Below are 144,179 nucleotides of genomic sequence, written 5' to 3' on the forward strand. Positions count from 1 at the left end.
CCATATCTCGGTCCGCCCCAAAGACGACCTGTACAAAGTTTCATTGGTCTATAGTAAACAAGCTTTTTACGGGTTTTGAGCTTGAGGATGACCTTGACACATGACATGACATATCAATAAATGTGTCACAAAACAACTTTTTATTTGGTTCAAAGTATTTCATTCCTGCAATATGCAACGCCGTAAAGAGTTTGGGGCATTGTAAGATCCCCATGGAAGGAGGGGACAGAAAGGATATATATATATATATACTCTTCAAAAAAAGAAACTTGACACTGACTTTCAAATTATATAATGCGATTGTTTCAAAATGGGACACAGAAACCATAACTGAAACACTGTTTGAGAAACAATGTACACAATGTTCAAAACATTAATCGTGTCACCTAGACAGACACGTACACGATAGAGCTAATGTCACAGGGGTACAGAAAATGTCTGTATCGGTTGTGCCCACCACGTGCATCAATCACCGTTTGACACCGAGGACCCATAGATGCAATCAAGTTGTCAATAACACGCTGTTGGATATGCTGCCATTCATGCTGAAGTGCATCAAGAAGCGCCGGAAGTGTTTTGGGCGTTGGATTCCTTCTGCGAACGCGTCGATCCAACTCGTCCCACAGATGCTCAATCGGGGACAAATCTGGTGTCCGGGCTGGCAAAGGTAATGTCTGGATGTTGTTGTGCTGTAAGAAGTCCTGACAAACACGTGCAATATGCCGTCGAGCGTTGTCCTGCTGGAACTGTCCTCCATGAACGTTGACGTGAGGAAGAACGTAAGGCTCTAGGATCAAGTCTCTGTAACGCACACCTGTCAATGTACCTGCCACATGCACGAGAGGCGTCCTACCACCGTGATGAATTCCGGCCAATACCATGACACTCCTGCCGCCAAATGGGACAACCTGCTGCACACAGTTGGGGGCGTAACGTTCACCCCGACGTCTGTAGACACGTGCGCGCCCATCAGCACGTGTGAGTAGGAAACGGGACTCGTCAGTAAACAGTACATTTCTCCACCTTGCACGTGCCCATCTAACCCTCTGTTGGCACCAGAGCAGACGGTCCGCCAGATGACGTGGGGTCAATACATGACGTCGAACAGGTCTTCGTGCAAAAAGTCCAGCCTCCCTCAGTCTGTTGCGTACCGTTTGATCTGATATTCTGCGTACCCCAGGGATCTGTGTGGTTGTAGACGTGGCTGTGGTAGTGCGGTCTCGGAGGTGTCGCAGCCGGATGTATCGATCATGTGCTTGGGTTGTCACCCTTGGTCTTCCTGACCTTGGTCCGTCGTCAACTCTGTTGTTGTTGTTGTATAGGGTCCACAGTGCGGAGATTGTCTGTCTGGATACGCCAAAGAGTCGGGCCACTTCTTGCTGAGCTGCTCCAGCTTGTAATCTCCCAATGGCGTTGTTCGTTGAGCTGCATTCAGTCTTGGCATTCTGTCACCGCCTCTACTGCCGTTATAAGGACTGTATGAACAGCCATTGATGTGGATATTTTTATACCCATTCAGCTGGGGGGCTGTGCTGCACGTTTTTACAGGCGGTTGCGTTTGGATGAAGCTGTAAAATTGATCCCCAAACGCTACGTTTATGTGTTTTGCATGTGTTTTCGCGAATTTTAGACACACCATCTTTCTGTTTGACTTATTTGGTTCTCATTTTAGATATTTGGCAAAAATTGGTTTTACATCTATGTCAAGTTTCTTTTTTTGAAGAGTATATTTACACACATACACATATTAATTTTATACATCAAAGTCTTCACGATATGGCTGAAATATGTGAGGTTAAATTTTAACTCACTCACTTATACATCGAAGTGATCATATCGCCAGTATTCGAAGTGTTCGTGTAATAAGTTACTATTCGAGTAATTGTCATACTCTACTCCTGCTCGAGAACCCGGTCAGGCGTATGGCGTTCTCGGCGAATATAGCGCATATCACTTGATACTTTTTCCCTCACAATTTACCGAAACGTGTATCTGTGATTCTTGAAAAACTGACGGCAGCATATTTGAATAAAGAAAACGGTCTCCGTTTGTCAGGGAAATATGTCCATGCTTAAATGAAACAAGCTTACTGGAGGAGTTTTCTCTTTCCGTTAGATCATTGCCTGTCCCGGGTTCAGTTTCCGACATGGGTACAATGTGTGAAGCCCATTTCTGGTGTCCCCGCCGTGATATTGCTGGAATATTGCTACAGCCTACCAGCGACGAAAAACCAAACTCACTCACTCACTAACTTTAATGGAAGATAGCTGCGTTCAAAAACAAATCGCTGAGACAGCGGTCAATATCTGACAAAGAATTAAAACATGACCAATAACATGGGGCAGCTTGATTACTTCCGGTTACACTTAGTTCATGATCTATTATTCATTCCGACAACGACATGACCTGCGCTGTGATGGGTCGGTTATGGCAAAGTATACACGTGCATGGGCGGCTGCACCACCAACACAGATGCTAAGAAACATAGCAAAGCTACAGGTCTGTTTATCGAGGCTCCATTTATAGATACAGACAAGGTAAAGGGAAAACAAAGTCACTATCCACCCAATCGAACACAAATAGCTGCAACGACCATGTTTCATTGCACACATGGAATAGAAAACAGCATTGAGCACTATCAGGAAAAGATCAATAACCACCAGACCAATAGTAAAATAGATGGTGAACTCAGGTCTGAAAAACAGAATTGATAAATTAACTATGCTGTAAATACATATTATAAAGTACATGGACAGGATAACCTTTTTGAGGATAGGCAATGTCGTCCCAGCCGCCAGGGTAGGTTCAGAGTCAGACACGTTTGGAGAAACAAATTCTTGATTCTGGTGGGATTCTGGTGAATACATGTCACTGTTAACATTGTCAGTGGTACTGGGGCATTCATAAAGTAAATCCACATATGTCTTCTCCCACCAATGTACCAAGTTGATACGACGCCTCCTGTCCGGTGGATTGTGTATTCGTGCAGGACAAGACAGTTTATTTCCTCCTGTGTCAACGAATTTCTGAAAAACCCATGCAGCCACCCCCACTTCATTGAACATTTCGCCACTTAGCTCTTCTGGGGCCTCAGAAACATATTTTCTCACGGAATTTGTCCATCCGGGTCTCATAGGTACATTTGGAAAACATACCGGTAAACGCTTTGTAGAATTCACGGGTAATACATATAGAATATTTGCCTTTTTTGTTTCAGTAGCAAAATATAAGGCATTGAACAGTTCATAAGTGTAGGGACCACTCTTTGTCCAGTCATCCCACAGAACAACGATCCACTTTGCAGTAGAAATTAACCGGGCCCTTTCCTGTGTTTCTAGACTCCCGTCGCGGCCATCTTTGCTGAAGGATTCACAGTGGAGATTTGACTTGGACAGCTCCGTGGTGATGCGGTCTGCATTTTCTGATGCAGTATCGTTCTCCTCGTTGAAAATAATGTACACACTCTCTCGGGCATCATTGCTCTGGATGCCACCTTCAGCCATTGAACACAGTATTTAGTAGGGACTCACAAAACACAAATCTTCCTTCAACATTGCTGCCCAGGCTTGTTGCGTAATAAGACATCGTAATGTCATTGACGACACTCGTAGCAACGGAACAATAGTCAATTTCACATGCATGAATGCAGTATTGATCTTCGGCTATCACAGGACCAAAAGCCCGATTTTACACCTTTGAAACGAACGCAAGTGAAGTAGAAAATGCAACAAGAAAATACATTGACCGGATTTGCGTATGATTCTCGATATAAACTTACGTTTATTTCATTTGAAGCTACACCTCTGAAACACAAGACCATCGTTTATTGTCGTATGCACAAGTATCATTGTCACGAATGCTAGAACCGGATTTTCAAACATTTGCAAGAATGCACCCCCAAGTTGATACCCCAGGCAATAAACTATACATCAGCGGGATCCATGAAGGCATACAACAAGGAGGTAACATTGCTATTATTCCCTAGGTGTCACACGACACAATAATGTATTCCCTAGTTGTCACACAGTACAATCACTTATTCAATAGGTGTCACACGGTACAATCATTTATTCAATAGGTGTCACGCGGTACAATAATTTATTCCCCAGGTGTCACACGGTACAATCATTTATTCCATAGGTGTCACACGGTACAATAAATTATTCAATAGGTGTCACACGGTATAATCATTTATTCCATAGGTGTCACACGTTCCAATCATTTGTTCCATAGGTGTCACACGGTACAATCATTTGTTCCATAGGTGTCACACGGTACAATAAATTATTCCATAGGTGTCACACGTTCAAATTATTTATTCCAAAGGTGTCACACGGTACAATCATTTATTCCTTAGGTGTCACATGGTACAATAATTTATTCCCTAGGTGTCACACGGTACAATAATTGATTCCATAGGTGTCACACGGTATAATCATTTATTCCATAGGTGTCACACGTTCCAATCATTTGTTCCATAGGTGTCACACGGTACAATAAATTATTCCATAGGTGTCACACGTTCAAATTATTTATTCAATAGGTGTCACACGGTACAATCATTTATTCCATAGGTGTCACACGGTACGATAATTTATTCAATAGGTGTCACACGGTACAATAATTTATTCCATAGGTGTCACACGGAAAAAACATTTATTCCCTAGGTGAGAATTAACCATCGGCAATCTGGATAAACTACAGAGATAATTGTCAAAAGAACAGTCTAATATACTTATAATCAGTGTCTTGTGACGTAACTAAGGCATTTTAAAAGTTTGGGCAACTTTGGAAATATATATTTCCAAACAATTATGCGAGGGCACTAGGCCTAGCCAAGCGGGATCAGTAGCCATATCTGTGCTTGTAGATCCCTGCGGCTTGAAACCTTTTCCACAAATTAAAATAGTTGGATTTGGCCAAAATATGTTTAAAGTGTTACCTTGTTTCGTTTTGTCGCTGTGTGTACATCTGATTGCACTTTTTAACGGTATGACAGGACAGGCCGACTGTCAACAGCGTCTGAACGTGGCCATGACGTCTCATAGACTAGGGTTAGAGTAGCTTCCCCTTGACAAAGGGCAGTTACTCTAGCGGACAGACCGATGGATTGCCGCGAAATGCAAGTAAAAACAATTGTTGTTTTGCGTATATGTTGCTTCGCGACTGTATAAGAAACAGATTTCAGTTGGAACTATATTGGCTACTGTCACAGTCCGACTGACACATCACTTATACCCTGTGACGTAATATATATAAATCTCGCAATGTTTAGGTAATGTTTGTGAGAGGCAAAGCGACTTTCAAGCACAGAATTAAAGAATTACATCATATGATAAAGAGGTTATCACGCTTGTGTGTTTCGGGATGGTAAACATCCTGTATTAGGAATAGACACTATGTATTTAGCTCGCCAAGGCTCGCTAAATACGTTTATTCCTAATTCGGGATATTAACCATCCCCAAACACACTCGCGTGAAATCCTCCCCTCTCTATTTCTCTCTCTATATATAGATATATCTATATCTATCTATATCTATATCTATCTATATATATATATAGAGAGAGAGAGAGAGAGACATACATCAATTCTATACATCAAAGTCGTCACGATATGGCTGAAATATGTGACGTTAGATTTTAACTCACTCACTCACTCACTTATACATCAAAGTCATCATATCGCCAGTATTCGAAGTAATCGTGTAATAAGTTACTATTCGAGTAGTTGTCATACTCATATGTCTTGATGTTTTTTCCGTCAAAATTTACCGAAACGTGTATCTATGATTCTTGAAAAACTGACAGCAGCATATTTGAATAAAGAGAACGGTCTCCGTTTGTCAAGGAAATATGTCCATGCTTAAATGAAACAAGCTTACTGGAGGAGTTTTCTCTTTCCGTTAGATCATTGCCTGTCAGAAATACTGTTGCCCCTGTCAGCGGTGTTAACTTTGTTCACCTCAGTCAGTTTAGACACTAGCGAGTGTCGTTGAACTGGATCAATATAACCCCGTGAAAAAGTACTACAGTCAGCCGACCAGGTTTGTTTGATTAACCTGATGCAAATACATGTCTACCGCGCAGTGTGTGAACAAAGGGGGACAACTAATTTCATAATGTCATAAACACGCATTGAGGGAAGCATTCTTAAAATATACACCACAGCCTGAATCTGGTCAGTGAAACCTCGGGCTGTCCTGTTTTTTTGTGTGTTTAACGCCACACTCGGATCTATTCCAGCTATATGGCGGCGGTCTGTAATTAATCGAGTCTTGACCAGACAATCCAGTGATTGATAACATGAGCATCAATCCACGCAATTGGGATACGATGACATGTATCATTCAACCAAGTCAGCCTGACCAACCGATCCCTAGTCGCATCTAATAAGCATAGTCGCCTTTTACGGCAAGCAAGGGTTGGTGAAAACCTATTCTATGCCGGATATTCGCATCGACTGTCCTGTGAACCAACATTTGCTCAAGGGCGGATCCAGCATTTTTAAAAGGGAGGGCGCCAAAATATCAAAATCCTCTCAGTCAATTTTACAGCATACAACCTACTACACTAGGTTTTCAAAAGGGGGGCGTGGTCGGACCTCCTGTGTTGCTAACTGTGAAGAAGAAAAGTTGAGCGAATTTTAGGTAAGTAATTATAAAGACAAAAACAATTGTTGTAAAAGTCATTTTTATTATGTTCTTTATTGGTTTTCTTACAAAAACTTTGTTTTAAACAGTTTACACTTTGAGTATGTGTAAATCTTTCTCAACCAGTTGACTTTGGCACATTAATGATCCTCTGTCCTCACTGAGAAATATCTTAACACCTGGTGTTGGGGAACTGCCCGACCACACGACTTCTTACCATGGGAGCATGGGTGACCCTGATGTCTGAGACTGCGCAGTTCGCTCTGTAGAGTTGCATCCCTTGGACATGCAAGGAACATAAGATTGTGTGTTCGAATACTTGTTGGGCCCAATTATGTTTCTAATCTTGTCAGCATCATACCCATGCTTCTTTGTTTCACCAAAGTGGTGTACGTCTAAGACCTGCTTTCCTACCACATTAAGGAACATGATATGACATAACTGGAACACTGTTCAACGCGGTGTTAATCTCAACTCACTCACTCACTCACTCAAGTATTGGGTGAAAGTGTTTTCAACAGTTTTTCAGGTATATCACAGAATATGTGCTTAACATGTGAGGGAAGCTTGAACTTGAAGAGAGGATTTCTGTACATAGTCACACCTTGATCCTGGTGAAACTAAGGAATGTAACTCTTGTAGTATCTCAGCTCTTCCTAATGAACAGAAACATGTCTTGAATAAACATATTGTTTATTCCTCAACAGTTCTCATATTTAACAGTCGATTCAGTGTTCTCATACTGACTGCTGATTGACGCGCCCCACATATAGTAGAGCGAACTATTCTCTCAAACCCCTCCACCAGATAGTCTTGAACCAATAGCTCTCACGCGATACATTATGACTCACAATGACACAATGTTGTCAAAATGTACAGAGAACAAAATATGCTAAGCATTTATCTTTTGTGAAGAGTGAGCACAGAATTTAATAAAAACAATAGCCTCAGAGACCAAGCAGCTTTCATGCCCCAAGTTTTCCAATGTTTCGGACCCCCTCCGTGGTCTAGTGATAGAGCGTCCGCCCAGAGACCGCCTCCGTGGTCTAGTTGTAGAGGGTCCGCCCGGAGACTGGAAGGTCAAAGGTTCGATGACCTGCTGCATCATACCAAAAGTATAAGGGGCTAAAACAAGAACTGGTCGGCCCGGAGTCAGTATACTCTGTCTGAGAGGGGTATCCATGTTAAACAATGGCATGGTATCTCAGTGGACTAGCACAATAAATTGGTACTAGCAGCCACCCACCCACACACACACATGACTATATAAGTGCAATAATCTTGGACACGACGTTAAACCCCATTTCGCCTCACCTCACCCAAAAATATTCATGATCCCTAACTATTTTGGTTCAGTATATAAGAACACATAGGATGCAATAGCATTGCGATAAAATAAGTATTTCCAAAACTACCCTCACAGACCAAGTATCTCTGAGGGCCCAAGAGTTCCAATGTTTGGTGTGTACAAGACAGTTGGCATCAGGGGGAATGGTATGCTTCAGCCAATTTGGTTCACATACATATATACTTCTCAAAAGAAGTAAAAGAACATGCTTTCATATAACTTACTGTTGTTGATCTGCCAAGCTACTGTGAGGATTAGGAAAGTGAGTGAGTGAGTCGGGTTTAACACCGCTTTTAACAGTATTCTAGTTATATCACTGTGTGTCAGCTAATTCTGGAGGAAAGCCTGAAGTGATGCAGGTCTCAGACATTTACCACTCAGGTGAAACCCATGAGCACGGGTGTGGCGCTGACACACCTAGAAACATAATCAGGGCGGTATCAGGAGAGAATCAGGTGTACTCTAACTTCTTTAGAGCAGTATCAGAGCTCCAGATAACTTTTTGAGCAATTGAGTTTTTACTTAAAGGTTTCTATTATAATTGGGTTATTACATTTTTCATTGGGTAACCAATATTTTTTCACTCATCTATTCATCACTCTATTGGGTTTTTCCCCAAATTTGTGAATATTTTAAGATTACAAAAAAATGAAAATAACGTTTTAGATGTATATAATGGTTCTAAATATTGGCTTGACTCAGAAAGTAAATTAGCTCATATTTGTGTTTCAGAAATTAGCCCTGTTGTGCACATGCTGAAAAAGCTAATTGAAAGTACCGTAATTGTGTTTTGAATAGTTTTGGGGGATATTTTACGCAAATACGCAGCTTATCTGTAGCTCTGAGTATATAGGTAATGCTTTTTAAACATTGACTATGACAGTCCAAGTTGACAGATCTTTACTTCACTGTGATACTCAGTATTCACAGAGTCTTCTGGGCCTTGTTGTTTCTGAGATGAATATCTTAACAATCAATTTCCAAAAATTGATTCTTTGAACAAACTTGAGCCATCATTAAAATCAGGAACTTTAACGATCTCATTTTAAACAAATCCATGCATATTTCCTCAAGAGGCATCACGTGAGAGACATACCTCTATCACAATGCCGGGCAGTATCAATGTGACCACGACGATGACCCTAACAGTAAATAAATAGTTTCATTAATTTCTTCAGAACTATATCACCTTCATAAATGGCTACATAATCTGTGACCAGCTCCAAAATAATATCATATGAACGAGCTCAAATATATATGTATCTATACCAAAATAAAAAAAATTCTATTAATTTTTAGTACAGGACATATATTGTCATCAGTACTGTTGAACACATTGAGTGGTTGGGCGACAAGCTGACAAAGAGAGTGACTATTGTATTATCAGTGATTTAGATTTGTTTTTTGTTTAATGCCACTCTCATCAATATTTGCCTCTTACGGCAAGCATGGGTTGCTGAAGACCTATTCTACCCCCGGAGATTAAAAAAAGGACTTGGTGAGGTGCCCCATCAGTCGGGACGGAGTGAGTGAGTGAGTGAGTTGGGTTTGATTCTGCTCGGAACATATTGTGAGTCACAACACAGCAGATCATGAGAGTCAAACAGGGTTTCAGTCAACCATCCATGGCTCCTCCCGTGAGGATTGTTGCTTGTGTTATTAGTATAATTACATGCTGTTTGGGTAACACAACTTGTGTCGTATTTTGTTGGAAAAACCAACTGAGAAAAAGTTAGACCTGAGTGAATTACTGGCTCAGAAAACTGGTAACACAGTCTGTAGTCAGACAATGACAGCACACACACTGCTGGAGCTACTGGGGACCATCACACTATTATAATGCATTATTCATGTTAAATGGCCACATTTTTTTATTTCTTGGTTTACAGATTTCACTGTAAAAAAGTAAAAATATAATTAAAAAATAAATAAAAATGAAATAAAATACACAAAAAAATGCCTAATATAAATATAAAAAAAAAACCACACAACTTAACTAGATGAAAAAAGAAAAGAAACGAAAAAGTCATATCAGATTATATACTCACCAACAAAAGAAACTAATACCTTACGGGTTGGTTATTATATGAAGACTTACGCATATTCAAGAGATATTAGATTGGTTCGTTGCACAAGTGAACATACTGGTATGTTGTGTGACTTGACCGATGCTCATGTACACATCACATGTGACTTAGATCCATGACTCGAGATGCACCATTTGTCTGGTGCAGGATTAGTGTGTAAAGTTTGGAAATCATGTGCAGCATATTGGGATAAGAATAAAGACACTCTGTGGTAACACTTGACTGATTGTTAGTTTTGTCAGTAAGTGCTACACACTAGAAACATCTCTTCTTAACGTACATACTTCTCTATATGTTTCAATGGTCCGCGTTTCTTTTGGCGGTGAGTATAGTATGTGTGACGAACACTGAAGTTAGCATCAAGTGGAACATTTTTTAGATGTTATTTTCAGATATAATATAAGAGTCAGTGTATCCATAAACCAAGAGAAAAAAGTATGGCCATATATTTGTAAGGTGAAGGAGTGACCTTCATAATTTATCATCCCATACTGGCTCCCACAGGAGATACCGCTTTCTTTTGTTACGTATTTCAATTTAAGAATGAGATTGGATGATAAATAAAATCTCATCCTTGTGTCATTTGATAGCCTCAGAGTTTTTCCACTATTATCAACTTGTGTTGATATATTTGATATCAAAAGACACGAGGGTGAAATTCTCTATGTAGCAATTTCAACTTTAAATCCAGAAAAATATTTTTTTTAACCTCAAATTTATCATGATGCAAGCATGATCTAACACACACTTCAAGCATGCAAGATTGCATAGTAAATCCGTTCAATTACAAATCGTACAACAGTTGAATAGTCCTTGTTACGGAATGTTCGTATGGTGTCCTGAACACTGATGGACCATCTGCCGTCCGTCCATGTCGCCCTGAGTGTCACACGATCGATATTCAAGATGCAGCTTGATCGTGGTGGGACTCAACTTGCCGTCTACCTGAAGCGGACTGTGAATATTGTCAGCTTTGATCCGGGCCATTTCCACATCATCTGTCACAAACGAAACTTTAAATCGCGGGACTTTGGACGACTTGGGGCTGATTCTGCCACCATCATGTCTCACGGGACTGTTGTCAAGGTGACGAACAGGACTGTTGTCAAGGCGACGAACAGGACTGTTGTCAAGGCGACGAACAGGATTCCTCTCAATTTGTTGCACAGTTGGACTCCTGTTTGTAGTGTGTCTATTGGGGCTCTTGTCATAGTGACGCTTTATTCCATTCGCTGTGGCAACTTTAGAAACAGTAAACACATCACCATTTTCATTGCGACCAGGTTTCTGAACACAATCGGTGCTTTCTACCACATCCTCTAATCCACTTTCCCCATGGCCGTATTTACGTTTGAGCTTCGGGCTCGTGCTCTTGGAACGGTGGCTTGATCGCAAGCTGCGTACGCCACTCCTGTGATCGGTGTCTTTAGGTTTTTCGTCCAGGAATTCCACTTGTACCTCCACATCTTTCATCTGTGACATCCGCTGCATTAAGGCGCGGTACGAGTTGACGCTGTCATTGTTGTGGCTGTTTAGATGTTGCAGCATTAGAGACCTGTACGAGGTCACCGTGTCATACGGCTGGTTCTGGAGTGATCGAAATGAGGTCACAGTGTCGTTGTTATTTCTTTTCAAGAAAGACATATATGAGCTATAGGTGTCGTAGGGTGTCGATAGGGTGGAACGGAAGTCCACGTCATGGTACTCCTCATCGCCTTCTTGTAATATGATAAAACTTCGGTCATCCTCCATAGAATCTCGGTCACTCTCCTTCAAGCTTTCCCGGAACCATGTACATCCCTTGAGACAGAGACCGATAAGGAAAGCAAACATGGCCAGTATTGGAAGGATGGTCAGATTAACCATGGACTTCTTGTCCACAGGTTTCGGAAGCCAGGATATTATATTGTATGTCTTTGATGCGGAGACATCGCCTAGAGATACTGTGCTGCTCTCCTCTTGCCTCCTGTCTTGTTTTTGAATAATCATATCTCTATGATGGTTCTTATTACTTGTTTCCATGGTGACAGGAAAAAACATATTATCAGGTTCACTGATATTCATAGTTATATTTGTATCGCCAGTTCCGTGAGAACTAGTTTTGTCCCCATAATTAGGGTGCTCCTGTAGGATTCCAAGAGTTGAATCATTCCCAGGAATTCTTGGAGTCACAGAGTCTACTGCACTGGCGCCATGAATGGTAACGGCACACAGCAACAACAACCACTGCATGTGTTTCAACAACGCCTGGCTCGGCATCTTCATCCAAATCACTCAGTTATTCTTTTCCAAGATTCACACCGGTATGCACAACTGAGAGATGTAGAGTTGAGGAAAATGTTCCTTCACAAAAAACATTGTCGTTATTTCTGTTATTCGAAGGGCTCATCCGGCAGGAGCTTGTTAGTGTGGGAGACATCTGTGTCAGTCTGTTTGCGAGATGGATCTGTAAAAATAGGATATCGTTAATTACAGACATTGGACAAGGTATGGCAGTGTTTATAAAATACTTAACACTTGTACTTTGCCACTTACTGATCTGAAGAAATCTTGTTTGTTCGTGACATTGGTCCGTTTGAAGATTATCTAGAGTGCCACAGGTACAGAAGCTCGTCTGTATTAGATGACATAAATCTGACAAAATGTGGGCTGATCTCGGTATATTATCTTACATACTTCCGACTCATATAATAACAAACCTTTCCAGGTCTCTGATTTGTTTGTTGTTTACGCTGCACTCAGCAATATGATGGTGGTCTGTAAATGATTAAGTTTGGGCCAGAAAATCCCGAGGTTAACATCAAGCGAATCATTCCATGCATTTGGGATATGATGACATGCATCAACTGAGTCAGCGAGCCTGTCCACCTGATCCTGTTAGTCGCCTTTTACAGGAAGAATGGGTTGCTGATGACCTATTCTACCCTGGATCTTCACGGGTCTCTGAACTTCTTAATTATAAGGAAGGGTGAAATGTGGTATTAATGTTTTGTTAAAGGTTATTGCACATATATTGTGACGTATGTACGTGTGTGTGTGCGTGCGTGCGTCTGTTTCTCGTTAACACTATGCTCAGCATAATGATGGCAGCCTGTGAATAATTGAGTCTGGACCAGACAATCCAGTGATCAATATAGCAGGCAATGATCCACACCAAGAGTGTACAAAAACACTCAATCAACAGAGTCACTGAGCCGTACCACCCGATCCATTAGGTCGCCTCTTCCGACCAGCATAGGTTACTGGGGGCCTGCTCTTACCCTGACTCCCCACAGATGAATTCCTATGTAGCTATGACACAGATGTGACAGCACTACAAGATGCTCACGCAGTTAAACAGAGAGGAATAGGAATCTGACTGTGAAAAGAACACTAAATAAGTAGGGTTCAGAAGTGATTCTATCTTTTTTACTCATGTTTTCTTTTGTTTAATATACTAAAACACTTTGAAAACCCATATTCATTCTTTTAGTAATCTTTATCAAAAAGGTAACAAAAATCAAATTAAATTGTTCTGTGTCTTGAGGCAAGGGATAATCAAACACAACAAAGTTGTCGTACAAGTTTGAATTTTGTTTGATTTTATTAGAGTTGGACTTGAGCAGAAAAACACATCTTTTCTTATACTGAGATAAAGTTGAGTATGTGTTTTCAAAGTGTTTCAGTACACACAATTTTATAGTTAAATAATATGCAATTATCCCACGGTTGGATGGTGTGGCGCAGATACCATAGCACGTATCAGACTACAACTGTGAAACATACACAAGAAAGTTGGAACAATGACATAAATAAATATTTCAGACACTGCCTAGTGTTGTACATGTTGTAAATGACAACTCGTGAGCGGGAACACACACCAAACTGGTGATATATGATCCTGATCATTCGTCATCACTCGCCTCTTCCCGTAACCTGAAAGAAGACTTGTCCCTTTATCGATGAATGTTATGTGCGAAAATACGACAAACTAATCAGAATGTGCGTATGATTTCAAGTTCTTCGTCAAAGAATCCCTCAGAAATAACTTTTGATTTTACATATGTCTTGCATCTAAAAATACACCCAAGATACAGTTAAATGTGTTCAATCATACAGTATAATTCCGCACGTCCCGTTGTGCTTTAAATTGCATCTGAAATATATGTAATATATGGGGAAATATATGTGAACTATTTCGCAACGAATTGAATTGTTTTAGGTATGCCTGTTTGCGCTAAGACGGAACCCGGTTGCAAAAATGGCCATGAGAGGGGCATGAGTCGCTATTCGGCTTGTCCATGAATATCACGAGTTGGTCACGAATGGATCCCGATAAACTAGTAAGATACAACAGCATGAGATCAGGTATAACACATGGACTGTTTTTTCATGTATGACATCGCTACATTTACGACTTTATGGAATGAGCGATACAGCGTACGACTTGTAATCAATCTGGAACGAGACAGGACCAAACACTATATCCCTTGGACAATGGAGTGTGACTGCTTGGCACCCCTTGGTCAAAGCTATCAATCACGCCTGAGGGATTGAAGCATGCCAAGACGAGAAGAGGAACGATCGACAATATCCACAACAGGATCTTCTATCCAGTACCCGACAATAAAATTACACAAGGCAGAGGTGAGCTGGATAAAAGGTTGGGACACCGTCAAAACAGCTGCGTCCTGTGCCGACTTTGATTGTTGAAGACCCAAAGCTCTAGAGACAAGCTAACCCACCCTCTAATTGGGTACTCGGTCTGGGAACCGAACAATCAAAGAACATTAAACACAGGGGCTGAAGTTCGAGGATTTATTCAGGGTATGCACGAGCATAGTACGAGAGAGCAGGAACAGGTACATGCATCAGTTATTTGGGCTGGTGTGCAGTCGACAACTGCTGTGGAAGGACCAAGGGACCAAATTGATGAAAGCCTTGGACGTCAGTGACAGAGCATCTTCCCGAGGCAAGTGAGTTAACTGACTATAAAAGTCCAGTTTCCACCCTTGCCGAACTAGGCTGGTATTATGGAGTTACATTTTGGCTGGACTAACGAGTCTATGCATAGTCCAATCAAAATCACGCACCGAAATCGAAATCTGGTCTTTACTGGGCGCACCGTTTTGTTTGAAGCAAATGCAAGTGATACGAGAGGTTGAATCTGATTGGTCAGTAGGAGAGGCATAGAAAGGTCATTACTCGTAATAGCCACTGGTGGCGCTACGATCGAGCCCAGGAATTCCAGCCTAGTTCGGCAAGGGTGGAAACTGGACTTTTAAAGTCAGTTAAATCTCTTGCCTTGGGAAGATGGTGACAGAGATGTCATGGAGATGTTGGGAAGCGAAGGCTGTGTCTGACTTCCAAACCACCCTTCCATAACGGCGGCGAGAGAGCAGTTGCTATGCAGGGCCATGGTTGAAGCGACTGCTGGGGTCTCATGAGGATTGGAAACTTGAAAGATGTATGTAAAATAGAAATAGATATTGCAATGAAAAATATAAGTATTAATAAATTTGAAAAATGGAAGGAATTATCAGCCTACTTGATATAATTTATCAATCAATCCAAATATGTACATACCCATATCTGATCATGTTTTAAGATTCTATGAATTGCTACACTTATATACCTCATGTACCAATGTTACATTTATGTCTACTGAATTGAAATAAAAATATTTTAAAAAATTAACATGAGTTAAAAAAAAAGGATTGGAAGCAACAGGTCCTGGACCCACTTGCACAAAGCGATCTTAGCGCTAAGATGATCGTAACTCCCATACTTTAACATAGGCTTACGATAGTCTTAGCGCTAAGATCGCTTTGTGCAAGTGGGCCCTGATTAGGAGGCAAACCAGTAAAGGTGGAAGCCTGTAGGATCATCGAGCGGAGCCAGAAGGAGACTGTGGTACGGGAAACTTCGGTTGAAGTAGCTGTTGATAGAGGAATGAAGAGTCTCTTCTGGGAGCGCCAAAGTGGTCTTGCAGCCACCCAGTAGATTCATAGCACTCGTGTAGCGGCCATAACATTTCCGAGGTCGCATGATGAATCTGATCGTTTGAATGTCTAGCACAATGTAAGCTGTCTTTAGAGGGACGATCAGATGATCGATCATCCTTGGAGCATCTAGGTGAGGAGCGGAACCTTAGGATTCCGTAGACGCAACAAGTGTACTGGGGGAGGGTAAAGTTGGTTTGCTGGACTTCTTCGACTTGGGTTCAGACGTGTCCATTGATTTCTTTTCCGAAATCCCAGGATTTAGACTTCTCTGTGATGGCACTTGGGTGTATAAAAATTAACGGATTCCTCAGTAAGATGTTGGCATTCGGATCACCACTTGTCCGCGCTGCACCTGCCCTGACAATTGCAACAGAACTCGTGCGGGTCCAACTCAGAAAATCTAAGGCTGATCCTTCTTATTGATTTTCCTGATGTATATTGTTACTTCTACGCGATGTAGGTAGGGAAATCTGTGAAAAATGTATTCTCTAACACTGATATGTCGAAGAGAGAGAAGATGTGGCAAGCGGTAGCAGGTGATCAGATCATGTGGGTCGTTATACACAGGATTACAGTGAGTGACCCTTTGTTTGGGTGGGTGTGACCTTTTGTTTGGGTGGGTGGGACCCTTAGTTTGGATGGGCGTGACCCTTTGTTTGGGTGGGCGTGACCCTTTGTTTGGGTGGGTGTGACCCTTTGTTTGTATGAGCGTGACCCTTTGTTTGGGTGGGCGTGACCCTTTGTTTGGGTGGGTGTGACCCTTTGTTTGGGTTGGTGTGACCCTTTGTTTGGGTGGGTGTGATTCTTTGTTTGGGTGTGCGTGACCCTTTGTTTGGGTGGGTGTGACCCTTTGTTTGGGTGGGCGTGACCCTCTGTTTGGGTGGGTGGGACCCTTTGTTTGGGTGGGTGTGACCCTTTGTTTGGGTGGGCGTGACCCTTTGTTTGGGTGGGTGTGACCCTTTGTTTGTATGAGCGTGACCCTTTGTTTGGGTGTGCGTGACCCTTTGTTTGGGTGGGTGTGACCCTTTGTTTGGGTGGGCGTGACCCTCTGTTTGGGTGGGTGGGACCCTTTGTTTGGGTGGGTGGGACCCTTTGACCATGGTAATACTCGGAGATTTTTGGGTGATTTTTGTTTTTTAAAGCTTGAAACATAGTTTCCACATTGGATTGAGGAAGATAGAAGAGAAGCATTGTGTGACATAGGATAAGTAAAAAAATTGATATGTTCAGCAGTGTTGAGGAACAGGATTTTTTAAGTCCCATGGTAAATGGATAAGTCCGGACTAATGCCAGCTTGATAGAGCCTGCACACTGAGATACCAGGCCACACTCAGACAAAGTTCTTTCCGCACAAATCAATTCCTATCCATGCAGAAATACCCAATTCATTTTTGGTATTAATTTTGCATGTAGGCAACACTCTGTTAGATATTTACGATTTTACTTCTTTTGTGTTTTATTTTTGGCAGAGTATAGTTGAGTTTGGACCAGGCAAACCAGTGACTGAAATTGTGGGCAATGATTCACGCCCCTAGAATATGAAGACTACACAATGAACCAAGTTTCCCCACATAGAGATCCAATCAATTAAGGCACCGGCTACCGACTCATTCCAGTTAACATCCAACGAGTAATGAAAGATAGTTACAGACCACAGACCTACATGTGTGCAAGTAAGACTGGCTTAACCTTGCTTTAAACAGTATTTACATTATATAGCTTGATATGGGAAGATAGCCCAAAGTGATGCCTTGTTTGTTATCAGCAATATTCCAGCTGTATGATGGCGGTCTGTAAATAATCAAATCAGAACCGGACAATCCAGTGATTGATATCATGAGTATCAATCCATGTAATTGGGATATGATGACATGCATCAACCAAGTCAGCAAGCCTGACCACCCGATCCCGTTAGTCACCTATTACGACAAGCATTGCTACCTTTTACAGCAAGAATGGGTTGCTGAAAACCCATTCTACCCCGGACCTTCACGGGTCCCAAAGTGATACAGGTCAGGATAGGCCAACACCATTTAGGTGAAACTCTCAAGCACCTGTATGGTGTTGAAAAACACTGAATTATAACCTGGGACACATACGACTGACATTTAGTACCAGAAATAAACTTATTTACAATCCTGAGGAGTAAGTGAGTAAGTTTGTATGTTTTTACCATACTTTTAGCAATATTCCAGCAATATTACATCTTCCCGAGGCAAGAGTGTTAACTGACTTCACAAGTCCAGTTTCCACGCTTGCCGAACTAGGCTGGAATTCCTGGGCTTGATTGTAGCGCCACCAGTGGCTATTACGAGTTATGTCCATTCTATGCCTCTCCCATATGGACCAATCAGATTCGCCCTCTCGTATCACATGCATTTGCTTCAAACAAAATGGTGGCGCCCAGTCAAGACGATCGACCATCAAGATTTATTTTGTGTTAAAACGGTTCTTACTTCGCGAAGTACATCAAATCACATGAGCACCTTGATCAAAAACATGAAAAGATTTGGAAAATATCTGTTGACAACGAGTTGGCTATGCACATGCTTTGCAAATCCTGCAATTGACAGAACTCTGCATGACAGTTTACGAACCGGATTTCGATTTCGGTGCGCGATTTTGATTGGACTATGCATAGACTCATTAGTCCAGCAAAATTGTAACTCCATAATCCCAGCCTAGTTCGGCAAGGGTGGAAACTGGACTTTTATAGTCAGTTAACTCTCTTGCCTCGGTAATATGGCAATATCACGGCAGGGGACACCAGAAACAGGCTTCACATATTGTACCCATGTGGAGAATTGAACCCTGTCTTGACTTGAGTTTGACTCTTTTTCATTCAATCTCTAGGGTCTGGGAGACCACAGGACCATGGGACTAATATTATTATTACCCACGTGGTGAAGATACAGGTGGTACGATACTAAATCCGTATGTCACACGTGTGTCGTACAAGGTTGACCTTGTTTACTGGTACTTCGATTTGATTGGATAACCGTGACCTCTGACACAACAGGACTACTTTTTTCATTCATAAAAAAATCACGAGACGTCATTCATTTTGCCACTACAAGGCAGAACAGAAGCAATCTAGTGAGAGCGAGAGATATTTACAAACACTTTATTAAACCAAATAAGATAGTCACACTAATGAAATTCGGTTTGCATTCTATATAAGTTATACATAGAACTTCTACAGACATTATACAATCGACTACCGATCAATAGATCTGACTTCTGATTATGAGGCCCAAAATATCCCAAACGTGAACAATAACATTCCCTATCTCTAGCGTACAACGCTTTGAGTAGATCACGGTTGACTTTTCTTATTCCGGTGGTGACCTTGCCCTTCGATCGTTCGAAGCTGTCAATGACATGCAAGCAGACTTGAGTTTGTTGATTTTCACGTCTTCAGTATAGGGTGGTACAGTTAACATGAAATTTCTTTGGCGAACACACTGATTTCCCTGATCAAAAATGGTACGAACATGATATAAATTCAGCTGATAGATCAAGGATACCGAACCATTTTGATTGCACAGACGGGACCCCGGCAGTGTGAGTGACCGACTGTTGGTCCCATATTCAAAGCGCAGCGCTAATGTTACTTTTCAAATTTTCTTATAGCTGTCCAGTGTACTAACAACACGGCGCTTGAATTACCATTAGTTGAAGAAATTCTTCTGAAAGAATCTTGAGCGTCGGTGCTGTTTTGTTCGCAAACAAAACTGCAGGTGCATGTTGTTAATGTGTATACATAGAAATGTCAACAATGCCCATATTTGGGCATATATTAATATTCATGCACAACCAGATATTGCGACCGGTTTCAGTTTGGTATGTCAATAAGCGAAAGATGTTATGCATTTACACTTAAATATGTATTTAATGTGGGTAATCAATAAAATTAAATACCACACTCATCTGATACCATAGGAAGTCCACTCGTTCCGGAAAAATGGTATCTAATGAGAATGAGTGCAGTATTCCATATATAACAATAAAAAAAACTCAGTCGAGTTTTTTTGTTACTATTATTAGTTACATGGTCCTGTGGGTAGTAAGACTAGGATTACATTTTAGAAGGTTTGATCTATTTATAAACATCAAATTAATTTTGTGTCTAAGTAAACATGACTGGATCTACTTCAAACTTGCCGTAAAAGGCGACTATGCTTGTCGTAAAAGGCGACTAACGGAATCGGGTGGTCAGGCTCGCTGACTTGGTTGATGCATGTCATCCATCCCAATTGCGTGGATCGATGCTCATGACGTAAATCACTGGATTGTCTGGTCCAGACTCAATTATTTTACAGACCGCCGTCATATAGCTGGAATACTGCTGAGTGCGGCGTTAAACAACAAACCAACCAACTTCATACAATAATCACTTCTGTTGTCCAATCATCTTAAGAAATGGAGACAAATTTGTCATTTGTCTTAACAGAAGCATATTAAAGTCATCTATCCTGGGGATATGCCCCCTACCCCTCTCTTTCCGTCTGTAACTTTCCTCTTGTGGATGTGTGGGAGGGGGAAATACACTGTACTCGAGGGGACATGACAATGGCAGTCATCACTCCCGGGTCATCGTCGTGGGTCACAGCGACACTGTTGACTGCGTGTAATGCACACCAACGATTAAGATCACAACACGACTCTGTGCAGCGCGATACAGGGAAAGTTCATAAATATCTGTCATGTCAATGCCTGCCTTTGTTTACATGAACTCAACATACCCGAGGTAAAATACACCCGTTTAAACCCCAACACCACGCCTCAGGGGCGACTCACAAGCAGAGAACACGCGCAATGTTAGTCTAAAAATAGCCGTTGTTCAACAGTTACTGGACCCACACCAAGTCGTGTGAGAAGAAAGATTGCTGCAGCGACAAGTCGGTCAGAGACACTGCACTGCCACTCCATGACACTGCCTCTCTCTTGATACTAACAAGTCGTCTACTTACATAGGTTCAACCACGTGGCGCGTCGAGTTCTTTGTTTTGAGTCGTCACAGCGATCAGCACGACAGCTCCCGACAGCTCATGTGCGTGTCACGCTCCAACTCCCGCGACTTTGTCACCAGTTTCCGGGGTGCTTTGATGCCGTCAACGTGCGGGCTCTGTAGCAGTGTACGTAGTGCTGTTTGTGATGTCAAACCCCAAGCAGAACCGACCCGCAATAGATGCCATTGATGGATAGTATACTATTTTTTATGATATGTTGGGTACGGTTGAAATGCTATACTGAGAAAACATTTTTTAGTCAAAGACTCAGCAAGTTTCTCTGTAAGTCTCCACTTTTACAAGTTTTGAGTAAATGATATTTTAAAATTTGAAGTGCTATATAATATTAACTAAAAAAACAATATGCATTTATTTCATATGAAACAGACAAATGCAAATTAGTTGATAGTGTTTTTAAAGCAAAAATAATTATCCATCTTTGCATATACAGATAAATGTTATTTTTATGGCTGAAATAATGCCGATGCGACGTTGAATTTTAACTCACTCATTCACTTTATATAACCTAGAGTACCAAAGAATTTAGGACATATGTTTTCAGATCCATACTGTTCTATCACCATTAGTAAATTCAACTGGCGTATTCTGATTATTCTTTATCAAAGTGTTCATCGAAAGGAGAGATGACATAGTGGAGACAGTTTTTTGAAATGAAGTCATCACCTTTTAGTCAGTATTTCAGCAAACAGATCACAAAATTCACATTCTACAGTTGATGAATGATGATCAAATGGTTCTATCTCCAAATGATTTGGAGCTCTGCGGTCCCCTCTCTTTGTTACATGATCTGAGTCAAGAATGTGACCGAACTCTGACATGGCCTCTGACACTCTATATAGCGACGTGCATGCATGCGAGCGTGCGTGTGTGTGTGTGTGCTTGTACTAGACCGGACGAATACCGATTTTATAGTCCTTGTCCACTGATATACCACGCCACAGTTTATCACGAATACCCCACCCAGACACAGTATACTGACCCCGATCCGACCCTCCTTGTTTTAGCCCCCAATGTAGAGCGCCAGGAACATCAAATACCATCTTTTAACGTCTTTTGGTATGACGCGGTCGGGGATCGAACCCCGGACCTTCCTCTCCCCGGGTGTACGCTCTACCACTAGACCACGGAGGCGGTTACCAACATTTCAAATCATGGGGAGGACTTTAAGAGACAATGAAAATGGACAAAACATGCATATTGTATTATTTTCATGCAGGTCTTTTTCTTAAATTGCGACGGAAGGCAGACCAAAATCGCAACAATTAAAACTTAGGAAGGAGAGGGATGTCTTTCCACGCCATATACAAATGAATTATTTATGTATTGGAATCTATGAAAATGTGATTCTTGACCAAATATTTTCAGTATGTTTGTCTGTTAAGCCCATTTCTGGTGTTCCCGGCCGTGACAATGCTGTAATATTGCTAAAGACGGCGTTAAAGCCTGAAGCATATCTGGTATAGGTATTCCAAAATGCAAAAACTTTGTAAGGTTTAAACTAGAGCAAAGACGTTTTTTTCCTTTCCTCAAGTCCCATGTCACATGAAAGAAAAATCTGCAAATTAAAAACACATACTGTGTAAGCCCATATGGCACATCCAAAAATGAGAAAACGTCTTTCAGAAATAATCTGGATTGACGTTTCCCATACTCAGAGCTAGAGTAGTCCCGAATATAGATACATCACCGCAATTCAATACAAGAATCTATTTTCAAGGACAGGCCGGAAACAGAGCGTGTCTATTCCCACCCCAATTATTCGCCTTCTTCACAAATATACCGAAGAGCAGTATATTGAATACGGGTAAGCTAGGTCTGCCTTTTGTTTGGGGGCGGTGCGGTGACATGTTTATGATGAACACGGCTTTGTGAAGGGAGTTGGATTCTGCCCCTCATCTGGGTTTGTAACAAACGAGTTAATGATAAAAGGGAGGAATTCTTTACATTTTAGAGTGTCACAACACACAGAAATATATACTCACCGCCAAAAGAAACGCGAACCATAAACATCTAGAGAAGTATGTATACGTATGTTAAGAAGAGATGTTTCCAATGTGTACCAATTAATGACAAAACTAACAATCAGTCAAGTTTTACCACAGTGTCTTTATTCTTATCACGATATGCTGCACGTGATTTCCAAACTTACACATTTAATCGTGCACGAGACAAATGGTGCATCTCGAGTCATAGATCTATGACGTCACATTTCAACGTCGGTTCATACAACATACAGGTATGTTCTTTTGGGCATCGAACCAATCTAATATCTCTTGAATATGAGTATGTCTTTATATATTTACCAGCAAAACTTTATATCCGACTCGGTTATTCCCGGAAAGAAAGAGTGAGTGAGTGGGTGGGTGGGTGTTTGAGTGAGTGAGTTGGTGAGATTGATGTATCGCTGCGTATGCAGATCTGGCTTACATTGTGACGATACGACCAGTGGCACTATCAAATATGGGCACTTAAAGAGCGAAGTCGATGATCGGGGAATCAAATAGTGAGTGAGTGAGTGAGTATGGTTTTACACCGACTTTAGCAATATTCCAGCAATTTCACGGCGGGGGGACACCAGAAATGGGCTCCATACATTGTACCCATGTCGGAAATCGAACCTGGGATTTAGGCGTGACGAGCTAACGCTATAACCAATAGCTACTCAATCGCCCCTGGGAATGGAATAACAGATTGGCCGTGACGATGCTTCTTGGATTGTCGGCAACATATCCGTGATATAACTGAAATATTCTTCAAAGCGGCGTTAAACCGAATTCACTCACTCACTCACACACTGTAACCGCCTGACCCCAGCCGGGGACCCTAGGGACGAGTCTGTCCCTCAGACCCTGGAGAATAAATAAAGAAACATACCCTCCTCAAGTTTTGAATGATTTGGCAAGTCTAGATTGCCTCCGTTTAAAATTAAAACAACAAAGCGTTGTTCAGGGCTCCATTTGGATTTGATTTTATGTTTATAACAGGTAACTGTATTTCTGGGATTAAATGTTAACCACTCTGGGACCTATGCAGTTGGTTCCGTTGCATCGTCGAAACTCTCTCCCAGTCTGCGTATTCGCTTATCGTTTGATAAGCGTCGTTTCTTTACTGTCAGTCTGTTCAAGCGATCACTACCGTTATAACCACAGATGCGAGATGATACAATATACCCACACTGTGACTTGGAAGCCCCACACGTTCTGACACAGGCGGTAATCAGTTTCTAGAGCGCAAAACAGAAACCTTCCAAACAACAGGCAGTTGGTGGTGAGGTCTTGTGTGTGAGACGTATAGGCGACTGGCATATCCCATGGTCGTCATAGTAACGGCGACATAACCAAGGTCTTCAGCAACCCATGCTTGCCGTAAGAGGCGACTATGCTTGTCGTAGGTGGCGACGAACGGGATGGGGTACTCAGACTCGCTGACTTGGTTGATGCATGTCTTCGTATCCCAATTGCGTGGATCGATGCTCGTGATGTCAATCACTGGATTGTCTGGTCCAGATTCGATAACTTACAGACCGCCGTCATCTAGCTTGAGCATTACCGAGTGCGGTGTTAAACAACAAAAAACAAACATCTAATGGAAAATTTGATTCGCATATCAGTTAATGGGAAAGGGGGTGCTGGTGTGTGTGTGTGTGTGTGTGTGTGTGTGTGTGTGTGAGAGAGAGAGGTGGGGTGGGGGTGGGAGTAGGGTGGGTGGGTGGGGGGTGCTGGAGTGTGTGGGTGGAGTGTAGTGTGTGTATAGTGTGGTACATAGTGATGGCACGGTTTAGGAAGTTTGACTTAAGTCCTGCGACCCCCTAGAAAACATGAACCTTCGTATTACACGGAACGTGTGTTGGTTGTTTCTGTTTGTTGTTAGTTGTGTTTGTGTTTGTTGAGCAGTCGTTCAGCTTCACCGAGTCTTGGCCCTACTAACCACCGTCGTGTACGATGGCACGCAATGTAACAATTCAACGAGTCCGACTACCAGGTTCAGTTTGGTCGCTTCTCACGACTAGCAGTACAGTGCTAGGGGCCTTTTCTAACCGAGTCAGTAGGTTTCATCCAAGGGCGGGCCAGCATTTTTAAAAGGGAGGGGTCCACAATATAAAACATCACTCCGATAATTTTACTGCCTACAACATACATTTGGTTTTCATAAGGGGAGGGGGATCCGGACTCGGGATCTCCCCCCATCCCCCTCTCTCTCTGAATCCACCTATTTCATCCACGTTTTTTAAACATTATTTTGTGTGCTATATCAAGTTGTATGGTGATATCAATCAGGTAACTCATGATAACGCCATGGTGTAAACAAAATACATGCGCGAAAGTTTCACACACGACAGCCGGTATAAGTCAAGCTAAAATAATACAATTCGTATCTCACTCTTTACCTATAGACGTTCGATAGTCCTGACGCATCGCTCCCCAGTGAAACACGGGAATAGAAAAAAGAAAGGCCTAGAGATGAGATTGTGTGACCTGCATGGCCTCTAACTACGCTGGTGTCAACGTTATATCAATCCAGGTAATAAAAAGGATCGTGGAGTGAATAATTATATTATCAATGTACACAGTTCAGATGGATCTTACCTGATGGCGACACCAGCCAGCGTCGGACGAGGAGGACAGTCAACGCGCACTTAACACTGGTAATGTCAATATCACATCGTACCTGCTCTGGACCGGCCTAACAGTCAGTGAACCTTAACGCTATCGTGTCACGCCTTAAAACTGGGACACCGTCTTTAATTCTAGCGTATGCGTCAACGTGATATTGTCTTGTTGTGATAACATTGGCAGCTCTTGGTTGGTTTGTTGTTTTACGCCACACTCAGCAATATACCAGCCAAATGACGGCGGTCTGTAAATAATCAAGTCTGGACCAGACAATCAAGTGATTGATATCATGAGGCAGCTCTTGGTGGTGCACTTACGCATATACATGGTGCGCGACATTGGACCGCTACTTCCGAGACGGATGCTCATCTAGGGTGAACGAAATAGTATTCTTAAAAGTCTGCATCTGCATTGTCATTGGAGCACGTGTGACCCAGTCGTTCAAGGCGTGGCAGTTCGCTGTGCAGAGTTGCGTGCCAGAACCGTATTGTCGTGTGTTCGAATCCCAGATTCGCCCTGATTATGTTTCTATGTTTGTCATCACCACATTAACCTTGTGGGTTTCACCATAGTGGTAAACGTCACTTTGATTCTCAGCCTGGGTACGATGTGTGAAGCCCATATCTGACGTCCCCCGCCGCGATAATGACGGACTATTGCTAAAAGTCGCGTAAAACCATACTCACGTATTCTCTTAATTATATTCGTATGGTATCAAAATCGTGCAGTGATCTTGTAGTCAAAGTTATTACAAGAGTGTGCGGGTGCGTGTGCATGTGCCTGTATGTGTGCGTGCGTGTATGTGTGCGTGTGCATGTCCGTGTGCGTGTGTGTGTGTGTGCATGTTCATGTGCATGTTTCTAGGTTGACAGCTCATACAATTTTATCCAGGCAGGTCCAGTGACGGGCTCAAATGATTTGAACACAGCCTAGCCCTTGCCAGCCATTTCTCGATGAGGAATAACAAAATTTGTTTGTTGTTTTACGCCACTTTTAGCAATATGCCAGGTCTGTAAATAATCGAGTCTGGACCAGACATCCTAGTTATTGACATCATCGTTCTACGCAACTGTGATACGATGACATGCATGAACCAAGTCAGCGAGCCTGACCACCCTATCTCCTAAGTCACCTCCTACAAGCATGGGTTGCTGAAGACCTATTCTACCCCGGACCTTCACGGGGGCTGCGTGAGGTCTCGATACGTTTCATTGCTGGCACAGCTCGGTGACACATGGGACATGCCATCGCAACTTATTGATGAGCTTGAATTGTTTACGTGTGTCATCTGTGGAAGACCAAGAGTTCGCAAAGATGACGATCTACGACTTCTAAGAATAAACGAGCTGTGCGCCCGCTATGATTAGTTGGTTTGTCTGTTGTTTAACGCTGTATTCCAGCTGTATGACGTCGGTCTGTAAATAATAGAGTCTGGACCAGACAATCCAGTGATTATTATCATGAAACACTTTGATTATTTGATGCTATGAACAATATTACACATTACTATCAGTGGTATCTGAAATTATTTGTAATAATACTAAATGCCACTTTGATTACATTTGGTGTTATACCTGCATGTGTGGTTGTGTACCCGGTGTGTACTATGTAGGGTGTGTGCTCCCTGATACTTAGCCCGCGGCCTACCTCACTATGGTAGTTCCAATCCCGTATGGAGGATCAACCAAACAAAGTACTAGAATCTGTACTTTACTAAGAAAGTGTTATCCCAAATATAGCATTTGTTACATCCTTGAAGCATCCAGGCTATCCATCAAATATGGTGTTCTTCAAGTGCTGTACGACAGAATCATTCTGATGAGCAAACATCAATTCTTGTTCCCTTTGAAGTAACTGGAAGTGCGTCATGATTCCAGCTTTCCCAGAGAGAAATCTGTTATACTTCTGTAGCTTAAAGACCATTTTCTGCAAGCTAATTGTGAAGATGTTTCTTCAGTATGGTAACCAAAGGTTGGTGGTCAGTTTCTACTGTGGCGTGCCGTCCATAGATGCAATCATTGAACTTATTGGCACCAATGACGTCTTAATGCAAGGGACATAAGCCACCGTGAGTTTGTTATGGAAATAGAAGACTAAGTAAATGTGAAAAAACATAAATCGTTTAAAAGCAAAACATATATCAGTTAATTGTGATATTTTAATTTTTTTTGCCTATGACACTACTAGATAAATACCTTTCAGGTTGAGTTAGTGAGTGAGTGAGTGAGTAAGTTGGGGTTAACGCTGCTTTTAACAGTATTCCAGTCATATCACAGCGTGGTTGTTTAATGTGGGAGGAAATCCCCAAGTGATGCAGGTTTAAGATGTTTACCACTTCGGTGAAACCCACGAGCATGGGTATGGTGTGCCCAAGGGACGCAACTCTGCACAGCGAATCGCAGCGCCTTAGACAACTGGGCCACCCATGCCCCCACCTTTCATGTTGAGAAAGTACAAGAAAAATGGACATATTTTCGCGTGACCTTGCCCTTAAACAAAGTGTAATCACACACTCGTGAGTGATTTGAACAAACTCTGCTGGGTGGCAGCACACTGAGTCAATGAAAACAATCTGCAAGTATTTATTTTATTGTTTTATTGCTTGTCACTTCAAATGACTCACACATTTGTACCAGAGTACATTATTATTCAATTAATGAACACAATAACATTTTACTTTATAATGTACAGAAGTCTTGCTTGTGTTTCTCTTGAATAATATCAACACCAGTTACTATATACAAACAGCCGACTGTGACAACTTACACAGCAAGGGTCTCCTTTGTGAAGGAAGGAATCCCACACCTGTCGGGAAATCTAAGGAGACCGACCATTTACTGTCCTGAGGGTGGGGTGGAGGTTCTGGGATATTTAGTTGGATATTTTGTCGGTGACTGTTTAAGTCAAAAAAAAAAAAAAATTCTCAGAAAAGAGGAGTTTATATTTTATTTTTAATTGAATATTCTTGAACAAATTATCTTTAAAAGCAACACCCAAACCCCCCTAGAAAACCATGGTTGGTCCTTAGTGTATACCACTCAACTCTAAACTGGGACGTTCCAATCATTCCCTCATCACCAAGGTATCCCTATTGACAGTTGAGTACTATAATGTTGGCAGAAGTCTATGCACCTTGAAGTAATGAAGTATACAATTAAAGAAGGATCTGGTTCTAACCCTGTTAGTTTCCTAGCAGCATAAACTAGACCAGGTTGCGTGAGTGAGTGAGTTGGGTTTTAATGCTGCTTTTAACATTATTCCAGTCATATCGCGGCGTGTCGGCTTAATGTGGGAGGACAGCCCGAAGTGATGCAGGTTCTTAGACATTTACCACTTCGGTGAAGCCACGAGCACGGGTATGGTGCTGACAAACCTAGAAACATAATCAGGGCGAACCGGGATTCAAACCCACAATCATAGGTTTCTGGCATGCCCAAGGGACGCAACTCTGCACAGCGAATCGCAGCGCCTTAGACGACTGGGCCACCCTTGCCCCCAGACCAGGTTGAAGCAACAGTGATGTCCAAGTGGATGTTGGTTGGTTGGTTTGTTGTTTAACGCCGCACTCAGCAATATTCCAGCTATCTGACTGACGTCGGTCTGTAAATATTTGAGTCTGCACCAGACAATCCGGTGATTAATATCATGAGCATTGATCCACGCAATTGGGAGCGATGACATGCATCAACCAAGTCAGCGAGCCTGACCACCCCATGAGGATGTACAGTACTCTTAACATGACACACTGTTCTATTATATTACCCACTGTTACTTTCTTATTGGTCAGTTGAAGCCACATCACTGCTACAGATATGGAACAAATATTTCAAGGCCTTTTCAAAACTGCCAACTGTCCTTTTCAAGTTTTTTTAGCTGGGTCATTAGCCTCATTCTGTCAATATTTTATTAGACCTTTAAAAAGACCAGTTAGAATTGCTCTTCAGCAACCTATTCTGTCGTAAGAGGCGATTAACGGGATTGGGTGCTCAGATTTGCTGACTTGGTTGATGCATGTCAAAAGTCTTTGGAAAATCTTACAACATCTTTGGTATATAGTTTTGTGTGCTTTACTACGTTGATTAACAAGTATATGTCATTTTGTACAAATTCAAGGCTTTTCAAGCTATTTTGGTGACTTTCATGATGGCTTTTCAAGAGGCCCTAAAATTCAAGGCTTTTCAAGAGAGACCCTGAACTTCCAAGCTTTTCAAGAGAGACCCTAAAATTGAAGGCTTTTCAACAGAGACCCTAAAATTGAAGGCTTTTCCAGAGAGACTCTAAAATTCAAGGCTTTTCAAGAGAGACTCTAAAATTCAAGGCTTTTCAAGAGAGACCTTAGGATTAAAGGCTTTTCAAGAGAGACTCTAAAATTCAAGGCTTTTTCAAGCTGTACAAACTCAGCTTTAACATGATACACACTATTTATATTACCAATTGTTACTATTTCATTGGCTACGGATGGGCTGCGATTGATTTGTTTATTCCGTTACTCCACACTAGCAGCAGCCAGTAAATAATCATTTAGGACCAGATCATCCTGTGATTGATATCGTGAGTAACAACCCACACCATCAAGAACGTTGATACGCTATCAACCAAGTCACCGAACATGACCACCCCATCCATTAAGTCGCCTCTTATGACCAGCATAGGTTGCCAGGGAACATTGATAATTTGGAATCCACACAGAGCTGGGCTGTGATTGGATCATCCGTACTATAGTCCAAAACACTGCCGCCTTCCAGAGTGTAAGAATTAGCCTCCGCATGCTGTTATTCCTAGTGGGATCCCCTGTCTAGGAAGGTAAACAAATGAACTAACCCAAGGTAAAAGTCCATTCTTAATTATACCAGCGTCTAAAATATTAAAAAACACAAACTAGTGTTGACATGATTGCATGTTTTTGATGGTGGAGGAATCAGGCACAACACAGCAACCTAACGACACACAAGATTAATGAAGACTATGACAACTGGCAGTGGAATCTCAGGGATCAAATTGTCTACACAAGTATTTGAATGCAAACATATTTTCTGGTTTGGTGCGGTGCGGTGCGGTGCGGCGCGGTGCGTTGTATGGTCTGGTTTGTGGTGTGGTGTGTGGCGTGTGGTGTGTGGTGTGTGGTGTGTGGTGTGTGTGGCTTGTGGTGTGGTGTGGTGTGGTGTGGTGTGGTGTGTGGTGTGGTGTGGTGAGGTGTGGTGTGGTGTGGTGTGTGGCGTGGCGTGGCGTGGCGTGGCGTGGTGTGTGGTGTGGTGTATGTGGTGTGTGGTGTGTGTGGCGGTGTGGTGTGGTGTGGTGTGGTGTGGTGTGGTGTGGTGTGGTGTGGTGTGTGGTGTGGTGTGTGGTGTGTGTGGCGTGTGGTGTGGTGTGGTGTGGTGTGGTGTGGTGTGGTGTAATGTAGTGTAGTTTCAAGTGGTTTAACATCCATCACTCCCCCACTGTTTGGAAGCTAAGGACAGTCATCTCTGAACATGTCTGTGGGGTTCCATTTGCAGACAAATCTACAAATTAATCCAAATTGAGCCCACAACTATTCTTCATTACTTGCAAAAAAACATTTTAGGCTTGAGAAGGATTCGTGGTTTAATATTCCAGGTTCTCTGAGACGGACTAAGCCATCGCTACTACATAAAGTACTGAGACAGATGGTGAATAGGAATCAAATCAATACGACACAGGTGTAACCGAAGACATGGTGACAGCTGTCACTCCAACAGTGAATGAGTCGGCATAACAGTCAATGAGTTCGGTTTAATGTCACTTTAAACAGTATTCCAGTTACACCACAGCATGTCTTCTTAATATAGGACGAAAACCCGAGTGACGCAAGTCTGACACATTTATCACTTTGACGAAAACCCATCTTCCCGAGGCAAGTGAGTTAACTGATGATAAAAGTTAGTTTCCACATGGAGGTCTGTACTGCAGATAAAGCCGGGCAGAAGGGCCCATAATTTCCTTGTAACTGTCATCAAAATTAGTTTCCTCGATGTCTGAACTCAGTTTATTCTCAACCGCTATACCTCTGACAACCCATTTGACTTGTGTATGGTTTTAACAAGCTACCCCCTTTATTATCTGAGTAGGCACCCAGGGTACATATTACAAGCATGTTCTCCTAATACAAATACTTCATTCTTTATACACTAATGGAAACAAGTAAAATAGTCTACCCAATGTTCCTGGTTACACAATAAACAAAACAATAATACATATCAAATCTGAACATCAAATCTACAAAACAAGATTTTGATTTCCAACTTGGAAACATTGGCATACACATAAGTCTTCAGCTGGGGGACACACGTGGGCTGGGGGTGGGGGGGAGGGGGGGGGGGGGGTAACTCCGGTACTCCGGTACTCGGGTTGGTCCTGAGTAGGACCCGGGAACCCACAGGACTTCCCGAGGCCGTGGTTAGTCATGTGATTTATTGTTTAATGACAATAACAATAAAACTCCATGGTTACACTACAAGTGGATAATGTTCGCATTTCTTTCTGACTAAGCACACATTCCTTCTGACTTATATATGTTTGAGTAAAGTTAAAGCTTCAGTCAACTTCAGTGTGTGCATGATCAGAACGTTTATCTTAATTCTTTTTGCCAGGGCTCCCATAAAACAATTTACAATCAGACATTTTGTACCCAACTCTTGAGACCTACAGCAGGTACCTAGGTAGGATTGGGTAATAGGGAGTCGAGTACTCGGGTAGTAAATTTTGGCTCGTCTCAGCTCTAGTAGACACCATGGAAAATACCCACTAAATACAATTCACATGGGACACCTGGCTGTGTGGAACATCGTCCCACAGTACAAGTCTCCAAGCTAGAAGAGCAGCCATGACTAACATCACTATATACAAACAGGCACTCATACAGAAATCTCGGGAGGAGCACAAGCAAAGGGAGACTACTCTGTTAAACCTCCAACATGTTTGACTTGTGTAAGTTTGCAAACCTGTCTTCATATGTCAGAGCTCTCTCCAGTGCTTGTGTCCTGGCGTTAACGTGGACTACGTACACAACACTGTCCCTGTCCCTTCTGGCCGCCGTGCAAAATAGAGGGGAGCTTAGTTTGTCTAGATAATTACTCCGATACTAACAAGAAAACGTGAACTCAGATGTATGTGACCAGCCATGAGGACCTTATGGGTGGAAAACACATTTTGACTTATCATATTTTAAAACTTATCATATATTAAAAGTCCATTTTTTACTAATATTTGTTTATGTCACAATTGCAGTTTTTAGACACAATGTGTGATTAATCGAAAATAGACGTATGCTGAAATGCTTTGACATAATGTTTATACAGAGAATCTTACCCGACTGTCTTTTGATATCAATTATATCAACGCGAGTTGATAAAAGTGGAAAAATTCCAAGGTTTGCCAAGGATTTTGGCCACTTTTATCAACAAGTGTGAGATTTTACTTATCATCCAACATCATTCTTCCAACTTTTTCAATTTGTAGACAGTAATTAGCAGTGTCTTCAGTGTAAAAAGTACTGCTAACAGCTTCAGTAGCAGAGCCATTAGTGATGTCATTTGATTGTGACATCATGGTAACCAGTCACAATGGTCTGCAAAGGATTGTGATGTAATTTCATTGCAGCGATATCTACAGTGTAGATATCGCTTGATCTCATCCAAGCGATAACTCCTGTGGGATCCAGTTTTGGATGATAAATTACATTACGAAGTAACGAGAGGAAAATATGATGTGTTTCTACAATTCGCCCACATGGCGAAGTAAGTAAGTTGACATCAAACATCTTTCTTTATGTACATGAGTACAATTGCATCCCAGCACCCATAAGGTCCCGTTCTCCTGGCGGGTCACAAAAGACAATTCACTCCTATTTTTCTGATATAACATCCCAATACACTAAGTATTGGTTAATGTCCTCCTCAAATCCATATCACCCAAAGAGGTGGGGGGAATGGGGGTGGCATGGGGGGGAGGGCACTAACTCACATACCATGAGGGCCATGAACTCAATGTACTTTACGCGATGAGGCAAACCATGAACAGTGGCTTGCCCCCCTCGTCAAATCGTCCAACCTCGGCATGGGGTCGTTATGAATAATAACAACCAGCCGAAAGAATGGACATCTCATGAAGCTACATATCTATTCTGCACAGACGCAAGGGAGACTGTCACCCCTGTTACAATGGACTCCTCCATGGAGAGTCTTCTCTCAGTAACAGGGGTTCCAGGTACAGGGACATTCTAACCTCAGCAGCCGGTGACTGTCGGGTCGAGACCGGACCGCTTTGTGATGTGGATCTTGACCAGCTCCTCTGCACATGTTGGGTGGATCCCGACTGTCCCAGCGATGGAGCTGTATGTGGCCCCGCATCTGAAACATGTGAGTGAGTGAGTGAGTGAGTGAGTGAGTGAGTGAGTGAGTGAATGTGTGGGCGGATGGGTGGGCGAGCGAGCGATTGGGTGGGTGGGTGAGTGAGTGAGTGAATGAATGAGTGAGTGAGTGAGTGAGTGAGTGAGTGGGTGGGTGAGTGGGTTGTTGGGTGGGTAAGTGGGTGAGTGGGTGAATGAGTTAGTGAGTGGGTGGGTGGGTGTATGGGTGGGTGAGTGAGTGAGTGAGTGAGTGAGTGGGTCAGAGGGTGGGTGAGTGAGTGTTTGAGTGAGTGGGTCAGTGAGTGAGTGAGTGAGTGAGTGAGAGAGTCAGAGGGTGGGTGGGTGGGTGAGTGAGTGGGTCAGAGGGTGGGTGAGTGAGTGAGTGGGTGAGTTAATGAGTGGGTGAGTGAGTGAGTGGGTGGATGGGTGGTGGGTGGGTGAGTGAGTGAGTGGGTCAGAGGGTGGGTGAGTGAGTGAGTGAGTCAGAGGGTGGGTGAGTGAGTGGGTCAGAGGGTGGGTGAATGAGTGAGTGAGTGGGTGAATTAATGAGTGGGTGGGTGAGTGAGTGAGTGGGTCAGAGGGTGGGTCAGTGATTGAGTGAGTGAGTGAGTTGGTGAGTGAGTGGGTCAGTGATTGAGTGAGTGAGTGAGTGAGTGAGTGAGTGGGTCAGAGGGTGGGTGAGTGAGTGAGTGAGTGGGTGAATTAATGAGTGGGTGGGTGAGTGAGCGAGTGGGTCAGAGGGTGGGTCAGTGATTGAGTGAGTGAGTGAGTGAGTTAGTGAGTGGGTCAGAGGGTGGTGAGTGAGTGAGTGAGTGAGTCAGAGGGTGGGTGAGTGAGTGAGTGAGTGAGTGAGTGGGTGAATCAATGAGTGGGTGGGTGAGTGAGTGGGTCAGAGGGTGGGTTAGTGATTGAGTGGGTGGGTGAGTGAGTGAGTGAGTCAGAGGATGGGTGAGTGAGTGAGTGAGTGAGTGAGTGGGTTGCTGGGTGGGTGAGTGAGTGAGTGAGTGGGTCAGAGGGTGGGTGGGTGAGTGAGTGGGTCAGTGAGTGAGTGAGTGAGTGAGTCAGAGGGTGGGTGGGTGGGTGAGTGAGTGGGTCAGAGGGTGGGTGAGTGAGTGAGTGAGTGGGTGAGTTAATGAGTGGGTGAGTGAGTGAGTGGGTGGATGGGTGGTGGGTGGGTGAGTGAGTGAGTGGGTCAGAGGGTGGGTGAGTGAGTGAGTGAGTCAGAGGGTGGGTGGGTGGGTGAGTGAGTGGGTCAGAGGGTGGGTGAGTGAGTGAGTGAGTGGGTGAATTAATGAGTGGGTGGGTGAGTGAGCGAGTGGGTCAGAGGGTGGGTCAGTGATTGAGTGATTGAGTGAGTGAGTGAGTCAGTGAGTGGGTCAGAGGGTGGTGAGTGAGTGAGTGAGTGAGTCAGAGGGTGGGTGAGTGAGTGAGTGAGTGAGTGAGTGGGTGAATTAATGAGTGGGTGGGTGAGTGAGTGGGTCAGAGGGTGGGTTAGTGATTGAGTGGGTGGGTGAGTGAGTGAGTGAGTCAGAGGATGGGTGAGTGAGTGAGTGAGTGAGTGAGTGGGTTGCTGGGTGGGTGAGTGAGTGAGTGAGTGGGTCAGAGGGTGGGTGGGTGAGTGAGTGGGTCGGTGAGTGAGTGAGTGAGTGAGTGAGTGGGTGGGTGGGTGGGTGGGTGAGTGAGTGAGTGAGTGTGTGGGTGGTCGGGTGAGCGGGTGGGTGGGTGGTCGGGTGAGTGAGTCAGTGGGTGGGTGGGTGGTTGAGTGAGTGAGTGAGTGAGTGAGTCAGAGGGTGGGTGGGTGGGTGAGTGAGTGAGTGAGAGTGAGTGAGAGTGGGTGAGTGAGTGAGTGAGTGAGTGAGTGAGTGAGTGAGTGAGTGAGTCTCCTGGTAAGACACCCATCACGTAATACTTCTCATGACGTCACAATTAGTAATGACATCACAGTTTAATTCAGTTACAGCAATAGTTGGAGGCCGATAGGTTGAGATTCATATGTTTATGTATTTATTTGTTAGGAATATATGGGAATAAACAGAAATATATGGGAATAAAAAATAAATAAATATTTGTTCTACTTTTTCAGTTTAAGTAAAATTAATGCAATCAGATTGAGCATGACGCAAGAGTTCAAATGCAGTTTCATCTGTCCTGGTTGTGTTCTTGTACAGTGACTGGTATGTATGTTAGTCTGAACAAGCACCTGTTGCTGGGTCACAACATGAAGCTGGTTGAAAAGACAAACAAAAGGCATTCAGCCTTATTAACCTGAGAGACCCATGAAGATCCGGGGTAGAATAGGTCTTCAGCAAACCATGCTTGCCTTAAAAGGCAAAAGTGCTTGTCGTAAGAGGCTACAAACGGGATCGGGTAGTCAGGCTTGCTGACTTGGTTGAGGCATCTCATCGTATCCCAATTGCATACATTGATGCTCATGATTGTAATCACTGGATTGTCTGGTCCAGACTTGATTATTTACAGACCACCATCATGAAGCTGGAATATTGCTGAGTGCTGTGTTAAACAACAAACAAACAAATATTAACCTGAGAGCAACAGCAAAGCCCTGGATTATCTCCCCTGCATTTGGTCCGACCAGATGAATGCCAAGCACTCGCCCTTGTCTCTGGCAGATCAGCTGCAATACACAGAAAAAAGTTTGGAAAACTGAATACAGCCAGAGTGTCATCAAAGTGTGACTGAATTAGGTCATATTTCATTTTCAAGCCATTTCATTTCAAGTGAGTGAGTTAGTGAGTACGGTTTTACGCTGCTTTTAGCAATATATTCCAGCAATGTCATGGCAGGGGACACCAGAAATGGGCTTCACACATTGTACCCATGTCGGGAATCGAACCCAGGTCTTCAGGGTGACAAGCAAACGCTTTGACCCGACCGCCCCAATTTCATTACAAGGACCAAAAGAATGGACTTAACATATTGTATCAATGTTAGGAATCAAACCAGGACCTTTGGCATGACTAGCTGATGCTTGAACTACTGGGCTACCACCACCCCCAGTTCCCCAATAAGGCAAAGTAAGGTGTAGGTCCTAGTTTCTCATTCCTTCCTTCCTTCCTTCCATCAGGGGGCGGTCGGGTAGCCTAGTGGTTAAAGCGTTAGCTCGTCACGCCAAAGACCTGGGTTTGATTCCCGACATGGGTACAATGTGTGAAGCCCATTTCTGGTGTCCCCTGCCATGATATTGCTGGAATATTGCTAAAGGCGGCGTAAAACCTCACTCACTCACTCACTCCTTCCATCAGTAAGTGAGTGAGTTTGAGTTTAACGCCGCTTTTAGCAGTATTTCAGTTATATTATGATGTTGCAAGGAGTGATGCAGGTCTTAGGCGCTTACCACTTCAGTGAAACCAATAACTGACAAACATGTTCTGACAAACCCAGAAACTGGGATTTGTATCCACAATCCAAGGTTTCTGGCACGCCCAAGGGATGCAACTGGGCACAGATAATTCCCTTGACAACACAGCCACACGTTTCCACGGTACTTTGCTTGAAAACAAACACAACAGTTTTTACCCACATATTATTTTCATCTGTCACATACCTTGATGTAACACTGTGATGCATCTCTGTCGGGAAGGGTGAACTCCAGAGGTTTGTAGAAGGCGTGATATATCTGCAACACATCACAACACAACAGGGAATATCAGGAAGTATACCACTACTTTGTGTGTTTGCTGTTTAACGCTGCACTCAGCTATATTCCAGCTACACAACAATCCAGGGATTCATGAGCACCTATCCCCGCAATTGGGATATGATGACATGCATCAACCCAGTCAGCGAGCCTGACCACCCGATCCTGTTAGTTGCTTCCTATGACAAGCGTAGCTGCCTTTCACAGCAAGAATGGGATGCTGAAGACCTATTCTACCCCGAATCTTCATGGGTCTTTATCAGTACTGAAGCTAAGCATGGACATAAAAGTAAACATAGGATAAATGTTGGAGGAAAGCCAAAGATATTTTTTACAGGGGATCTGCTGCTAAAACTCCATCTCAAAAGAACAGTTACCCCCCACTATTTTATCCTTGTCTTTGATTGGCATTTGGAAGTTGGTTGAGTGAGAAGGTTGGGTTTTACACTGCTTTTAGCAATATTTCAGCTATGTAACGGAAGGGACACCAGAAATCTATGGGAAGACTTCACATGATGCTACACCTGCTACCCTGCCAAGGTAAGGATGTCATCTATGGGAAGACTTCACACAATGCTACACCTGCTACCCTGCCAAGGTAAGGATGTCATCTATGGGAAGACTTCATACAATGCTACACTTGATACCCTGCCAAGGTAAGGATGTCATCTATGGGAAGACTTCACACAATGCTACACCTGCTACCTGCCAAGGTAAGGATGTCATCTATGGGAAGACTTCACATGATGCTACACCTGCTACCCTGCCAAGGTAAGGATGTCATCTATGGGAAGACTTCACACAATGCTACACCTGCTACCCAGCTAAGGTAAGGATGTCATCTATGGGAAGACTTCACACAATGCTACACCTGCTACCCTGCCAAGGTAAGGATGTCATTTATGGGAAGACTTCACACAATGCTACACCTGCTACCCTGCCAAGGTAAGGATGTCATCTATGGGAAGACTTCACACAATGCTACACCTGCTACCCTGCCAAGGTAAGGATGTCATCTATGGGAAGACTTCACACACACCTGCTATCCTGCCAAGGTAAGGATGTCATCTATGGGAAGACTTCACACACACCTGCTACCCTGCCAAGGTAAGGATGTCATCTATGGGAAGACTTCACATGATGCTACACCTGCTACCATGCCAAGGTAAGGATGTCATCTATGGGAAGACTTCACACAATTCTACACCTGCTACCTGCCGAGGTAAGGATGTCATCTATGGGAAGACTTCACACAATGCTACACCTGCTACCTGCCAAGGTAAGGATGTCATCTATGGGAAGACTTCACACAATGCTACACCTGCTACCCTGCCAAGGTAAGGATGTCATCTATGGGAAGACTTCACACAATGCTACACCTGCTACCCTGCCAAGGTAAGGATGTCATCTATGGGAAGACTTCACACAATGCTACACCTGCTACCCTGCCAAGGTAAGGATGTCATCTATGGGAAGACTTTACACAATGCTACACCTGATACCTGCCAAGGTAAGGATGTCATCTGTGGGAAGACTTCACACAATGCTACACCTGCTACCCTGCCAAGGTAAGAATATCCTGAAAACAAACCTCAATGTTGTCTTCCCCGTACTTCCTGATGGCCGTCTCCTCCGATATCCCCACCATGCCGTACTCTAGTGGCGTGAACACTGTCGTCGGTACCTGGCAATTACAACCGCACATTTACATGTCAATTTGTCAAAGCAATAATATCAAACGAAGTATGAAAGCATTTTACTTTTGATATTGTATATTGGTCCTGTTATTCAATGAAAGTCTCCACTGTAGAGATAAAACATTAGTGTCTTATTTCCTTTTTTTATGATTGAGTTGGGTTTAACGCCGCTTTTAACAGTATTTCAGTTATATCGTGGCGTGTCAGCTCAATGTGCCGAAGCCCGAAGTGATGCAGGTTTATGTTTACCACTTCGGTGAAACCCACGAGCACGGGTATGGCGCTGACAAACCTGTAAACATAATCAGGGCAAACCGGGATTCGAACACACAATCATAGGTTTCTGACACGCCAAAGGCACAGCCAATTGCATCACCTTTAGAGACCCCGCCCACCTGAGTGATTTAGTGAGTGAGTGAGTGGGTGGGTGGGTGGGTGAGTGAGTGAGTGAGTGAGTGAGTGAGTGAGTGAGTGAGTGAGTGAGTGAGTGAGTGAGTGAGTGAGTGAGTGAGTGAGTGAGTGAGTGAGTGAGTGAGTGTACAAGGAAGCACACAAGGGAGCGTGTTAGGGATGTGCATGTTAGGAGTGTATGAACAAGTGAGTTATTTTCTTATACCACATGTAAAAAATATTCCAGCAATTTTACAATTGGAGACACCAGAAATGGACACATTTTTCCAAGTTGGGGAATCAAACTCGGGCCTTTGGCATTAAGAACAAATGCTTGAACCAGTAAGCTACCCCACTGCCCAAGAACTGATTCTACCTTCTCATAGTCCATCTGTGTTGAGCTCCCAGCAAACAGCCGATGTGCCAACAGTTTCCCGGCCTTAACCGCCACTGGCGTTAGTTCGGGGCGTTCCTGCAACCACAGAATATTGGTCAAGTATGTTCCACCAAGAAAGAAAGGAATACCAGACACAATCAGAGTCCATGTCATGTGGAGACGGCCAACAGAAACTTACATGCAGAACATCCCCAATGCCATAGATGTTGTTGACCGACGTCCTCTCGTGGTCGCCGCCATGACCCCCGAGGATCTTGTTGGTGGTCTCATCCAGTGCCACGCCCACCTGTCTCAGCCCCAGGGAGTGCGTCTCTGGGCGCCTGCCTTAAAGCATAGTCTTTATTTGTCAGGTAGCAAATACAGAGAGCATTCAAGTAGGTCATCAGATCCAGTGGCTCTAAAATAAATGTTCTGGAGAATTTTTAGGCTTTCCTATTTTTTATTTCAAGGAGTGAGTGAGTGAGCAAGTGAGTATGGTTTTACGCCGCATTTAAAAATAGTCCAGCAATATCACGGTTGGGGACACCAGAAATGGGCTTCACATATTGTACCCATGTCGGGAATCGAACCCGGGTCTTAGGCGTGATGAGCGAATGCTTTCACCACTAGGCTACCCGACCGCCCCCTCAAGGAAGGTTTTCCAATGAATTTTCTCAGTTTACAGCTGCAGCAATATTCCAGCTATATCGTGGCTGCCTGTCTAAAGCTGAGTCTGGACCAGACATTCTGGTGATTGATATCATGAGCAATGATCAATGCAAGCTAACATGAAGACACCGAGCCAAACTCAATAGACTGCCGCTTTTGAAAAGCATAGGTTGCCATGGGATAACTCTAACCCAGAATTCACACTTCCAGGAGAGTTTACAATCCGATATATCCAGCTGTGCCAAGGTGGCCTACAACGAATCAAGCCAGACAAACCAGTGATTGAAATCATGACATCCCACACCATGAGGGTACCATGCCAGGTGAAAGAGAGAGGGCACCTGATCCTCATGTTAGTCTACACAACAGGGGTACAACACTCACCAACAGCCATGAGTATGGTGTCGAACACATCCTGGTGTGTGACACCCTTGCCATCAGTGTAGCACACCATGAGGCGGCCATCGTCTCTCTTCTGGATCTGCTCCGGGACGCACTGTCTCAGGAAGTTGGTGCCGCTGTTCTCCATGTAGTCTACTACCAGCTTGGAGAGTTGCTGCCAATCACAGAACACCATCCAGGTAACAATACCCCATGAACAGGTGGTCTAACCAGGAAACAGTCCCACCTGAATATCTGGTCTAACCAGGAAACAGTCCCACCTGAATATCTGGTCTAACCAGGAATCAGTCCCACATGAATATCTGGTCTTGCGTGGTAACATTATCCCATGAATATGAGGTCTAACCAAGAAACAGTTTCACTTGAATATGTTGGCTTACCAGGAAAGTCTCACCTGAATATGTGGGCTTACCAGGAAAGAGTTGCGTCTGAATATCTGGTCTAACCAGGAAACAGTCGCGTCTGATTATGTGGGCTTACCAGGAACAAAAAACAACAAAAACAACACACCAGGAAACAGTCTTACCTCAATACGTCACCTTACTAGGAAATTTTCATATCAATATCTAACCTAACCAAGAAACAGTCCCACCTGAATATTTGGCCTAACCAGGAAAGAGTCTCACCTGACTGTAGGCTTACCCAGTCTCACTTGAATATGTGGTCTAACCAGGAAACAATCTCCTCTATATATATATGTCGTCTCACAAGCAAACAGTCTCACCTGAATATGTTGTCTTACAAGGAAATAGTCTTGCCTGAATGTCGTCTTACCAGGAAACAGTCTCACCTGTCGTTTTACCAGGAAAGTCTCACCTGAATATGTGGTCTCACCAGCAAACAGACTCGCCTGAATATGTGGCCTTGCCAGGAAACAGTCTCACCTGAATATGTGGCCTTGCCAGGAAACAATCTCATCTGAATATGTGGTCTAACCAGGACACAGTCTAAATACTGCAGCATACTGCAGTCAACTCCGCTGTATCAACATCTACAAGTGTTACCAGCACTGTGCCCTCGGTGTTTCATGAACGGCTCACGGCTCCAGCGCATGGAGCACCAGCAGGGAGACTGACCTGGTCGAAGCCCCGCAGTGGAATGGACCTGATCATCACGGTGGTGTTGTAGCCCATCCCGGTGAGGAAGCCCCCACACTCCAGCCCGATGTCTGCACAGGAGTCAGGAAGATGTGTCAGACAGTCATGTACCATAGCCTATGTCAAACTCAGGCACACATCGCTGGGAGGAGCGCGCGTCAAGGTAAATGGAGAATCTCACTCGAGTGTCTTTTCATATCAAATATATCCACGAGTGTTGATGTATTTGATATCAAAAGACCTGAGGGTGAGATTTTATTTATCATCCAACATCATTCTTCCAACTTTTTGAATTTGTAGACAGTAATTAGCAGTGTCTTCAGTGTAAAAAGTACTGCAAACAGCTTCAGTAGCAGAGTCATTAGTGATGTCATTTGATTGCGACGTCATGGTAGCCAGTGATGTCACAATGGTCTGCAAAGGATTGTGATGTAATTTCATTGCAGCGATATCTACAGTGCAGATATCGCTTGATCTCACCCAAGCGATATCTCCTGTGGGAGCCAGTTTGGGATGATAATAAAAATACTGATGTTGATGATGATGATGATGATGATGATGATGATGATGATGACCACGGTTTGTAAATAATACACTCTGGACCAGACAATCCAGTGATTGACATCATGAGCAACAATCCATGCATTAGGAATATTATGACATGCATTAACCAAGTCAGTGAGCCTGACCACCCAATCCCGTTAGTTGCCTCTTACGACAAGCATAGTCACCTATTACGGCAAGCATGGGTTGCTGAAGACCTATTCTAATTGCAGCTTCACCGTGGGAGACAAGCACGGGTAGTTGAAGACCATTTCTGACTGCCTGTGCAACTGTCATCAGTGTCTGACAAAGGATACAGCTACCTCCAACAACTAACCTGAAATTAAACAGAAAATATAAAATAGCTCCATGATATTCGTAAGAACAATGAAGAACGAAGCATGTTATATTTCAGGATAAAACATTGTTCTATCAAGACTTCATGTTATGGAGATTCGAACAACTTGATGACATCGTAAATTGAACGTTCTTTTTTAGAGGGAAGTGTTTAGTGAGTAGTCCCCCATAGATGTAGCTGGGCAACACAGGTAAACGCAATGGCCGAATGTTCTCATCCCAAAGTGGGAGAGATATTAAATCAGTTATTAGAGAGTAAAAGTGCAGAAAATTGACGTGAAAATTGTGAGAAAATCCTGGAAATACCAAACCGAAACCCCTGTTGATAAAATGGACTTGTCCGACATTGCTGAGTTCGGTATATTCAGAGAGTCATCATTATCTAAATGTGGGTGAATATTTTTTAAGTTTTAAGCTTCAACATTTTACCAACACCCTTAAAGAGGCTGTACGTAATGTTGATATCTCATATGAGAAATAAACAAATCGTGGTCGTTGTATATCGAGAATAAACCGTGTGCCCTCATGGATAATACTCCCTGCAGTGTTTTATCGTACAATAAACAACGACCACGAGTCGTGTATTTCGTAAACATTGGCAAACATCATATCAACGAAACTACCAGTAAAATAAGTTAACCCTGGAAACAGTTGTCTCAAAGGGGGCATGTGCTGCACGATCTGGGTTCCCATTTTAGACTGGTCATCGACATTGCAATAAAACTGTGACAAACTGAGACATTGACATACTGAGACATAAGAGCGATCATTACCAACTAACAAACTGATACATAGTAATATGAAAGAATCAGTGTTCTTGAACTTCCTTTGAGTGGTATAATCACATATTCAAGGTGTTCAAGGAACTTGAATCTAATTGGCTGTCACGGCCAAATAGTTGAGATGAGTCTCCCTTTAACTTGTAAAAAGAAAATCGATTCCTTTTCCAAAAGATAAGATTGCCACAGCTAAAATAATTTTGTAAATATTTTTGTTTAATACTATATTTTCACAACACTTATAGAGGATAAGCCTGAAAGCAACCCTGACAATATCATGCCTCCTACATTGTATAAAATAGTCAAAGAAAATCAGTCAAGGTCAGCTTGCTGCAACCTACGTTTTCCCAGGCGGTTTCTTCATCCAGAAAATGTCATCACTCGATATGGTGTACTCCGCAGCTCCGGGAATCTGTGCACACAACATGACTTGTACTACATGGTTGGTTGGTTGGTTGGTTTGTTGTTTAACGCCGCACTCAGCAATATTCCAGCTATATGACGGTGGTCTGTAAATAATCGAGTCTGGACCAGACAATCCAATTTCATGGATGTCAACTTCTTTGTTATGGCATCTATACATTCTCTTCCTCATGTGTATCACTTCTTAATGACTTTCAAAGCACATGCATTCCCCAATTTCTTGGCAATTCTTGCCCTATAAAAATCCACCCAGATCAGATTACATTCATTCGTTATTGAATTGCTACCACATGCCAAGATTGACAAGAAATCAGTGACACCAAGCCTCATCCATTCCATGTATCGACATTGAACGACAGTCATCTATGCACATGGCGGACACACGAGACTTGTGATGCCATTTTCTCAGAGACTAGTGTTGTTTCACTTTAAGAACATTTGACACTTTAATTTCAACCTTGATCAGTTTTGCCAAGTTTCATCTTTTTAATATGTCTCAAAGTATGTTTACAGTGTTTGGACAAATAAGGTTTCACATATATCTATCCATGGTGACGTTACTTTTGCGGTTCAGTATAGAATAATGTGGCAGGTTATGTCAGGCAATCATGTTGCTTAGGGTCGGATCGCACAGCCTTGCAGTGGTGCATGACCCATTGTTTAGGTGATGACCATGGTGATGCTGGGATGTGATCGGGTGAAATGTTTTTTGAAGTTTGAAACTTTGTTTGAGCACATTTCCTCACCAGGATGAAAAGACAGGAAAGTTTAAAAATGATCTGTTTATGAACGGTGAAGTATGTGTTTATGTTATTCTCCAGACAGTACTTTATGGAAACATTACGGTATACTTGTCAAAACAAAGCAGGAAGTGACTGAATTGGTCTACCTCAACCGGTAGATATGGCCGACCTCCCACAGCTATCACAATCTGGTCTGCTTCCAGTACTTTCTGTGAATGAAAAAAACCACACTTCTCAAACTGCAGTGTATTCAAAATATATCCAGTGAAACTTGTTGACATTTAACAGTTAGGAGCTGCACCACATATTTATAACTGCCCCTGTTTTGAGTTTGGGAAATAGGGCTTTCTAAATAGAGCCATAAGATTCTGTCAGTCACCTTATTTATATATACTCACGGCCAAAAGAAATGTGAATAGAAGAATCTACATTCTGAAGAGATGTTTTCAATGTGTACCATTTAATAACAAAACTCACAATCAGTCAAGTGTTACCACAGATTGTCTTTATTCATATCACGAAATGCTGCACTTGATTTCCAAACTTTACAGCTAATCCTGCACGAGACAAATGATGCATCTCATCTCATGGATCTATGACGTCACATGTGATGCGTTTATGAGCATCAGTTCACATAACATACCAGTATGTTTGTTTGTGCATCGAACCAATCTAATATCTCTTGAATATGAGTAAATCTTCATATTTTAACCAACATGGTTTTCATGTTTCTTTTGGCGGTGAGTACAGAAATCATTATGATGCTTCAACCTTTTTTGGTAAAAACATCGCGAGTGTGTTGAAGGAATATTGCCAGTGCCAGTAGTGATGCTTTCAACAAAAATGGGCAACAACCCTTAAGCCCTGTGCACTGTGGTTTCTCAGGAATAAAGTTCTTAAACTTCTTATAAACTTTTCATGTTTCTATTATTTTTAACAAAGTATTACAATGATATGAACAGCCAAGCAGTATCACGGAAACAAACATGCAGAGACCCAATACTATTTACACATGAACTACTAATATGTGGATACGAAACTTCCCCTCAAATACGAAACTGCCCTCTATACTTTAAGAATGACTTTATGGCGGCCATCTTTGTTTGCTTTAGGCTGGCAGTTGAATGTCAACATGTGGTTGCAGGAGGTGTATTGTGTTGGCTGATGAATACGAGTGTATATGAAGAACCTGTATCTGTCTATTTTAACATGTACTACATTTCATTACATTTGGAACTGAAACGGCTGAGTAATGGCCATTAATAGCTTTTCCAATAAAGGTGTTGTGGCAGCCATATTGACAATCAGAGTCGAAAATTTTGAACAAATTGTGGTGTCATCATTGGTGGGAACAATGCATGTTAAGTTCAACCCTCATTGGTTAAGCAGTGTCTAAAGACAAGATGTGAATGATGCGTGGACAAACAGGCTTTTAATGGCACCCATGTCAAAAAATTAGAATAGAATTCTGTGATTGTTTGTTTGTTGTTTAACGTACGCTGCACTCAGCAATATTCCAGCTAAATGATAGCAGTCTGTACCCCGATAAATAATCGAGTCTGGATCAGGCAATCCGGTGCTTGACATCATGAGCATCGGTCCACGCAATTGGGATACAATGACATGCGAGTCAGACCACCCGATCCTGTTAGTCACCTCTTGCAACAAGCATAGTTGCCTATTAAGGCAAGACCTTGTCTACCCCAGATCTTCACTTGAATTCTGTGAGCAAATTTTAGAGTGAGTGAGTGAGTGAGTGAGTATGGTTTTACGCCGCTTTTAGCAATATTCCAGCAATATCACAGCGGGGGACACCAGAAATGGGCTTCACACATTGTACTCATGTGGGGAATCGAACGTGGGTCTTCAGCATGACAAGCAAACACATTTACCACAAGGCTACCCCAGTACGCTGCACATTTTAGAGATATTTCCATTATCTGGAAATCAACTAACCTCCTTCCCTTTGGCGTCCACTGCCTGGATGGTGTGCTTATCCAGTAAAGTTCCATATGCATTGATATAGGTTACATTCCTGTCATAAAACAAAGTTATCATTTCAAATGGCATGTCTTACTTTTGTTTTGAAGTTTTTTTCTGACTCTAAATGACACAAGTGAGTAAGGCCTAAACAATGATGTGGTTCTGATAACTCAACATGGAATTTTGTTTGAGTGTGTGTTGGTCGTTTAATGATGCCGTACTCCGCAAAATTCCAGCCATATGACACCAGTCTTTACATAATCAAACCTGGACCAGACAATCCAGTGATCAACATCATGAGCAATGATCCACCCTCTCGGGTATGTTGACATACCCAGGTCACTGACCCTGACCACCGATCCATTAAGTCGCCCCTGACGACCAGCACAGGTTGCTAGGGACCAATTCCTGCAATCTCCTCAGACATGAACATGACTGATTTTTTATTATGCGACAGATTATTTTGGTATGTGACAGATTCTTTTTGTATGAGAAAGATTAGTTTTTCATTCAGTGCTTCAAGACATTAAAAAATATTTCATTTTCTGATCCATGACACGATTTTTCAGAACAAATTTCTTAATTGATTTATTTGTTTGGCTCTATGGAGACAGTGTTGACCTAGGTAGGTGTACTGACTTGTCCTGAAGCTGCACCCGATGACCCCAGTTGAGAGACTTGACATATCCCTGCACCGCATCACACATGCCCTGCCTGCAGGTGAAGACACAGGCCAACATGTACCACAACAAGTTCACTTGATAACTAGGCAGAGTTGTGTCCCTTTGGCATGCCAGGAACTTGGCTTTGAATTCAGATTTGCCCTGATCATGTTTATAGAATTGTCAGCAGGATAATTGTGCTCGTGGGTAAAGTGGTAAACTTTTAAGACCTGCATTACTTCAAGTCGACAAGCTTTCCCCCCACATCAAGCTGACACGCTTTCCCCCCACATCAAGCTGACACGCTTCCCCACATCAAGTTGATAGCTTTCCTCCCACATCAAGCTGACACGCTTTCCCCCTACATCAAGCTGACACACTTTCCTCCCACATCAAACTGACACTCTTTACCCCCACATCAAGCTGACACTCTTTCCCCCCACATCAAACTGACAAGCTTTCCCCCCACATCAAACTGACACTCTTTCCCCCCACATCAAGTCGACAAGCTTTCCTCCCACATCAAGTCGACAAGCTTTCCTCCCACATCAGGTCGACAAGCTTTCCTCCCACATCAGGTCGACAAGCTTTCCCCCCACATCAAGTCGACAAGCTTTCCTCCCACATCAAGTCGATAAGCTTTCCTCCCACATCAGGTCGACAAGCTTTCCTCCCACATCAGGTCGACAAGCTTTCCCCCCACATCAGGTCGACAAGCTTTCCTCCCACATCAGGTCGACAAGCTTTCCTCCCACATCAGGTCGACAAGCTTTCCTCCCACATCAGGTCGATAAGCTTTCCTCCCACATCAGGTCGACAAGCTTTCCTCCCACATCAGGTCGACAAGCTTTCCTCCCACATCAGGTCGACAAGCTTTCCTCCCACATCAGGTCGACAAGCTTTCCCCCCACATCAGGTCGACAAGCTTTCCCCCTACATCAGGTCGACAAGCTTTCCTCCCACATCAGGTCGACAAGCTTTCCCCCCACATCAGGTCGACAAGCTTTCCCCCCACATCAAGTCGACAAGCTTTCCTCCCACATCAAGTCCATAAGCTTTCCTCCCACATCAGGTCGACAAGCTTTCCTCCCACATCAAACTGACACGCTTTCCTCCTACATCAAACTGACAAGCTTTCCTCCCACATCAAACTGACACGCTTTCCTCCTACATCAAGTTGACAAGCTTTCCCCCCACATCAAGCAGACAAGCTTTCCCCCCACATCAAACTTCCACCCTTGCCCAACTTCCACCCTTGCTGAACAAGGCTGCAATTAAGGAATCATATTTTGGCTGGACTAACGAGTATATGCATAGTCCAATCAAAATTGCGTAACGAAATTGGCATGATAAATACGGCCCCTGGTTCTTATTCTGCCTTGCATATTTTGATCGATTGCAGGATTTGAAAAGCATGTGTACTGTCAACATGCCGTCAATAGAAATTTTCAAAATCTTTTTATAATTTTATTCAAGCTGCTCACATGATTTGATGCACCTCGCAAAGTATGACCCGTATTATTACAATATAGATCTTGATTATCAATCAGATAGTCTTCACTTTGCACTGCCATTTTGTTTAAAGCAGGTGGAATCTGATTGGTCAATAGGAGGGACATAGAAGGGCCATAACTTGTAATAGCCACTGGTATTCTTACCATCAAGCCCAGTAATTCCAACCTAATTCGGCAAAGGTGGAAACTGGACCGTTACAGTCAGTAAACTCCTGTGCATCAAAATCAAGTGAAAACAAGATAACTGGTTACAACAAATATACTTAAAGATCTGCCGATAACAGTGCGAGACCCACCATGAGTGTTTGATGTCCGGAGGAACATCCCAGCCGTATGCCCGAGCGTCACTGATGGCGTGTCCCAGCAAGGCAGCCTGGTGCATCAGCTTCTTCGGAATACAGCCGACATTCACGCAGGTTCCTCCGAGACCCCACTTGGTGCCTGCAAATCACCAGCAATGCCGTGACGGATTAACTTTAGTAATAGGAAAGTATCAGGTGTTCTTTAACTTCTTTTATGTAGAATATTACTATCATTAAAAAAATTCATATTTAACTAATTTCCAATCTTAAAAAAATCAGAAAATTACTTTGATACTGGTCTAAATGCTTCACTTTCGTTTCTTTCCCCCTTTATATGGAAATTTCAAAATTAACAAATGAAAACATAAATATTCCTTTGATGGTACATCCTTAAAGGTGTAGATGGTATAGCATGGAGAAAGCACTGGGTGTATCAAATATCCACAAAACTTTAATGTTGCATCCTTTATTCTTGACATTTGGATCTAGCCTTTTAAGTTCATTTTTGAGACACAGAAATCAGATGTGCTGATTGCTCATTGGTACCGAGAATTTAGAAGCCTTGATGCTATTTGGTTAAGAAGTTAACCTGACATGACTTGGAGGGGTTGTCAGATCTTCAGTCAGAGAGGTATTGTATCAGAGAAAAAGATTTGATCTTAATGAGAATCACACATGCAGTTTCTAATAGCCACCATTTTGAATTATTCAACTGGGAACCGTCATTCATTGTTTAAAGGATCTTATGATCTGGAAACAAAACAATATGTCATGATGATTTTATTCGAGAAGTATCTTGCTTGAAGGCTGCTATTTTACTTTTATCTAGAATTGGCTATCATGGAAACCATTCCTCCTTTAACAATTTGACAATGAAACCATGGCAACAAAGTTATGTAGAACATTTATTGGGAATTTGATAGCTAGATTTGAAAGTAACAAAAATCTGCAAGACAGCGATAAGTCAAATTCAAGGTCAAGGTCAAATGGCATTTCTTGGGTGACAACTTTGACCATAAGAAGACAAGTGAAACCATTAACAGTTGTAACCCGGGATCTGACCATTTGTCCTTCAGTGCTAAAAGAAGGATAGTAGACAGATGTACCATGGATGGACAAAATGTTCCAGTGATGTCAGCTCGCATTCATGATGCTAAGATACGGACACAAGAATTCACCAGTAGCAACACCATAAAGTTTCAATTTCAAATTTCTCCTGAGACTTGAAAACATGTCAAATCAGTTTGGTTTGTTCTTTAACGCCGCACTCAGCAATATTCCAGCTATATTAAGGTGGTCTGTAAATAATAGAGTCTGGACCAGACAGTCCAGTGATTGACATCATGAGCATCGATCCACGCAGTTGAGATCGATGACATGCATCAACCAAGTCAGCGAGCCTGACCACCCGATCCTGTCAAATCAGTAGACAACTGATGGTAATACTATTTGTTGGCGTGATCAGGATTACAGTCAGAACAGTGTTGTACCTCTCGGAGATGGGCTGACGTAGTCGAGAACTGCAACTTTCTTCCCTAAACCAGCAGCTGAAAACAAATTAAACTTGTCACATTCATATCATCATTGTAACAGTCAGTGAGTGAGTGAGTGAGTGAGCAAGTGAGGAGTGAATGAACAAGAGACATGAGTGGGTAGAGAATGAGCGTGTGAGCGAGGGAGAAGTGAATGAGTGGGTAGCAAGTGAGTGAGTGAATGAGTGGGTAGCAAGTGAGTGAGTGAGTGAGTGAGTGGGTAGCAAGTGAGTGAGTGAGTGAGTGAATGAGTGGGTAGCAAGTGAGTGAGTGAGTGAGTGGGTAGCAAGTGAGTGAGTGAGTGAATGAGTGGGTAGCAAGTGAGTGAGTGAGTGAATGAGTGGGTAGCAAGTGAGTGAGTGAGTGAATGAGTGGGTAGCAAGTGAGTGAATGAGTGAGTGAGTGAGTGAGTGAGTGAGTGAGTATGGTTTTACGCCGCTTTTAGCAATATTCCAGCAATATCACGGCGGGGGACACCAGAAATGGGCTTCACACATTGTACCCATGTCGGGAATTGAACCTGGTTCTTCGGCGTGACGATCCAATGCTTTAACCACTAGGCTACCCGACCGCCCCAGTGAGTGAATGAGTGGGTAGCAAGTGAGTGAGTGAGTGAGTGAATGAGTGGGTAGCAAGTGAGTGAGTGAGTGAATGAGTGGGTAGTGAGTGAGTGAGTGAGTGAGTGAGTGAGTGAGTGAGTGAGTGAGTGAATGGACAGAAATATTCACACTACATCATGGAAACCATGAAACTAGTGGTTGATAGTCTGATCAGCAATTAACAATGTCATATCTCACTAGCAGCCAGATCCCACACTGTGGACATCAACTCTTGATTTTCTTCAAAACATTAAACATTATATTCATTTAAAACAACCATGATGTTTTGAAAAGCTCACCTTAAGTTAAACCTGATAAGTTTCTGAATATGAACTTAGATAAACTTGTAAAACAAAATACATCACATAACACAAATGAAAACAGATATATATTCTGAACTTCATACTAAAGGGGGCACTGGTGGCAGTGCCGTCTTAGGCGTCATGATTCGCTGTGCAGAGTTGCGTCCCTTGGGCACACCAGAAACCTATGACTGTGGGTTCGAATTTCCGGTTTGCCATGATTATGTTTCTAGGTTTGTCAGCACCATACCCGTGCTCATGGGTTTCATCCATGTGGTAAACGTCCAAGACCTGCATCAATTTGGGCTTTCCTCCCACATTATGCTGACTTCGCCGTGATATAACTGGAATAATGTTAAAAGCGGCATTAAACCCCACTCACTCTCACATACTAAAATGTACATTTCCAACATGGAAACTTAGCCTGCATGGAGTTCAAAGGTCATTGTCATAGAACTACCCCATAAATTATAAAGCACATCAACATTCTATAACGCATCAATGCATGAAGATTCAGCTGAGTAAATGGCAAAACTGACAAAAAATGGATCATCCATGCAAAGCATCACACACCTTTTGGTTTTACAGATGTGGTTTGAACATATTTAGTGGATTGTTTACCACGATGTCACCACAGGTGATAGTTGTTTCAGCTGAGCTAGAAAGATACACCAACTATTTGGAGGGGAATATTCAATGTAGAGTGAGTGAGTGAGTGAGTTGTGTTTAACGCCGCTTTTAACAGTATTCCAGTTATATCACAGCGTGTCAGCTTAATGTGGGAGGAAAGCCCGAAGTGATGCAGGTCTAAGACGTTTACCACTTCGGTGAAACCCACGAGCACGGGTATGGTGCTGACAAACCTAGAAACATAATTGGGGCGGACCGGGATTCGAACCCACAATCATAGGTTTCTGGCGTGCCCAAGGGACGCAACTCTGCACAGCGAATTGCGGTGCCTTAGACGACTGGGCCACCCGTGCCCCCTTCAATGTAGAGAGGCACAGGTAATTGTAATGGAGCATCCAGAGTACTGGAACAATTTCACCTTCTTTGGAACATGCCAACCCTCCACTGCCTCCTCCGATCACAACAAGGTCAAACTTCTCACTGGCTGCAGCTGAAAATTGAGAATTGATGCAAATGATAAGCACTGCACATTTGATGAGAATATAAGAAGGTTTGCCTTTTTATCACTGAATCAATTGAAACATGCATGTCAAATTTAACTGATATTTTTATTGATATCGGAAATACATTCAAACTTCTGACTGCCAATTTCTGATATCACTAATTTTCACTTAATACAGTGATTCACAAACAAATATATTCATAGTCACAAGCTATTGTTAAATATCCTACACAACAAACACTAATGGAAATACTTCCATGATTTGTTTTCAAATATTGAGAAAATGGTTCAGAATATCATAATCCAGTTAGCACCTACCTCTAACTGATAAATAAAATCCATTTGTGTTAAAGCCCATTTAACTTATACTCTATGTAATCATTATTCTAATAATGGATAAAGATAGTCTGTTTTTACTAATATCCATTAGAAGGGTCGTACATATTACCATCTGGGGTCATCCAGGTTTGAACTGACATTGCAGCTGTTTGGGATGAATGCCAGTGTATCACTGCACATAACTTCCCGACTCATGTTACATAATATAATGTGACACCAAAATAGTTTTGAACTGCTTATCGTTGTTTATTTGTTTTTTTACAGCTATGACTGCTTTCTGGTTTGTAACCAGCATCTCCATTCTAGAGCTATTTAAGAATTAGAATTTAACAGTCGCTTTTAAAGAAATAAATTCGAACAGTGCACTTATATTAACGAATTGCAGACTTTGATCCATAGTGTCACTTCTCCGGTGTAATAGAAAATTTACTGGTAAGTTAATTTCTGCTCACTTCAAATGATGTACAGCTGGAAATTATCTCACAATAAGTTTGTTGCTTTGAAGATCTAACTCGTGCCACCATCACAAATGTGGGAGAAGTTATTAGTGCCTATGTTATGTTATCATATCTGATGTATATTATATACACAGACAACTTAATGTGAGATTACCGTAATGCTTGTATTATATGTCTATTAAAACAATGTTTCTTTACTGATCATTGTCCTCACTTATTGAATTTGATGGTGAAGCTTCAATGCTATTGTTAATCTTTCCAGACAATACACTACATATTATATGGTATGTCAAGTACTGATTTGAAGATATCATTGTTTACTTACATCGAGTGGATGTGTGTGTGTTTGCTTATCATTGTAAGGATAAATTGGTTCATTTCTTTGCATACATTGTGGGGTCAGGTTTTTCTATGTCAATAGTAGCTCTGGAATTGTTTTAGGTCTTGCAATCTCATAGTATGAGCATGTTTTACACTCTTTTATTTTATCTTGAAAATATACAGTAATATTTGTCGGTCACTTTGTCAGACGAACATATGGTTAAACTCCAGTTGGGCAACATTCTATAGTCCCGGGCAGTAGATAATCCTAACAAGAATTTATTTTCAAAAGAAATGATTGGTGTATTTGGAGAAAAATGGTCTGTGAACTAACAGGTACACAAATGTTCTCTCGTGCACTCTGACGAAGCTTGTGTAAATTCAGCATCAGACAGAAAGAATGTAACTGTTGGAAGGATTCATAGCTATGGTTTTAATGACCAGCAGATGCCTGATACTACAATCCGATCAGTACACATACAGATTTGCTGCTGGCCTATTTTCAGCCAGACGGCAATGATCTATTCTGTGAATGATTCTATATCTAGTTGGCATGGCACATAATAAATTCAGGTTTTCTTCAAATGCCATGCTTTCATTCGACCGCTCGATGTCGGTTATATAATCAAGCTTTGTAGACACTAGCAGGAATGCCGGTGAGTCTTATCTACATCAGTCAGTAGTCCAGCGCACGCGAGTTTAGCTTCAACAAAAGTAGAGATTGTAGGCCAGGATAGTGTTGAACAACACGAAAACACAATGCCTATTTGTGACAGTTGCAGAAAATAAAGGCATTACGAGAGTGCTTTTTACAAATTGGAGTTACTACCAGAAAATAATCTATAGTGGCTCTTTAAACTCCGTTTTATTTTCTGTAAACATTCCGAATTTGCCCTTGCCCATACGGGGGCTGCCATTTTGAGACAGGGAGGCAAAATATTCATGAATGAGCAAATACGTAAGATCATAAATAATCCTGTTAAAGTTAGTTTCTATCAAAGTTTATATCATTTACATAATTATGAATGAGACTAAATTGAAAAAAAAAATGTTTGTAGAAAGGCTTCTATAAAATTTGTAACATGTATTTTCTGAACAATAATTTACCCCGAAAAGTCTGATGTAAATTGTGTCCTATTGATAAATACGAAATACAATTTAAAATGAAATTCATTTTACCTTCCTTGATAGTAAATTGGAGTGTTATGGAGTAAACGATTACGGGTTAAAACATCGCAAAATAATTATTTTGATAATTAGAATGATACATAATAAAAATATATCTAACTGATTTCGAATCCTCCAAATTTTACATTTTGACACAATCGATGTAAACTTCCGCTGCGGAATGTCAATAAAAATCAAACCGGCTATAGATTGACGGAGTTCGACAGCTGTTCACTATCCACGAAGTTGAAGTTGATGGTCGTGATCTGATGGGACTCGGCGTAAAGAACTCTTTATTTTCTGATATTTTGGGTTTGCAGTAGAATCGCTGTTATCCCGTAGGTCGCAAGCGTGTGCAAAACGCAGACGACGGAACATCTCTCTTTGAAATTGCTGTGGACTTTGTATCTGGAGATCACTCCAGTCCATGCAGATTTAGGTAGATTGAAACAATCTGCTACTTATCTAGCTCAAACAAATCCGGTGGATATGTATTTGTGGTCATGTTGTCATGTCACTGTTTGGCCACATTGCTTTGGTTCTGAAGGAAATGCTTACAACCGGTACATTATCCTTACGTAACATAGTTCCAGTAACACGTGACCTGTTGTGGCCGCACGTACTGTGTACAGACAAAAAAAAAAAGGTTCAGATTTCAGGATTTTAATTATTGTTTGCCTACATACTATCTTGTGTTCCTGGGGATATTTCTTTTAAAGTTTCGGTCGGTTTAGCAGGAATGACATATACTAGTCCCTAAGTATGTACCATGTCATAGCCCAAGGGTCCTCCCTCATGTATCCATGTCAATTTGACCTCTCATTTATAAGACAACGGCTGACAGTCGACTACCACTAAGTAACAAAGGCCCCAATACCACAACATCTAATTAACATTCAGGACCTTGTCTCTTGCTATCACAATGGCCATCTCAATATAATGCATTCTTAATTTCCCAAACAGGTGTAACTGGTGAGCAACCAAGATGTGTATCTTGTTCTTCCAACTGAATGACCGAGAGGAATGTGGCGCCTACCGCCTAGTTCTTGCCAACAACCGAGATGAGTTCTGGACTCGACCCACATCAACAGCAGCATACTGGGGGGAGAAGGACAACTGCCTCAGCAGTAAGACATGTTCAACATAACCACTGTGCCAATTAATATTGAATTTCACCTGGTTTCTTTTGTTACCACAATATAAACACTATTTCAAAAGACACATGGGTCAGATTCTGTTTATTATCATCCAAAATCATTCTTCCAATTTTTATGCCACTGAACTAAAAGGGAGGGTGTTTAGTTATACCAAGGAATTCTGTCAGTCCATCTGTCCTCCCGTCCGTCCTTCCGAGGTAATTTTTTGTAAGACCCATAACTTGAAAACTACTGCATAGATTCATTGAAACTTGGTGAACACTTTCTATGCCAAAAGATTCTTTACAAATTTAAGGAAACTTTCAATAGAAGAGGTGCAGTGCTACATTTTGATTTTGGTATGTGTATTTTCTGAACAAATATTATTTTCTTTCTTGTTTTTTGAACATAGAATTTGTTTTTCTTCAGCATTTGTGCAACCTATTACTTGATTCCGATACTTTGATTTTCTGAGAAAATTTTGCTCTTTTTCCCGTTTTGAACTTAGAAGTATGTAGGGAGTCAAAGTCGGGGGTATTCGTGAGCCCTGCTCACTCTTTGCCTTGTTTCAGGTTGTAAATGAATTTGTCAATGTTGGATTAAATTTCCAATGAAGGAAATGATTATGATATCTGTGATGAATTATTTATATAAGTTCACTTAAATTGTGATTTTTTTTATCAATGATGTATTTCTTAGTATTTTGAAAATTCTTTCAAGTTCAAATCTGATGCTTTTTTTAGCGTTTGAAGTAACATACCATTCCTGTTAGTTAAAATTGTGTTCTGTGAAAAGCTAAGTTGTCATTTACCATTAAGTTTACCATTAAGTTTACCATTGAGTTTACCATTGAGTTTACCATTGAGTTTACCATTGAGTTTACCATTGAGTTTACCATTGAGTTTACCATTGTTGTTTGTGTGTTGTTTCTGAGTAGGCTTGGACCAGAAGCCGGGGAGAGAGGGTGGGATTTGGCTGGGGATCAACAAACAGGGCAAGATTGGAGTTCTTCTGAACATACTCGGAGAAAACCTCCCAAACAGGAAAGGAAGAGGTAACACTTGTCAAAGTTCCTGTACTTATATAACACTGAGTCTTCACACAACTGATTGATTACTTGTATCATATGATGTAGTGATATAATGGCACAATCCCAAATCATATTTTTCTTGACAGGTACGTGTGTCAAGATTAGTTACGAAGGATTTCTTATGAGGACATTTTAAATATTGTGATTATGCAATTCTATTTATAGAATAGGATGATGGAAGTTTGGTGAGAGCCTTTCCCTTCCCCACAATGAAGAGTTGGTAGCCTAATGCGTTGTTTGTTTAGGGGCGGTCGGGTAGCCTAGTGGTTAAAGCGTTAGCTCGTCACGCCGAAGACCCGGGTTCGATTCCCGACATGGATACTATGTGTGAAGCCCATTTCTGGTGTCCCCCGCTGTGATATTGCTGAAATATTGCTAAAAGCGGCGTAAAACCGAACTCACTCACTCACTCACTTTGTTTGTTTGTTGTTTAACGCCGCACTGAGCGATATTCCAGCTATATGAAGGTGGTCTGTAAATAATGAAGGATCAGAACATCCAGTGATTGACATCATGTGCATCGATCTACACAATTGGGATACGACAACATGCATCAACCACGTCAGCGAGCATGCCCACCCGGTCACGTTAGTCTCCTCTTACGACAAGAATGGGGTGCTGAAGACCTATTCTACACCAGATCTTCATAGGGTCATCCTCGTAGTTAAAGTGGTGGCTCACCACTCGAAACACCCAGGTTCTATTCCCCACATGGGTATTATTTGTAAAGCCCATTCTTTATACGAAATTACTGAAAGCAACATGAAACCACTATTCTAGCTGACAAAGAGTTTTACTTCAGGGTTCTTGGCGAGGGATTTCATAGCCTCGGACACATGTGCTGAGACGTTCTTGCAAGACCTGTCTAAAGACGTAGTCACCTCCCAGTATAACGGGTTCCACCTTGTTCTCCTTGAAGCAGGGTATGTAGATTGAAGTAGATCATCATGATGCCCAGAAAATATGAAATCTGTGGTCAATTGGTGAGCTGTATACTGTGCAATGTTGCCACCCTTAGTTATGCCAGGATCTGCTGATCATGTTTCGATTCCCAGTTTCACTCAGACTTTCATCACTGGTTTGTCAGCACCATTCTCATGGGTTCCAGCATAGTGCTAAACCCGTGAGTCCTGAGTCACTTCTTGCCTCCTCCCACATTCTTCTGACACGCCATCATGCAACTGATTACAATCGAGACACTCTCGCAACATTTGTATTATGGTTTTCAAAAATAATTCATGATGATATTCAGATGTCATTTACCATTTTTCAACAAATTTGGTTTTAAAATGTTTGGCAAATATTCAGGGTATTCCGAATGGACCAAAGTTGCTCTCATAGTTGTCATAAAAGATGCCTAAATGGGGATCAGGTGGTCAAGCCGTGGCTTTAATGATTGCCCATCACTGTATCATTGTGCCCTGATTGTGTATAAATGTGCCTTGATTGTATATCATTGTGCCCTGATTGTGTATCATTGTGCCCTGATTGTGTGTATCATTGTGCCCTGATTGTGTATCATTATGCCCTGATTGTGTATCATTGTGCCCTGATTGTGTGTATTAGAGCTGATTGTGTTTCATTGTGCCCTGATTGTGTATCATTGTGCCCTGATTGTGTATCATTGTGCCCTGATTGTGTATCATTGTGCCTTGATTGTGTATCATTGTGCCTTGATTGTGTATCATTGTGCCCTGATTGTGTGTATTACTGCTGATTGTGTTCCATTGTGCCCTGATTGTGTGTATTAGAGCTGATTGTGTTTCATTGTGCCCTGATTGTGTGTATTAGTGCTGATTTATATCACTGTGCCCTGATTGTGTGGATTAAGGCTGATTGTGTATCATTGTGCCCTGATTGTGTGTATTAGTGCTGATTGTGTATCATTGTGCCCTGATTGTGTGTATTAGTGCTGATTGTGTTCCATTGTGCCCTGATTGTGCGTACCATTGCTGATTGCATATCACTGTGCCCTGATTGTGTGGATTAGTGCTGATTGTGTTTCATTGTGACCTGATTGTGAACACACAATGCCAATGAAATAATGCTGATGCAACATTACAGTTTAAGGCACTCACTCACTCTATTAATCCCTCCAGAGAAGGTTGTCAGCTGACCTCCCAATCTAAGTAACAACAACTGTTTAAGTTCATTTTTGAAATCAGATATGCTGCTCTAAATGCTTCACCCACTCATACAGAGATGCAACGCTGATTAGTAATTTAAGTAGTTGTATGAAACTAGTATGATTTCAATGTCTCTTAAAGCAGTTGCAGTTCTCTTTTACTCTGCTATTTCAGAGGCCCACATCCGCTGGCGATGTACCTGACAGAGAGTTCTGAAGAAGAGAGAAGAATGCAAAGGCTGCCACTCGGAGGTAACCAGGGTTGTGTTGTACATCCTCTAGTGTCAGTGGCACAGTCATCTTTGTGAGGCAATAGAGTGAACTGACTTTAAAAGTCCAGTTTCCACCCTTGCCTAACAAGGCTGGAATTCCTGCGCTTGATCGTAGCGCCACCAGTGGCTATTACAAGTTATGTCCCTTCTAATCCTCTCCTATGGACCAATCAGATTCCACCTCTTGTATCACTTGCATTTGCTTAAAAAAAATGGCGGCGCCCAGTCAAGATGCTATGATCAATAATCAAGATCTATACTGAACCGCAAAAGAAACGTCACCATGAATAGATATATGAGAAACTTTATTTGTCTAAACACTGTAAACATACTTTGAGACATATTAAGAAGATGAAACTTGGCAAAACTGATCATCAAGGTTGAAATTAAAGTGTCAAATTTTCTTAAAGTGAAACACAAGACTAGTCTCTGAGAAAATGGCATCACAAGTCAGTATCTCTTGTGTCCGCCATGTGCATTGATGACTGCCGTGTAACGTCGATACATGGAATGGATGAGGCAGTTGATGATGGCCATAGGCACTTGAGCCCACACTCTGAGGAACGCCTGACGCAGTTCAGCTGCAGCTGTCGGCCTTGGTCGGACGTCATTCAGCTGTCTTTGAATCTCATCCCACAGGTGCTCAATGGGATTTAAATCGGAACAGAGGGCAGGCCACTGCATGGTTCTAATGCCATTCTGCTGGAGGAAGTCTCTTGTTGCTCTCGCAGTGTGGGCATGGGCGTTATCATGCTGAAATGATGCAAATGAGGTATGGCGTGTGGTCTCAAGACTTGATCAATGTACCAAGCTGCTGTGACACCATTGCCTCTCCCTGGACCAATATTCTGGAAGACCACAGGCCAACCCTCTGTGCAAGACCAATTCCTCCCCACACCATGATGCTCGGACCATCCCACGAGTCTCTCTAAACAACACCAGCATCCGAATAACGTTCCCCATGGTGTCGCCAGGCTCTCTCTCTGCCATCTGCCGTTGAGATAAAGTAACAGCTCTCGTCTTCTCTGCTGTGCTGGCGCCAATGCTGGTGCTGTGTTGCCCACTGAAGACGGTCCCGGCGATGACATGGTGTCAGAATGGGTCCTCAGTGTGGCCTGTGACAGTGGAGGTGTCTGCTCGTCAATGGTCAAACGCACGATGTCCTCACTAATGTGTCGCTGGTGTGTCCCCATGGTCTGTCAACCAGTTTCCATAGCAGTAACAAAGCGATCTTGATGCTGTCTGACGATCCTGACATCAGGTGGTGACCCTTGGTCTTCCACTACGTGGTCGGTCATCTGAAGTATTGGTGGTCTGGTACCTTTGCTGGAGCCTGTATATGGTCCTTACATGGACTTGAAATGCATTGGCTACTTGCCGGGCGGTTTGTCCAGCTTGCAATTGTCCAAGGGTTTGGTGTCGCTGATTTCTTGTCAATCTTGGCATGTGGTAGCAATTCAATAACGAATGAATGTTATCCTCTCTGTTGGGATTTTTTTAGGGCAAAAAATGGGGGAATGCATGTGCATTTCATTTTGCAAGGAACTCAAGTGCATGGGGTTACCATGGCCGTTGCCGTGATGCGTTTGGGCGATTGGTTTTATTGTCATCTGCTGTGTTTATTTATGATCAAATTTCATTTTTCCGTACAAGGTAATGTTAAATTTTAGAAACTTTGACAAAAATTCCCCAGAAACTGATGTGTTCTTGACGTATAACAAATGTTATATTGGGATAACACTCTCTTTTGTGTTAAAGTTTGGTTTGAGGGATTTTTTTATATGCCCTTTTTAGATCACCATGCCTTTGGAAACTCAACTGTTGATAGGCCTTGGCAAAAGATTGAACAAGGGCGCCCTCGGTTTCAGAAGATCATTGAAGAAAACCGAAGTCCTGAAGCCAAGAACAAGCTGGTAGATTCCTTAATGGATTTCCTCAACGACAAAGGACAGTAAGTGTTGGTCATTAATACGGACCCATAGTGTAGATAAATTTCAAGTTGGTCTGTTATTTAGTTTAGAAATTGTGCATGCGTCATGTGATAACAAAACATACAACTTTATGGATAACAGTCTCATGAGTGTTGCAAACAGCGACATTTTGATGTAGATTCTTATACCGTTATCAAACTGGAGTGATGTGATGAGTAATAATATGCTATTATTGGGAATTACAAGATGTACCCTGTTCAAATAAGCGCTCCATGTCCAACTTCTGGACCGATCTTTGAGTAATTGATATGAGTACCACTACTAAGACCGAAGACAGCAAGCAGCCAAGAGGATCAATTGGTAACTATGATTGTAGAAGTTTTAGTTTCATCAATGTTTGAACTATGTTTGTTCACAACTGCTTGTTCTCTGAAAACAATTTTAACTTGTGTTTAATAAGTACTAATAACACTTTAGAATTTCATAGGGAATGGTTGAGGTATGTCTGCATATCCTAGGAAATTAACAACAGATTTCTCTTCAGTCAGGTGTATTTCATTGTTGATTAGGATAGGTTTGTTCACATTTGGAGGAAAATAAAAAGGCCAAGTGCTAAATACATTTAGTTTTTAGACAGCTAAAATATACTGGTTAATTAAGAAATAAACAAGTGGGAGTTGTTTGTCATAAATAAAACACTGCAGGAAGAATAAACCATGGGCGCAACCCCTCATGGTCGGACAAGTCCATTTGATGCACAGGTGGGTATTTCCCACATATTCTCCCAATCTTCACTTTGGTTACCTGTACCTTTTTTCCTGATACTGATTGTCATATCTCTCATGCTTTGAGATGTGATTGCTCGGTCATCGCAATTATCTGTGTTGCCCAGCTACATCTATGGGGAAGAAGTCATTCTAAAAAATAACATCGTCATATATACGACGTCATCAAATTGCAAGTGCAAGTTAGAATCTCCAGAAATGACGTAAAGATATAACAATGTTTTATCCTGAAATATACCAAGCTTTGTCCTACATTGTTGTTTGTGCATTATAGCATAACTATCTTATATTAAATGTTACAGATATACAGCAGACAGTGTTCTTGGAGCGAAATGTCAAGACCTGGGCATTTCCACTAACATAAGAGATGAGAGGTCAGCTAACCGTGTGTGGTCGCCATCTATCATGTATGGGACAAGGTAAGCCAACTTGGGGTTTGTCATGACGAGAGGTCAGCTAACCGTGTGTGGTCGCCATCTATCATGTATGGGACAAGGTAAGCAAACTTGGGGTTTGTCATGACGAGAGGTCAGCTAACCGTGTGTGGTCGCCATCTATCATGTATGGGACAAGGTAAGCAAACTTGGGGTTTGTCATGACGAGAGGTCAGCTAACCGTGTGTGGTCTCCATCTATCATGTATGGGACAAGGTAAGCAAACTTAGGGTTTGTCATGACGAGAGGTCAGCTATGCACTGCTTGTTCCTGGCTCACAGGGACTGGTGATGTTTCTTTGTGGACTACCACTTTCACATTTTGATAGATGCCATCTCTGCATCAGATTAAACAGAGATAAATAGAGTTGCCATATGTATTTAAAGGGTCAGTATGTCAACTGTTCTGAAGCATTGTTTGCAAGCAATAGCCGATAAACCCCAAGCTTACTCGGCTCTGGCTGCCTCATTCAACATAGTGACCACACTGCGGGCATGTATGAAATACAGGTGTTTCCTCAGACTCATGCGTTATTCAAATACACCTAGAACCATTGACATCCTGGCCCTTTCAGGCTGATGTAGGAATGTAGTGTGCAGAGACCAGAGTTGATGTATGTATTCACGGGTGATGAAGGAAAGTAGTGTGTAGAGACCAGAGTTGATGTATGTATTCACGGCTGATGAAGGAATGTAGCGTGTAGAGACCAGAGTTGATGTATGTATTCACGGGTGATGAAGGAGCATAGTGTGTAGAGACCAGTGTTGATGTATGTATTCACGGGTGATGAAGGAACGTAGTGTGTAGAGACCAAAGTTGATGTATGTATTCACAGGTGATGAAGGAACGTAGTGTGTAGAGGCAAGAGTCGATGTATGTATTCACAGGTGATGAAGGAACGTACTGTGTAGAGACCAGAGTTGATGTATGTATTCACGGGTGATGAAGGAGCATAGTGTGTAGAGACCAGAGTTGATGTATGTATTCACGGGTGATGAAGGAATGTAGTGTGTAGAGGCCAGAGTTGATGTATGTATTCACGGGTGATGAAGGAACGTAGTGTGTAGAGACTAGAGTTGATGTATGTATTCACAGGTGATGAAGGAGCATAGTGTGTAGAGACTAGAGTTGATGTATGTATTCACGGGTGATGAAGGAGCATAGTGTGGAGAGACCAGAGTTGATGTGTGTATTCACGGGTGATGAAGGAACGTAGTGTGAAGAGACCAGAGTCGATGTATGTATTCACGGGTGATGAAGGAACATAGTGTGTAGAGACCAGAGTTGATGTTTGTATTCACGGGTGATGAAGGAATGTAGTGTGTAGAGACCAGGGTTGATGTATGTATTCACGGGTGATGAAGGAATGTAGTGTGTAGAGACCAGAGTTGATGTATGTATTCACGGGTGATGAAGGAACGTAGTGTGTAGAGACCAGAGTCGATGTATGTATTCACGGGTGATGAAGGAACATAGTGTGTAGAGACCAGAGTTGATGTTTGTATTCACGGGTGATGAAGGAGCGTAGTGTGTAGAGACCAGAGTTGATGTATGTAATCATGGGTGATGAAGGAACGTAGTGTGTTGAGACCAAAGTTGATTTATGTATTCACGGGTGATGAAGGAACGTAGTGTGTAGAGACCAGGGTTGATGTATGTATTCACGGGTGATGAAGGAGCATAGTGTGTAGAGACCAGAATTGATGTATGTATTCGCGTGTGATGAAGGAATGTAGTGTGTAGAGACCAGAGTTGATGTATGTATTCACGGGTGATGAAGGAACGTAGTGTGTAGAGACAGAAGTTGATGTATGTATTCACGGGTGATGAAGGAACGTACTGTGTAGAGACCAGTGTTGATGTATGTATTCACGGGTGATGAAGGAACGTAGTGTGTAGAGACCAGAGTTGATGTTTGTATTCACGGGTGATGAAGGAACGTAGTGTGTAGAGACCAGAGTTGATGTATGTATTCACGGGTGATGAAGGAACGTAGTGTGTAGAGACCAGAGTTGATGTATGTATTCACGGGTGATGAAGGAACGTAGTGTGTAGAGACCAGAGTTGATGTTTGTATTCACGGGTGATGAAGGAACGTAGTGTGTAGACACCAGAGTTGATGTATGTATTCACGGGTGATGAAGGAACGTAGTGTGTAGAGACCAGAGTTGATGTGTGTATTCACGGGTGATGAAGGAACGTAGTGTGTAGAGGCAAGAGTCGATGTATATATTCACGGGTGATGAAGGAACGTAGTGTGTAGAGACCAGAGTTGATGTATGTATTCACGGGTGATGAAGGAACGTAGTGTGTAGAGACCAGAGTTGATGTATGTATTCACGGGTGATGAAGGAACGTAGTGTGTAGAGACCAGAGTTGATGTTTGTATTCACGGGTGATGAAGGAACGTAGTGTGTAGAGACCAGAGTTGATGTATGTATTCACGGGTGATGAAGGAACGTAGTGTTTAGAGACCAGAGTTGATGTGTGTATTCACGGGTGATGAAGGAACGTAGTGTGTAGAGGCAAGAGTCGATGTATATATTCACGGGTGATGAAGGAACGTAGTGTGTAGAGACCAGAGTTGATGTATATATTCACGGGTGATGAAGGAACGTAGTGTGTAGAGACCAGAGTTGATGTATGTATTCACGGGTGATGAAGGAACGTAGTGTGTAGAGACCAGAGTTGATGTTTGTATTCACGGGTGATGAAGGAACGTAGTGTGTAGAGACCAGAGTTGATGTATGTATTCACGGGTGATGAAGGAACGTAGTGTGTAGAGACCAGAGTTGATGTGTGTATTCACGGGTGATGAAGGAACGTAGTGTGTAGAGGCAAGAGTCGATGTATATATTCACGGGTGATGAAGGAACGTAGTGTGTAGAGACCAGAGTTGATGTATGTATTCACGGGTGATGAAGGAGCATAGTGTGTAGAGACCAGAGTTGATGTATGTAATCACGGGTGATGAAGGAACGTAGTGTGTAGAGAACAGATTTGATGTATGTATTCACGGGTGATGAAGGAACGTAGTGTGTAGAGACTAGAGTTGATGTATGTATTCACGGGTGATGAAGGAGCATAGTCTGTAGAGACCAGAGTTGATGTGTGTATTCACAGGTGATGAAGGAACGTAGTGTGAAGAGACCAGAGTTGATGTGTGTATTCACGGGTGATGAAGGAACGTAGTGTGAAGAGACCAGAGTTGATGTGTGTATGCACAGGTGATGAAGGAATGTAGTGTGTAGAGACCAGAGTTGATGTATGTATTCACGGGTGATGAAGGAACGTAGTGTGTATAGACCTGAGTTGATGTGTGTATTCACGTGTGATGAAGGAACGTAGTGTGTAGAGACCAGAGTTGATGTATGTATTCACGGGTGATGAAGGAACGTAGTGTGTAGAGACCAGAGTTGATGTATGTATTCACGGGTGATGAAGGAACGTAGTGTGTAGAGACCAGAGTTGATGTATGTATTCATGGGTGATGAAGGAACGTAGTGTTTAGAGACCAGAGTTGATGTATGTATTCACGGGTGATGAAGGAACGTAGTGTGTAGAGACCAGAGTTGATGTATGTATTCACGGGTGATGAAGGAACGTAGTGTGTAGAGACTAGAGTTGATGTATGTATTCACCGGTGATGAAGGAACGTAGTGTGTAGAGACCAGAGTTGATGTATGTATTCTCAGGTGATGAAGGAACGTAGTGTGTAGAGACCAGAGTTGATGTATGTATTCACGGGTGATGAAGGAACGTAGTGTGTAGAGACCAGAGTTGATGTATGTATTCACAGGTGATGAAGGAACGTAGTGTGTATAGACCAGAGTTGATGTGTGTATTCACGGGTGATGAAGGAACGTAGTGTGTAGAGACCAGAGTTGATGTATGTATTCACGGGTGATGAAGGAACGTAGTGTGTAGAGACCAGAGTTGATGTATGTATTCACGGGTGATGAAGGAACGTAGTGTGTAGAGACAGAAGTTGATGTATGTATTCACGGGTGATGAAGGAACGTAGTGTGTAGAGACCAGAGTTGATGTATGTATTCACGGGTGATGAAGGAACGTAGTGTGTAGAGACCAGAGTTGATGTATGTATTCACGGTTGATGAAGGAACGTAGTGTGTAGAGACAGAAGTTGATGTATGTATTCACGGGTGATGAAGGAACGTAGTGTGTAGAGACCAGTGTTGATGTATGTATTCACGGGTGATGAAGGAACGTAGTGTGTAGAGACCAGAGTTGATGTTTGTATTCACGGGTGATGAAGGAACGTAGTGTGTAGAGACCAGAGTTGATGTATGTATTCACGGGTGATGAAGGAACGTAGTGTGTAGAGACCAGAGTTGATGTGTGTATTCACGGTTGATGAAGGAACGTAGTGTGTAGAGGCAAGAGTCGATGTATGTATTCACGGGTGATGAAGGAATGTAGTGTGTAGAGACCAGAGTTGATGTATGTATTCACCGGTGATGAAGAAGCGTAGTGTGTAGAGTCCAGAGTTGATGTATGTATTCACCGGTGATGAAGGAACGTAGTGTGTAGAGACCAAAGTTGATTTATGTATTCACGGATGATGAAGGAACGTAGTGTGTAGAGACCAGTGTTGATGTATGTATTCACGGACGATGAAGGAGCGTAGTGTGTATAGACCAGAGTTGATGTATGTATTCACGGGTGATGAAGGAGCATAGTGTGTAGAGACCAGAGTTGATTTGTGTATTCACGGGTGATGAAGGAACGTAGTGTTTAGAGGCAAGAGTCGATGTATGTATTCACAGGTGATGAAGGAACGTAGTGTGTAGAGACCAGAGTCGATGTATGTATTCACGGGTGATGAAGGAACATAGTGTGTAGAGACCAGAGTTGATGTTTGTATTCACGGGTGATGAAGGAGCGTAGTGTGTAGAGACCAGAGTTGATGTATGTATTCACGGGTGATGAAGGAACGTAGTGTGTAGAGACCAAATTTGATTGATGTATTCACGGGTGATAAAGGAACGTAGTGTGTAGAGACCAGGGTTGATGTATGTATTCACGGGTGATGAAGGAGCATAGTGTGTAGAGACCAGAGTTGATGTATGTATTCAAGTGTGATGAAGGAACGTAGTGTGTAGAGACCAGAGTTGATGTATGTATTCACGGGTGATGAAGGAACGTAGTGTGTAGAGACAGAAGTTGATGTATGTATTCACGGGTGATGAAGGAACGTAGTGTGTAGAGACCAGTGTTGATGTATGTATTCACAGGTGATGAAGGAACGTAGTGTGTAGAGACCAGAGTTGATGTTTGTATTCACGGGTGATGAAGGAACGTAGTGTGTAGAGACCAGAGTTGATGTATGTATTCACGGGTGATGAAGGAACGTAGTGTGTAGAGACCAGAGTTGATGTGTGTATTCACGGGTGATGAAGGAACGTAGTGTGTAGAGGCAAGAGTCGATGTATGTATTCACGGGTGATGAAGGAATGTAGTATGTATAGACCAGAGTTGATGTATGTATTCACGGGTGATGAAGGAGCATAGTGTGTAGAGACCAGAGTTGATGTATGTATTCACGGGTGATGAGGGAACGTAGTGTGTAGAGACCAGAGTTGATGTTTGTATTCACGGTGATGAAGGAACGTAGTGTGTAGAGACCAGAGTTGATGTATGTATTCACGGGTTATGAAGGAGCATAGTGTGTAGAGACCAGAGTTGATGTGTGTATTCACGGGTGATGAAGGAACGTAGTGTGTAGAGGCCAGAGTTGATGTATGTATTCACAGGTGATGAAGAAACGTAGTGTGTAGAGACCAGAGTTGATGTATGTATTCACGGGTGATGAAGGAACGTAGTGTGTAGAGGCCAGAGTTGATGTATGTATTCACGGGTGATGAAGGAACGTAGTGTGTAGAGACAGAAGTTGATGTATGTATTCACGGGTGATGAAGGAACGTAGTGTGTAGAGACTAGAGTTGATGTATGTATTCACGGGTGATGAAGGAGCATAGTGTGTAGAGATCAGAGTTGATGTGTGTATTCACGGGTGATGAAGGAACGTAGTGTGAAGAGACCAGAGTTGATGTGTGTATTCACGGGTGATGAAGGAACGTAGTGTGAAGTGACCAGAGTTGATGTATGTATTCACGGGTGATGAAGGAACGTAGTGTGTAGAGACCAGAGTTGATGTATGTATTCACGGGTGATGAAGGAACGTAGTGTGTAGAGACCAGAGTTGATGTATGTATTCACGGGTGATGAAGGAACGTAGTGTGTAGAGACCAGAGTCGATGTATGTATTCACGGGTGATGAAGGAACATAGTGTGTAGAGACCAGAGTTGATGTTTGTATTCACGGGTGATGAAGGAGCATAGTGTGTAGAGACCAGAGTGGATGTATGTATTCACGGGTGATGAAGGAACGTAGTGTGTAGAGACCAAAGTTGATTTATGTATTCACGGGTGATGAAGGAACGTAGTGTGTAGAGACCAGGGTTGATGTATGTATTCACGGGTGATGAAGGAGCATAGTGTGTAGAGACCAGAGTTGATGTATGTATTCACGTGTGATGAAGGAACGTAGTGTGTAGAGACCAGAGTTGATGTATGTATTCACGGGTGATGAAGGAACGTAGTGTGTAGAGACAGAAGTTGATGTATGTATTCACGGGTGATGAAGGAACGTAGTGTGTAGAGACCAGTGTTGATGTATGTATTTACGGGTGATGAAGGAACGTAGTGTGTAGAGACCAGAGTTGATGTTTGTATTCACGGGTGATGAAGGAACGTAGTGTGTAGAGACCAGAGTTGATGTATGTATTCACGGGTGATGAAGGAACGTAGTGTGTAGAGACCAGAGTTGATGTGTGTATTCAAGGGTGATGAAGGAACGTAGTGTGTAGAGGCAAGAGTCGATGTATGTATTCACGGGTGATGAAGGAATGTAGTATGTATAGACCAGAGGTGATGTATGTATTCACGGGTGATGAAGGAACGTAGTGTGTAGAGACCAGAGTTGATGTATGTATTCACGGGTGATGAAGGAACGTAGTGTGTAGAGACCAGAGTTGATGTTTGTATTCACGGGTGATGAAGGAACGTAGTGTGTAGAGACCAGAGTTGATGTATGTATACACGGGTGATGAAGGAGCGTAGTGTGTAGAGACCAGAGTTGATGTGTGTATTCACGGGTGATGAAGGAACGTAGTGTGTAGAGGCAAGAGTCGATGTATGTATTCACAGGTGATGAAGAAACGTAGTGTGTAGACACCAGAGTTGATGTATGTATTCACGGGTGATGAAGGAGCATAGTGTGTAGAGACCAGAGTTGATGTATGTAATCACGGGTGATGAAGGAACGTAGTGTGTAGAGAACAGAGTTGATGTATGTATTCACGGATGATGAAGGAACGTAGTGTGTAGAGACTAGAGTTGATGTATGTATTCACAGGTGATGAAGGAGCATAATGTGAAGAGACCAGAGTTGATGTGTGTATTCACGGGTGATGAAGGAACGTAGTGTGAAGAGACCAGAGTTGATGTGTGTATTCACAGGTGATGAAGGAATGTAGTGTGTAGAGACCAGAGTTGATGTATGTATTCACGGGTGATGAAGGAACGTAGTGTGTATAGACCTGAGTTGATGTATGTATTCACGTGTGATGAAGGAACGTAGTGTGTAGAGACCAGAGTTGATGTATGTATTCACGGGTGATGAAGGAACGTAGTGTGTAGAGACCAGAGTTGATGTATGTATTCACAGGTGATGAAGGAACGTAGTGTGTAGAGGCCAGAGTTGATGTATGTATTCACGGGTAATGAAGGAACGTAGTGTGTAGAGACAAGAGTTGATGTATGTATTCACGGGTGATGAAGGAACGTAGTGTGTAGAGGCCAGAGTTGATGTATGTATTCACAGGTAATGAAGGAACGTAGTGTGTAGAGACCAGAGTTGATGTGTGTATTCACGGGTGATGAAGGAGCATAGTGTGTAGAGACCAGAGTTGATGTGTGTATTCACGGGTGATGAAGGAACGTAGTGTGTAGAGACCAGAGTTGATGTATGTATTCACAGGTGATGAAGGAACGTAGTGTGTATAGACCAGAGTTGATGTGTGTATTCACGGGTGATGAAGGAACGTAGTGTGTAGAGACCAGAGTTGATGTATGTATTCACGGGTGATGAAGGAGCATAGTGGGTAGAGACCAGAGTTGATGTATGTATTCACGGGTGATGAAGGAACGTAGTGTGTAGAGACAGAAGTTGATGTATGTATTCACGGGTGATGAAGGAACGTAGTGTGTAGAGACCAGAGTTGATGTATGTATTCACGGGTGATGAAGGAACGTAGTGTGTAGAGACCAGAGTTGATGTATGTATTCACGGGTGATGAAGGAACGTAGTGTGTAGAGACAGAAGTTGATGTGTGTATTCACGGGTGATGAAGGAACGTAGTGTGTAGAGACCAGTGTTGATGTATGTATTCACGGGTGATGAAGGAACGTAGTGTGTAGAGACCAGAGTTGATGTTTGTATTCACGGGTGATAAAGGAACGTAGTGTGTAGAGACCAGAGTTGATGTATGTATTCACGGGTGATGAAGGAGCATAGTGTGTAGAGACCAGAGTTGATGTATGTATTCACGGGTGATGAAGGAACGTAGTGTGTAGAGACCAGAGTTGATGTATGTATTCACGGGTGATGAAGGAACGTAATGTGTAGAGACTAGAGTTGATGTATGTATTCACAGGTGATGAAGGAGCATAGTGTGTAGAGACTAGTGTTGATGTCTGTATTCACGGGTGATGAAGGAGCATAGTGTGGAGAGACCAGAGTTGATGTATGTATTCACGGGTGATGAAGGAACGTAGTGTGAAGAAACCAAAGTTGATGTGTGTATTCACGGGTGATGAAGGAACGTAGTGTGAAGAAACCAGAGTTGATGTGTGTATTCACGGGTGATGAAGGAACGTAGTGTGAAGAAACCAGAGTTGATGTGTGTATTCACGGGTGATGAAGGAACGTAGTGTGAAGAGACCAGAGTTGATGTATGTATTCACAGGTGATGAAGGAATGTAGTGTGTAGAGACCAGAGTTGATGTATGTATTCACGGGTGATGAAGGAACGTAGTGTGTATAGACCAGATTTGATGTGTGTATTCACGTGTGATGAAGGAACGTAGTGTGTAGAGACCAGAGTTGATGTATGTATTCACGGGTGATGAAGGAACGTAGTGTGTAGAGACCAGAGTTGATGTATGTATTCACGGGTGATGAAGGAATGTAGTGTTTATAGACCAGAGTTGATGTGTGTATTCACGGGTGATGAAGGAACGTAGTGTGTAGAGACCAGAGTTGATGTATGTATTCATGGGTGATGAAGGAACGTAGTGTGTAGAGACCAGAGTTGATGTATGTATTCACGGGTGATGAAGGAACGTAGTGTGTAGAGACCAGAGTTGATGTATGTATTCACGGGTGATGAAGGAACGTAGTGTGTAGAGACCAGAGTTGATGTATGTATTCACGGGTGATGAAGGAACGTAGTGTGTAGAGGGCAGAGTTGATGTGTGTATTCACGGGTGATGAAGGAGCATAGTGTGTAGAGGGCAGAGTTGATGTGTGTATTCACGGGTGATGAAGGAGCATAGTGTGTAGAGGCCAGAGTTGATGTATGCATTCACGGGTGATGAAGGAACGTAGTGTGTAGAGACCAGAGTTGATGTATGTATTCACAGGTGATGAAGGAACGTAGTGTGTATAGACCAGAGTTGATGTATGTATTCACGGGTGATGAAGAAACGTAGTGTGTAGAGAACAGAGTTGATGTATGTATTCACGTGTGATGAAGGAACGTCGTGTGGAGAGACCAAAGTTGATGTATGTATTCACGGGTGATGAAGAAACGTAGTGTGTAAAGACCAGTGTTGATGTATGTATTCACAGGTGATGAAGGAACGTAGTGTGTAGAGAGAAGAGTTGATGTATGTATTCACGGGTGATGAAGGAGCGTAGTGTGTAGAGACCAGAGTTGATGTATGTATTCACGGGTGATGAAGGAACGTAGTGTGTAGAGACCAGAGTTGATGTATGTATTCACGGGTGATGAAGGAACGTAGTGTGTAGAGACCAGAGTTGATGTATGTATTCACGGGTGATGAAGGAACGTAGTGTGTAGAGACCAGAGTTGATGTATGTATTCACGGGTGATGAAGGAACGTAGTGTGTAGAGACCAGTGTTGATGTATGTATTCACGGGTGATGAAGGAATGTAGTGTGTAGAGGCCAGAGTTGATGTATGTATTCACGGGTGATGAAGGAACGTAGTGTGTAGAGACAAGGGTTGATGTATGTATTCACGGGTGATGAAGGAACGTAGTGTATACGTAACTCACATCAGCCGTATATTCAGTGTGTTATAAAGCAGCCTGACCCCAACTCTGTGAATGTAATTACATGTGCTTTCCTGTTGTCAGGACGAACACTGTCATCCTGGTGGACAGCAATGGTCGGTGTGACTACATTGAACGATCACTTGTGACTCCAGTGGACCAAGAATGTCCGCAAACAACCACCAAAACATTTACTTTCCACATTGACCTGACCTCCATATAACATCCAGCATGTCTTGTTAATCGAAGGTCTGATTCCAGTAGCATGCTTAGTTTTTGGGTGCCATTGTACCCATCTTACAAACTAAGTTCACCATGCTTTTTAGCTTGCTTAAACCATTACCTAACATTATTTGTAACATGGCCCTGTAATGATCCTGAGAAATGACCTCTGTTTTTGTAGTCATTGTTGTCCCAACCAAACAAAGAAGGTACATTTGGAGCCATTCCCTGGGACATATGGTAGCCAAGATCGTTCTGAGATGTCAGAATCTCTGCATTTGCAGTATCCATCTCTTGAAGAAGTGATTTATTTATGCAGTGCTGATGTTTGTTCAGAGCTACGAAGACTCTTTTCTGTATTTTTGAATGCACAAATCTGTTGTGAACAATAACAAAGGAATGTACACGAAGATAATTTTGCAAAAATCAACAAATTTTGTCCTCCAGTGGAGTCTGTTTGTCCTTGGCAACATTCTCTGAGACAGCACTACTTGCAAGACAAGTGTTTATAGTAGTGATTATAAGCATAACCACTTTAAATGTTTTTGTTTTTTTATTTGTTTTTTTAACTGTTCAAAGTTGTTATTCATTGAATATACTGAATGCATGTATTCGTTTACAGTGCAGAAGATAGTTTTATGATGCTATGCTTTTTAATTTCTCACCCTTATTGACAGATGAATTCCATATTTTTGGTCATTATTTGTAGTTTTATGAAACCTAATATACCTTTAATGAACATTTACTGAGCCAAATGTGGTTAATTTGTATTATCCTATTCCAAATTGAAATTCTGATTGATATATATCCATACAAAAAATACCCCGTTTTCGATTAAAGAATATCATTAATTTGAACTTGGCATCCATTTTGAACAAGTAATTCCGTTCTAAAATGTTCAATTTTGTGCCCAAACAAAATAGATATATATTACACATCAGCTGTTGATGGTCAGTAGTGATTTATGATTAATATTTGATAAACAAATAGGATATATAGTGAAGTTAATAGGTTAGGTAGAAAAGTGGAGGCCATATTGGCGGCCATCTTGGATTTCAGGGTGACCGCAGTGAAAAAAATTGAGCACACCAAAAAGTTATTCTTTCTCATCACATAATCTATCAATCTAAAAAGGTGAACTTAGTTTGTAAAGCGGGTACAATGGGCATGTCAGATATGAGAAACAGACCTTCGCTTATGTAGTTTAAATATTTTCTGACCTGAGTTAGCTCCCCTTAACCAGAAAATTATGCAGAGCAATGTCAAATCCCAGATTTTGCCTGGTTTTGTTTTTCAGTTTGTCTCTACAATATCCCAGCTCATGGGTTCAACAAAATTGTAAACATCTAAGTCCTGCATCACTTCAGGCTTTCCTCCACATTAAGCTGACACTGTGATATAAATGGAATATTGTTTTATGTGGCATTGAGCCAAACTCACTCTCATTTTTGTTGGTGAAGAGGTATTGGTGTTGTTGGTGTTGGTTTGTTTGTTGTAGTTTTGTTTCATTTCATGTTGTTTAATGCTGCGCTCAGCAATACACCAGCTATATGACAGCGGTCTGTAAATAATCGAGTTTGGACCAGACAATCCAGTGATTGATATCATGAACATCGATCCAATTGGGATACGATGACGTGCATCTACCAAGTCAGCGCACCCGATCCCCGATCCCTATAGTCGCCTCTTACGACGAGCATGGGTTGCTGAAGACCTATTCTACCCCGGATCTTCTGTTTGTGGTAGTGAAATGGGCATATTTAAAAGCTGTGCCCCAATGCTGTGTCATATTCATGAATCATATCAATTATTCCATCCCTGTTGTTTTGTTGAATATTTGGGTTGGCGATACTGAATATGCATAAAGTAAAGACAATGATTGCAAAGTACATTTTCAAGAAATATCCATTTTGCTGGCGATAAACATAACGGTTGAGTTTTGATCACACAGTTACAATGCAGGTAAGGATCGGCAGTCTGTTGCCTGCAGGCGGTTTATGTTTAGCAGTGTGTCTGTCTCGAAGTCGGTCAATAGGGCCTTAAATACAAATCTGGAAAAAAAAATTCTTTCAGTTCATGCTGGTAATGTATGGACGCTGCCATTCTGAGTCTGCTTTCTTAAACGATTCAGTTTAATTTATTTTCCGCCTGGAACTTCCCGATTATATTCGTTTTCAAGATACAGTAAAGAGATATGCTTGTCTGAATGCTTTGCTCACTAGATTTTAGAAGCTTTGATGCGGATTAGAAACTTCCCCTGACGTGACCTCCTTCACACATAGCAGCGATTTGTTAATGGGAGCAATGAGCAATCACATTTTCCACATTAATGTCTTGCTTGTATTAATTTCATGATTTACGGCATATGGAATCAGGAATGGTCTCGGACATATATTTTGACAATTGACAACACAACTTGTCTCATCAGAATAATGATAATGTCTTGTCTTGTCTTGTCTTCGTCTTTGTCTTTTCACTTCTGGCTATCAAAAAAGCTAAAAACAGGAAAGAAGTCTTTGATATTGCAAGAAATCTTTTGTGCAGCAGGAAGCAAAGTCCATTACCCTCAGTCGGAACAGATCTTGACACTGCAAAGTCTTTATTCAAGTCTTTGGCAACACAATTGTGAAAATACATGAAACGCTAACACCAAACGTCTATATCAGTCCTCCCGTGTGAGAAAGGTAGAATGGATCTTCAGCAACCCATGCTTGTAAGAGACGACTGACAGATCCGGTTGTTAGCCTCGCTGACTTGGTGGATTGATATTCATGATATCACTGGATTGTCTGGTCCGAACTCGATCATTTACAGACCGCTGTCATATATTTGGAATATTGCTGAGTGCAGCATAAAACAACAAACAAACAATAAAGAAGTTCCAACGACATCCACAAATTTTCTTCCTTATGTGTATCACTTCTGATTGCCTTTCAAAGACTTAATAAATAGATCCTAACCGACTAGGCATACAGACACACGGGATGCTTTGAATAACAGATGTGTGATACAGAACAAGAGGAAGATTGCTGACATGACAAGACCTTAGTTTAGCTAAAGAGTAGAGACGTTGTTGACAAGTGATGAGAGAAAACGGCTCTTGATACCTAAAGAAGAATACAATAAAGATCTTAGAAGCCACAGACACTTCCAAGAAGTCCTCTAACCAATACTATTTTCTGAAGGAATACGAAATTATTCAGTGTGGTGACGTGCAGAAACTAGTCAGAATTGTCATATGATTTGTCAAATAGATATTTGTTTTATTTATAAACTCATAAATGTTGTTATATTGATACTAGAAAGAATAATACTTCTAAAAACCATGAATGAAACAGTTTCAGGGAATATGTCAAAAATACTTGTTGTTAAAGCAGGGAATATGTCAAAGATACTTGTTGTTAAAGATACTTGTTGTTAAAGCAGGGAATATGTCAAAGATACTTCTTGTTAAACCAGGGATATGTATAATACCTGCAATTTTAGGGATTATGAATATTCCCCGTGTGAATTAAATATATTCACTGAAAAGTTCAGGTATTAAACATATTTTCCGATTAGACATATTCCCTGTAACATATAAATTGTCAGTGCAATAGAATAACCAGGCCAGATTATCTGCCGAAACAAGGATAAGAAAATGGCCGTAAGTTATATGAATGGACCACTGAAATATTAGTTATTTCTCGTGAAGAAGGTAAGCATGTCCTACCCTGGCGGTTGCATCCGACATTCACACAATTTACATAAAAAAAGTAAGTATCTATTGCTTGACCCCACACAGCAGTACTCCCGCCAGACGACGGCGGCCTGCAAACAAACCAGACAATCAAGTGATTGATGAACCAGAAAATCAAGTGATTTTGTTGAAACTAATAAGAACGACATGTCAACTCTGTGCAGAGATCCTCTCCTTATAAGTATAGAACATGGAAATCATGTATGAAACTGGAACTCCTTCATGATATGAAGAACAGACGCAGGTGTTATTCGCAGTTACAGCCAGTTATTCATTACTGATACATTTCTTAAACCCTGAAACAATTGTAAAACATTCATTACACAAAATATAAACATATGCTGACATCAAATATTTCATTACATTTGATGATATATACAAAATGCTATATCTCCTAATTGATAAACTTAGATCTCATCAAGACTTAATTAACCCTAGATTATAAACCTACTTAACCCGCATATGTACTTATATATGTGTGTATAACATAAATAGAGTAAGATAGACGTGACATGATACACTTACTATCATGTGCACATACAATATACAATATATGAGAAATATATATAAATAGTAAAATATATAGTAAACCCACCAAGTGTGTGGACCTGGGTTCATCAGTCCAGACACAGACCTCTGCACGAGTAATACAGCTACATCTGCACCACAAATAAATAATATATACACACTGTGCAGACCAATCTGATAGCAGCAATATTACTACAAACCGATACATAGTGTTATTGCATAGTAACTTAACACATTTCTAAAATATAATAGTAAAACCCTCAAACATGCATACATCATACATTACACATTCATATATACCAATATGTTACCTAGCAACACATATGTTTCACATTCTTACTTTCATACTTCATACGTTCATACATCAGCTTCACAGTGATTGAAGATTTAGTTAAATAATATTTTAGGCCTAATCTTAGCGCTCACTGAATTATTCACATAACGCAAATAATAACACTTGTAATGCATACAGAAATACAACAAATTACTATGATCTGGCTAATATTTACAACATGACAAAAACAGCCAAATTATGAACAGCATAAACACAATATACCTACAAATCCTAGAAATACGTACAAACAATAAAATATCATCAAAAGACCAACCTTTAGAAGTGAATTCCAAAGTCCACAAATCAAACACCACAATTAGTCCAAATTGTGAATTCTAAAATGTCCAATATACGTGATACCTTCGTTCGACAGTAACATCAAATGTGATCTATACTGTAGTAAAAACTAAACCCTTTAAACTGGAGACAGTAAGCTAGAAAGTAAAACACAAAGGGCTTTGAGGGGCGCGCTTGGGCAGGCTATTGTGTGATAGTGCACTAGGTGATAGAGGCTGTGGCAAAGTACTCATGCAGTAAGCTGAAACAGAGAGCTGAAGTGTGAAGTATATAATGTTTAAAACATACTTGACTAAACATTTAATTCAGTAAAAATCTAAACTAATAAAACTCTGAAAATATATACAACTATCTGATCCTGTCACATCTGTCTGGAATGAGAAAAAGGTTGAGGAACAGTTAGAGGACCCGAAGAAGAACAAAAGTGCAATATATGTTATCATAGCCCAGGAAATGAAAATACACGGATTTGAAAAAAATGCAGCACATTGCAAAATACGAATGCATACTTTGAAGAGGACGTACTGGGATTGTAAAAAGAATCAGAGGATTAGTGGTAAAGGTAGAAAAGTTTGCCGACACTATCATTTGTTGAATGAAATACTTGGACAGAGACCGTCCACATCCCCCGTCAAGGTGGTAGAAAGTATGGGGAGAGCACAAAGTTTGGCAAGTGATGACACTCCAGACAACAGTGAGAGTGATGAAATGGAGGCTGCAGATACCCGTGATGACATGGCTGGTGGTACTACAGGAGGCGGGACTGAGTTTGATGTAAGTGACGAAATGAAGAAAAAAAGGATGCAGGAACGAAGAATGAGACAAATGACGAAGGAAGTAAGGAAGAAGGAAACAAACATGAACAGAAGAGCGAACAAAAGAAGAAAATTAAGAAAATAGAGAAAAGACAACGGAAGACAAAGCTGGAGGTCACTCTTGGTTTGATTATGAAATCTTACTCTGAAAACAACAATATATTTGAAGCATCTTTGATGTCACTTGAAGAAAAAAAGAGTGGATGCCGAACTTCAGAAAATAGAACTAGAAAAGAAGAAATTAGAGATTGAAGAAAGGCAGAAACGCAAGGAAAGAGACCACCAGTTTCGAATGATGCAAATGGTTCTTGGGTGGGTAAATCCTCCCTCATCTCAAACATCGTCTTCTATGTTTGGTCCATCAACGAGTTGGAATAACCCTACAATCCAGTATGCTGCCTGCTCTACCCCTGACCGGCGACAGTCAACAGACCCTTCTGATGCCTCTTGTGATGAATTGCCTCACTCCTTTTATCAACTTTGAAGAGTTGTGTTTGTGTTCCCGGATTTGAACAAAGAACTTGTTGTTTTTTTCATTTGTTAACTTCCTTAGCATAAGAGTGCAGATAAGTTAGGACTTTGTTTGTGTAGGCCCAGTCCGGCCAGAGAAGTCACCCATTGAAAGTTCTTTTACATTTTAAGTTTTGTTCTGAACCTTGCTATGAATGTCATGGTCATGACGAGACCGGCTGATTTTTTAAAGAAATAAAAATAAAGAAATTTTGACCTGAATATGTTTTATTACTATCTTCACAGAAAGGTACATGTTTACTAAACCCAGTTTTGATACATCAGTCAATGAAAACCTGCCGTAATTAATAGTTTGCTTTCAGTATGCCTTAAAATGTTCAAATTCAAAATCCTGTAAAGTACACTGAAATGTCATCTCTCGGTTGCTTTGCGCATGTCAGATCATCCTCTTGTGCATCATCATCATTTTCTTCATCCTCGGTGTCGTCAACATCCTCTACTTCATGTCCTATGTAGGTCTCACGGTGCATTTCACACAGGTTATGTAAAATCACACAAGTCGTCAACACATTGCTAGCAAACTCAACGCCAACATCCATGCGCTTCAAGAGACGACGCCATCTTCCCTTTAGGCGTCCAATTGTATTTTCAATTGTCATTCTGGCACGACTCAATCTGTAGTTAAAGGTTTTCTGTGAAATTGACAAGTTGGCAATGTGCGTGTACGGCTTCATAACACAGGGTTTGAGAGGATGTGCTGCATCTGCAACGATAACGACAGGCATGAACACCTGTTTATGTGGTAATTGCAGTGGTTTTGGGCAGCTCGGAAACAAGTCATTTGTCTCCCCTTTATAGTAGACTATAGAACTACCAAAGACTCTCGCGTCGTGAACCCTACCCAGCCACCCGACATTAATGTCTCTGATGATGTATTGGTGATCACACAAAGCCTGTAATATTATAGAGTAATACCCTTTTCTATTTAGGTAATCACCATGAGCTGTGGTAGGGGCTATGATTGGGATGTGTGTGCCGTCCAGAGCCCCAGCACAGTTTGGAAATCCCCAGGTTTGCTCAAAACCACTGATCACAAATTTCAGGTCTTCATCCTTCGGAAACTTTACATACTTCTCTAGCAGGTTCTCGGGGATAACGTTCAGATCTCATGTACACATTTGTGTACGGTGGACTTTGATACACCAAACAGGTTCCCAATCGTTCGAAACTCTGCAGAACTAGCTAGCCAGTAGACAGGAATGGCCAGCTTATGGTCCAACTCAATAGGGTCTGTGACATAAAACTCGTTAGTTGGCAGATAGTGTTTTATTTCCTCACAGAGAAAATAAAACGTTTCTTTTCCCATACAGAAATTCTTTACCCACAGTGTGTCGTCAGGAGACCCTTTCACAATCGTATTCCACCAGTACTGAGAGCGTGGATTCCTCCACACACTCCTCTCCCGACATAATCCCAGGACTAACCCCACACCCAGAAAGTAGGGAACATCTCTCCTGCGTTTTTGTAGGACAAGCCTCATCGATGACATTTTCTCAAATGACCAAAACTTCATGTGCGTAACAGGAAACTTTATTTACTCAGGCCTGACATACAACACGTGCGAACGCAATGTAAATATACTTTTACTTACGTGAGCAAATATACACAAGGAGTAAATATGCTTATGTGAGTAACATTTGGCCGTATAAACAGGGCTTAAATGTCAGATGTATGTTTATCACATTCAAATAATGCTATGCTATATACTCGTCTGCCATCTTGCGCAGCTGATGAAATCTTAGCTTGTTTCGCCTACATCATCCTATCGAAATGTGAAAACTAAATATAATGTAATATATAACTGAAAGTAAAGAAAATAGATTCAAGTACGAATTTAATAAAAGAATACATATAATAATTTAATGTATATGTGTTTCTTTGAAAGTTTCGGATAAAAACTGTGTTTCTCAATTACTAATGAAGACGTGTATAGCTTTGTAATTCTCTATTACTAATTAGTAACACTATGAAAATGTGCTTTGTATATTCACGACAATGTAACAGAGACAACCTGCTTTTCGATCTAAGTATGACTGAAGTCTTAGTTTCCTCAACATATGTGTATAAGGACAAGTCAGTGTCGTAAATGTGCAAACATAATTGTATAATTGCAATTGTGGGGATAGCGGCAATGATTTTCTAACACCCTATATGCAGGGCAATATGAAGAGTCTGTTGAGGAGGTAGCGACGATTATTTCATTGATAATGTAAAACACACAGAGATGTTTCTTTTATCTAACAATGTATAGTGTGGCCAGTAGGAGTCATACATATTTAAAATAATATATATATTGTGGAGGCAGCGACGATTATTTACACACTCACGCTATATACAAGCATGCAATAGGAAAATTCTGTACTTGTCCCTTTCCGCGACCACTGTTCGTCTCCAGTCAAATTGATAATTGAAAACAACCAGGAGTGTTTCTTTTATATAATACTGTATAGACTGACCAGTAAGAGACATACATAGTGAAAATAATGAATATATTACGACAGTTGTGGAGGTAGTGACGATTATTTACACACTCACGCTATATACAAGCAATAGGAAAAGTCTGCAGCTGTACCTTCCGCGACCAGTGTTCGTCTCCCGCTAAATGGATAATGGAAAACACACAGGGATGTTTTTTTTTATATAATACTGTGTAGACTGACCAGTAGGAGTGATACATAGTGAAAATAATAGATATATTACAACAGTTATGGGGGTAGCGACGATTACTAGTATTTACACACACGCTATACACAAGCAGTATGAAAAGTCTGTAGCTGTCCCTTTCCGCGACCAGTGTTCGTCTCCCGTCAAATTGATAATGGAATACACACAGGGTTGTTTCTTTTACATAATACTGTGTAGACTGACCAGTAAGAGACATACATAGTGAAAATAATAGATACATTACAACAGTTGTGGAGCCAGCGACGATTATTTACACACACGCTATGCACAACATTATTAAAAATAATAATTATAATTGAAGGGGTAATGGCAATGATTGTCACACACGCTATATTCAAGGCAATCTGAACAGTTTGTAGTTGTCTCTTTCCCAGACCAGTTTTCGTCCCCCGTTTAATGGAGGCGACTTACGGGATCGGGTGGTCAGGCTCGCTGACTTGGTTGATGCATTTCACCGATCCCAATTGAGGCGACTTACGGGATCGGGTGGTCAGGCTCGCTGACTTGGTTGATGCATGTCATTGGTCCCAATTGCGTGGATCGATGCTCATGATATCAATCACTAGATTGGCTGGTCCAGACTCGATTATTTACAAACCGCCGTCATATAGCTGGAATATTGCTGAGTGCGGCGATAAATCACAAACAATTAAACAAACATATGATATTGAAAATACACAAGGATGTTTCCTTTATATGATAATGTGCAGTGTGACATGACAGTGACGTAAATATAAAAACATATTTGTATTATAATAGTTGTGTGGTAGTGGGGTTGATGTTCCCACACCAGGCAACATGAACAGTCTGTAGTTGTCCCTTTCCCAGACCAATATAATTATTTGGTCACTGTGTTCGGTTCTTCGCTCAGGATGCTGTACGGGGTACCTTGACTTTACTGAGGGTTTATTGAGAATCACATGTGAAGTAAGGATAAGAATTTATGGATGAACAACTTCTTTATTACAATTAAGAGCGACTTTTCGGTGTCGGTTCTAACGCCGTTATCAAGCAAGTGATATACAGAGCGTGGTTGACAAGTATATACAATGTACAAGTAGGAAGCAATGTTTATACAGTAGAGTAGATATTGTTATACTGGAGTAGAGAAGCCTGTTATGTACACACAAGGGTAGTGATGACAATCGTCGGTGAAGTCGGCGACATAAACAAAGGATGAAGCCAGTAATATAAACAATAGGATTATGGCTGATTGGGGTCTTTGATTAGTTGATGGTACGCCGGGGGTATGTAATAGCCTTGGTCACGGTTGATTGACGGCTGGAGTCTTTTGATGTTGATGGCTTCTTGTAGTTTCCTGATTTTTGAAGGTATGTGCACCTCCGCACCGTCCGATAATCATATATTATGGAGTAATGCAGGATAAGTTTCAAATTTAGTAAGATTTAAATATTTTAACCACTTCCGGGGCCACGTGGCGTCTGTGGGGGTGTTTTAGCCGCACACACAATGGAACAGCTAGACCTCTCACAGCTTCGCCTTTCTATAAAAAAACCAGAAGTATATGCATAAAGGAATAATGCAGGATAAGTATTCAAATGTAGAAATATTTACACTTCACTAAATTTGTTGATAAAACATAACCCACATCAAACATCAAACACACACAACTCCTGCAAACTATGACCCTTAAGCCTGTTAACTTTTAAATCCATCCAAGTCTTTATTCACACTTATTATCCTTGTAATTCTTTATTATGTATATAATTCATTTTGGTATACAAGGGCCTATTTGGTCCCGAGTACCTTAGGTTGCTTCCGTGAGCTGACAAAAATGAGAATTGGATGTTCAGTCTCAGTCACTTGGCTTATCCATCAAGACTTTACATGAGGGCGTCATTCCCTTCCGTGCCATATACACTCTGGCACCACACAGAGTGGGCTGTGACCTAGTTCATGATGACCTCATGTCATGATAGAGGCGTGAATCATGCTTATAATGTTTAATATTGCTGACTGTGGCGTTAAAGAACATTCACTCAAAGGTGTGTTTGTGAAGCAAAGGTGGTATTTGTGCACATGCATTTTAAGGAAATAAAGCATAGTTTATTGTTTATGGGCTCTGTGTTCATGGTGTTATTTTCAGTAAATATGATGACAGTTCATTTGGTTTACACACACAAAGGGAGCTACCTCTGCTTGGTATATATACTACAATTGTTATAAAGATGAGATGAGATGAGATGAGATGAGATGAGAATATGCCATCTACGGGTCGCCGTACATCAAGAAGAGCTCGCAAAGGGAGATAATTCGTAGTGATCCTGCTAGTGCCTTGGAAAATATTCAGAAAAATACAACTATAACGGAGCCGTATTATTTCATGGTTAGTTGACTAATACACATTTATTTAAAAATGTAATTAATAATGATGAAAATAATAGCAGTTGGCTCCCAATATACTTCTAACATGCCCATCAACCATAAATTGTGTAGCGTCGTCTGCTATGTAACTACGGCCGCACCAGCAGAGAACATGTGTTATAAACACGACCGATAACCATAATCCTGTCTTTAATGAATTCATCCAACATTGTTACAATTATTAGAAACATAATTATGTGAAAAATTATATCGAAAAGTGGAAAATCAATAAAAACCTTGGACCCTCCTTGATAAAATAAAAAATGTATGGAAGCCCATGAGTGACATGATGCATAATCATTTGCGTAACGCGTACGTAATTTGCAATTCATTAAATTCATTACGTTTTACAACCAATCTTGACAATATTGATATCGGAACAAGTTACCTATTACTAAAACACCCGATATTGACATTTCTCGTCTTGAGTGCATTTGTTTAACTGTTTAAAGTCACAAAATTAACTCTTTTAACCGGCTTGTAACTTTTTTTGTCCGGGAAATTGGTGAAAAACGGAATCAGGAAAATTCAGCAATTGCAGATGTATTTACTTGAAATATATAGGAATTTAAACAACTTTACTCTTTTTTGGCACGATGCTGTAAGACATTTTTCTTCTTTCAGAATTACGGCTACCATTCTGGAACGGCATGATCTCAGACAACAGCGCCAGTGGATTCTGTCTCCGTTTCTTGACTTGAAACTGAATTTGTAGCAGGAGTAAAATGTTTGGAATACAGCGAGGCACTTGTGTGTTTATTCGCCGAAGGCCCGGGCTCGATTCCCCACATGGGTGCAATGCGTGAAGCCCATTTCTGGTGTCCCTCGGGGCAATCTCATTAAAATCAAATCTTTGTACTACCGCCAAACAAAGATCTGAGGACATCCCATTAGGGGTCGCCAGAATGACCTTTCATCCGACCAATCAGAGCGTCGCTTACCAGATCATGAAAGTGACAGTCGGAACGTGTTTTCTAATCATGCAACCACGAAATATTTGACACGGGGTATTCCGAACGACAGTTCCGTGTTTTATGATTATATCCATACAATCTAGGCCATCTATAAGCCATTCCAGAGTGTTCTTCTTATCAGTTATTTTTTTTAATCGAGAATACGTCAAAATATGTTTCGAAGCGTAGTCGCCAGTTTGAAACTAGTGTCGTAAAGCTCGAGAAAGCTGCCTTCTGATTGGCTAATGTCGATTTCTTGTCAGTCATTTCATTGGTCGGTCAAAATTGGAGAAAGGTCGTTCTGACGTGACCCGTAATTGGATGTCCTCAGATCTTTGTTTAGCGGTAGCGAGAACTAAGATCTGATTTTAATGAGATTGCTCTCGGGGGCACGGGTGGCCCAATCGTCTAAGGCGTCGCTGTGCAGAGTTGCGTCCCTTGGGCACCCCAGAAACCTATGATTGTGGGTTCGAATCCCGGTTCGCCCCGATTACGTTTCTAGGTTTGTCAGCACCATACCCGTGCTCGTGGGTTTCACCGAAGAGGTAAACGTCTAAGACCTGCATCACTTCGGGCTTTCCTTCCACATTAAGCTGACACACCGTGATATATAACTGGAATAATGTCAAAAGCGGCGTCAAACCCAACTTACTCACTCAGGTGTCCCCCGCCTTGATATAACTGGAATATTGCTAAAAGCGGCGTAAAACCACACTCACTCACTCACTTGAGCGTTTGCCATATTACAATAGTCTATGATTATCTTGTACTTATACTCAAATTGAATAGATTCGCTCACTTAAATAAATGAATCTATAGTCAGTATAGCCTGTGTTCACTCAGCGTATCAGCGACAGTAATAGATAACTGGCTGACATGAGTTTGGCCGGGGCCCCTTCTACCAGAATAGACTATAGTTGGCCAACTACCCATGCGTTATCAAGTTCCAGTTCTTTATGATATTAACATATTTATTTCCATAAAGTGGAGGGATTGGCAAACAAGCAAATTTTGCTTATCTGAATGCCTCTCCCAAACATGATACACATACAAATTACAATGTATTAAAGTGATATGAGCAATAGCATACATGATATAATTGACATTAAAGATGATTATTGTACTGTAAGTGTTTTATTGCTGGATTATCTTTCGAAACTACAGCTACGTTATATTATTTACATCTAGCACAACAACATCACAGTATCATATATACTTGCCGTAAAAGGCGACTGTGCTTGTCGTAAAAGGCGACTACAAACGGGATCGGGTGGTCAGACTCGCTGACTTGGTTGATGCATGTCATCGATCCCAATTGCGTGGATCGCTGCTCATGATGTCAATCACTAGATTGTCTGGTCCAGACTCGATTATTTACTGGCCGCCGTCATATAGCTGGAATATTGCTGTGTGCGGCATTATACAACAACAACAAAATTAACTTCTGAAATATGCAACCAATGTACTTACTTAACGAATGAGTGTTCAACTATCAGTAGTTGTGAATAAGCATCGGAGTTTATAAAAGTTGGGATTTATACGACAATAGTTTGGTAATAATTTTCTTTCAAATCTAAAACAAGTATACTGGAACATATGATATTCATTTCCCCTTGTACGCGAGTCACAATTCGGGCAGAGTCTCAATCAAAGGAACATTCTGCCACGACCCGTTTCTACGGATAAAATAGTATTACTTGTACGAAATTGTAAAACTTGTATTGAGGAACACTTGACCTATCAAAATCATCCATTGTCTTTGGAATTATATAAAAACGTCAAAGCTTGCATCCAAATAACATAAAATAGCAAATATTTTAGTCGGAGGCTTGGAAGCCTTGCTCATTGTTACCTCAGACTGTCACTGGCTACAATTATTAATGGCTATGTATGACTGCCCCCCCCCCCCCCCCCCCCAACACACACACACACAATTAGGTGATTTTTTCCACAGTTAGTAAAAGTTCTTAAAATGATTTATGAAGTGTGATTATCTTACATTTGAATATAATATGTATAACTTCATTACAATATTTGAAAATCTATGGCAACATTTAACTTCTCGGCCACTCTTCATATGTCCTCTATTTGACCTTGAACTATCATAATAAATTAAATTGTCGCTGTGATATTTTTTATAAAGTAAATAAAAGTTGTATACACAGATTGTTCTTTAATTCAGTTATATTAGAAAGAAAACTATAATAAATTTGAATCTCTTCCTTCCTACAAATATCCAAGAATACGGAGGAAATGTACTTCGTGTTCGACACACTGGCGGTCACATAACCTACATAAACGGTTATGTATAGTGGTGTCTTTTGACGGGAGTTTCGGTCTCGGTCTAGCGGTTGTAGTCACGGTCCAAATAGCGTAAACGACTGGACTGAGTGAACGATGTCATGGCCTTGTGTTGATACAATCGGTGTCACCCTCGGTGACATCACATCATTGATTGAATAGTTTGGGCGATAAAAAATAAATACCAATCTATTAACGTTGTTGTTTCAAGTTGAGCGGATTACCTAAGAAAACTCAACAGAGTTCATCACGGGATTACTGTACTACGTGTCACTTTATCATTATATCTGCGTAGACCAATCAACTCCGGGAAAAAATACAAATGCCAGTTCAGTGAACATGTGGTGGTGCTACAGCAACGTACGTTGTGTTATCTTCAGGATATGAATCATGGATTTATAATTTGATGGATAGAACGAACCCATGAGGTATGTGAAACTTAAGTGATGGTTTAATGTTTGTTTTAGGATGTAAAAACGAACGTTTTTACGTGTTTACGGAAGTTGTCGAATGTAAAACACACTTCGTTATTTACGGTCGAAGCGAGAGGAAAAAAGGCCGCCATTTTTTGTACCCAACCGAACGCTGTGGAATGTTTTAAGTGAAAAAGGGGGGGTGAAGCCCCCTTTTTTACAAAATCTAAGAGAAAAGACGGGGGATAGGGGTGGGGGTGGGGGGTGGGTGGGTTTTTTTTTTAACCTTTTCAAACGGTAAGTTCATTCATGAATGCATGTTATGAAAATTCATAGGTTGGTTGGTTTGTTATTTAACGCCGCACTCAGCGATACTCTAGCTATATATATAGTAAATAATCGAGTCTGGACCAATTGGGATCGATGACATGTATCAACATGCCTTTTACGACAAGCATAGTCGCCTTTTACGGCAAGCATGGGTTGCTGAAGACCTATTCGACCCCGGAATCGAAAATTCATAGAATGTTTCAGAATGTTTCATAACTCACTCAATTAAAGAGATCTGCTGACGCGTCGAAAGCATTGGATTCTGCCTCTTCATCAAACAGTTCTGCCGAACCATCCAGTTCATTAATATATATTTTTTCTCTGATATCGGCTATATACTATAAACACGACTGATGAACTTAAGAAACTGAATAAAAGGATCAACTGAACAACTTAAATATTTTTTTTCTGATAATGTACTCAACAGAATAACTATCATACAGTCCTTTATTCGTTCCGTACCTAGGCAAAGATGCCTTCACCGCTCTCCAAGTTGACTCTATTTTATTTGTTCATGCCCCTGTTTCTGAATTTACACATTCTACACTGTGGTTAACTTTTTTATGTGTGTGCCCCATCCCCTCCAAAGATTCCAAACAGTCATAAGCTTTCCAACAGTCCGAATGAATGATTGATCCCGGTTTAATAAATCTTTCAATAATAATTGGGATCAATGTTTCGCAATTTCTTTTCTCAACAGCAGTGATGAACATCTTGCTAGAATTCTTTTCAATCCCACCAAACACCCAAACACCACCCACTCTCCTCCCCCTGTGAAACTTCCTTTTCCCAAATTTAGATTCATCAATTTCCACTTCTTCCCCAGGTCCCCCAATAGCCTCATTCTCTCCTTCCAAAATTTCCAAACAAACCTATCTGCAAAAATTGTACCAATCAACCAAAGTGTGATCAGAACCAAGTTTCAAATGAACTTTACCAAAATCTTCTTTAGACCTGTAAACCCAATAAAATGTAATTTTCAAATGTCAGGAATGGACAAATTAGAATGATAAAACCAAGAAGAACGCTTCACAGAAATCTTGTGATGACAACTCTTATTACTACACCTCCACACATGCCCCTCACTCCTACGGCTGTCCCTCCTCCCCCTCACTCCTACTGCTGTCCCTCCTCCTGCTAATCACACCATTCTCACACTTACAGCAAGGCCCTCCAAACTTTGCACAAAAATGCCTCCTAACGAATTTCGGCGCGCTAGCGCATGCGCACTTATATATATAAATTTCACGGATCGAGTTACTTCGGCATGAGGAGCATCATCGGACAAGTGAGACTTTGCCAAAATACATTGCTACCGGGCAATGAAAAAACGACAAGAAACTACTTTGATCACTTTAAAATATTTTTGACCATTACCAGGGTTTTTTACACGATCGTTGTCATCCAGATTCCAGATAAGGCAAGACGAGCACAACGAAGAAAAACATTGCTGAAATCACCGATTGCCGTATATATTGTGAGAAATGCTATTTATAAACAGCAGATATACCGTACACCACAGGATAACGATTGGTGCCCCAACACATATTATGTTTCTTGTTCATTTACACTGCTCATATGCATCACGACAAAAGTATTTCGTTCTCGTCCAGAGATCTTGAACTATAATTTGTGTGTTGGATAATTCGTGGAAATTCCACGGTATCATTTTATGAAGGTGTGAAGACGACATGGCAGGTAGGTTTTGAAACCAAAGATGTACGCGTTTGTTGAAAAGTCTTGGAATCGTTTGGTAGATATTTATATTACCATTAAAACTTACGTCCTTGTTGTCAAAGGGCCGAGGTGGGTGGGTGTTTACATGACGTCACCCGTTTACGCATTAACCAATGAAATGTATGTGTAATCATGACGTCATATTGAGCTGTCAGATCACTTGTATAAGCTCCGCCCACTAGAGTGCGGTAGTTACTACCGCAGATGGGGTTTTAAGGGGCACTGCTCTAACGGACTGGTTGTTGCCTTTGTTATTGTTTCAACCCCGTGAGTACCCGGATGATACGCAACGCAACTGAGCGTGACCAGAGACTGGGGTACCGTCTGAAAGGACAGCTAAATAAACATGGAGGCTGGAGGCAATATTTGTTTTACGCATTTTTGAACACTGATTGGTTAACCGTGATCTATAAATATTTCGACAAAGGGCGCAGGTTAATTAATTTCTTCAGGCTAAACAAACAGACAAAAAGAACGGCGGAGCTCATCGGATGTCGTCATTTGGAAATATCCCAGATGGTTATAACTTCTTTGAGTGGCATTTAGAAGTTACAATGGTAACAAAATTGTTATGGATGAGCAACTTCTTAATTCTTCCCCGCCCTGAAGGCGGGGAAGTATACGGGAAACGTTAAATTTGTAGCATGTGTGTCGACATGTTGGTTTATTTGAAATTTCAAGCCACGCATTTACGGAAACAAAACATACAAATCATGTGCGTGGAATGTTGATGTTATTCTTTTCCAGCAATAAGAGATACTTCAAAATCGTCTTTATGTAGTTAATTGATGCATCTGACCGTTTCTGGTCATTAGCTGACATTATTAAACCATTCATGTGTAATCCGATGTCCTTTTTTCCTAAAGGACTAATTTTCTGATTTTCACGGTGCATACAAAAGAAGAACTGTACTCCGGAGATCGTAAATAACAGCATAATATAAAATATGTTCTGAATATGCTTATTCATGAACAACGACGACATCTCAATTTAAATGTAATATGGCTGAATTCCACATTCTACATACCACACTTTTGATTGCTTGGATGCTCATGTTCACTGGAAATATTTGGAATAGTTATATTCCGTATTTTGAATTAAGCCAGCCTCCTGTGTTTTTTCCCCTAATAATTGCACCGCACATAACCACATGTGAAACGTTTGGTAGCTAAGTCAAAGCAAAATCGGAGAAGTCTGTCGGCGAATTTGCATCAAGGCTGTAGTATTTTTCAACCGTTTAATGGAATTCAATGTACAGCCGTAGCTCTGGTCGCTATCATATATTTTGTGTCCCATGGCTCAAATCTATTTGCGTCTGTACCGTGTTCCACTGACCTCTTTAATCGGTTGGATGAAGGCACAACTTTCTACAGTCACATAGTTAACACCGAGGGCTATGAGGGGTATCTAGGTCATAATCAGTTTTATGGCCCCGTCACAGGTGCTCCAAATATTGAAGCAGGGAAAACAAATTTCATAGAATCATTTCAACAAGCAATATTGATATCCCAGGCACTTTTGGTAACTTTTAATGATGTCTCTATTGCAATTTTTACGGATTTTGATTCGTATGCATTATTTGACTCTCATCAGCGGAATGGTTTGGGTCCGACTGATCCGAATGGACAAGCAGATTTACTTCTGTTTAGTAGTATTGATGAATTGTTATGTTACATCTTAACAGTATATCAGGCGACTATATGCTTGTCGTAAGAGGCGACTAACGGGATCCGGTGGTCAGGCTTTGGTTGATGCATGGCACCGATCCCAATTGCGTGGATCGATGCTCATGATATTAATCACTGGATTGTCTGGTCCAGACTCGATTATTTACAGAACGCCGTCATATAGCTGAAATATTGCTGAGTGCGGCGTTAAACGACAAACCAATCAATCATCATCATATGAACTCAAACCAGTAATTGTTACAAGTAAACCACATTCCACAACAGTTGCTGACACTGGATAAAAACAGTACATAGAAAAAGACCAACTCATCATGATCACAATTACTATTCTTTGAAAGAAAGAAATACAAAAAAGAAATTGACCAAAATACGTAAATCAAGAGTCCCGGTATTGAATATTCTCCAAGTACGTGATAATATTTGAGTATGTGCATCTGTGGTTGTGACAAAAAGACCTTATCTAGTATGACTTTTTTGCCATATGGAGCCCTTAGTATTTTCATTTACATTTTTATAACCAAATGCCAAGTGTAAAAAGGATGTGATCTATTATTTGAGTATGTGCATCTGGCAATGTTGTTGGCAGTTTGGATACTATTTCAAAATGTTTACATTTGTGCCAGAAATTGCTTCCATTTCCTTCGATCTATTTTTTAAATAACCCCATGGATGCTTGCCGTAAGAGGCTACGAACAGGACTGGGTAGTCAGGCTCGCCGATTTGGTCGATGCATAACATCGTATTCCAATTGCGTAGTTCGATGCTCTTGGTGTCAACAGAGACCATATAATATATCTATTATATGGTCTCTGGTGTCAATCACTGGATTATCTGGTCCAGACTCACGCCGTTATATGGCTTGAATACTGTTGAGTGCGGCGTTAAACAAGAAACTATTTTTGAATAGACCTACCCTATGCACATGTATCAACTGTATTGCCCAATACTCAAAATAAATAATATTTTTTTCAACATCTGCATCAATGTTTTCTTGTTACAATTGGGCGACGTTTCGGTGTAGATTCTAACACCGTTATCAAGCAAGTGATGTACAAACTAGGTATGAGCATGATATATATACATAACAATAGATAGATGTTTATATAACAGATAAGGTTGGAGTACACTGATTGATAGGTAGTTATGATAAACAAGTTTATACAAGAGATAGGGTTGATGTACAGTGATTGATGCTCTACCATACGCTCAATTACCGCGCTATAGTGCCACCGCTGTCTCGTTATACCGTTACCGTGCCTCACGCTCTGGTGACTCTCGCTTCACGATCCAACACCCGTTTTCGGTCTTAGGGAAACTTGCACATCTTTACAATCAAACACCCCTTTTCGGCCATTAGGGTTAGCTTGCTTTGGGCAAGGGTTAGCCATAAATTCTTACCTTTTCAAGCGTTAATCCGGTTAATCCCACTGGTCGGTCATGTTGACATAAACAATTGCGGGTGTGGAAAAGATGAATGGGAGAGCGGACCGTGGCGTCACACGTATTTCATTGTTTACTGAATTACGCATGCATGTCAATGGAGATTCTAATGACCAGTTAAACGAGCACTGATTACATGTGATAGCGCCTGTGGTCCAGCGGTAGAGCGTCGCATTAATTAGCAGAGCCGGTGAGCCGGCGAAGCGCTTTCGAGCCTAGAACGCTGCTAATTATAATGGTCAACGGTGCCCTGCATGGAACTATGGCCTGTCCGGATTTTACTGCACTACGCCGTTCCGTTAGTGAGTGAGTGAGTGAGTATGGTTTTACGCCGCTTTTAGCAATATTCCAGCAATATCACGGCGGGGGACACCAGAAATGGGCTTCACACATTGTACCCATGTCGGGAATCGAACCCGGGTCTTCGGCGTGACGAGCGAACGCTTTAACCACTAGGCTACCCGACCGCCCCCGTTCCGTTAGTAAATGGCTGACTGCCGAACCTAGCTCTCTCTCACTCTCTTGCTTTGATGTGGGCTTTACACCCCCACAAGCTATTGAAACATGGTGGCAGCGGAAAACAACTATTTTAGTCACTTAGTGGTTTGTGTTTAACCCTACTTTTCATTGACAAATGACTGTGCCGAACTAACTCCGGCGGTTTACCGTGTATAGAAAAAAACACGTGGATCGAGTGTGTTGCATATTCAAGGATCAAGTGGTAAATACTGATTGAATCTGACTGGATTATTGACATAAACTGTTATCTTTATCTTACTTGAAACATTTAAATTCAAGTCAATAAAATGAATTCTAACTCTGACATTTGAAAATGTCATCTGACGAATCTACGGAAGCTCAGTCTAGTCAAAACATGGCGACTACTGTCAATGATGCGAGTCATATTAGACCGCCTGAACCTTTGAAATTAGGGGATGATCCTGTTAAAACTGGACATTATGGAAAAAACGTGGGGTCATTACTGTGTAATCAAAGGTAAGAGTGATGAAACTTGTAATATGAAAATCTTCAGATCTTACTCAATTTCTACTATGAGAGTAGAAGGACTACAAATCTACAACTCATGTGATCCTTCAGAAACTGACTCTGTAAAGAACATTATTGAGAAGATTGATTCAAACATTCTTGGAGAAAGCAATGAGACTTTTGAAAGATACAAGTTTAATACTAGAACTCAGCAACCAAATGAGAATGTTGATACAGTAAAGTACGGTTATAACAAACTCAAAGGGACTACTAATTTCTGTTCGTTATAACCGTAGTTCGTTATAAGCATATACACAGTATAACTACAGCAAATAGTCGGGACAAAAAAGTAAGTTCGTTATATCCGTCAGTTCGTTATAAGCGTGTTCGTTATAACCGTAGTTTACTGTACTTATGTAGCAGCTATTAAGCAGCTTATGAAAACTTGCAACTTTTGTAATTGCCTTAGAGATCGACTCTTACTAGGGACAGAATGTGTTCTGGGCATATCTGATGCATATCGTAAACGCTTACTTCAGGAGCGCAACCTGACACTTGCAAAATGCATAGACATTTGTCGAAGTCATGAAAACACAGCATCTCAGTTGAAAGTAATAACAGCAGCACAATCTGGTGGAGTAAACAAAGTCACAAGACAAACACCACACACGTCAACATATCACAGAGAAAGCAAACAACATAATAACCCCAAACCTGCTTACAGAGGTACACACAACAGTCAAAGGTCGAATACTTACCACGGACAACAGCCACGACTGAACACCTGCAAGTTTTGTTGTAGGGAACATGTATTTTGCAAAGAACTTTGTCCAATGTGGGGAAAGACCTGTAAGTTATGCAAGAGACAACTCCACTTTGACATATGTTGCACATTCAGCCAGAAACCTGTTCATGGGGTACAAGTCCAAGATGATTGCTCTTACAATACAGATGTATCAGAAGATGGCTATGTATTTACTCTCTCAGAAATACAGACAGTTGTTAACAAAGTTAACACACCAACCAGCTAGCACACCTACATCGGGCCGACGTTGGCTTTGCATCGGCAACCGCCGGCAATATCGGGCCAATGCTGGTGATTGGCACTGACACTATTGAACCTGATATATGATTTGATCTTGTTATGATAACATAAAAGGAAAAACACATTTGTCGATTACAATGTGACAAATAATAGATCAAGTTTATTTACGAATAATACAATAATGCTATTCGAACTCAAAATATTAGCTTTATTTTTAATTTTAAAATTAAATAGATCAAGCACATTCACTGACCATTTTGGCTGCACATATACAACAGACAGAGAAGATACAGACGGGATTCGTCACATATAACAATTCATTCAGCAAAATACAAGATGTTGGCAGAAGTTTGGAATATCGCGAGCGGTTATGTTTCACAACATGTTTCAAGGGAAGCTACTCTTGTTATAGAGGGTGCTGTTACTCACGCGCGTCTTTTCAAGCAGACGACGAAAGGATGATGCGTGGAGGGCTGAGGGAAAACCTATTTTGCGGTAAGTGTTTACTTCATTACTGTATTTACGAGGGGTTTATTTCATTTTCAAACCTTACAATTGAAATGAGATACAGTGTTCATTCATAAGTGTCAACGTGAGTAGAGAAATCTAGGCCTATGTGTTTTGGAAGTTCGAGAAATACACTCCTGTCAATTCTACGTCAGTGACCAAATCCGTTGAATATGTCGTGACACTGCATCCTCACTAGATTCTCTATTTATATTTTTAAACACCATATACATATTTCTAGCAAAACGCGGGGACAAGGGCAAATACAAAACATGACAAGATATGATTTATTTCCATGTAGATTCAGCGATGTTCAACCAACGAGTCGCAATCTCGGGGTGAGAGTATTACAGCGGCAAGAAAATGAATAGCCACACAATTACTTACATTAGTATTTTTGAATGCACATTGCTTTACATGTCATTGTTACAGGCGTATTTGTTAAGTGTGGGGATGGATCAGGTTAGGAAATTGATTACAAACTCGAATTTACAAGTCAATTTTGTGATTGCTGTCAGCGCAAAAAGCAGTGAACATGAAATTCATAACGAGGCTTTCGGAAACTTTCAGCATTGCGTGTGCATGTCATGCGATCCAGCTAATGTTCCTACTGATTGATGAACGGAGCTACACTGCCGAGTTCGGTTTTCGATCACCAAAATGTTGAAATAAAAAAAAAAATGATGTTTTTTAATGTCATAGTTACAATGTACTTGCGAATTTTGAACATTTTCAGGATAATGGGCGAAATGAAAGGACAGCTCTTTTAGTAAACGGATCACTGCGTATTACAGGTGTTGGCAATTTTATCAAGATCTACTTGGATACCTTACTTAGACCTAGGCCTATATATCGATCAGAAATCTTATACCGATGTATCGTATCTGTATCGATCGATTAAGGTTTTGAGATATGGCTATTTCAGAATGGAGTTTTAGGGGGTGGTGGGGTGGGGTGGGGGGTGGTATGTGGTATGGTACTCTAGTTAAGTAGTTTATGATGTACATTTGTGATGAAATACTGAATTAAATTTTTTTTAAATGTACTATTTCAAAGGTATGATGCTAAATATATAATCCAAGACAATTTAGAATGTCATTCTTTTAATCAAAATTCAAATTAATGGTAAAACTTTGATGAAGATACTTCAGTACAGATTTTTCAGGACATTATCCATTGAAGAAAAACACCCAAGTTTCAGGTTTCAAATTTGATTTATTCTAACTAAAGATATATTATTTCAGTTTATTATTATCCCTTTTCCTATGTTTACAAGCAATGAAACTGTGCATAAAATTACTTGTCCCCAATACTTTCCTGCTATTTTTTGCATACAAGTGCTTGTAATATGTACATACCTTTGTATCTGATCTGTTAATGATAAACGTTTATTTGCAGTATTGGTTTACCATGATGTAATCTACATATATTTTGGTATCATATAATAAATGAAATCTGTTTTGTGGAAACTAGACTTCACAGGATCTGTTCAATATTATGTCAATATGGGGATTTTCTCACTGCTTTTCAATGGATGGGGCTATGGCTTATTAAGTGAAACTACTTTCTCTGGGGAATTATTTCTGCTACATGGCTCCAGATAAGGACTGTATGTACAAGTGCAAATATACGAGATAAGATGTATGAATTAATGAAAGGACCTGATATCTGTGTATGGCCAAAGCTTTATTTAAATGTTACTTTTATGTTTTGAGCAATATTCCCCTCAACCTCTTGACATCATCACCATAATAGCTAAGTGCTCACTGCTGCTACACAAACTTGATATATAATATTCTTATATTTCTATTTAAGAAAACCAGATGTTCAGCCATTGCCTATTGGCAAACATGGATGAGCTGAATGAACTCTTAGCAGCTTTTCCAAAATCAAGCAACTGAGAGAGCACTGGTGAGTGGATTAAATTTCTTTAGATGTATAAGTATGGGAAATTTACTCCAATTTTGATTCATATAGAAGATCCGGGTTAGAAAATATCTTCAGCAACCCATGCTTGCCGTAAAAGGCAACTATGCTTGTCGTATGAGGCGACTAATGGGATCGGGTGGTCAGGCTCGCTGACTTGGTTGATGCATGTCATCGATCCCAATTGCATGGATTGATGCTCATGATGTTAATCACTGGATTGTCTTGTCCAGGCTCGATTATTTACAGACCGCCGTCTTAAAGCTGGAATATTGCTGAGTGATACATGTTTATGCTTGAAATATTTATAAGCATATATTTAATATCATGTTTGCCCTATCAAGGGCCCCTGACACTTACTAGTTACTATGGTAATCTTCCAAATGAAATTTCATGCTGACTTACTTTTGATGGACATACAAGAGAGATTGCACACCAAAAATTGTTCTCCAGCAAGATTGGAGGAAGGGGGGTTATGTGGTTATTGGGGATGTTTATTGGGCTAAATTAATAGGGTGATATGTCAGTTATAAAATCTTTTTTAATTGACATAAGGAACAGATTAGGGACCCAACATACAATATTGGGAGTTGTTATGTTATTTGCGTATATAATTACACATAATTCAATTTACTCTTTTACACATATTATTAACTCATCAATTTACTTACTGGGATTCCGATAATTCTATGTTGGGGCCTTCTGCTTTTAGCCCCTAAATTTGGAAAAAGACCCCCATTTTCAAATACAATGGGGCATTTAAACATTGTGCTGTATGGGCAAGTGCGGGTGTACCTAGGGAATATATGAAATTGTCACATAAAGGGCACATGGCAGAAAATTCCTTGAGTGCACCAAGTATTTATTAACAGGTGTCAAGACTTAAAATAATTTATACACACATATGTAAGGTGGTGCATGTGAACAGGGTATTACTTATTCTATTATTCCATTATCTTATCAATAACTTGTTTTGACACACTTGTGAAGTCCATTACTTGTAATTGTGAGAGTGCATGCAATGACTTATAATATGCACGTGCACACTGACATTTTTTGCTATCATTTGTAAACAGAAGCTGAGGAGGAAGCCTGCAGCTGGGCTCTTACAAGCCACTTTCAAGTGCATGGTGACCTGTGTAAAAGAATGGCTTCGAGTTCCAGGAGCAAGGCTTAGAAATGGCATAAGGAAAACACGTACTTAAAAACAGAGGTGTAGATAGAAAATCTGCAAACAAAAGTGCTGAATTGCAACAGAACAAAGAAATCCAAAAAGTTGGTGTTGACAACATATTTTTCACAGGGTTATGACCCTTGTTTTTGAACTTGGTACATATACTGCCAGGTTCTCTTGGACACTACTGAAGTTAATTAATGAAAGTTTCCGTGCTCATCTAAGGTACAAACTCCAGAAGATGGTTATAAGAACTTATTTTGTATGGAGTTATGGCCTTTGCTTCATGCTTTTTTAACTTGATGAAATAAAGGGGGGGAAAGTTTGTCTCGCAAACTAATTTGAAGCCACATAAATGAAATTTTGCAGGCCAATATGAGGGGTATATGTTTAGACTGTGTTTTAAAACAGGTTTTGAGAATATATGTTTCACATCCTCCTTGTTGCAGGTAGTAACACTGTTTTCTTGTAAATAATAATTAATTAATGATAAAGTTTATTATTCTATTTTGCTCTTTGTGTTTATTTATAAGTATTAACTACACATGTATTAGGGTACATAAAAAATAGTACTGTAACTTGTGTAAGCATTTCGATTGTTTTGTACAGCTAGAAGTATTTATACATGTATTACTTACATTTGGTTTTCAAAGTACATGTATTAACTATGATAAAACATTATTATCTTTTTAAAAATTCAGTATTTTTTAGTTTTACCTTTTATCTTTGTAACTTTAACGTCACGGCTAGCTGCAGCTTTTAGAAATGTTTAGTTTTATGTACCCTAACACTACACTTGGAAAAGTTCTATTGTGGCATCATTTACATGAAATATTAAGATGAGATGTTGTCAGTTATGACGTCTGATGATATCAGCCTATTAAAGAAAATGGCAGATGCTGCGTTGATAATTATTGTCTACGTTGGGCCAATGTCCATCCGATGGTGATTCCATTACAGTTGCCTATTTCTGGCCGAAGGCTGGCCAGATAACTATTTACGACGTTGGGCCGATGTCGATCCGATGTCGACGATGAGCAAAACTTCATCGGACCGACAATGTTTGCCGACGCTGGGACAATGCTGGGCCGGTACATTGCCAATGCAGGGCCGATGATGTTTGCTGACGTTGGGCCGATGTCGATCCGATGAGCAAAATTTCATCGGCCCAACGATGTTTGCCGACGCTGGGCCGATGCTGGGCCGCTGCTGGGCCGGTGCAGGGCCGATGACGTTTGCCGACGTTGGGCCGATGTCGATCCGATGAGCAAAACTTCATCGGCCCGATGCAGTTTGCCGACGTTGGGCCGATGGTGTAGCCGACATTGGGCCGATGCAGGGCCGATGATGGCATGCTACCAGGGTGCATGCATGCATGCATGCAGATACAGATCTTATCTTAGCGAATATGATTGTTGATGACAAGAAAACAGTGACATTCGACCGGCTTGTCAAGCTTGGTGTACTGATACCTGTTACTGAGCCCACAGAGTGGTGTTCCCAAATATCAGTCCAGGTGAAGAAAACTGGTCAATTGAGGGTATGTGTTGACCCCAAATCTCTTAATGCAGCTCTCCAACAGGAAAGATACCCGTTACCGACTGTAGAAGATGCACTGCCAGAGATTGCTAAAGCCAGAGTGTAAAGCAAAGTTGATCTAACCCATGGTTACTGGCACTGCATACTGGATGAAGAGAGCAGTTACCTTACCACGGTTATAACACCCTTCGGAAGGTACCGATGGTTAAGGCTTCCTTTCGGAACAAAGGTTAGTTCTGAAATATATTCAAGCAAGGGACTGGGTGCAGCGTTGTTACAACAAGGGAGACCGCTAGCGTATGCTAGTAGAGCACTGTCTGATACTGAATGTGGTTATGCTCAGATCGAGAAAGAGTGTCTTGCCATTGTTTTCGCCCTGGAGAAGTTCCACCAGTATGCTTTTGGCAGACCAACAATCGTACATTCAGACCACAAACCTCTCGAGGCTATTGTTCGGAAACCTCTGTACAAGGCACCCAAACGACTGATGATGTTGAGACTCCTTCAGTACAACATAGATGTTGTGTACAGGCCAGGAAAACGGATATGCTCTCCAGAGCAAACATCAACTCAATCACAAGTTCCAGTAAACCCGACACGCGCTCAGCGGGGAATGCAGTCGGACATCTGAGAGTCAGTCCTGAAAAACTAGAAGTATTGCATAACGCAACACGAGAAGATGAGACAATTAACATTGTCAAGTCTGTAATCCTAAGGGGATGGCCTGAAAATAAGAAAGAATTACCTGAATCACTTGCTCCATACTGCTCTGCTAGAGATGAATTCACTGTGCACGATGGTCTGGTGTTCAAAGGAGAACGCATCGTTGTACCTGAAAACATGAGAACACAAGTCAAATCTCTCCTCCATTCATCTCATCTCGGGAAAGAAAGTATGCTAAGAAGAGCTTGAGAGTGTGTGTATTGGCCTGGCATGACTGACCAGATCAAGCAGATCACAGAATCTTGTGAAGCCTGTCAGACATACGGTAGAGCTCAACAGAAGGAATCTCTGATGAGTATTGAAGCCAACTATCTGTGGGAGATAGTAGGGACAGATCTGTTCACGTTTGAGGATCGTGAATACCTTCTTACTATTGACTACTTCAGTGGATTCTGGGAAGTTGATTACCTTCCGAAAACTAACTCATTAGCTGTGATTAAGGCACTGAAAATACACTTCTCAAGACATGGCATTCCAAACCAGCTCATCTCTGATAATGGTCCACAGTTCATGAGTGAAGAGTTCTCATCATTCACAAAAGTATGGGATATTGTACATTGTACCAGTTCTCCTAGACATCCAAACGCCAACGGCAAAACAGAATCTGGTGTGAAAGCAGCCAAAACAATGATGAGCAAGTGCAAGAGTTCGAAGATGGATCCCTATCTCTGTTTGCTCGAACTTCGGAATACTCCGACTCAGAACACGGGGACTAGTCCGACCCAGAAGTTGTTCAGTTGAAGGACTAGATCACTAATGCCAATGTCAGAAGAACTGCTGATGCCTGGAAACCACAGTGACTACCTGAATGATCGCAGATCAATAGAGAGTGCCCAGAGAAAAAGATCTCAACTCCTACAACAGACATGCGAGAGACTTATTTCCCTTGGAGGTCAGAGATATGGTTCGCATGAAACCCTATCGACTAGGACAGAAAGAGTGGGAGAAAGGAACTGTGAGTAAACGATTTGACGAACGCTCTTATGAAATCGAGGGTGAGAATGGTTCCTACAGAAGAAATAGAGTACACTTGAGAAAATCAAGTGAGACCAATCCTCCTACTCCTGTCCCAAAGCTGATTGCTGCAGCGGAGACCGGTGTAAGTTCAGATATTACACCCGTGACTCAACACTCAACAAATGTGAAGTCACCTGACTCTGTCTCAGTACATGAGACGGGCAGACCCAAATCTCAGGTAATACCTGTACCTGAAGTTCCAGACAACCTGAGACGATCTACCAGACACAGCAAGACGCCTGCCTACCTCAAAGACTTTGAGGTGTCCATGAAGTAGATCAATGACCTGATGTTCCTGTTCAAATTGACTGTTAATTGATAATTGTGTTCAGCGTTCATGAATTTGCAAAAGACTGTAACTTGTGTTAATCTTCGGTGAATAAGCTCTTCAGTAATAACTCATTAAGTTCATTACCTTTCTTGGTAATCTTAATCATTGTATTAATCACTAGTACAAGTGATGCTTTATTTGCTCCTGTTCTACGTTAAAGTAGAAATCACAAATGCCGCTATATGACGAATGCGGCTGTACCACAGGGTTCGAGTATACTAGGCCCTAAGTATGTACCATGTCATAGCCCAAAGGGTCCTCCCTCATGTATCCATGTCAGTTTGACCTCTCATTCATAAGACAACGGCTGACAGTCGACTACCACTAAGTAACAAAGGCCCCAATACCACAACATCTAATTAACATTCAGGACCTTGTCTCTTGCTGTCACAAAGGCCATCACAATATAATGCATTCTTAATTTCCCAAACAGGTGTAACTGGTGAGCAACCAAGATGTGTATCTTGTTCTTCCAACTGAATGACCGAGAGGAATGTGGCACCTACCGCCTAGTTCTTGCCAACAACCGAGATGAGTTCTGGACTCGACCCACATCAACAGCAGCATACTGGGGGGAGAAGGACAACTGCCTCAGCAGTAAGACATGTTCAACATAACCACTGTGCCAATTAATATTGAATTTCACCTGGTTTCTTTTGTTACCACAATATAAACACTATTTCAAAAGACACATGGGTCAGATTCTGTTTATTATCATCCAAAATCATTCTTCCAATTTTTATGCCACTGACTTAAAAGGGAGGGTGTTTAGTTATACCAAGGAATTCTGTCAGTCCATCTGTCCGTCCGTCCGTCCTTCCGTCCTTCCGTCCATCCTTCCAAGGTAATTTTTTGTAAGACCCATAACTTGAAAACTACTGCATAGATTCATTGAAACTTGGTGAACACTTTCTATGACAAAAGATTCTTTACAAATTTAAGGAAACTTTCAATAGAAATGGAAGCAGTGCTACATTTTGATTTTGGTATGTGTATTTTCTGAACAAATATTATTTTCTTTCTTCTTTTGAACATAGAATTTGTTTTTCTTCAGCATTTGTGCAACCTATAACTTGATTCCGATACTTTGATTTTCTTAGAAAATATTGCTCTTTTTCGTGTTTTGAACTTAGAAGTATGTAGGGAGTCAAAGTCGGGGGTATTCGTGAGCCCTGCTCACTCTTTGCCTTGTTTCAGGTTGTAAATGAATTTGTCAATGTTGGATTAAATTTCCAATGAAGGAAATGAATATGATATCTGTGATGAATTATTTATATAAGTTCACTTAAATTGTAATTTTTTTTATCAATGATGTATTTCTTAGTAGACTAGTTTGGAAATTCTTTCAAGTTCAAATCTGATGCTTTTTTTAGCATTTGAAGTAACATACCATTCCTGTTAGTTAAAATTGTGTTCTGTGAAAAGCTAAGTTGTCATTTACCATTAAGTTTACCATTGAGTTTACCATTGAGTTTACCATTAAGTTTACCATTGAGTTTACCATTGAGTTTACCATTGAGTTTACCATTGAGTTTACCATTGAGTTTACCATTGAGTTTACCATTGAGTTTACCATTGAGTTTACCATTAAGTTTACCATTGAGTTTACCATTGTTGTTTGTGTGTTGTTTCTGAGTAGGCTTGGACCAGAAGCCGGGGAGAGAGGGTGGGATTTGGCTGGGGATCAACAAACAGGGCAAGATTGGAGTTCTTCTGAACATACTCGAAGAACACCTCCCCAACAGGAAAGGAAGAGGTAACACTTGTCAAAGTTCCTGTACTTATATAACATTGAGTCTTCACACAACTCTGATCGATTAGTTGTATCATATGATGTAGCATTATAATGGCACAATCCCAAATCATATTCTTTCTTGACTGGTACGTGTGTCAAGATTAGTTACGAAGGATTTCTTATGAGGACATTTTAAATATTGTGATTATGCAATTCTATTTCTAGAATAGGATGATGGAAGTTTGATGAGAGCCTTTCCCTTCCCCACAATGAAGAGTTGGTAGCCTCATGCGTTGTTTGTTTGGGGGCGGTCGGGTAGCCTAGTGGTTAAAGCGTTAGCTCGTCACGCCGAAGACCCGGGTTCAATTCCCGACATGAATACAATGTGAAGCCCATTTCTGGTGTCCCCTGCCGTGATATTGCTGAAATATTGCTAAAAGCGGCGTAAAACCAAACTCAATCACTCACTCACTCACTTTGTTTGTTTGTTGTTTAACGCCGCAGTGAGCGATATTCCAGCTATATGAAGGTGGTCTGTAAATAATGAAGGATCAGACCATCCAGTGATTGTCATCATGTGCATCGATCTACACAATTGGGATACAACGACATGCATCAACCAAGTCAGCGAGCCTGACCACCCAATCACGTTAGTCCCCTCTTACAACAAGCATGGGGTGCTGAAGACCTACTCTACTCCAGATCTTCATAGGGTCAGCCTCGTGGTTAAAGTGGTGGCTCACCACTCGAAATACCCAAGTTCTATTCCCCACATGGGTATAATTTGTAAAGCCCATTCTTTATACGAAATTACTGAAAGCAACATGAAACCACTATTCTAGCTGACAAAGAGTTTTACTTCAGGGTTCTTGGCGAGGGATTTCATAGCCTCGGACACATGTGCTGAGACGTTCCTGCAAGACCTGTCTAAAGACCTAGTCAGCTCCCAGTATAACGGGTTCCACCTTGTTCTCCTTGAAGCAGGGTATGTAGATTGAAGTAGATCATCATGATGCCCAGAAAATATGAAATCTGTGGTCAATTGGTGTGCTGTATACTGTGCAATGTTGACACCCTTAGTTATGCCAGGATCTGCTGATCATGTTTCGATTCCCAGTTTCACTCAAACTTTCATCACTGGTTTGTCAGCACCATTCTCATGGGTTCCATCATAGTGCTAAACACTGTGTCCTGAGTCACGCCATCATGCAACTGAATACAATCGAGACACTCTCGCAACATTTGTATTATGGTTTTAAAAAATAATTCATGATGATATTTAGATATCATTTACCATTTTTCAACAAATTTGGTTTTAAAATGTTTTCCAAATATTCAGGGTATTCCGAATGGACCAAAGTTGCTCACAGTTGTCATAAAAGATCCCTAAATGGGGATCAGGTGGTCAAGCCGTGACTTTGATGATTGCCCATCAGTGTATCATTGTGCCCTGATTGTGTTTCATTTTGCCCTGATTGTGTATCATTGTGCCCTGATTGTGTATCATTGTGCCCTGATTGTGTATCATTGTGCCCTGATTGTGTGTATTAGAGCTGATTGTGTTTCATTGTGCCCTGATTGTGCGCATCATTGCTGATTACATAACATTGTGCCCTGATTTTGTGGATTAGTGCTGATTGTGTATCATTGTGCCCTGATTGTGTGGATTAGTGCTGATTGTGTTTCATTGTGGCCTGATTGTGTGTATTAGTGCTGATTGTGTTTCATTGTGCCCTGATTGTGTGTACTATTGCTGATTGCATATCACTGCGCCCTGATTGTGTGGATTAGTGTTGATTGTGTTTCATCGTGCCCTGATTGTGCGTACCATGGCTGATTGCATATCACTGTGCCCTGATAGTGTGTATTAGTGCTGATTGTGTTCCATTGTGCCCTGATTGTGCGTACCATGGCTGATTGCATATCACTGTGCCCTGATTGTGTGAATAAGTGTTGATTGTGTTTCATTGTGCCCTGATTGTGTGTACCATGGCTGATTGCATATCACTGTGCCCTGATTGTGTGAATAAGTGTTGATTGTGTTTCATTGTGCCCTGATTGTGCGTACCATGGCTGATTGAATGTCACTGTGCCCTGATAGTGTGTATTAGTGCTGATTGTGTATCATTGTGCCCTGATTGTGTGTATTAGAGATGATTGTGTATCATTGGGCCTTGATTGTGTGGATTAGTGCTGATTGTGTTTCATTGCTGATTGTGTGTCATTGAGTCCAGGTCATGTGTATCATTGTTTGTTCTTTCATTCTGCCATTGATGAACAGTGACCATGTTGCACGGACACACAACATTTTCCATTATACTTGTGGTTGGTGATGTGCAAACAAGCAATTCTTCTTCTGTTTATTTTTGATACAATCTCATTAAAGTCAGATCTTATACTATGATATGATACCTCTCTGCATTAAGATCTGATACCCCCCACCCCTACGCACTATTTGGCTGAAATAATGCTATGAACACACAATGCCAATGAAATAATGCTGATGCAACATTACAGTTTAAGGCACTCACTCACTCTATTAATACCTCCAGAGAAGGTTGTCAGCTGACCTCCCAATCTAAGTAACAACAACTGTTTAAGTTCATTTTTGAAATCAGATACGCTGCTCTGAATGCTTCACCCACTCATACAGAGATGCAACGCTGATTAGTAATTTAAGTAGTTGTATGAAACTAGTATGATTTCAATGTCTCTTAAAGCAGTTGCAGTTCTCTTTTACTCTGCTATTTCAGAGGCCCACATCCGCTGGCGATGTACCTGACAGAGAGTTCTGAAGAAGAGAGAAGAATGCAAAGGCTGCCACTCGGAGGTAACCAGGGTTGTGTTGTACATCCTCTAGTGTCAGTGGCACAGTCATCTTTGTGAGGCAATAGAGTGAACTGACTTTAAAAGTCCAGTTTCCACCCTTGCCTAACAAGGCTGGAATTCCTGCGCTTGATTGTAGCGCCACCAGTGGCTATTACAAGTTATGTCCCTTCTAATCCTCTCCTATGGACCAATCAGATTCCACCTCTTGTATATTGTAAAAAAAATGGCAGCGCCCAGTTAAGATGATATGATCAATAATCAAGATCTATACTGAACCGCAAAAGAAACATCACTATGGATAGAATTAGATATATGAGAAACCTTATTTGTCCAAACACTGTAAACATACTTTGAGACATATTAAGAAGATGAAACTTGGCAAAACTGATCATCAAGGTTGAAATTAAAGTGTCAAATTTTCTTAAAGTGAAACACAAGACTAGTCTCTGAGAAAATGGCATCACAAGTCAGTATCTTGTGTGTCCGCCATGTGCATTGATGACTGCCGTGCAACATCAATACATGGAATGGATGAGGCAGTTGATGAAGGCCATAGGCACTTGAGCCCACACTCTGAGGAACGCCTGACGCAGTTCAGCTGCAGTTGTCGGCCTTGGTCGGACGTCATTTAGCCGTCTTTGAATCTCGTCCCACAGGTGCTCAGTGGGATTTAAATCGGGACAGAGGGCAGGCCACTGCATGGTTCTAATGCCATTCTGCTGGAGGAAGTCTCTTGTTGCTCTCGCAGTGTGGGCATGTGCGTTGTCATGCTGAAACTCGTGTTTGCCAAATGAGGTATGGCGTGTGGTCTCAAGACTTGATCAATGTACCAAGCTGCTGTGACGCCATTGCCTCTCCCTGGACCAATGTTCTGGAAGACCACAGGCCGACCCTCTGTGCAAGACCAATTCCTCCCCACACCATGATGCTCGGACCATCCCACGAGTCTCTCTAAACAACACAAGCATCCGAATAACGTTCCCCATGGTGTCGCCAGGCTCTCTCTCTGCCATCTGCTGTTGAGATAAAGTAACAGCTCTCGTCTTCTCTGCTGTGCTGGCGCCAATGCTGGTGCTGTGTTGCCCACTGAAGACGGTCCTGGTGATGACATGGTGTCAGAATGGGTCCTCGGTGTGGCCTGTGATAGTGGAGGTGTCTGCTCGTCAATGGTCAAACGCACTAATGTGTCGCTGGTGTGTCCCCATGGTCTGTCAACCAGTTTCCGCAGCAGTAACAAAGCAATCTTGAAGATGCTGTCGCACAATCTGACGATCCTGACATCAGGTGGTGACCCTTGGTCTTCCACTACGTGGTCGGTCATCTGAAGTGTTGGTGGTCTGGTACCTTTGCTGGAGCCTGTATATGGTCCTTACATGGACTTGAAATGCATTGGCTACTTGCCGGGCAGTTTGTCCAGCTTGCAATCGTCCAAGGGCTTGGTGTCGCTGATTTCTTGTCACTCTTGGCATGTGGTAGCAATTCAATTACTAATGAATGTTATCCTCTCTGTTGGGATTTTTTTCGGGCAAAAAATGGGGGAGCTCATGTGCATGGGGTTACCATGGCTGTTGCCGTGATGCGTTTGGGCGATTGGTTTTATTGTCATCTGCTGTGTTTATTTATGATCAAATTTCATTTTTCCGTACACGGTAATGTTAAATTTTAGAAACTTTGACAAAAATTACCCAGAAACTGATGTGTTCTTGACATATAACAAATGTTATATTGGGATAACACTCTCTTAGTAAAGCACAGATTCTCATACCTTTTTGGGTTGAGACCCCTCTAAGGTTTGAACCCACACTTCCAGAGTGAGGCACCTAATCGACAGCACACAAAGTCAGTGATCCACCCACTCAGCTACCGAGGCTTCCACAAAAATGAAAGTCAGACAACTGGTAGTCTAGATCATGTACTTTGATAACCCCTCTGGCAAGTGTAAATTGACACGTTACCATATCCATGTTACATTTGACCACTTTCTAAATGGGGTTCGGTCGGGTAGCTGACATGGGTACAATGTGTGGAGGCCATTTCTGGTGTCCCCCGCCGTGTTATTGCTGGAATATTGCTAAAAGCAGCGTAAAACCACACTTACTCACTCACTTTCTAAATGGCATTGTGTGTTCATTCTTGACACAGTTGCATGGGAAACAATGAGAAGGGTATAGGTGTATCATTCACTTGCTGGAGAAAGGAGAGGTTATGGTTAAGACAAGGTAAGCCATGACAATGAGACCAGAAGTTTTTGCTGCACAAATGTACTAAAAAAAATAATGACCCCCCCAATGCTTGTCTTAATTAGCTGACCCTCCCGATGTCCTTTTTTCAAGACCCTCCCTGAAAAGACAAATGCAATAGCACTGTTTGTTTTATTATAAAATCTCCATCCCCAAGTATGTGTATCGTGGTTCATGACCCTCCCCTAGAGATATTCATATTTAGTGGTGACCCTCCCCTGAGTCCCTTTGATCTACCACTCCCCATAATAAATGACCACTCCCCATGTACAGCCGGATATCACAATATTACCGACACATCAAATACAAGGATGGGGACATTGTGATTGGTTTTGTGTTAAAGTTTGGTTTAAGGGATTTTCTTTGTTGCCCTTATTAGATTACCATGCCTTTGGAAATTCAACTGTTGATAGGCCTTGGCAGAAGATTGAACAAGGGCGCCCTCAGTTTCAGAAGATCATTGAAGAAAACCGAAGTCCTGAAGCCAAGAACAAGCTGGTAGATTCCTTAATGGATTTCCTCAACGACAAAGGACAGTAAGTGTTGGTGAGGTGACTCTGGGGTAGACATTCATGCATTTGCACTTTAATACGGACCCATAGTTTAGATACATTTCAAGTTGGTCTGTTATTTAGTTTAGAAATTGTGCATGCGTCATGTGATAACAAAACATACAACTTTATGGATAACAGTCTCATGAGTGTTGCAAACAGCGACATTTTGATGTAGATTCTTACACCGTTATCAAACTGGAGTGATGTGATGAGTAATAATATGCTATTATTGGGAATTACAAGATGTACCCTGTTCAAATAAGCGCTCCATGTCCAACTTCTGGACCGATCTGTGAGTAATTGATATGAGTACCACTACTAAGACCGAAGACAGCAAGCAGCCAAGAGGATCAATTGGTAACTATGATTGTAGAAGTTTTAGTTTCATCAATGTTTGAACTATGTTTGTTCACTACTGCTTGTTCTCTAAAAACAATTTTAACTTGTGTTTAATAAGTACTAATAACACTTTAGAATTTCATAGGGAATGGTTGAGGTATGTCTGCATATCCTAGGAAATTAACAACAGATTTCTCTTCAGTCAGGTGTATTTCATTGTTGGTTAGGGTAGGTTTGTTCACATTTGGAGGAAAATAAAAAGGCCAAGTGCTAAATACATTTAGTTTTTAGATAGCTAAAATATACTGGTTAATTAAGAAATAAACAAGTGGGAGTTGTTTGTCATAAATAAAACACTGCAGGAAGAATAAACCATGGGCGCAACCCCTCATGGTCGGACAAGTCCATTTGATGCACAGGTGGGTATTTCCCACATATTCTCCCAATCCTCACTTTGGTTACCTGTACCTTTTTTCCCCGATACTGATTGTCATATCTCTCATGCTTTGAAATGTGATTGCTCGGTCATCGCAATTATCTGTGTTGCCCAGTTCCATCTATGGGGAAGAAGTCATTGTAAAAAATAATGTCGTCATATATACAACGTCATCAAATTGCGAGTGCAAGTTCGAATCTCCAGAAATGACGTCAAGATAGAACAATGTTTTATCGTGAAATAAACCAAGCTTCGTCCTACATTGTTCTTAGCGCTTTATAGCATAACTATCTTATATTAAATGTTACAGATATACAGCAGACAGTGTTCTTGGAGCGAAATGTCAAGACCTGGGTTTTCCCACCAACATAAGAGACGAGAGGTCAGCTAACCGTGTGTGGTCGCCATCTATCATGTGTGGGACAAGGTAAGCAAACTTGGGGTTTGTCATGACGAGAGGTCAGCTAACCATGTGTGGTCGCCATCTATCATGTGTGGGACAAGGTAAGCAAACTTGGGGTTTGTCATGACGAGAGGTCAGCTTACCATGTGTGGTCGCCATCTATCATGTGTGGGACAAGGTAAGCAAACTTGGGGTTTGTCATGACGAGAGGTCAGCTAACAGTGTGTGGTCGCCATCTATCATGTGTGGGACAAGGTAAGCAAACTTGGGGTTTGTCATGACGAGAGTTCAGCTAACAGTGTGTGGTCGCCATCTATCATGTATGGGACAAGGTAAGCAAACTTGGGGTTTGTCATGACGAGAGGTCAGCTAACAGTGTGTGGTCGCCATCTATCATGTATGGGACAAGGTTAGCAAACGTGGGGTTTGTCATGACAAGAGGTCAGCTAACCATGTGTGGTCGCCATCTATCATGTATGGGACAAGGTAAGCAAACTTGGGGTTTGTCATGACGAGAGGTCAGCTTACCGTGTGTGGTCTCCATCTATCATGTATGGGACAAGGTAAGCAAACCTGTGGGTTTGTCATGACGAGAGGTCAGCTAACTGTGTGTGGTCTCCATCTATCATGTATGGGACAAGGTAAGCAAACTTGGGGTTTGTCATGACGAGAGGTTAGCTAACGGTGTGTTGTTGCCATCTATCATGTATGGGACAAGGTAAGCAAACTTAGGGTTTGTCATGACGAGAGGTCAGCTATGCACTGCTTGTTCCTGGCTCACAGGGACTGGTGATGTTTCTTTGTGGACTACCACTTTCACATTTTGATAGATGCCAACTCTGCATCAGATTAAACAGAGATAAATAGAGTTGCCATATGTATTTAAAGGGTCAGTATGTCAACTGTTCTGAAGCATTGTTTGCAAGCAAAAGCCGATAAACCCCAAGCTTACTCGGCTCTGGCTGCCTCATTCAACAAGAGAAGTTCATGGGTGATGAAGGAACGTAGTGTGTAGAGACCAGAGTTGATGTATGTATTAAAGGGTGATGAAGGAACGTAGTGTGTAGAGACCAGAGTTGATGTATGTATTCACGGGTGTGATGAAGGAACGTAGTGTGTAGAGGCCAGAGTTGATGTTTGTATTCACGGGTGAAGAAGGAACGTAGTGTGTAGAGACCAGAGTTGATGTATGTATTCACGGGTGATGAAGGAACGTAGTGTGTAGAGACCAGAGTTGATGTATGTATTCACGGGTGATGAAGGAACGTAGTGTGTAGAGACCAGAGTTGATGTATGTATTCACGGGTGATGAAGGAACGTAGTGTGTAGAGACCAGAGTTGATGTATGTATTCACGGGTGATGAAGGAACGTAGTGTGCAGAGGCCAGAGTTGATGTATGTATTCACGGGTGATGAAGGAACGTAGTGTATACGTAACTCACATCAGCCGTATGTATTCAGTGTGTTATAAAACCCGAACTCTGTGAATGTAATTACATGTGCTTTCCTGTTGTCAGGACGAACACTGTCATCCTGGTGGACAGCAATGGTCGGTGCGACTACATTGAACGATCACTTGTGACTCCAGTGGACCAAGAAGATCCGCAAACAACCACCAAAACATTTTCTTTCCACATTGACCTGACCTCCATATAACATCCAGCATGTCTTGTAGTTTAAATATTTTTCTGACCTAAGTTAGCTCCCCTTAACCAGAATATTATGCAGAGCAATGTCAAATCCCAGATTTTTCCTGGTTTTGTTTTTCGGTTTGTCTTTACCATATCCCAGCTCATGGGTTAAACAAAATGGTAAACATCTAAGACCTGCATAACTTCAGGCTTTCCTCCCACATTAAGCTGACACTGTGATATAAATGGAATATTGTTTTATGTGGCATTGAACCAAACTCACTCACTCATTCTTGTTGGTGAAGAGGTATTGGTGTTGTTGGTGTTGGTTTGTTTGTTGTAGTTTCGTTTCATTTCATGTTGTTTATTGCTGCACTCAGCAATACACCAGCTTTATGACAGCGGTCTGTAAATAATCGAGTTTGGACCAGACAATCCAGTGATTGATATCATGAACATCGATCCAATTGGGATACGATGACGTGCATCTACCAAGTCAGCACACCTGATACCCGATCCCTATAGTCACCTCTTACGACGAGCATGGGTTGCTGAAGACCTATTCTACCCCGGATCTTCTGTTTGTGGTAGTGAGATGGGCATATTTAAAAGCTGTGCCCCAATCCTGTGTCATATTCATGAATCATGTCAATTATTCCATCCCTGTTGTTTTGTTGAATATTTGGGTTGGCTGATAGGTGCATGTTTGCTGATACTTATAAGTGAAAATAAGCCATTCTGGCGATACTGAATATGCATAAGTAAAGACAATGATTGCAAAGTGCATTATCATGGAACTGTTCTGTGAGAACAATACCTTCCAAATGGCGTGCTGGTTTTCTTGGGGAATAAGTCAGCAAAGAGCCGGAGTCACAGGAGACTAATCACAATTTTATTTACAAGAACAATTAACAATTTACAATATACTTAGAAAAATAGCTGAGGGTGCCACAGAGAGTCGGTACAACCCTCTGGGCTGTGGGAGAGAGGTCTGCTTGGTAAGAGAGTCAAACCCCTTCTCTGTCCTAACAAGAGGTTACTGTAGGTATTTAACAAAAATTAGAACAATAAAATGGAATATGATTGGTTGATACACAATTGGTTGTGCCCTATGCTAAAGGAATGGCTAGACAGAGGGGAATACTTAATCCTGTTAATCCTGTTGGACTGGCACTAATCTTGTTGACATATTTACTGGATGCTTTGAAAGAGATTATGGTGACGCTATAGATGAGCTTGTGTTGGGGCTAATCCTTAATGCCCTATAGACGAGCTTGTATGGGGGCTAATCCTTAATGAGTCAAATTTTAAGTTATTGCTGAATGTTATTCTAATATAGGTGATGACAGATTTACTTAAATAGAATAGTTCAAGGTAATCTATAAGACTATGTAGACATATCTTTTATCTGGGAGATGGGATCTTGACACCTTAGGCTAGCATTTATCTAAAAGCTTCAAATCTATTAAACTATGTAGACGTAACCCTTGTCTTATTGAATAGTATGTCTAGAAGATGCGCTCCCATTACCTTAGGCTAGCATCTATCTAAAAAGCTATAACTGAAACTACTGATATTTTATATATGCATTTTACCTGATGATCAGTATTACTTGCTAAACTATAATTATAGGAAATGATGTATAAATATTACACCATTATAACTCATAAAAGCACTTGATGTAGATCTAATTATTATAGGATAACTTAGTATAAATGTTATACCATGATAGCATTTTCAAGAAATATCCATTTTGCTGGTGATAAACATAACGGTTGAGTTTTGATCACACAGTTACAATGCAGGTAAGGATCGGCAGTCTGGTGCCTGCAGGCGGTTTATGTTTTGCAGTGCGTCTGTCTCAAAGTCGGTCAATTGGGCCTTGAATACAAATCTGGAATTTTTTTTCCTTCAAAGAGTTTGTGCTGGTAATGTATGGACGCTGCCATTCGGAGTCTGCTTTCTAAAACGATTCAGTTTAATTTCTTTTCCGCCTGGAACTTCCCGATTATATTCGTTTTCAAGATACAGTAAAGAGATATGAGTAGGGTAAAAACCTCCAGTTCAGCACAGACAATGGAATCCTCACTCATCAACAATGGAATCCTCACACTAAAACATCCTCAATCCTTAATCCTCAATCGCACCAATAGACAACAATATATGTTTAGTTATGACAGCTTATATATTCAAGAACTCAATTGAACAGAACATTGAGTTCATCGCTATTGCTACAGACATAAGAGAAAAAACATGTCTGCTCATAAATTCTCTTTCTACACTTGGAAGTATGTACAGCGAGAGGCTAACCAGCTACAAGAAAATATTATCCTGAAATCTTCAGACATCTTTCAAAATCGTCAACAGTATGTGTCAAATGCTAAGACTCTCTTTCAACTGGATGATTCTGATGATACATTCAAAAGAGTTATCATCAAACACACAAGAACATTTCTACCACAGGTTGATGAAGTATATGCATATCACAAGCTCAGACATGTGGAAGAACTCTTAACACTCTGTTACAGTCTTGAAGTGTCCAAGATGATACAGCGGTTTTCTTGTGAATTGTGTTTTGGATGCATGTTTGAAACAGAAGACGAATCAATTCATGCCTGTAATTTATCAGAAGAACAAGTGGAAAAGTATTTTTCAGCTGCAATCATCGATCTTAAAGATGAACATGTTTTAGTTAAATGGATGAGCATTATAGCTGATGATCCATCGGTGAAAAATTCCTTTAACTTTCTTCCTTATCAGTGTAAGGATTACCGTGACTCACACTTTAAAACTACTCAGTGGTTGGAATGATTGAAACCACGAACTGTTAAAATGTTGCTCTTGGAAAAACGTTTGTCATAGACAATCACTACTATATCCTCTTTTTCATATATCATTCTACATATTCATCATATAAAAGAAAGTTACCATTGTATTTGTCTAAATATATGAATAAATTTTGATATATAATCATTCTTGCCTTATGTTTTTTATCATTTCACCATGAGTATTCCAAACAAGAAGAGAGTATCTCACGTGAATGAGAAAGAATTAGCAAAATATTACTTTGATCCAGAAAAGCCAGGTGGTTTTTTTTGGAGCTAAGAAATTACACCAAGAGTTACAGAGGAAGCAACACCCCAACTTGAAACTTCACAAGGTAGAGCGCTTTGTGAATAACCAAGATGTTTACAGTTTACACAAACCAGTAAACCACAGATTCCAGAGACTGAAAGTGAGGGTAAATTCCATCAATGAAATGTTTGATGTAGATTTGGCTGACCTGAGTCGCTTTAATAAAGAGAATGACGGTATCAGGTATTTGCTTGTGGTTATTGACATTCTCAGTCGATTTGCCTTTGCTATTCCTTTGAAAAACAAAAGTCCAGAAACTGAACTTAAAGCCTTCAAAGAAACCCTCGAACACGCAAACCAAACAAGGTGCGTGTTGATTCTGGATCAGAATTCAAAGGAGTATTCAAATCCTTTCTAGCTAAACATAACATCACTATCACCATTGCTCGAAATGAAAATATCAAAAGCAATTATGTGGAGCGTTTCAACAGAACCCTGAAGTCATTAATCACAATATATGACACATAACAATAATAAACATTATATACATGTTCTCCCCAAATTGATGAACAACTACAACCACACAATTCATTCTTCACTACCCCATCTATCTCCTGTGCAAGTCAACAAGAATAACCAACTGGAAGTGTGGGAACATTTGTATGTCAAACCCCTACAATCCGCTAAACCAAGATAAGCAAAGAAATTTGTATATAAAGTAGGTGATCTTGTACGTATCCCATATCTCCGAAAACCCTTCAGCAAAGAGCTTGATTGGACCGAAGAACTGTTTAAAGTAGCCAGACGATTCAAAAGACAAGAGATACCACAGTATAAGATCAAAGATTTACATGATGAAATCATCAAGGGAAGCTTTTACTCCAATGAGCTGTAAAAGGTGAACAAAGACGAACAAGTACTGTGGCAAGTGCACAATATTTTATAGAAAAAACGTGTAAAAGGAAAGACTCTTGTATTAGTACATTGGTTAGGTTGGCCGAGTTCATTTGATTCCTGGGCGGAGGAAGCTGAATTAAAAGACCTCTAATGGAGAAATACATTTTTCTAAGGACCTCTTACTCCAAGCAGTCTTATTTTCCAGACAATACACCTTACAAATTCCAAGTCAAACTGAATCAAAGGTTGAATTTAGATGGTTTCTGGGTGGTGTCTTTGCCTGAGCTCCATTTTGGAAAAGTTGATATCTCTGACCTGAATGATACTTATGTGGATGTGTTGTGCAATATTTGTGACAGTTCCTTAGTAGGAGAACATGCCTATATTGAGACGGATCGATCTTAGACAGGCTCCTTCCTATATTTTTGCCAATGAATACATCATTCCCATCAAAGTTAAGGAGACTCCACATATAGAACTGCATATAAAAGCATGTAACGGTACCCATTTATCATTTTTAAAGGAAGAGACACATGCAACGCTACACTTGAGACGTTACCCTTTCATTGAGTAAACCATGGAGTCCATGCCACTGTATGTACCTGACTATAACACATGGAAGAATTATTTCAAGAAGCACATGAAAGGTACTTCTGCTTTGGTCAATGGTAAACCTCATCCAAAGGTGATACCTACTCGTCTTCAGATTCAACAAGAAGAACCAAAGGTGAAAGTGGAAGTCACATCAGAGGCACAGAGTGTGGTAGAGAGAGCTGATGCAAAAGAGAAGCGCCAGAGATCTTTAAAGAGAGCTGCAAACAACCCCATCACCACTTCAAAGAAGATCCGTCAGACTGCCAACATCCCTTCTAAGACAGCTAAAGTGCTCCAGTGTACACCTGTGCAAGGGAACGATATTTTCAGTTAAAATATGGCTTTGCTTAATGATAACAATTTTGAAGAATTAGTACCTCCTTCTCTGAATCTCTTTACTCTTCCGCCCTACCAGACCATCATCACTCAACATTATTTTGATGAAGTACGTCCAGTCAGCCAAATCAATGACTCATCCCCCTTGGAATTTCAAGTCATCAATGCAGGCAGTGATTATATTGATCTGAATCGTACACGTTTGCATGTAAAACTTAAGGTGAAACATGCAGATGGTACAAACCTGGATGTAAAAGAACCTGTTGCAACAGTGAACCTGTTCCTGCAATCCCACTTCTCTCAAGTCTCTGTGTACCTTCAGAATCAATTGGTGTCCTCCACCAACAATCACTATGCCTACAAGAGCATGATGAAAACTCTGTTGAACTATGGTGCAGAAGCTAAGAACACTCAACTGACTTCACAACTGTTCTACAAAGATATAGGCGAGACTAACATTGAATCTACAGATCCCCTCACTGGTCTCAATACAGGTCTACAATCCCGACATATCTTCATTGATGGGAGCAAGACCCTAACCATGTCTGGTCCTTTGTATGAAGACATTTTCCACATGAGTAGACATATGGTTCATGGTGTGAATCTGACAGTGAAACGATCCCCACCCCAGTTCTGCCTGATCAGTGGGAAGGCTGGACAGGAGTACAAGATCGAAATACTGGATGCTTACCTGAAAGTATCTAAACTGAAAGTCAACCCAGCTCTCATTTTAGCACACAACACCTTGTTTCAAGATTCTAATGCTTTCTTCCCATATACCAAGAGTGAGGTTAAAGTAACCTCGATTCCAAGCACTCAGCTGACTGCGACCATTGATGGATTGAGCAATCCAATCGCCAACCGTTATATTGTAGGCTTTGTGAACAGAAGCAGTTTGAATGGTTCCTACAATGGTAACCCCTACAACTTCAAATCTTCTATGTTGAAAAGCATCAGTCTCTACATCAATGGAGTTAGTGTTCCTGGAAGACCAACCCAGTCAGATGACATTGAGAGCTATGTGAACATGTTTGATGGATTATGTTTGTGGAGGAAGAATACAGGAAATGCTATCAGCAGAAGTGACTTTTTGCTGGGGAGTGCTCTTTTTGTCTTTGATATTGATACAGTGTGCAGTGAATCTGAGTATTTGAATCTGCTGAAATCAGGAAGCACATGGGTTGGAGATTGAGTTCAAATCAGCACTTGCACACACCCTAAGCTGCATTGTCATGAGTGAAAGAAATTCTCTCATTGAGGTTGACAAGACCAGGGACGTGTTTGTCAAGTAGGAACAACAACAACAACAATGAAATCCTCTGAGCTCTTGTGTGCTAAACAATGTGATCCAGTATTAAGGAAACATGTCTTTGGAGTGTATGCCAAAGATACTCTACCGAGACTTAGCAAAAACATGTTAACATGAGGTGTGGGGCTTATTGTCAATACAGAGCTTACTCATCAAAGACGTCACTAGATAGCTTTGTATATCAAAGGCAGCACTGCTGAACTGTTTGATAGCTTAGCTGAACTGGTAGATTCTGTTTTTGTCAGGTATTTAAAGTCTTATGTATCACATTTCTATCATAATGCACAACCACTGCAATTGATAAATACCCACACTTGTGGATTTTTTTGCTTTGTACTTTTTATTGTGTAAAGTCAAGTTGGATGTAACCCTACAGAACTTTGTACAAAAATTTGACATGAAACAACTGTATGGCAATGATGCCTATGTCTCTACATTTATCTGTTATTATTTTAGATATTATACTCTTTCCTGTCATCTCTATGTATAATGATTACTATACATATATTCTTTGTCTGTGTATCAAATAAATAAATGAAAAATAAAAATTAGCTTTAGTGAACAATATTGTTGAGTGTTATTTATTAAACTGATTTAAATATTGCTTCCCAATGCATACAACTTACAGTTGTACACTGTCAGTGATTGGTGGATCTTCCTCAGGGAAAACTATGTGGGTGAAAAGACTGTTAGATGAAGCTGATCTCATGTTTGACAAAGACCTAAATCTTGTACTGTTATGGAGTATGGCAGAATCTGTTTGGAGAGATGCAAGATACTGTGGATCATATTCAGTTTCATGAAGTCCTCCCTTCTGAAAATCCACTACAGTCATGGTCCACACAATCAGACCACAACATGTTGCTGGTGACAGATGATTTAATGATGAGTATTTGTAAAAGTGAATTAATGTTGAATCTTTACACAACGCTGTCTCATCATTGGGGTATCAGTGTGATTAACATACAACAGTCTGCTTATCCGAAAGAAGAGTGTAACCGCACCATTTCTCTGAACACCCACTATTTTGTCTTGTTGAGTAACCCCAGATCAGCTCATGAATATAAGATTTTGGCTTCCCAAATCTTCCCTGGACAGGCTAAATATTTTAATGAGGCCTTTCAAGATGCTATAAGTGGTAAATCAATTTGGATACCTCATGATTGATGCCTCTCCCTATGCCGATCCTCAATATGGACGTTTGCGCAGCGGTATCTTCCCAGAGGAAGTATGTACAGTATATATTCCGAAATAAGAAACCATATAAATCATACCAATAAGACATGAGATATCTTATTTGAGTTGGTACCATTGAGGAATAAACAGCAACAGCAGCAGCAGCAGCTTACCCTGTTTTTCTACAATGGATGTCTGTGGTCGATTTGATAATTTTACTAAGGATGGAGAGGTGGTTACACCATCATATCCTGATGGATTTAAGTACTCTGACAGATTAAAATCGTTTACTAATTGGCCACTTCAGATGAAACAAACTCCTGAGTTAATGACAAAAGCAGGGTTCATATACACAGGACAATCGCACAAAGTGTATTGCTTCATGTGTCAACTGAGAGTGCACAAGTGGATACCTGTGGATGATCCTATGACAGAACATTTCCGGTTGTCTCCCAACTGCAGGTACCTACACATGATTGATCAGCCCAATACCACAACACAATCGGGGTTAAATACAGTCAAAGTAGATGAACGTGTACATTCACTTGTTACACCTCAGTGAAGCAGGATGGGGGGCTTACTACAGCAATATCTACCTTTTTTACAAACCTAACAGGAAGCTATTAGCACCTTATTGTTGAACATTTTGAAAGCCAATATTCCAGTGTCTGATAAGGATAAAAGACGTCTTCATCGCAACAAACAGAACATTAGAGCTTTGACAGGCAAGACATTCAGTCATGGTGCAAAGCAGGAGCTGTGGTTGAAGCAACATACTATCTTGCCCATCTGTGTGAACGCTTTGAGAACTTACTTACAACATGAGCAAAGCAATGGTGTTTCTGTCCAGAGACACCTACCAACGTATGGTGGACGACCACCAAGCTCAGACGAAGATGACTCTTTGTCAGGAACATCAGACAGTGACACAGAAGACACATAAGACACCACATAAGACTCTGAATAATCAGTCTTCTGTAAATGCAGAGGTTAAACCCAAGGAGGATGTTGTGGAAGAGAACACCACAGAGCATCTTTTAAATCAACTCTTGTATGGTGTTAAATCTAGTAAAAGGATTGGTAAGCTGATGAAATTATGGAGGCGTGTCAAGGAGAAACTGAACTTCAATACACAATTTTAACTTTTGACTGAACAAGGAAATGTAGTACCAGAGACTAATGTTATAGAACTCACTCGTTTTGCTATTTTGCATCAGGGTTCTGCACCTATTGGATACACAATGTTTCAACAACTTCTTAAACAGTTTAATGTTCCCAATCATCTATTGTTCAAACCAAGGAAGAAAACCTCAAAAGATAAAACTCTTTATGTTAAACAACGAGTCATCAAAGGTGTACCAGGAAGAAAACACTTTAAAGAACTTGAATCTTTGTAAATGTTTCTTGCAAGATATAATATATATGTGTAAGAACTTCTATTACTATTTAATAAACTCGTATGCTGTGGGTGAAAACACCAACTTCTTTGTTATTTATCTTTTTCACCATCAATATCATCAAAGAAAGGAACATATAGTTTGTACAGGTATTTTACAGCCTTTTATTCACAAACATCTATTCAATGTTCATTTTTATGCGAAGCTGATTTTTAAGCTTCTCTTTTCTATCATCAGAAAAGAAAATGTCATGCATAAAGTCTATACTCTCATAGCAAGATGTATCATAAAGTTCTAGGGGAAAACCTCTGATCTCATGCCTGGCTTTCTCTAAAACCTAAGCATGTGGTAGAACATGTAATGCATCATCAAAATATACATCCACAACCTCATTGCTTAACCACATGATGCATTGATGATGCACTTGTGAGGGGTGGTCCACTTGACATCCATAACAGTTGTCATTACATAGCTTCCGTACCATTCTCTGAAGTTCATCAAGGTAGATTGTCTCTAGAACACCTTCAAACAGCGGCTTATCATTATGAGATGAAAGCCATTGTCTACTGATATAGACTCTGTGTACTGTCACATTATAAGGTCTCAGGTCCCGCATTGTGGATACTCCACTGTCCATTTGTCTGCCAACTCTCCCTATCCATCTTAGACCAGCCTTTTGTGCATCTTCACGCCTCTTGAATGTGTTCAAGCTTTCATATGCCACTTGGTTGTTGGAACCTATGACCTTATAGACATATTGACGTGCTATAGTTGTGCTCATTCTGAAAACCAAAAAAAAGAAGAAAAAAAAAGTAAGAGAATAACTTGCAAACAATTACTTAAAGCTATGGTAGTGATATTCTCTTGTCATATTGTCATCCATTCCGAAAACATAAAAATAGAAAGTAGGTGAATAATTCAAGAATGAACAAGTTAAAAAACTAAACTGTGTTGATTTTGAATGAAATGCAAATCAGGTACCTGCGGTATGCAATGCCTTCCAAACCTTCCAATGTGTCAGCCAAGGTTACTTTTAGTTTGGTGAATATCCATAAGGTACACTATGAATACCATCCTCTAACACATGTCGCTTATCATCTAAATGAGTGAGAGCTACTTTACACTGTTTTTCAGTGTATAATGTATTATTATATGATTGAATGAGATGAAAAGAACAAGCAAAAGCTTTGCATGTGAAGAGACATTCTTTGTACATGTTATGTGTCAGCTTCCTTTTGATGACTGATTTCTTGATACCTTTGGAAGTCTTTTATTCAACAATGCTCTTTGTGTCTTTTTGTGTTAGAAATGAATACATTTTACTTTTCAACCCCACAAACTTTAATATGATTTCTCCAGCAGCCTCATCTTTCATTTTACCAGTCACTTTTTTGTTGTGTTCTGAATACAGTGGATCCTTGAGAGGATAATTGCTGGTATCAAATAAATGTAAATTGTGTTTCATGAATGTGTAAGGATCAAGCAAAGGTTCATGAGGAGGGGCATGGATGTGTAGAAAGAGACTGTCTGTGTCAGTCATGAGCAAGTCCAAACGTTCAGGTCCATATTGTTGTTGCATGACATCATAATAGAAAGAGAGAATTTCATATTTGGCTAGGTCTAAAATGGTGAAACCAACTGCAACCACGTCCTTAGTAAATATGTTCACCTGAAATTGGTTTTTGCTGCATATTTGAGCAACTGAGTTCTTTTAGTCACTAAATGCACTGTTTTGTGTTTTCTTTTGTTCATGCAAAACCGTCCAAAGATACAATTGTTCATAAGTTTGTAACGGTGTTTATCACAGACATCAGTAGCCTGTTTACGTTTGTTCAAATTGAGTTCAATGTAAGGTTTCAACCATGGGGCTTGAGCAAACTTGAGCACTCTATGTATGTGTTGAAGGACTAAACCATACCTCAAATACAACTGCAGGGTTTTGACACGCACCACATAGTTGAAACGATCTTTCAAAGTGGCAAACAATTTTTTCCCTGAAGCTTTTGGTTTTCTTTCTTTACCTGTTTTGATAGGTGTTTGAAACTGGCTGCGTAACTCTTTGTGATAGGGAGAAAAGTCTTCAAAAGGAATATTGTCATGAGTGGGTGCCATAGGTAAGGCAGCGTGGTTTTCATGCAAATAGGTTGGGTAAAGCAGATCCACTTCTAAAATATAGCCTGTATCCCCTTGTACGTCCATGCTTGTCCAGTCAATGGTAGCATATTCACTAGGCTCCATGAACTGATACTGACCAAGAGGAAGGGGTTCTAGCATGACTGTTGCATACAAAGAATTCACATCATAATACATGAGATAAGAAGTCTCTTTGCATGGATCAAAATCAGACATGAATTCATTGTTGCTATGGGCATATTTTGTTCCTATGTTACTCAACCCTCCTCGAATAGATTTTCTATGAAATTGTAGGAATCTACATCAGTGAACAAATCCAGTTTGACACCTGTGACTTTCATAGCAGCATCGAGACAAAACCCAGGCATGCTATAATAGTGACAGATGTCGAGGCCATAATCTGTCAAACAGCCTCAAAAATATCAGTCAACAAGACATCAACACATACATACAATCGCGTAAAATCACCCATGGTTTGACAATGAAAAGTATGCCACAGCTCTTGAGCAAAAGCATAATCTTCATCATTAATGCCTTCATCAGAGAGTGTGCTGTAGAAAGCTTCTTTTGAAGGGAGTGAGGTTTCCTTTAAGGTGTTCCATGAAGTCATGTGTTCATAAGGATAGGGAAGCTTTCGAGTCAACATACCTTACATGGTGAGGAAACTCTTCTTTCAAATAGACAAAGGAATGAATGCCACTTTTCAGTTGGTTTTGGGTCAATGTATCTAGTGAACCTTGCAAAAATTTGAAAGAATCCAAAAACACTAAATGTTTATCTACAGTGAAGGATATAAATTGTTCAGAATTATGAGGAATGACTTGAATGTCTCTCTCCCCAAAATTTTGGGCAGCTTCCAGAATCAAATGTGTATCATTCCGTTCACTATTGTGTAACATGACTACGACCTTTTTTCTCAATTTGAAATTTAAATTGCACTTGTTGTGCAAGACTTGTCTAAATGCCCCACTCAAGTGATCATGATCTAACACCCTGTCTTTCCCTAAAACACCTCTACATAACCCACAATGAGTAGTGTTTGCTATCTGTAGTCTGTCCTGTTGTGTTAATTGCATAGGTTTAACAGAGTCAAATAAAGTCATAATCTCATGATACTCTTTCAGAATGTGTTCTATAAAGTGTTCAGCTGCTTCTTTACCTACATAAGATTGTATGGGTTTGGAATATTGTTCATCTGAGCACACAACTTTGTAAGCATAAGCAGAAGGTACATGTTTATTCATACGCATAGCATGATTGTCCTCTGGTATTAATAAACTTTCAAAATCAGCTACAATGAGGAATTTAGTTCTTTCTGTTTTTGATTGTGAGCGCAAACCAAACTGATACAGGGCTTCCTCAGGTGTGGGTAAGATGGCTGTTTGACATTTTTCAAAGCAGTAAGTCTTGTGCGCTTGCAAACTTGTTATACTAGAAAAGTGGTGAAGACTCTTTTTGCAAATTCACACAGGATAATCATGAGTTTTGGATCTGACCAGGCAGTTCAAATTTGTGATTAAACAATAATGAGTGTCTGGTGTCTTATCAAGTTCCATAGCTTCATCACCTTCCATACCTAAGATACCTTCAAAATCTTCAGGTTCACTTTCTTGTGAAAGTAACAACAAATCTATCTGTCTACTTTCGTCTATATCATGAACATTGCTGATGAGGACTGGATACGAAGTGTTATCTTCGTATCCATACACGTTAATAGACAATCGGTTGACTTCTTCAAAGCGTGAGATTTGTTTCAAAGTCATAGGAAAGGTAAAGCCTTCTAACTGAAGCCGATTGACAAGGTTCATAATGGGTGACCCTCCCTTTATTGCGGTTTGCTGGATAGAGTTTGGCTAACACAGAGTACAGGAAACACAATTCATCTTCATTTTTGATGTTGATGATACTTCTGGTTTTATATGCAAGACCTTTTGGTAGTGGAATGTAACTCCCACCTTTGAAAGGTTTGAATTTTGTAAGGGTCAGTTTCATCAACACGGATTCTGCTATATTCAAATTGGAATGTTGTCCTTCATACTCCTCTATTGTGGTAAGTATTTGGTGCATAGCTTTCAGGTACTGCTCAATTAAATCACTTCCTACTGTTGCAATCTGTAAGGTGCTGCGAAAGTAGGCATTGTGTCTAGGAATGTCTTCATTTTCAGATGTTTTGGACATTCTGATATGAAGACACAACCCCCACTTAAGAGCACGTTTCTGTCTTAATTCTGAGTCAATCACCTCAATGACACCAGATTGTTGATTCACTAAAAAACTCAATTGATCTGTACCATTACCACCTTCAAAATCATAATTTCTCACATCTCCACCCATCGCTTCACGTGAGCAAGGATGAGAATGATTAGGTTCTGAATGGATGGGAGATGGTGGGGGAGATGCTGTAGGAGGTGTCGGTGGATCAGGTGAGGAGGAGATAAAGGGTATTGGTGGGTCAGGTGAAGGGATGGGTGGGGAGGGTGGATCAGGTGAAGGGTTAAAGGGTATTGGTGGGTCAGGTGAAGTGATAGGTGGGAAGGGTGGATCAGGTGAGGGGATAAAGGGTATTGGTGGGTCAGGTGAAGGGATGGGTGGGGAGGGTGGATCAGGTGAAGGTATGGGTGGAGAGGGTGGGTCAGAAGCAGCAGCAGGAAGAGAGGTACGAGTTGTTCTCTGTGCCAATTTACCCTTATGCCCGACCCCCACCATATCGTGTCTAGTTCTATTGATATGAACTCGCAATGCTTTTGAATTTGGAAATGTTCTGTGGCAGATCTGACAAGAAACATCATTTCTCAAGTTTCTACAGTGTAAAATGTGGGATTGAAAATTAGGTTCATTGTCAAAATGTTTCAAGCAAAGAGCACATTGTTGATGAAGCCAACTACATGTTTGGAACATGTTCTGATGTGTCTTAACCAATTATCACGTCGAACAAAATTTTTCTGACACAAATGACAGACAAATAATGTCCCTATTTTCTTGCGATTCCGCTGATGTCTTAACAGATTATATTTATGTTTAAAACAACCATCACAAGTTTCACATCTGAAAATGCGACATGTGTCATGTTCAGACATATTTCTTAGCCCACCTTATATGAACATTCACAAACTAAAAATAAATCAGTGGATCTTGAGCAAGTTCTGAAAAAATATACAAAAATAAATTGAGAAAATATTCTAACTTTGATGATGGAGTGATAACAATATATCAAATCAGAGACAAGAGAGGTGCTTACCTGTCTGATGAGTTTACCCTGCTGAAAAATCCAAAAATTGTAATACATTGTTCCAGGTTCAGATAAGGGAGTTGAAGTTTGAGTAAGTGCTACAAGGATAATGTGGATTACACAGAGGCTGTTGGCTAGGTGTGATACCGTGTGCTATTTGAGGATGTATAATATATACCCCATACAGTTCTCACAGAAACAACCTTGTATAGATTCTGGAGTTAGCTGTCTGCTTCTGAAAATGTGACATGAATAAGCACTGTTGAAAAGGGTGGTGTCAGGTATATAACAAAAGAAGCCAAAGAAAATGTTTTATGCTCTCTCAAATGATATATTTTATTTTCAAAATAAAAGAACCACGCATAATAGGTAGAGAACTGAAGTTCAACCTTTGGTACATACAGGTGTTTGCAATATTTCATGAAAAGGAGTCATAAAATGGAAAGTTCAGGTGGTGGACGCTGTTGAAAAGTACTGAGTCCTTTTTATTTGAATACCAGATATAGTGCCATTGTGTTGCTCGGATGAAGACTTTGAAAAGCTAGGCAAATCAATATCAAATTTGTATACTGTGTGTAACCAAAATGTGTCACTTGAATGAAAAGCACCTTTCAAAAAGGTGGAGTCACTAACAAAAATAAAGGAAACTTTAGAAGAAATTGTTCGTCATCGTAACAGGGTGTGAGAACTGTCAAATCATCTTGAAGGAACATAAAAGACTTCATTTTGTGAGAGTTAAAGTGAATACTGGGTGTTGATAAACAGGTGATACGTATTGAAAAATTCATTTTAAAGAAAATGGCTTGTCATCGTGATGTTGGTACATTTCCAGCTACAATGTCAATTGACATATGTTTCTTTATGGCGGATCTTAAAAGAAACTTAAGAACCGAATATGGTGGGAACATGTGATATTACAGCTGTGGAAACTGAACTTGCTGATGTATTTGACCGACTGTTTACAAACTATATAAGAGATACTTGGTATGTTCTATGATCTGTCCGATCTGAAACTTTCTGGCGAACAGAACAACTCTGTGACATCATGTCTTCACCAGTGTACACTACCCAATTTGCTGATAAGAACTACTTGGCTATCAACGTTTTCAATGGTCAAGTCTATGCTCATCTTATGAACTGGAATGCTAGAGGGTAGAAAAAGTCTGTCTCCTTGAAGGTGGGGGTCTTTCGGAAGCTGCTGGATGAGAGAGACTTATACATTCAGCAAATGGAAGATATGGAACTTGAGATGGAACTACCTGACACCCCACCTGTTCCAGAGGTGACTGATCACAACTACAATGCAGGCGTTGGAAATGTTGGAGGGATGCTTCCCCCCTCCACCATCCGACACCCTCTGGTAACAACACCTACAATGATGAGAGTAGGTGTGAGTGGGGCAGCGGGGAGCACTGCTGGTGGTAGAATCAACCGATCCACACCCTATGCACGTGTTGGTAAGTATCCTATTATCATAAACTACAATTGTAGAAGTATTACTTTTATCACAATTACATCTAAAACTTATTTAGGACATAATTCTTTTGTGTGAGGTTTATGAAGAACACTGTTATGAAGTTATTATATTTAAACTAAAATCTTTCTTTGAGGAAAAAGATCTTTCAAAGTAAATTATTTTATAATAATTAAATCTAAAAGTTATTAAAAAAATAGTTTGGATGTTTATAAAATTGTTTATCAAATCTAAAACCTTTTCTAGGAAATAGTTTTAAAAGTTATTATTGTAATAGTATTTGGTTAATACTTAAAATCAATATTATTACAATATCTGTAGAAATATTATTCTATCATATTTATTTCTATAATAATCAAATCTATTTTTGAGCAAAAAGATTTTTCAAAGTAAATTATTTTATCATAATTAATTCTAAAAGTTATTTGAGAAATAATTTTTGAAGTTTATAAAATTGTTTACCACATTTAAAACTTTTCTAGGAAATACTTTTAAAAATTATTATTGTAATAGTATTTGGTTAAAACTTGAAAGTAATACAATTACTGTAGAAATATTATACTATCATGATTGTTGTTATAATAATTAAGTTATTTAAGAAATAGTTTTTGAAGTTTATATAATTGTTTGAAATATTTAGGAAATAATTTTGTGAAAAAATGTACCACAATTATCTTTGTACCAAATTTAAGTGAGTAAGTGTTTACATTAGCTTCTGTAATTTCTGTATTTTTCTTTCAGATACACCACGCAAACAGTAATTCGATGGTACCAGCAGCCGATTGGAGGATGTATCCATTCACTATGTATACCCGCCCAAATATTCCATGAATAAAATTGTCATAAATAAAATTGTTATGTGTTGTGTTGTGAAATGAACGGTCTGAGAGAGGACACACATGTGCAATAAACTATATGGTGGTGGTGGTGGTGGTGGTGGTTCATCGGATGGAGCGGACATACTGGTAGCTGTGTGTCTTCTACCATATAAAATACGCACCAGCAAACCGATGGGGAAGCCCAACATCACCATTAGCATCAAAACCAGTATTGTAGTTACTTTTCCTGAAATGCAATTTTTTTAAAGATAAAATAGTTCATAAGTTACATTTGTTACATAAATGCAAAACATTTTAAATTTAGTTCATAAGAGCATGATCATCAAGATCATCATCATCATCATCATCATCATCATCATCATCGTCATCATCATGGACGTGGTTGCTGTTGCGGTCGTAGTCATTAGGGAGACGTGCTAAAAAGGTGTTGGGAAGAGGTTGGATGTTGTGCGAAGAGAGGTGTTACTTATAAGTGATTCTAACATCTATCTACATTAAATTTACATTATATGTATAAATGATACTAACATCTACCTACATTAAATTTATATTAAATGATTTTAACTAAGATGATCTACATTTATGTGATCATCTGTTGCATTTCATAGGTATTATTGAGAGGTGAAACGTTTTTATTCTTTCTTATTTGATATATAAAACAACCCATTAATAAAACACAAAAACCAATAGGAATAATAACTATACCTGCAATAACGCTGCTTGATATGGTTACTATGGTGTCGGAGGTAATGGTTGGTGCAGTTGTAGAAGTTAAATTAGAAGTGAGCGGTGCAGTTGAGATAGAAGTTGGATTAGAAGCGAGCGGTGCGGTTGAGATAGAAGTTGGATTAGAAGCGAGCGGTGCGGTTGAGATAGAAGTTGGATTAGAAGTGAACGTTGTTGAGAGAGTCGGTGTATGAACTGTCGTATGTGTTGATGCGAGAGGTAAAATAGCAGATGTGGCGACGTAGGAAGTGGGGAACATACTTGAAGTAGGGCAAGATGTGTAGGAAGTCGGAGAATGGGTTACTGATATTATAGGTAACATTGTGGTAGTAGTAGTAGTAGTAGTAGTAGTAGTAGTAGGAAGTCGGAGAATGGGTTACTGATATTATAGGTAACATTGTGGTAGTAGTAGTAGTAGTAGTAGTAGTAGTTGTAGTAGTAATAGTAATAGAAGTAGTAGTAGTAATAATAGTAGTAGCAGTAGTAGTAGTAGCAGCAGCAGCAGTAGAAGTTAAATTAGAAGTGAGCACAGTTGAGATTGAAGTTGGGATAGAAGTGAGCGTTGTAGAGAGAGTCGGTGTATGCGGTGTCGTATGTGTTGGTGCATGTGGTAAAATAGTAGATATGACAGTGTTGGAAGTGGAAACCGGTCGACTGGCTGTCGTCACGCTTTCGCTTCTTGTCTGAGGTTACGTATCGTAGCACTGTGAGGATAATGAGGTACTTCGATGATGCAAGGTATTTATGTACAGTTGTAAACACCTTTTACTCAAATTAACAAGATGTTCTCAGTAACTAATCCTTGATTAATCAGTGTCAACTCAGTTCATTGCCTATTACAGTGATTGACCGATTGGACTATCATGTACGTACGATGTATTTACAGTAATCAAAACAAACAAAGCTTGTCAGTGTAGATAATCTTCATTGTGTTACAACTGCAGACAGAAACTGCTCAGTCCTAACTGTTGATCATGTCCGGTCAAAATTTAAGAATGTCCGGACAATACTTTTTAAAATGTCCGGACAGAAAGATTTAAATGTCCGGTAAGCAATATTTTAAACCGGACATTTGAGATTCCCAATCGGACATGTCCGGCGCATATGACGGTTTTCGGACCCCTGGTGGAAAGCATATGCGGAGTAGAGCGAGATGTGTAGGAAGTCGGAGAATAGGTTATTGATATTATAGGTAACATTGTGGTAGTAGTAGAAGCGTGTAAGATAGTGTTATTTATTCCTGAAACCAGAAAAAAAAACCAATGTAAAAAATGTTAGTCAACAACTTGGAGTGAAATCAAACATAAAACAAAACTGGATAAATTATTATGTTTTCAATAGTAACGAGACAGAAAAATGAGTTGTATGTAAAATCTACTTCCAAGTATCACGTAGTAAGATACATGGTGGAAAGCATGGTGCAACTACCGTATTCGACGTAATAAGCACCCAGGGCGCTATCAAAATTAGAAATAGGGGTCTCCTATTAGAATGGTATTTTGGTGAAAGATACATTTCGTGGTTTATGCTGACAGCCTGAAATGTTTTTATACGACAGATATATTTTTTCCAGAATTTAATTGCCAATAATTAAGGGTACATTTAACGCACGAGTGCTTTTTATACCCAAATAAATAAGTCTTGTGTACATTGATCAATCGAAAGGGGTGCTAACTGAGATTGTTCGCAAGCCAATATATTAATAAATATCGCCGTGGGCGCTTATTAGAGCGGGGCGCTTATTACGTCGAATACGGTAAGTCAAATTTCTTCCGAAGTTTTCACTAGAAAGTGTAAGATAAGTTTTTCTATAGACAACTACATTACCTACCATGACACATGAACCCGTTCAACAAGATGTCGAAATCGGTATAGAGTGTTTGGCATGTTATATTATGTCCTATGATTTTCTGAAATAAAATAATTAACAATTTATAATAATCAATTTGCATGAAGGAATGTATGAATGCTATTAGATAAGTTAAAAATGAATGAAGCAGATAACATACTTTCAACTCTGGGAAATATTCTCTCTCCAGCACATCCGAGACCGGGGACCCTCGAACGAGCATAATGGAAACGGTGTGATATATGCCGTCTCGGGTGTGAAAGGAAATGAGAATATGAATTTTAACTGAGAAATGCATATATTTTACACTACCAAAATAAACAAACTTTGTAATGGTTAAATATCTAATTTACGAAATAGGTGGCGACTATGTAAACAAAGAACAATATAAGACTTCCATTAATCATTTCTTTCTCATGCTGAACGCTTTACGGTATCTACCATTATTCAGAAGCTGTCAGATGTAATACATGTTCGCATTATGTAGCTATTGTTTCACGTGATGATGAAGAATGGTAACATTATGATAAGTTAATTGCTAGCGACGTACATATGTCAAAGCTTAAAGTCATGTATGTAAATTAACATATTTAAAGATATGATTAATTTACACTATGATAATAAAGTCTTAAAAATATAAGATATTTACCTCGTTATAGCAACACCATTCTTAATATTTACGTTTCAAGATTGTACCGAAGTACGATAGCTAGACTTGTTGTAATGTCGGTCTTTTCAAACTATGCGATAACTGTTGGAAGTCTAATAACAGTCAATACTTTGACCGAGCTATCAAGTTCGAACATTAATGCTTCAAAAATACGTTCTCGTGAGAAAAGGGCGAGGTTCTTGTAAAATTAATACGTAAATCTTTTTCTTTGTTGCAGCCATTTATGTGAGAGACTTGTATTTCAAACGAGAATATGTTGCGGGTTAAATCAGTACTTTTTATTCTTTAGCTATTGAAAACCGTATGAAAAAAGGTTCAGGTTTCATTGATTGATGAAAGAGAGAGAGAGAGTGGTCGCCTTGTAACGCCTCATATTCGTGACTACTTTTAGTATCTCCTCATGCCGTTTGGAGGTGATTCGTTAAAGTCACGATGATAAACATCTTTTGTAGGGGATATATAGTCTTATTTCCTCCCTTGGAAAAAGGACTATATAACCTCTTTTCCGAGGAGGAGCCTAGGGAGGGGAAATTCCACTCTCTTACACCGGCTAACATCTAGACAATAAGCTCTCAAAAGTTCGCTCTCTTGAACAAAATTTCTGTATCAGTTGATTTTTGTAAGTTATTTCATTTTAAAACATTTTTCAAGCGAATTATTTACCTTAAACCATGTAATTTATGTTCTGTTGGTTCTTAGTGTATATGGTTGAAATCAATCAATCCATCAATACACTTACCTCATAAGTGAGTGCTCTACCATCGGACTGGATGAATGTAGTCTGTATCGTCACTGTCACTGTCCGTTAGTATGTTAACATTTACTTGTGTGGAATGTGAATGAAAAGGATATCTACTTTGATATAATAATATGTCTATCTAATGTTCTAAACAGTATTCGTAAAATTCGTCTAAAAAGTTAATTGTATCGCCTTCAACTTGATAAATAATTGAGATTTTAAGTGTATGGATGAAATTAGCTAATTCTTCGATTGTAGTTATTTCTTGAACGAGTGAATAAAAATGATGATGATTGTATACAATTACAACAGAAAACTGTGGAACGAAATCGGATGCGTTGGTTTTAAATTTAATAGAAAGAGTCACGTTTTCATCAATTTGAAGATAGTGATTTAAGTTAACCTCACCCATATTAGTGTGTTAACGTCAATATGTTGTAGATATTCGTGTTCTGTCCGTCTCCGATTGCTGTGTGAAACTTGTGAGCATTGAGGATTGAAGACTGTCATGCTCTACTGAAGGCGAAGTATGTGAGGGGTGAAGACTATCATGCTTAACTTGTTCTTTTGAGACTTGTTCTTTGAGGTTTGTGAAGATTAAAACCTATTATGTTCCACTTACTCTTTGTGATTTCTGAGGATTGTTATTGCTTGAGAGGATGGAGGATTGTTTTCCTATGAGGATTTAAGATTGAGGATTGAGGATTGTTTTCCTATGAGGATTTAAGATCGAAGATTGAGAATTGTTTTGTGTGAGGATTCAAGATTGAGGATTGTTTTAGTGTGAGGATTGCATTGTTCACTGTGAGGATTACATTGTTCACTGTGAGGATTGCATTGTTCACTGTGAGGATTACATTGTTCACTGTGAGGATTACATTGTTCACTGTGAGGACTGCATTGTTCACTGTGAGGATTGCATTGTTCACTGTGAGGATTACATTGTTCACTGTGAGGATTGCATTGTTCACTGTGAGGATTGCATTGTTCGCTGTGAGGATTACATTGTTCACTGTGAGGATTGCATTGTTCACTGTGAGGATTGCATTGTTCACTGTGAGGATTATATTGTTCACTGTGAGGATTGCATTGTTCACTGTGAGGATTACATTGTTCACTGTGAGGATTCGAGATCGAGGACTGAGGATTGTTTTCCTATGAGGATTTAAGATCGAGGATTGAGGATTGTGTTAGTGTGAGGATTGCATTGTTCACTGTGAGGATTACATTGTTCACTGTGAGGATTGTGGATGTTTTGGTGTGAGGATTCCATTGTTTATGAGTGAGGATGCCATTGTCTGTGCTGAACTGGAGTTTTTTACCCTACTGATATGCTTGTCTGAATGCTTCGCTCACTAGAATTTAGAAGCTTTGATGCGGATTAGAAACTTCCCCTGACGTGACCTTCTTCACACATGGCAGCGATTTGTTAATGGGAGCAAGGAGCAATCACATTTTCCACATTAATGTCTTGCTTGTATTAATTTCATGATTTACGGCATATGCAATCAGGAATGGTCTCAGATTCTTTCATGAATCTTTAGTTTTGTTACAAATGTCAAATTGAGTCCGACGATATCTAACTAACTTTGTGTAAAGTTGAAATTGATCTTGCTCCTGCTTGATGCTCCTGCACAGAAACATATTTTCACATTTGACAACACAACTTGTCTGATGGGAATAATAATAAGGCCTGATCTTGTCTTGTCTTGTCTTGTCTTGTCTTGTCTTGTCAAGCTGCCAAGAAATATCTTTTCACTTCAGCTATCAAAAAAACTAAAAACAGGAAAGAACTCTTTGATATTGCAAGCAATCTTTTGTGCAACAAGACGCAAAGTCCATTACCCTCAGTCGGAAAAGATCTTGACACTGCAAAGTCTTTATTGAACTCTTCAGCCACAAAATTGTGAAAATACGTGAAACGCTAACACCAAACGTCTATATCAGTCCTCCTGTGTGAGAAAGTTGATTACTCGTTTTCACAGTTCAAACTCACCCGTGAAGATCCCAGGTAGAATGGATCTTCAGCAACCCACGCTTGTAAGAGACGACTGACAGATCCGGTGGTTAGCCTCGCTGACTTGGTGGATCGATGTTCATGATATCAATCACTGGATTGTCTGGTCCAAACTCGATCATTTACAGACCGCTGTCATATATCTGGAATATTGGTGAGTGCAGCGTAAAACAACAAACAAACAATAAAGAAGTTCCAACGACATCCACAAATTTTCTTCCTTATGTGTATCACTTCTAATTGCCTTTCAAAGACTTAATAAATAGATCCTAACCAACTAGGCATACAGACAGACACAGAATGCTTTGAATAACAGATGTGTAATACAGAACAAGAGGAAGATTGTTGACATGATAAGACTTTAGTTTAGCTAAAGAGTAGAGACGTTGTTGACAAGTGATGAGAGCAAACGTCTCTTGATACCTAAAGAAGAATACAAGTTGGCGGTACACATGTTTGCAAATCCTGCAATCGACCGAAATCTGCACGACAGTTTTCGAACCGGATTTTGATTTTGTTGCGCGATTTTGAATATATAGACTCGTTAGTCAAGCCAAAATGTAACTCCATAATACCAGCCGAACTCGGCAAGGGACTAAACCGGACTTTGATAGTCAGTTAACTCTCTTGCCTCGGGAAGATGACAAAGACATGGATGATATTTCATTTTGTCGAGTTAAACATGACGGGGAAAAAGGAGATATTTTCACTTGTGGCTACGTCACTCGTGTATACATCTCCTTTCCCCCGTCACTCGATGAGAGAAACATGACATGTCACGAGACACATGGAATATCCTAATTATTATATACTTTTTGTGTTGCTGTCTATCGGAAAATTAAATTAACTCATTACAAATGTAAAACCTTGATACGTAAACGCTCCCTACCTAATACACAGGGACGGATCACCACCCCTTGTATTTGCGGCTAAAAGAGTAGTTTCGTGTCTGCAAATTCATAAACAATATATACAAAAGTAACAGAAAACATTAAGGGTCGCCAAAATTCTGCATCATATACATATGATTATATACAAAATAAACTTTAAGAAAAAAAATATTCTTGAAAATTTCGAGACAAGTGTTGGCAGCGAAAGAATACATGCTGGCCAAGTAACAAAAAATGGTGCTTTGCGAAAAGAACAGTCTCGATTGACGAGTCGAGAGAAATTTACACTTTTATATAATGGAACATTTTCAAGAGAATAACACGCCGTGAAGCGATATAAACTCCATAAATGACCATCTGTCATTATTTTGCCTTGTCAATGTGGAATTAACATAAAAAGGAAGTAAACAGTCTGTGAACGGGTGAGACACTTTGGACAAAGGGAGACAGTTTGGGGGGAGGTCACACTTGTATGGCAATAATTCCGTCAAACTGTTGTGTTCACAGCAGTGAAATATCAAGTGTTATGTTCACTGCAGTGAAATACCAATTGTCATGTTCACTGCAATGAAAATATCACTTTTCTCAACTTTATATATATAAACCGTTTGAAGCGACATTAAAATACAGTTGACGTGGTCTATTGCGAACACGTATTTATATATATATAAACCATTTGAAGCGACATTAAAATACAGTTGACGTGGTCTATTGCGAACACATATTTATATATATAAACCATTTGAAGCGACAATAAAATACAAGTGACGTGATCTATTGCGAACACGTATTTATATAAATAAACCGTTTGAAGTGACATTGAAATACAGTTGACGTGTTCTATTGCGAACACATTTACATATATAAACCGTTTGAAGCGACATTAAAATACAGGTGACTTGGTCTATTGCGAACACGTATTTATATATATTTGAACCGTTTGAAGCGACATTAAAATACCGGTGACGTGGTCTATTGCGAACACATACTTATATATATAAACCATTTGAAGCGACAATAAAATACAAGTGACGTGATCTATTGCGAACACGTATTTATATATATAAACCGTTTGAAGCGACATTAAAATACAGTTGACGTGGTCTGTTGCGAACACGTATTTATTCAAATGAAAACCTGGGCACCTCATTCAATTAGATACCAGGCATAAATATATTCAGTAAAGGCCTGTATTTATAACAGTTAACTCAAATACTTGGTGGTAACAGTTGTAAGTCCGTACAAATCGTGAGATTTGATTTGGCCATTCAACACAGACGCGAATAATACACTGGTGAAAGTGGCATTAAAATGTAAATCACTCACCAGCTATCGTTTCGTGGGAATATACATTTCCAATGGGTATTGATGCACATTCAACGAGTGAGTTAGGTAAGGAAAGGTCCCTTGACCCAGCCACACAACCGAACACACTACTCAGATACTCGGCTTATAGAGGCATATTGGGAAAGCAATACCTGAAAGAAAATGACCCTGAAACAGGTTAGAGCTGGATCATGTTCATAATATACTGAACCAAAAACCTGGGCATTATGAAAATGTATGGGAATATGTTTCTATTCATCGTCCCTAACGGATTTGGTTCAGGATATTATTTGAAAAGAATATACAAAAAATGCGTGCCCGGTAAAAGTTTTCAAAGTTTAGTTGAGTCTCAAAAGTTGGAAATATCTTTTAAATAGAACACCAGAAACTATGTACTGTACCCATCATTTATACTGTCGTTGTTTGACAACTGCTCTCCTATCTGGGATAACTCTTCAACGGAGCAGTCACAAATGCTTGAAAGACCAAACTTAGATGAGCTTAGGATAACATGTGGGGCGGTTCGTGGTACCAGTCACTGGTAAATACATTGTATGCCTCTAAGTGAAAGAGGACATCAAACCAACGTAACTACTATTTACAAAAATCTTCAGAAACCTTGCACCAAGCTATCTTTGGAATCTCGTACCGCCCAAAGTATCAGAAACTAATGGCTACAACCTGAGGAATGGTTCTAAATTACAAGCTCAGAAATTACAAATTGCAGAAGAGCAAGCTATGCAAAATATTTTCTTCCTGATACAATCAAACGCTGGAATTCCTTGCCTACTGCAAGTACTAAGCCAGTACATTGAACGATTATCAAAGAATGATAAAAGGTCATGAAAAGCATTGCAACAATCATGATTTTTAAAAATATGGCTCTAGGCTCAACCAAACTGCAATGTCGCCTGAGTCTTGCCTGTAGTGACCTCTGTGCTGACAGATTTAAAATGCTTATATCAGATAATCCAAATTGTTCAAGTGGCTACCACCACGAAGATGCTCTTCACTTTTTCTCTACCTGTACCAACTACACAGGCATAAGAAAAAACATGTATTTTTACTCCAAAGGTTATGATATAAACTTTCTCTTTATAAAAATGCAAATGTTACAGCAAAGATTAATTTCGAAATCCTAAAATCTGTTCATTATTTCATATCAGCCTCTGGAGGATTTCCAAACTTTGTCTAAATGCAAACTATTGTTTAGTCCCCCATGCAACTGAATTTAGCTTACATCGTTTTAATTACCTTAATATTTACCCTTGACAGTACAAATAGTGAATGACATTGTATTGACACAGTCTTTACCATTTACCAATCCAGCTTCACACAGTCTGTCAAATAAATACATGTATGTTTAAACCAAATGCCGCAAGTTGCTGTGCATTCCAACAGGCGTCCAGGATCCAGTGATCCAGTGATCGAGTGGTCATTTGACTTGGTTGACAGCGTGACGTGCCCTCACGACCTGTTTGTTTGTTTGTTTTTTGTTTAACGCTGCACTCAGCAATAGTCTAGCTATATGACGGCGGTCTGTAAATAATCGGGTCAGACAATCCAGTGATTGACATCATGAGCATCGATCCACGCAATTGTAATACGATGTCATGTATCAACCATGTCAGCAAGCCTGACCACTCGATCCCGTTAGTCGCATAGTCGCCTTTTACAACAAGCATGGGTTGCTGAAGACCTATTCTAGCCCGGATCTTCACGGGTCGCCGACATGACGTGGAGCATATTTCATGATAACATTTTAATCCCTATTTTGCCTTACGCCTTATGGAATTTGTTACAGTGTATGCATGTATGCAGTGTATGCCAGTGTATGCCACCTTAAAAAAATTTTAATATTGTTTTGACAATATAACAGATATATGATATATAGTGAATGGGTTGGTTAAGTAGTGTCAAGTTGCGCACCGTCGTGAGGTTTCTCCCTCTCTTGTATTGATCAGAGGAACGTGAGTAACAGATGAACAACACGGGGCAGGAAATCAAAAGTGTAGTAAATTCTAGGCGTTGATACCTTTCGAGAAAACCACTTGTGGTTATATTTGTTTGAATGTTAACCTGTAATCACAATAAGGGCATTTAGTATAATAGTGAGTGAGTGAGTGAAAAGCACCAAGTGATGCAGGTCTAAGACGATTACCATTTCGGTGAAACCCACGAGGACGGGTATGGTGCTGATAAACCTAGAAACATAATCGGGGCGAACCGGGATTCGAACCCACAATCATAGGTTTCTGGCGTGCCCAAGGGGCGCCACTCTGCACAGAAAATCGCAACGCCTTAGACGACTGGGCCACCCGTGCCCCCTTTAGTATGATATGTCACATAGGGTCACTTGGGGAAAATGGTGGTTTTATACAAAGTGAGAGTGCCGCAAATCCATTTTTCTGTTTTACTTTCTTATGGTCTGACAACATCACGCAGGAAAGCAATAGCTTCAGCTTGTGATGGCTTCCAAGCTAAAGTTCAGTATATGTATAAACCTTTATAACCTATAGGTTCTCTGATGTGTGGCTGTTACCAGTGCTTTGGACAAACATGTATGCATTTCATTTACAATGATCAACTTTGTCATACAATGCTTTTTTTAAATATAATGCAAATAATAAACTATATAACTGTAGATAACACAAGAAATTCAAATGAATTGAAACTCTGTTTTTAAAAAAATATAAACTATATTTGACAAGCGAGGTCTCTGGGTGATATAATGTACAGCGACTTAACATCTGCCAGGTTACCGAGAGACCCTAGTTTTCACGACCCTTCTAACTAGGTTAACGGAACGCAAGTAGCAGTTACATGAAAGTATGCAAAACTTGAGTGGATACCTAGATACATTTGTCCAAGACAAAATGATAATTGCATGAATTTCAAAACGAATTTGTTATGTCAATCACTTTAAGCAATGCGTTTTGTGTAAAATCAATGACGACTTGTAGTTGTGATTTGTGTGTCTTCTGGGGTGAGGGTGGGAGGGACTGTTTGTTGATTTTAAGAAGGGATGTACATGATGTGATGACCTGGCTATTTAGATGCACTTGGTGAATGGGAGCAACCATTATGCTGATGTGCTTGAAAGCTATGGACTTAATTAAGGACTGCAATGGTTTCATGTCTACAAACAAAGTAAATCTGAACAAATTATAGATTTTCCTCTGAAAAATTTCATTTATGAAACGAAATCCTCACAGATATAGGTAAATATCGTCAAAGGTTCCGAACCAATTGTCAAACATGAAATTATATGTCATCGGATGTGCACCGAGATAACATCATGTGAAATACTGGACAGTATGTGAAATCTTGGGATAAGACATCTTTGCAAGAAGTAGGCATGCCCTTGGGCACCAATTATGCTCCCCTTCTGGCTGATCTATTTCTAATACATATGAATAGGACTGTCTGCTCGGATTCTCAAAATCAAAACAAAGTAAATTGCCCAAGAAGTTTAACTTAAGTTTCAGGTTATATCGATGATCTGATTTTGTTCAATAACGGTTAAACAACCAATTCCAGCGCCGGATTTACCCACTGAACTGGAAATAAAAGAGACCAGTGAAATTGCCTCATCTGTTTCAAACTAGGATCATTGTATAAAGATTGCCTGTCAGAAAATATCTATCCATTAGTCTATGACAAGAGGGATGACTTCAACTTTCAAATAGTCTATTGAGGTATAATAGGGCATGCCCTTTCAAAAAATGTTGAAAGAGCTTCATATGACTCTTACTTAAAACAAAATGCTTGATCAGGGTTACAACCTTCAAGTCCTCTGTAGAGCTTTCAAACGGTTTTGTGATAGATGTATGGAGGACATTTCCAAATTTGACGCACCAGTGACCAAATTCGCTATATTGACAGAGAGCAATTGACTTGCCTTTGTACGTGTTTGTGACGAGTGTTGCTGGTGGAGGAGGATAAGCTCACCTCGCGAATATGTGGTATTTAATAGTGATTCATGATCACATAATAATCATGTAGTAAATGTAATTTTGCCACTTTTATATTTATCATAATATCTGTGTATGTGTATACATTCACATTTACAATAATTTGTATCTGTCCAAATAATACACATTGTTTGACAATTGTCGAGCATACAGATGAAAAGTGACTTATATAATATTTATGATATTTTCTCTAAACCCTACATTTCTAGCGGGTCAGGCACGGTTTTCATACAAGAAATAAAGACATATGAAGATGGCAGGTGTTCTGGTGATGACAGCAGTTTCGACGACCCTTCTCCCCAGGTATCAATGCAAGATGCGCAACACATCGTGTCCATTTCACAACTCTACTACATCAGTTCTTCACTGAAACCATGAGTACTTGACATGTACATTAAACTACGGTTATAACAAACTCAAAGGGACCATTAATTTTAGTTTGTTATAACCGAGGTTCGTTAAGAGCATATATAAAACAGATATACAGAAAACAGACGGGTGCCCCTAAAACGGTTCGCTTTATCCGTCAGTTCGTTTTTAGCGTGTTCGTTATTAACGTAGTGTACTGTATTGCTATATTTGCCTATTCCATTAAGACAAAGCATAAAAACGAATTATGATTACCCATTTTAAAATGGCCATGTAATAAGTGACATGAGGTCACAACTTGCGAGTCTAGCGAAAAGCAATGGATCGGGCTTTAATGGTTGTGATATACAGTACAGTGCAGTTTTAACAATGGATGCTGGTGTGATAGAGCAGGGGTAATGATGGTAGGTACTGAGGCGGGGCGGATGCTGGTGTGATAGAGCGGGGGTAATGACGGTAGGTACTGAGGCAGAAAGCTGGTGTGATAGAGCGGGGGTAATGACGGTAGGTACTGAGGCGGGGCGGATGCTGGTGTGATAGAGCGGGGGTAATGACGGTAGGTACTGAGGCGGGGCGGATGCTGGTGTGATAGAGCAGGGGTAATGACGGTAGGTACTGAGGCGGGGCGGATGCTGGTGTGATAGAGCGGGGGTAATGACGGTAGGTACTGAGGCGGGGCGGATGCTGGTGTGATAGAGCGGGGGTAATGACGGTAGGTACTGAGGCGGGGTGGATGCTGGTGTGATAGAGCGGGGGCAATGACGGTAGGTACTGAGGCGGGGCGGATGCTGGTGTGATAGAGCAGGGGCAATGATGGTAGGTACTGAGGCGGGGCGGATGCTGGTGTGATAGAGCAGGGGTAATGACGGTAGGTACTGAGGCGGGGCGGATGCTGGTGTGATAGAGCAGGGGCAAGGATGGTAGGTACTGAGGCGGGGCGGATGCTGGTGTGATAGAGCGGGGGTAATGAAGGTAGGTACTGAGGCGGGGCGGATGCTGGTGTGATAGAGCGGGGGTAATGACGGTAGGTACGGAGGCGGGGCGGATGCTGGTGTGATAGAGCGGGGGTAATGAAGGTAGGTACTGAGGCGGGGCGGATGCTGGTGTGATAGAGCGGGGGTAATGACGGTAGGTACTGAGGCGGGGCGGATGCTGGTGTGATAGAGCGGGGGTAATGACGGTAGGTACTGAGGCGGGGCGGATGCTGGTGTGATAGAGCGGGGGCAATGACGGTAGGTACTGAGGCGGGGCGGATGCTGGTGTGATAGAGCGGGGGTAATGACGGTAGGTACTGAGGCGGGGCGGATGCTGGTGTGATAGAGCGGGGGTAATGACGGTAGGTACGGAGGCGGGGCGGATGCTGGTGTGATAGAGCGGGGGTAATGAAGGTAGGTACTGAGGCTGGGTGGATGCTGGTGTGATAGAGCGGGGGTAATGACGGTAGGTACTGAGGCGGGGTGGATGCTGGTGTGATAGAGCGGGGGCAATGACGGTAGGTACTGAGGCGGGGCGGATGCTGGTGTGATAGAGCAGGGGTAATGACGGTAGGTACTGAGGCGGGGCGGATGCTGGTGTGATAGAGCGGGGGTAATGACGGTAGGTACTGAGGCGGGGCGGATGCTGGTGTGATAGAGCGGGGTAATGACGGTAGGTACTGAGGCGGGGCG

The 144,179-nt window shown here is 40.8% G+C and overlaps 5 protein-coding genes and 1 pseudogene across 8 annotated transcripts; 3 read left to right on the plus strand and 3 right to left on the minus strand.

Annotated features, from left to right (window-relative positions):
• Positions 1–10,028: 10,028 nt before the first annotated feature.
• LOC139472229 (uncharacterized) lies at positions 10,029–12,380 on the minus strand. Its single transcript, XM_071254609.1, has one exon. The coding sequence runs from the start codon at positions 12,349–12,351 to the stop codon at positions 10,903–10,905; it is 1,449 nt and encodes a 482-aa protein (XP_071110710.1). The 5' UTR covers positions 12,352–12,380; the 3' UTR covers positions 10,029–10,902.
• Positions 12,381–12,390: 10 nt separating this feature from the next.
• On the minus strand, positions 12,391–55,276 carry LOC139472228 (thioredoxin reductase 2, mitochondrial-like). Of its 3 annotated transcripts, XM_071254607.1 has the most exons (18): positions 55,189–55,276; positions 53,158–53,229; positions 51,167–51,223; positions 49,671–49,815; positions 47,838–47,912; positions 47,172–47,250; positions 45,362–45,424; positions 44,391–44,461; positions 43,231–43,250; positions 42,350–42,441; positions 41,256–41,427; positions 40,402–40,547; positions 40,203–40,298; positions 39,331–39,423; positions 37,647–37,718; positions 36,625–36,716; positions 33,958–34,082; positions 12,391–12,532 (listed from the first exon to the last, which is right to left on the minus strand). In XM_071254607.1, exons 1-17 carry the CDS (start codon positions 55,274–55,276, stop codon positions 33,959–33,961), a joined length of 1,557 nt encoding a protein of 518 aa, XP_071110708.1. In that variant the 3' UTR covers positions 12,391–12,532; position 33,958. The 3 variants fall into 3 exon arrangements, with proteins under 3 accessions (XP_071110708.1, XP_071110707.1, XP_071110709.1); XM_071254606.1 differs by lacking the exon at positions 12,391–12,532 and having other exon boundaries at positions 28,353–34,082; XM_071254608.1 differs by lacking the exons at positions 12,391–12,532; positions 53,158–53,229; positions 55,189–55,276 and adding an exon at positions 52,360–52,368 and having other exon boundaries at positions 28,353–34,082.
• A 427-nt stretch (positions 55,277–55,703) lies between these two features.
• LOC139472306 (transport and Golgi organization 2 homolog) lies at positions 55,704–75,456 on the plus strand. 2 transcript variants are annotated; one of them, XM_071254750.1, is made up of 8 exons: positions 55,704–55,807; positions 56,490–56,653; positions 57,600–57,716; positions 58,555–58,675; positions 60,053–60,129; positions 61,944–62,100; positions 63,168–63,284; positions 73,764–75,456. In XM_071254750.1, the coding sequence occupies exons 2-8, from the start codon at positions 56,512–56,514 to the stop codon at positions 73,900–73,902; spliced, it is 870 nt and encodes a 289-aa protein (XP_071110851.1). In that variant the 5' UTR covers positions 55,704–55,807; positions 56,490–56,511; the 3' UTR covers positions 73,903–75,456. The 2 variants fall into 2 exon arrangements, with proteins under 2 accessions (XP_071110851.1, XP_071110852.1); XM_071254751.1 differs by lacking the exon at positions 55,704–55,807 and adding an exon at positions 55,898–55,965.
• Positions 75,457–80,468: 5,012 nt separating this feature from the next.
• On the minus strand, positions 80,469–101,070 carry LOC139472565 (uncharacterized; annotated as a pseudogene).
• Positions 101,071–103,781: 2,711 nt separating this feature from the next.
• LOC139472485 (transport and Golgi organization 2 homolog) lies at positions 103,782–113,518 on the plus strand. Its single transcript, XM_071254962.1, has 7 exons — positions 103,782–103,923; positions 104,966–105,082; positions 105,926–106,046; positions 107,815–107,891; positions 110,510–110,666; positions 111,770–111,886; positions 113,380–113,518. Exons 1-7 carry the CDS (start codon positions 103,782–103,784, stop codon positions 113,516–113,518), a joined length of 870 nt encoding a protein of 289 aa, XP_071111063.1.
• A 4,878-nt stretch (positions 113,519–118,396) lies between these two features.
• On the plus strand, positions 118,397–119,587 carry LOC139472566 (uncharacterized protein F54H12.2-like). Its single transcript, XM_071255036.1, has one exon. It carries the CDS (start codon positions 118,397–118,399, stop codon positions 119,585–119,587), a length of 1,191 nt encoding a protein of 396 aa, XP_071111137.1.
• Positions 119,588–144,179: the final 24,592 nt, after the last annotated feature.

The sequence above is a fragment of the Haliotis cracherodii genome, unplaced genomic scaffold (assembly GCF_022045235.1).
Source record: "Haliotis cracherodii isolate W230 unplaced genomic scaffold, xgHalCrac1.p SCAF_24, whole genome shotgun sequence".
Taxonomy (NCBI): domain Eukaryota; kingdom Metazoa; phylum Mollusca; class Gastropoda; order Lepetellida; family Haliotidae; genus Haliotis; species Haliotis cracherodii.

Excerpts from the sequence above, each read along its gene's own strand:
- LOC139472229 (XM_071254609.1), bottom strand. The coding sequence starts at position 12,351 with ATGAAGATGCCGAGCCAGGCGTTGTTGAAACACATGCAGTGGTTGTTG.
- LOC139472228 (XM_071254607.1), bottom strand. The coding sequence starts at position 55,276 with ATGGCAGCCCCCGTATGGGCAAGGGCAAATTCGGAATGTTTACAGAAA. Across the intron at positions 44,462-45,361 it reads GGCCATATCTACCGGTTGAG|ATTCCCGGAGCTGCGGAGTA; the intron begins GTAGACCAATTC and ends TTGTGTGCACAG. Across the intron at positions 39,424-40,202 it reads CACAGATGGACTATGAGAAG|GTACCGACGACAGTGTTCAC; the intron begins GTAGAATCAGTT and ends TGTAATTGCCAG.
- LOC139472306 (XM_071254750.1), top strand. The coding sequence starts at position 56,512 with ATGTGTATCTTGTTCTTCCAACTGAATGACCGAGAGGAATGTGGCGCC. Across the intron at positions 56,654-57,599 it reads GAAGGACAACTGCCTCAGCA|GCTTGGACCAGAAGCCGGGG; the intron begins GTAAGACATGTT and ends GTTTCTGAGTAG. Across the intron at positions 57,717-58,554 it reads CCCAAACAGGAAAGGAAGAG|GGTTCTTGGCGAGGGATTTC; the intron begins GTAACACTTGTC and ends GTTTTACTTCAG.
- LOC139472485 (XM_071254962.1), top strand. The coding sequence starts at position 103,782 with ATGTGTATCTTGTTCTTCCAACTGAATGACCGAGAGGAATGTGGCACC. Across the intron at positions 105,083-105,925 it reads CCCCAACAGGAAAGGAAGAG|GGTTCTTGGCGAGGGATTTC; the intron begins GTAACACTTGTC and ends GTTTTACTTCAG. Across the intron at positions 107,892-110,509 it reads GCAAAGGCTGCCACTCGGAG|ATTACCATGCCTTTGGAAAT; the intron begins GTAACCAGGGTT and ends TGCCCTTATTAG.
- LOC139472566 (XM_071255036.1), top strand. The coding sequence starts at position 118,397 with ATGGCTTTGCTTAATGATAACAATTTTGAAGAATTAGTACCTCCTTCT.